Genomic DNA, 144179 nt, shown 5'->3' with positions numbered 1-144179 from the left:
CTATGTTTATTTTTGTCTGCAGGAGTGAGGGGACCCCAACCAAAAACCTCATGGCTGCTGTACTCCCAAGCATCTCATCTGCCACTCCATGACATTATGGAAAATATACATGGAGGATCCAAGGGAGAGATACCTGACATACAGGGTTCAGAGCTTTTGGGGTCAGCTGGAATAATGGTGGCTATTAGAGATGGGGGTATTCATATACGAATACCCCCACACAGGTGGAGATAATGAGGGTCCAGCCCCATGATGCCGGATGGTCCACTCACAAATCCGCTGCTGCTCCATGATCCTGTCCTATCACTCTGGAGCTCACAATGGATTAGCCACTCCTGGCAGAAGGCAGCATGACAAGCCTTTCTACCGGGCCGATTGTGAGCTCCAGAGTGATAGGATGGGATTGTGGATCCCCATACTATCACTCTGTGGCAGCAGTGGATCAGTGAGTGGACCATCCGGCACTATGTGGCCAGACCCTTGTTATCTCCACCTGTATATGACTACCCCCATCTCTAGTGGCTATCCTTGGCCTGCAGGTGTGGGGGAAATCTCTACACTATGCCCTCACAACCCTAAGGGTTGCAAGCATTTGAATATGAGCTAAGTAAAATAGAAATGGTCTCACCAACCAATTGTGAAAGGTATTGTTATAACTCACAGAACTGTAAAAAAGTGAAAACTCCCGTAGATTCACTTTATTGATTTCCACATAAGTAGCTGTGCATGTGTATGTATTAAATCAAACTTTATTTCCCCCCTCCTACCAACTATGAGCTTCTACACTACCAAGAAAATTTCTGGGCTAAAGTAGCTATTAGAAAAACAAGAAAATTGCTGAGATTATAGGGCAGTCTGCAACTGGTATATGAGTCATGTGCGTGATTGGTGTGAAGTAGTGGTTAATAAAGAATCTCCTTTATATATATGGGAGAAATTGCATGCACACAAAAATGCACCCCAAAACTTTAAAGTTTGAGGTTACTAGGATAGAGTACGGATACCCAATGTGGTGCAGTGGATAGAGTAATGGACTAAGACTCAAGAAACCTGAGTTCACTTCATCAACTCTGCCATGGAAACTCACTAGAGGTGGATCTGTTAAAACCACTCTGAAAATAACTCACTTACTTTGACAGTCCTGTTAGGACTGTTGTAAGTTCTGACCTGACAGCAAAGAACAACAACCACAGGACACAGCACACCAGAGAAGGAAAGAGAAACATGTAGGAGGGGTAACCTGTGGATGTTGTTAGCCTGACACTCCCATTCTGTTACCCAGTCCTATTACCTAGTATTGCTAATGCTGAAAGTTGTGCTCCAACCACCTCTGGAGAAACACAAATGGCCCTTCCTTGATCTCATGTACAATTACAGTAACCATATCTCATGTCCATACACTACCCCTTTTTTATATGTCAATGTGGGGAGACTTTCCATCTCTAGACATTTTAGAGTAAAATTTTATTTATTTATTTATTTATTTATTTATTTATTTATTTGTTTGTTTGTTTGTTTGTTTGTTTGTTTGTTTGTTTGTTTGTTTGTTTGTTTGTTTGTTTGATTTATATCCCGCCCATCTGGTATATTTATTCTGTTTTATATATGTTTATGTTTATTATCTGTTGACTGTTAGCCGCCTAGAGTAGTCCTGAGTTGACTAGATAGGCGGGATATAAATAAATAAATAAATAAATAAATAAATAAATAAATAAATAAATAAATAAATAAATAAATAAATAAATAAATTCTACCACTCTAGGTGGCTTACAGAATATCAAAAACAATTTAAAAGAAAACAAACATAAAAACATTAGCATACAACAATAACAAATAGTGCAGGAATAAATCGATAATAAATAGCAAAGCAAAGAAATCAGTAGTTGACAGGAGGGAAGGCCTGGATGTACATCCATGTTTTCAGTTGGCATTTGAAAGTACCCAGCATTGGGGCCTCGCGAATCTCCGGAGGAAGGTTGTTCCAAAGGCGAGGAGCCACTGCCGAGAAGGTCCGGCTTCATGTCTTTTCCCTCTGGGCCTCCCTCGGCGTCAGGCTCCTCAGCCTCACCTCCTGACTCATGCGGGTGATCCGAGTAGATCTTGGTGGGAGCATGCGCTCCGCCAAATATCAAGGTCCTAAACCGTTTAGGGCCTTATAGGTAAGCATTAGAACTTTGAAGTCAATGTGGAAACGGATGGGCAGCCAGTGCAGTTTGGCCAGAAGAGGAGAAATATGTTGGTGTTTTCTCACTCCAGTAAGGAGTCTGGCCGCTGCATTTTGCACCACCTGAAGTTTCCGCATCAGCCTCAAAGGTAGCCCCACATAAATTCCACACGCCCTCAAATTTGTTCTGCTAAATTGGACTGATAAAGAGTTTATGCCCCCAAAACATCTGGAAGAGCAAAGGGTCCTGCTATATACGAAGATGTGAATACTGTCTCTGATCTGAACTGCACTGCTCTAATGCATTTGACTTGTACCCCAGCCAGCAGCAAGTCAGAGTACAGTATTTCCCACCTATAGGAGAGGCACACAGATAAGCTCTGTGTTGACACATATTGACTATTCAATGAACCATCACATCTGCTGCCCTGATATTTATAACCACCGTTGCCTTCTGAGAACATAGTTTGGCTGCATGGAAAGGATATCAAATAGATAACATTCACTACAACCCCCACCAAAAGAAAGGGGAAGAATGTCCACAGTCCTTCTTCCCAATGGCATCTCCAGAAATAATTTGGAGGGGGGCAAAATCTGTTAATAATACCTATGGACCATTGATTTGGTTGTTGTTTTAACCCCCTTTCTTTTGGTGGGGGTTGTAGTGAAAGACTGTTATCTATTTGATATCCTTTCCATGCATCCAGACTATGTTCTCAGAAGGCAAAGGTGGTTATGAATATCAGGGCAGCAGATGTGACTATGCTCTCAGAAACAAGCTTAATATCTGGGGAGGCAAGTGCCCTTGCAGCCCCTCCCCCAGAGATAGCAGAATTGAGCTCAGGTTATCAGCAGAGTCTTCACTGCAGTACTGCAGTTTAACCACTGTGCCACAAGATTCCTGTTTCCTGTAAGAAATCAGTGGAATCCATGTTAATATATAAGCTCTTGTTAAAATTCACATCCACTGGAATTGAATGAGAAGCTGGATCAAAACAGAAATGGGGAATGCATACATTTTATGAGCTTGTGATAATGATGATCTTGGAACTGCAGAGCTGAAAGGGACTTTACAGATGGTTGGGTCCAGTTCCTGACAGAGAGACACAGTGGGGGGTGGGGGTGGAAGTCCCAACTTCTGGCTCCTCAGCCAGATACCTAAACCACTGGGCTATCAAGCTTATGTGCACATATACATTTATTTGAAAATGTGTCTATTTCATAAATAACCTTTTGACCAGCTTATGTTTTTCTTCTCTTCAAATTATTTGCTTACTTTACTTTCATTTTGATTTTATTGTTTGCTATATGCTAAAATGAATTATACTATTCATTTTAAAAATGGCATTTCTTTCTACTCCTCAAAGATTCTGCTTCATCATTTTAACCCAGGAAGAGATCTAATCAATCATCTTGTCCTATTGTCTGAACTTAAGATAGGCTACTCTGTTTCCCAAGCATAATTGACAGATGCCCTGGTTTGTATCTTACCAGTAAACATAAAAACACAATAAAATCATATTTTGTTGCATATTAATATTTTCTTCCTGATCATTGTTCCATGTTAACTAATTCTTTTGCAAATCCAAGCATCCTTTCCTGTGAATTTGTGTGCTAATGAAATGTTAACATAAATGCTGTTTAAGCAAATATCAAGGTTTTTTTTTTAAATCTCTTTTTTTTTTCATTTTCACTAAATTTATGAGCACATATAGATTGCTAATATAAGACTAAATCCACTGGTAAAACTACTCCTTAAATATTTCACTTACCTTGAAAGTAGAGATGGGCACAAACTTGAAGACCGATGGTTTGTGATAGTTTGTGCTTCACTGCTAACCATAAACGTCAAGTTGGAGCTGGGTCTGCTGCCTTGTGCTTATGCACCTGCCTGTCCGCTGAGCAGTGGGCACATGCTCACAGACAGGAGGTCCAGCTTCCATGCAAGGAGCTGGGCCTGCTGCCTCTCAAGATGGTGGCACTGACAGCAGAGAAGGAGGTTTGAAGACAAGGTAGGGAGGTGATGGCTCAGGGAGAGGTGGAGGGGGGAGGTATTCATTTTGCCAAAGCTAAATGAACCACCAAGCAGAAAAAAAAGTTTGGTGCTTCGTTTTGTTTTGGCAAAATGGGTTGCATGAACCAAACCAAAAACTGCACCACATCCAGTCCAGTTCATGTTTTGTTTCTGGCTCATAGTTCAGTTCATGCTCATCTTTACTTGAAAGTCTTCTAACTGTAAGTCTGATTTTTCCACCACAGTACAAAATCTTGAATAGAATACATGTCTGCTTAAATGAAAACTTCACTAATGTTGATGGTAAGTGTCTGATTATGCGACTGTGGCTTGAACCACAGATTTTAATTTTTAAAATCATCAGCAGGACTCTCTAACCATCTTTGCACACCATCTTTTAATTTTGGTAGGAGATAGCACAACCAAAGAGTAAAGGAACACTAGCAATTTTTACAAGAGCCACAAAAGGTTCTACTGGCTTCTCCTCAGTTTGAACTATTGTGGTGGACGGCGGGAGTCAGTTCTATTTTTTAAATAAGGATTGAAAGTGTATGGCCCTCAGACTTCCAGAAAAAAAATATGAAAGCTCAGTGGGTGGTTTCCACTAAAAGCACAACATCCAGAACAGGCAAAGTTAATACGTCTTCGCTGTGAATCATCTTCTCTGCGTGTTACCAACAGCTCCTTATCTAGTGGAGCAGACATTTTTTTCCCCTCCACATCCTTATGTCCATATGACACATAAAAGGAATGACTTGACTGCTCACATCCTTCAAACTGCAGTGAACCATAGGCAAAGAATAGCTACGACTATTCAAAAGATTTTCCAAGCTGAAAATACTCCGAAGTGCCCCCCCTATTCTGGGGGTCCCCTGCGACTGTGCAGCTTGCCCAGGGCCACACAGGCTGGCTCTACATGGAGGCAGCACAATAGGGAATCACGTTCCCATTGAGCTATCCAGCCAACCAAATGCTAAGCTGTATTGATGTATATAGCCCCCCCCCCATCCACCAACTCTTTGCCTGAAAAGAGTTCCTTCCCAATCCATATCTGGGTCTATGGTATTTCTTTTTTCCTATGAAGACCTTATTCCTACAAAAGGCAAATGCAAATATCAATGGCCATAGAATGAATATGACAGTCAAGACAGAAGAGCACCAGTGCAAGTCTGTAGAGCTGATTACTCCTATTTTATTTTTATTTTAATTTTTTTCCAGCCACTTGGAGCATATTTAGCCTTCAAAGACAGTCACTGGAAAGAGAATGGGTGACTCCCTCCAGGACAATGGAGGGAGTCACCTTTACATCCTTGTTCAAAGGGCAATGCATGGAATCTGAGCTTCTCTTCTTTCCATCCTTTCTCTTTTTCTCTGGATTTGAGACAACCGGAGCTGCAGCCACAAGACTCTGATTATTTAAACCATTATTTTGCAACACATGAAGCCTGGAAGGTTCATTTCTGTCATGACTTACCTGGCAGATTCTTCCTCAGAAGAGGACATTTATTTATTAAATTAAACATGCCTCAGCTGGAAGGTTCTGGGGGCGAGCAGGAGGTCCCAGTTGACAATCCCAATCCAGAAACAGCCAAGAAAGAGGCTGGTCTGCCAGGAGAGGACACATTCTTTTCAGACAGAGATGACATCTCAGAGGAAGAACCTGCACCTCCCCACCCCACCCCACCCCAAAAAAAGTTGGTGGATCAAAGCCCCGCTAAGGTGAAGTCAATAATTGTATCATATTTCCATTGTCATGTGTAGTTCATTAATGGCACCTGGTAAAAGAGAGTCATCCATAGAAATAGAACCCAGTACTTTGTTGACCTTGCTATGTTGCTCCCAGTTTTCTTTGTTTACTTAGTTGATATACTACCAATCAGTCTCATCGTCTGCTTCTTGAGTATGCTTCCTGTGTTGTTGACCAGTAAATCCTTAATTTATGGACAGACCCTGACTAACATCCTGATAATTTTTCTACTTGCTCCTTGGACTTTGGTTACTGGTTCCCTGGTGTTCCAGGGCAATGTCCCTTAGGCATTCTCCTTTGCACCTTAACTGAGATTTCCTCGATACAGGGATTAAATCCTGGTTCAAAGGAGCTTGTTGCATAAGATCAGTAGAGTTTTTAAGGTGAAGAGCATATTCTGCTTCTTCTAATGTGTGTGTTATGTGAGGTCAAGGTGGAATTGGCTTACAGTGACCCTAACTGGGCTATCAAGGTAAGTGAAATGTTCATGGAGTGGTTTTACCTGTTTCACCCTACCATTGAGTTTCTATGATGGAAAAGCAATCTGAACCCAGGTCTTTTGAGTCTTCGTCTGTTACTCTATCCACCGCACAACAATAGATAATCTCATCTTTCTTAGTTTTTCTGTTTTTTTCTCTCTACCCACTTCCAATCTTTATGCATAAATTCTGTATTTACCCTGGTTGTCCTCTGCATTATTAGTATCTCTGGGATCTTTGCTGTGCCTGTGAAATTTCAAGAAATTAACAAATACTCTAGATTCAGATATACATTTGTCTGAAGAGAATGTACATTCCTATTAACCTGTATCTTGTTTATTTAGATATTTAATATCCTATTTTCCTGAAACATCAGGGACTGACACAGTGATAAAAATGAGGTAGAACTGAACCAAGTTATGTAACTCAAGGATTTCCTTGAATGTCTTTGAGTTTTGCAGTCCTCTTGATTGTTGAATTAGCAGCCACTCTTCAGGTAATTTTCTACAACATTCCCACTCTTTACATAATATAGATTAGTTTCAAACCACAAACACTTGAGAAATTTTGGATTTCAACCTCCAGAATTCTTGGCTGTGCTTGTAGTTGAAGTTCAAAAGATCTAGATGACCAAAGGTTTTAAAAAAACAATGCTCTGGATTATATAGATGGATCTATCCAGAGATCCATCTGATATTTGGTTACTTCCTTTTAATACTCACACAATTATTATTTCCCCACAAACAGCAACAAAAATAGTTGGACCAAAGAGTGTTGACTCAAAAAACCTCAGTTCACCCTGATAGTTGAAAACATAAATCTCACACTTCCACAAGAGCCTGCATCCAAACTGTGTAGTTTTGATCCCTCAAATAATAGTGAACAATCAGACAGACATGAAACAATTGTTCTATTAAGAAGGGTTATTGACTGTACTAATTAGCCAAGCTCTTCCTGGGCACATCATTACTGAAATATTGAAGCAGTTACAGCAAAAATCAAGATGCATAAACAGTGAAACCACAGATATAATTTTTAAATCTCAGACTGGTCAATAGAATGGTGAAAGAAAAGTCTAATTAATCACTAACCTTAAGGTCAAATCAACCCTGCCAATCTGTTGTCCTTTGGAATTCAGATTATTTGAAAAGCATCTCTCTCTCTCTCTCTCTCTCTCTCTCTCTCTCTCACGCTTGATGACAATTTAGTTTCCTTGCCTCAAAGGACTGGAATGTTTGCCTCCATATCTACAGAGATGGAGAACAGATGAGGCAGTCAAGATAAAGATAAGGTCAAGGAGCACATAGATTCCCTATGTGCCATCTCTTTTGAACACATTCACTATGTCAACATGCATGAAATGCCAGAGATTACTCAAAATGATTTAAAATATTATCCTATTTAGAATCACATTCCAACAGAGCTGAATGTGAGGCAAGATTTGTCTTAGCCAGCCCTAGAACTTGTAAAATGGTGCCTACATGTTCCCAGACAACCCAACTTCTGGGAGAAATTAACAGCTGGATGTACTTTTCCCTTGAGAGGCTGATTGTTTTGTCCATGATTTATAGATTAAAAATTCTAAAAACAGGGCAGTGGATGGAGGGAAGCTTGGCACCAGCAAGTCTCAGTCAGAAGATGAAAGTAATACTGTAACTGAATCAGGAAGCCCAAATCTGAAAGAGAATGACAACTCAAGCACGTATACAAAAGGCCAAGCTCTTTTGGAAACCCAAATCACAAGAGTTCCTTAAAAGTTTCAGATCAAGCAAATAAATTACCCTATCCCCATAACTGGCAGCTATTTCACATTGTGGCAGGTTGAATGGAGGATACTAAATTGCTGTTCACTTTGCTTTCTTTTTCAGTCGGTGGCTGTGCACTGGATTATTTTTATTTCCTTTATTGTACGCAGCTGCAGATCTCCTTTTTCATTACACTTGATTACATCCAATTGATTGAGTGCCTATGTGTGTGAATGTGCCATAGATCTCTTAAGTCCCTCATGTACTGTTTGGGTGAGAGAGGTCATAGGTCATCTGCTGTCTCTCCCCACTTCATTTTGTACTCTCTTTTTTTGGTCTGATGTTGGTTTTTACGTCTGCTGCACTTCATCTTTTTCTTTTTGTTGTCGTTGTGTATGCCTGTGTTGTAGACAGGGTGAGTGCTAATGTGTCATTTTCTGTCTCATTGGGATTTGCTCCAGGTGACTAGAGAAATAAAATGAAGTTAAATTATAGACAGACAAGCAACATCTTCTTTCCCCCTCTGTACCAACTGTGGGCTTCTTTCTCCTGTGGTCTGGGACATGTTAAGATAGGAACTGGGTGAGTAGTAAACTGTACAACTTCCAAAGGAGAGATCAAAGAAACTGGTGGGAACTTTGCCTGTACCTTGGAGGTGGAGCAGTAGTTGATGGCACTTAGTTTCACTCCTCATCTCAGGCCAGAGCCCTTTATTTTATCCCATTTTAATGTATTTTCCCCTTTTATTTGAATCACACACACACACACACACTTCAAATATTTGGACAGGTACAAATCAACTTAAAGCAAATTAACTGTAATTTGTAAGACAAGTTATTCAGAACAAATTGAAGATGGTGTTTGCACACCCTTAGTGTCTGCACTGTATAGCTAACATTGGATGGACTCCAGAATTTATTTCCAGGCCCTAGACCTTCCTCTACTACCTTGGTCACATGTTAGCAGTTTTTCTCCTGCAGTTGTAGTTATACGGGAGAAAAGAATGCGAGTATGTAATATTGCTTTCATTCACCTCTTAGGGAGCTGTCTCACATCTAAGCATATTTTTTCCCTACAAGATGTTCCTCAAATTCCAGCATCTCACACACTACGAAATCAAGCATGGCATTCATTAAACTACTTCACAAATTCCTAGACTAATTTATGTTTCAGGAACATGTTGGATAATTGAAGGAGACAGCACTAATTAACAGAGAAAAAGTGCAGAAAAAAGGCCTGTAAGGAATATGTATGCTGAAAATGTATAAATCTACTTCTGTTACATGGTAGGGGGAAAGTGCATAGCATTTCTTCCCCTCTCTCATAAATTTACAATCCAGGATCATCCAATGAAGTGAAGTGGTGGGAGGTTGAGAACACATAAAAGGAAGTACTTATATACCATTGGCACATGGCAATGCTAACGTAAACTGCTCTGTCTAAATTGAGTCATAGTGATTACAAAATCTGGAATATACAAAGAACTTCAAATAATAATTTAATAGGTTGTTGTGATATATTCGCGAAGGCTGTTGTGAGTTTTCTGGGCTGTTTAGCTGTTCTGACTCCTGTCCTCTGAAGATGCCAGCCACAGAGACTGGCGAAACGTTAGGAAGAAAAACCTTAAGAACATGGCCAAACAGCCTGGAAAACCCACAATAACCATCGGATCCTGGCCGTGGAAGCCTTCAAAAATAATTTAATATTCTGTCTTATTTCACAGCTAGTAACCATGATTTTAAAGTTGTTGTTTTTTTAAGGGGAAACTATGGTTCTGTATAGACTTCATGATACTAAAACCCAATGTCATCCAACTAACCTAAATAATAAAACAAAAAGAATTCACACAATGCATGGCTAAATGATGACATCTGTGACTGTGGAATGTGATAATAACCACCGATCTGGACAGTTTAATGGGTACTCTAGAACTGTATGGATGATAAGGCTATCAGTGGCTACCAACCATGATGGCTCCATCTAAGCAAACCCAAAGATGCCATGATTAACATAATTTTCCATTTGGAATAAGAATAATTTTTAAGAGTTGTTGTTGCCAAATGTATAACATTTCAGAGAACACTGTGTCTGAAAGGAAGAAAACAAAGAAAGACTTCCTGTCCAGATGTACTCGAAAGGACTGTACTCCACTCACAGTATAGGACCAAATTGATGTTAGCCACCCTCCGCACCATTTGTATGTTATTCTCATTTCACTCCTACCCTTCATCTGTCTTCCTTATCTTAGCATAATTTTACTGTGTATTTTTAAACACAGAATTAATAAGCATTATTTCATCTGCACATTCATCCCACACCACACACACAGAAAAGCACATAGATTTTATCAAGATGTGTGCCTAATTGGTATACATGTATAATGAAGTACATAGAGAAGCTGCACCTTGGGATAAAATTCACTTGAGATTCCCAGTTTCAATTTACAAAACAAGCAAATTCTGCAGTATATGGCTGTATTTCTTCATTTTAGCCTGAAACCATGTGTACCTTTAAGCATGGTGGAGATGAGGGCACACATGTAAGTCTTGTGCTCACCTCTCCCACCCATAAATCAGTTAGCCTTCATGCATTCTGCTTTATTAGGCCTCTAAATCACTTGAGTGCTGAAAAAAACATTCAGGTGAATGAAATGCTTACTTTGAACACACAGAGATCTAGTGGGGGCGGGAGATTGAAGGCAGGCCTTTTTTACATCTCTGCATCTCCACCCTACTTTGCCTGTATCCACTTTCAGAATATAATGTCTGAATAAGGTTTTAATTAACATGGCATTAGAAACAGAACTTCTGTAGACAGTTTATTCTCATGCAAGTTTTTCTCATCACACATTTGTCAAGTTAGCCTCCTTTTGTTTTGTAATTGCTTATTGGGAGATAATGTGGGTTTGTTTCCTAGTCTGATTTCTCAGGTATAGAACTCTGAAAGATTTGTCTGCCTGGAGAGGTAACACTGTGAAAGGGTTATCAGCCTTAATATGCAACCTGCTTCTTTTTAGAACTGTGTGTTTCTTGGAAAACCATTCAGGTAGTCTTGAAGGCAATTTCTAAGCAGACATGAGTGAATAATACAATAAAAATAGAGGGTTTCGCTTCTTCTCAAAGAACAAAAGGAAATTATTTTTGGAGGCAAATTAATAGAAGGGGAATTGATCTTAGTTTAGTGACATTCTTTTGTGATATGGAGGTGGCTGAGGGTTCAATCCCTGACATCTCTGGTGAAAAGAATAAAGTAGCAGGAACGGTGATGGGGAAAGTACCTATGAGATATAGCCTCCATTTGTCAGATAAGAATTCCCCACTTGGTATGCATTCTTAGAGTTATAGTCCAACCAGTTAATTTTGCCAAGCTCTTCAGTCTAGAAATTGGAAAAATCAATTTTTTGTCATTCCGGAGAGGAATTATTGCTGGGAACGCTGGCTGATATTTGGACTCAAACTACCTTTCTTGTGATCAGCACTGCCTTGCAAGTCACTGCAAAGTCAATGTTTTAGCAGAATATGGACAGTCAAACCTGATCTTTGAAGTTCAAACCTCCAATTCTGCCATGGTCTGATTATGGGCATGTTCTGTTCTCTTCATTAAACCAAGCACTTTGCATCTAGCGTGGCTCAGTCAAAAGCATCTAAGATGTTTACAAGAAAAATATGAAGGCAAGAGCTATTGATTGTCCCCATCAAGGTGCCCACTTCAACGTCTGATGAACAGAGCCGTATCGGCTCACCCAGCCTGGATGCTGAGATTTTTTCTGAAATTATGGTAGGTGATGGATTTTTATTATAAGAAATGTTACAATCCATTTGCTATACTGATGGAACATATTCTATGTTGAAAGAATGAATTGTGTCTAAATGTTAGCTCTCATCAACAACAAAATGTTTAACAACAACAACATAAGCTCCAACTTTAGTTTGACTTTGTTTTCACAGGTTCTTTTCCAGTCTTATACACTATCAAATTGTAGGCTAGATACAGAGATTGGAGAAATCACTTTGAAAGTAAAAAACTCCTCAAATGCCCCAGCCATGAAGGTGTTTTGAGAACCATAGTCTAAAATGATACTTTTTCCATCCTTTGCACAAAAATGTTTGATATGCATTGAGAACAGAATAATGAAGTCCTAAATCCAGTGTACCATGACAACACGAAAGACCTTTCCTAGTGCAGTTCCAGTTTTTCAGTTAAGCAAGCAGCAGCAAATGCATGCAGTAGCAGACCACATTATGGTAATGAAGGACAGTCTGCACCTGCTCTTTGTACAATCATCATTTCCCTCCCCTGCCCTGCCTTGTAAGAGAAAAAGAGCAGTTTGGGTGTACAACTGGATCTGGTGCTCACCATGGAGACCCAGGTGTTATCAGTGGTCCATTCCGCATATTTCCACCTTTGGCAGATTGCCCAGCTGCGTCTCTATCTTGATGTGGGGCACTCACCACTTTGGTCCATGCGCTTGTAGACTCAAGATTAGACTACTGTAATGTGCTCTACGTGGGGCTGCCTTTGAGGCTGACACAGAAACTTCAGATGGTGCAGAATGCAGCGGCCAGACTTCTTACTGGGGTGAAAAGGTACCACCATATTTTCCCCACTCTGGCCGTCTTGCATTGGCTGCCCATTTGGTTCCGTATTGATTTCAAAGTTCTTATGATTACATATAAAGCCCTAAATGGTTTAGGACCTCAATATCTGGCAGAGCGCCTTCTCCCACCCAGTTCTGCCAGAGTCACTCGTTCTAGCCAGGCTGGGTGTCTGAGGGGCCTAACACCGAGGGAGGTCCAGAAGGAAAGAACAAGGAACCGGGGCTTCTCAGCAGTGGCCCCTCGCCTTTGGAACAACTTGCCAGTGGAGATCCACCTGGCTCCCTCTCTGGGTGTTGTCAGGAACAAACTTAAAACCTGACTATTTGGGCAGGCTTTCCCTCCTGCCGTATCTTAATTTCTTCTACTTTTGCCATCTTGGATTTATAATATGTGCTTATTGGTTTAATTGTTTTTAAATTTGTAAACCACCCAGAAGAGACCTTTGGTCTAGATGGGTGGGATAGAAATCTAATACATAAATAAATAAATTTCACTGCATATTTGTGTGTCTCTTTGTGACAGTGTATGTTCATAAGTTAGGAAGAAAAATAAATCATTTTAAAATCTAGCATGACATAACAACAAAGTGTAACAAGTTAGGTAGTTATCTCTGAGTGGCTACCCTTGAGTCTACTAATGATTGCACTAATTTTGGGGGTAGCCATTCTGCAAGGAAAAATCATCATGCGGTATCTAGGTTTCTGCCAATGCTACAGTACAGGGACTAAATAAGTAGTGTAACTGAATACTGGATGGCTATGTACTTTATTCCCAACTGTGATAATTTCAGCAAACAAACAAGGGTAAAGGACAAGCATCATGGCAACAAAGGGGGCTGTGTTTTTCAGTTTCCTAATTATGTTTCCTGCAGTAAATGGCTAAGGAGTCTGGCTTCTCTTGGATTACAACTGGCAGCTGCAAGGTGTAAGGTTTTATAGTTTACTGTTTGGGGATATGGCAGTAATCTCTTTGTTCTCCTTTAATCTTTGTTATTTGAGAAAGAAAATCCCTGCAGCTCTTGTAGAGGGTAAGGCAGATAGGAATGTCTGTGTACTTATATCTCTTATTTAAAAAGTGTAGTGGAAAAAAATGAGTGAGCATGGGAAATTTGGCATGAAGAACTGATGCAACGTTTTCATTAACCCCTGCCTTTAGTAAATATAATGAATCATGGCCATGTGTTGGACTAGGTTGAGTTTGTAACAGCAACTGGAACAAGTGCCAGCTGTGGAGTTCCATGCTCCCCCCCATCCAAGCAGCAAAAAAAATCCAGTGTACTCTTTGAAAAATCATATTTGAGACCTATTGTGCCTTTGTAAAAAAATGTTTATTTGCAAATATGGTGGCTGAGAAAATATTATTCTGGTACAGAAGAAAACTCCCAGAGGAGGAGAGGAGATTCACAGCTTCATCACCCCAACCCTCAAAATCCCTGAATTAGTTCTCACTGAAGATTTTTTAGGGGTAAACTACATACAGTGGAACCTCTAATTACGAACTTAATCCGTCCTAGAAGATGTTCTTAAGTTGAAACGTTCGTAAGTTGAAGCAAAATTTCCCATAAGAATGCACTGAAAACCAATTAATCAGCTCTGGCTGTTTTTGGTTCTTATGTAGAGGCACCGCTCTTACGTTGAAGCATTAGTTCCCATAGAACTAATGCAAAGCCAGTTAATCTGTCCTCTACCACTAGGGGGAGATTTTTTTCTTTTAACCTAAGATGACTTAGGGAGGGAGGGAGGGAGGGAACATCTTTTAAACAGAAACCTTTTTTTTTGGTTCGTACGTTGGAGCTCCATTCGCAAGTAGAAGCAAAATGTTGCAGACGGAGCTGTTTGTAAGTTGAAATGTTCATAGGTAGGGATGTTCATAAGTAGAGGTTCCACTGTACTGTGTTAAATATGTAACATGCAGCAAATTCCCCCGTACCTTTATTTACAAGTCAGCATGTAATTGTCCAACCTGAATTCAGACCAGCATATGTAGATTATCTTCAATGGATTTATGGCTCTCTCTCTCTCTCTCTCTCTCTCTCTCTCTTTCTCTCTCTGAATTCAGACCAGCATATGTAGATTATCTTCAGTGGATTTCTCTCTCTCTCTGTGTGTGTGTGTTTGTGTGTGTGTGGTCCACATATGTATTACTCGTGCAAGTGAATATAAAAATGGTACATTCAACTGCATACTACATACTTAATGCAGCATGTGCTTTAGTGCTCAAAATCTTCACCAGTCCCATTCTAATAGTTCCTTCTGAAGTCCTTTTCTCACATGTACTCTGCCAGGATAGGCAAAACTAGTTTTCAATTCTCTTCCAACATTCCACTTTGCATTAGAAAAAGAACACAGAAAAAGACAAAGCCTAGGAAGAGCAGACAATACAACAGCATGGTTTATAATCCACATGCTTTGCAAAGATGGCTTAGAAAAAGTGGGTGAGAGCAGGGACAAGCCTGTGGAAATGGGCCTCGTACATCATCCTAAAGGCATTTGGGCCACCATGGCCTGTCTGTGCATATATGGATATATAAAACATGTGTGTGGGATTGTGAAATTATTATTAAGGTAGAATTGTGCAATAAACTTTAAATCCCACATTTCCAATAAATGTAATAAACACAAATTCCATGACATTGGAAACATGATGTTTAGGGTGGTTGGAGGCTTTCAAGAAAAAGGGTAATGAAAACTGAGTCAAAAAAGGAAAACGTTCCTGTCTCACTTCCAAAACTGTCTTTGGGCGATGCTTTGATGGATCCTTTGAATGCAACAATACTAGAATGTTAGTCACATTCTAGGTACAAGACTTTTTCAGTAATAGCTTGGCTGCCGTGGGGAGGTGAATGGGGTTTGCCTGTCATAACCTGCACCACAGGCAATTTCTTGGAGTCTGACGAGATGAGGAAGGGCCAATCAAATCACGAGGTCTAGCAGGAAAACACATGGAAGGACTAGGTCAAAACAAAGACAGCAAACAGTGGTTTGATTAAAGCCTGTCCACCAAAAGGACCCCTGAGCAGAGTTCACCAGAGACTTCAGCTCCTGAAGTTAAAGTCCAGAGTCTCAGTGCCAGTTAATTAGAGGCAAATGGTGATGGCAATATGTGCTGTAAAGCCATAGTGGGCTTCTGTCCACTGGTACTCCTGAACTTCCAGCTGTTTCCCCTGATTCAAAGGACAGATCATTGTCCTGGGTTTACTAAATTAGTCCAGTGTATCAGGATGTGGAAGACATGACCCCCTCACAGATGTTCAAGTAAGAGTCAACTGTCAATTCCACCGGCTTTTGAAGGCATTTTGTTCTTTGCCTCAGGCAGCAAAATATCTCGGGCAAGTTCTGCGGAGGGCCCTGAAGAATAAACAAATTCCTTACTGCTGTCACCAAAGGAGGTCTATTGTTTAAAGGAACTGGATTACACCACCTTTCCTTTGTGATATCTCTGCTTTTATTAAAAGTAATATTGTAGTCAAGACCAGATGATAATTTTGGTAGAAAGGAAATGTGTTAAGAACATGGAGGATCTCCAGAGCTGATAACTGAGCTGCTATCATTATTTAAATATTTTCATGAAACACTGGAAAACAATAATTATAACTACAGAAAACGCTGAAGTTCAAGGGTTTGAAGTTGCTAACTGGTGGGGATGGTTCGGAGTAGTAACAGTCAATAACATTGTGATGTGGTTCATATATAATTCAGAACTATGGGATTGGATTGGAACATCCATCGTGTAAGTCCATTGAGACCAATGGGGCTAAATTACTCATGATTTCAATTTAAATTATTCATGCTCTCTTTCTTATTCTTTCCCCTTATTCTTGATTCCTTCCCTCTTCTTCTGGTTTGAGGCAAACCACCACTTTATGCAAACGATCATGCACTAGTCTACACTTGCATAAAACCATACTTCAGCATGATGTCTGGACATCTTTTCAGGCACTCCCTGCAAATGCAAATAAAATATACATAGGGAGATCTCCAGCACTCAAGAAGTGACCCAACTTGAGTAACGTCCATTTCCTGCAAAAAAAGCCCAATGGGCATATATCTAGAAATGGAAGTTGCCCCCATGAAGCGATGAATAATGAAGTTATTTGTCAATTTGTGTGTGGTGATTATTAAAAAAAAACGCCCCTGCTCCCCCCACTGCTCCCCGCTCCCTGCTGCCAATGGCAACCCCACGCTGCCACCTCCCCATCGCTGTGCCACCTTCCTTAAGGCAGACTAAGGGAATCCAGGCAGCCAATCTTCCCTATGAAGCTGCAGCCGCCATATTTGCAAAAGGCAGCTAGTCTCCCTGTTTACACGCCATGGCTGCAGAGGCCAGATGGAGACCTTGGCGGTGGTGACTAAGGTAAGGGAGTGTTGGGGGTTGCTAAGGTGGGAAGAGGAAGGGGGTGGGGTTAGGCTGTGGGGTGGGTAGCTGTGGGGGTGGGTGGCTGCCTATCAGCCACTGATCAGTTGATCAGTGGCTGGTAGTCAGAATGCTGTTTTTTGTTTTGTTTTTTATACAAAGGGGTAAATAAAATGGGGAAATATTCATCCCTTCATCTCTGGAACCCACAAAGATGAAGGAATGAATATTTAATGAATTGGCTATTTTCGTCTCTAGTGCAAACCTATGCAGACTTATTTGGGAGTCAGCTTCATTGTACTTAGTGGGGCAGTTAATTTTTTGGACTGTGACTTCCAGAACTGCACAGCAAACATATGCCATTTGGGACGTTTTTGGGCTCCACATTAGAAATGGGCATGAATTTAAAAAATGAATTGCAAAATTTGTCAAAAATTGCAAATTCATCAATTTGTATTCATCAGAAGCAGCACCCGTGACAAATTCGAATCAATGAATTTTTAATGATTTTCAATTTGTTGATTTGTTGGGCTACAAAACAGCCCTTCAGACACCTAGAGAAACAAAAACTGCAGAGAGGCTTCTCCTGACTCTCCTCTATAAACCTTGCAAGATTGGTGACGTTTGGATTTTGGACATCTGAGTTATGCACCCACAAATTGGGTCTTCCCAGGAAAGTGCCCTTTAGCAGCAAACTTTGCTGCAAGCCGGTGGCTAAAGGGCACTTTCCTGCAGGGACCTACTCTGTGAGTGTATAACTTGGATATGAAAAATCCAATCTTCCCAAACTTGGAGGAATTGTAGTGGAGAGTTGGAAGAAGCCTTTCTGTGATTTTTGTGTCTCTGGGTGTCTGAGAGGATTTTTCCTGTGGGGCTTCTTTGTGGCTCTGTAACTCAGACATCCAAAACCCAAACTTCACTAAACTTGCAGAGTTTGCTGAAGAGAGTCAGGGGAAGCTTCTCTATAATTTTGGTGTTTCTAGGTGCCTGTTGGTGCATTTTATAAGGCATTAAAGGCAAAAATGAATTGACTAATCAATTTGTCAGGAAAACATCATAAATTCGTGATTCGTCGACCTTGATGAATTATGAATCACAAAGAATTGCCTTTTTTCCCCCAGTTTCTGTCCATCTCTGTTCCAGATCCCACTTCCTGGGAGTTTCATCTGCCAGGCCCACACCCTAAATTATGCTCACATGGAAAAAGTCTGGGCTGGAAGGCTTCATGAGCTAAGATAGGTTGAGCTCCCACTTAGCTGTCTGTTAGAAAAGGAAGTTGCCCTGGAGGTATATAAGAGCGAGCTAGTGCTGAGAGAATTAGATAGGAAGACAAGATAGAAATATGAGAAGTGTGACAAGAGTGAGACGGGTAGAGTGATAGATAAGAATCAGGATTTGACAGGTGTGCATTCAAATAGAGAAATCAGGATTAGAATTGGATTAGATAAGGCAGTGTAAAATTTGTTCTGTTTTCATTATTTGTCACATGAGTATTTTATTATTTTGTAAAAATAAAAACATTTATACAAGTCAGACATTTATTTATTTTCTAGTGGCAGACATCACATGAACACACACATTGATGACTCGGTCACAGTTCTAATGAAAGGGAAAGGAAGAGAAGAAAATTATATATGCATAGCACTGAAAAGTGACAAAAGGCTTTGAAGTGTCATACTTGTCATTACAAGGATCGTTTAATAAAAGTATCATTAAAAGGCAATCACGTTTCCCAGCCATCATGATAAAAGGGTGATTACTGCTTATTGCTCAGTCTGTTATAGTATCTGACCAAAGTTGTCATCTCCAAACAACTTTGATATTATTTAATGTCGTTGTGGCTGTCATTAGCATTGCCATTATGGTTAAATTGCCCTAAGAACTTGCTATGTTTTGTGAGAAGGAGAAAATTCAAAAATTCATCTTCACCGAAAATGAGAAGAAAACCTTCATCCCATTTATTTAGTGTTAAATGTAATGTAACAGTTTATAGTTGAAAAATTATACAGCTTTTGAGAGCTAACAGGAGTTTTGTACAAATGAACCATGTGTATCTCTAAAAACTACAATAATTCCATGATATCCTAATTGTTTGGGATATGGCAAAGATTCCCCACAGGCTTGTGATCATCATAAGACTGGGTAAGTAGCAGTATAACCACTGTTGGCTGGTGTAGTTCGCTGTCTGATCAACAATGTTCAGCCATATGCCAACTAGAATAATTGCAGATGATAATTGTGCATGGCTTCTCTCCATCACTAACAGCAGCCACAGAAAACTGCAGTTCTTATTTGGGAGATGAAGTAGGATTTGTGCCTCAATTATGCCAGGCAAAAATGTGTGCAGTTCATGATTGCACCATAAATATAGAATGTATTCTTGGTGACAAAGTCTGACATCTCAGTTCTTTCCCTTTCTATTTAAAAAGGGCACATTTCTACAAGACGAGCATTAAGATGCATGACGGAATCTCAGAAGCACTAAGGGACTGGAGGGAGAGGCAAGGCCAGATTAGCAGGGGTAACGTGCAGAAATATTTGAGGCACTGGGCTGAAGGGGTTGCTCTCGCTGGCTAGATAGTCAAGTGTCTACCACCTGAAATAAAATGCTCAAACCTTGAAGACTTTGAAGACTTATGATCTGATCAGGGTTGGTAGGTCACAACAATTCTACTCTTTCATTTTCTTAATAGTTGCTGGACAAAATCCTGTTTAGTATCATAAACAAAGTTATGTTTTGGACCATTCCTGGCAGGTAAATAGAGAGCACCTGCAGCAATTTCCAGGGGCATATACATAATCACTAAGCCAGTGTGTGCATGCACCCCCAAGAATCACAGTGGGTTTCTTTATTACTACTGAGGAACAACCCCAAATGTATGACTTAGCTTGCATTATACAACAGGATTTTGGCCACTGTTGCCATTTCATCAGCTGATGGCGAACTTTCTAGTGATGAGTGTTTCTATACAAGGGGGTGGGTTGGCCTGGAATGCATTTTTAAGATTTACCAGCATCCTGAGGGCTGCACTTCCTAGAAGACATGGCCAAAATGAGTCAAGTGTAGTCTAATTGGCTAATTCATTTAAAGGACTTCTTAAAAATAGCTGAAGAGGAATTTTCATAGGTTATATTGATCAATTTAGTGCAAATTACTTTTCAGATTGTTATACAATTTATACATTTTACTTTAAGGTTGTTTGTTAGGGATTGTTTAGGCATAAGAGAACCACAGAGCTGTAATCCTCTAATTTATTAATAGTCCCTAACCAGTGAGAATACAGTTTGATTGACATGAAATGCAGAAATTGCATCTTAGGATGTATATACGGCAATCAAAGGCTACTTGTTCAATTAAAATTAACGGCCAATTTTTTTGGGGGGGGCTATCTTTTCTAACCAAATGCGTTAAACCAACACTACCTCCTAAACACCAAAAGGTGCAAAAATGTCTGCGAAACTCCCACATAGATGTATGAACAGCAGAGAATGACAGGTTACTCACCTGTAATTGTAGTTCTTCAAGTGGACCTCTGTGATTCAAACCCTGGGTAACCTGTGCCTGTGCAGAGCTTCGTTGGAAGTTTTTAGAGCTTCTGCTCTACATTAGTGTAGACCCCTCCCCCTCCGTATATGCAACTTGGCGCCGGGACTCTCCCTTCAGTTGTGTCAACTGCCGCATATTAGAACTGCATGGCGCGACAGTGGGGAGGTTGGGTCAGGATGTGTGAATCACAGATATCCACTCAAATAACTACAATTACAGGGGAGTAACCTGTTGTTGTTCTTGGTGGCCTCTGTGAATCATACCCTGGGTGACTAACAAGCTGTCTTAACCGGAGGAGGGTGTCACGCCAAGGTTGAGGCTAACACAGCATGTCCAAAGGCCACATCAGATTTTTGCTGAACATCCAGTCTATAGTGCTTGATGAACGTGGACGGCTGTGACCAGGTGGCAGAGTTGCAGACGTCCTGAAGAGGAATGTCACAAAGGAACGCCATGGAGGTTGCCACTGCCCTAGTTGACTGGGTGAATCACTGGAGGGGTTGGCTTTCGAGCAAGCTGGTATGTCACGTGAACTGTAGAAAGAACCTATTTGGATATTCTTTGTGATGTCACCTGTAGACCCTTTGAAGGGAGCTGGTAGCTGATGAAAAGTCTAGCTGAGTGTTGGAAAGGTTGTGTGCAGGCTAAATAGAATGCTAACACCCGTCTAACATCCAGGGTAAGTAGAATTTTTTCTTGAGTAATCATCGTCGTTTAGTCATTTAGTCGTGTCCGACTCTTCGTGACCCTATGGACCAGAGCACGCCAGGCCGTCCTGTCTTCCACTGCATCCTGGAGTTGTGTCAAATTCATGTTGATTGCTTCTATGACACTGCCCAACCATCTCATCCTCTGTCGTCCCCTTCTCCTCTTGCCTTCACACTTTCCCAACATCAAGGTCTTTTCCAAAGAGTCTTCTTTTCTCGTGAGTAATAGATAGAGTCAAAAAGAAAGATGGAAGAACCAATGGTTGGGACATATCAAACTGGGAAACAAACTTGGGGAGAAAGGAGATATCTACAAACAAGTTGACCTTATCAGGAAAAAACTGCAGATAAGGATAGTCATGGTATAAGGCTGCAATTTCACTGGCACGACAAGCGGATGTGATAGCAACAAGGAACACATTCTATCATATTTTAATTCCCTCTCTTTTCCTTTATCTCCCTCTCCAACCTTCTTCCCTCCTGTCACTGGCACTCTGAACTCCCTCCTCCTTTCTTCTTCCCATTTCCTCCTCCCAGACGGGCAGGACTAACTCATCCCCTCTTTCTCCTTCTCTTTCTCCTACCCAGACAAATCTCAAACTTTTCCTTCTTTCCTTTTGATTCCCTCTCCTTCTCCTCTCTTTAACTATTCACTTTCCAGTATCCCTACTGTGGCGGAAGGCCCATGTCTCACCTGTCCATCATGTGGAGCTCTAGAGCTGGAGCCTATGAGAGGACAGGAGGGTGGAATCAAGGAGACAGAGAGACAGCTGGAGACTGAGAGAGAAGGAGAGAGGAGATTTTGCAGGTTTATGTGAGAGATTGGAAAGTTGGTGTAGTTGGTTGATGTGTTAAAGAATAGTTAAAGGATAGAAGTATAATAAAATAGATAGACAGTCATCACATCTTATTCCAGTGATACAAAGTAATACAAATAGTAGAAGTAATACAAATAAAGAAATGTGTTTAATATCCAAGTTTAATGAGTAATAATAATAATAATAATAATAATAATAATAATAATAATAATAATAATAATAATAATAATAATAATAATAATAATAATTTATTATTAAATAATAAAACATAGTAAAACATCTATGAACCTACTTGTGTGATTCAACAACCAAATAATAATCAGTTATATTTGACAACATGTGTCTATGCAACATTATTGGTAAAGTGTACATAAAGAGCCACTGGAGGCAGTTGGTGAAAGGAGAAACAAGCAAGTCGTGTCCAAAGGTGGACCTAGCTTTGAGGGAAACAAACTAGGGACACTGGGTGTGTGTGGCACCTACTGACTTCGTTTCTGTTTTCATCTCAGTCATCTTGGTTTGAGGGGATGGCTCACTCTGTTCTTTCTCCTTTTCCTCTACAACTCCTTCACAGTAAATAATCTGAGATCAATGAAAGCTAATGGTTCAAACAGGGCTTTAGTGAGTTGTTGGTGGCTTTTTGGCTTTCCAGCCTTTCAGCTGCACCCACACACACACACCAATTTTCCTTACTTTTTTCCATGGCCCCTTTGGGTCCATTTAAACACTGTGTGGTCTGTGACAATAAGATACCATTTTCTGACAGCCTTGTTAAATGTTTGTTTTGCCTCCTTGTGTCCTCACTGTAAGAACTTCAATGTAATAATAATAGAACTAAGGGAAAAAATGAAAGGAATTGAGATTAAAGTCTTTCGCTTTCAAACTCACAGAAGCAAGAAGTATGAGACTCTCAACGTGGTGGTTGAAAGAAACTGAAGGGAGAGTCCTGGCACCAAGGTACATATACGGAGGGGGAGGGGTCTACACCAATGTGTGTTTTTTTGGCTACCGCAGAAGCTCTAGAAAGTTCTGATGAGGCTCTGCGCAGGTGCGGATTATCCAAGATGTGATTCAGAGAGGCCACGAAGAAGAACTGCAGTTTGCAGCAGTGATTCTTTGCCGCCATTTTTTAAGGGCCTGCCTTGACAGGCTGCCAAAAAGTGTTCAGGGTCTGCTCAAGGCCCTCAGGCTGCGTGTTGCCAACCAAGCTCTGTACTCAGCCAGACAGGTCCTTCCAACAGAAGCCACATATTTTCCTGCCAGATCATGCATTTCACTTGCCTAGAGACATCTCTGTACCATAAAGAGATGACAGAAGACACGTTTGGGGAGGAATTGTGCAAATGGAATCATATTTACAGATTCTAGTCTGCAGGTTATGATTCTATATGATGGAGATAAACAATGCATCATAAAATGATTTGTAAATGCAGTAAATAAAGTATTCAGAAATTTAAAAAATGGAGGAGTGTGCCAAAGATGCTCCTTACTTATAGTTCCATTTGGCTTAGCACTGAATATGGAGAGAGACGTATAGCTTCAAGTGATATAAAAATAAATTCTCTCTCTTGTACATAGTACTTCATCAGTTTTCTTCATGAGCAGCCAAAACAGGGTTTATCAAAATTGTTTTTATGTTCTAATGGAAGCCACCCAAAAAGGCATACAGATGTTACAAGCAAATGATCAAATGCACAAATCAATGACAATATGCAAAATTTGCAAAGAATTTAAATTGTATTTACAATGCCTGTGGCAGTGTAGTCTTCTTATGCCATGTTGTATGACATCTAATTCCAGGAAAGTGGAGGTTAGGAGTACCCTAAAAAGGATACTGTATGTGACTTGTCAATGCACTCCTGTCACCCTACAAGCCAATTGTGTTCTCCCAAGAGGGCAGACAAAGTAGTGAATTAGGATGAGGAAGATGACCTTGTTGTTTTGTTGTTTAGTCATTTAGTCGTGTCCGACTCTTCATGACCCCATGGAGCAGAGCACGCCAGGAAGATGACCTATGATGGGTCAAATCTTCAGTCCATCTAGGCTAGTATTCACTGCTCTGACAATCTGTGAGGTCTCACGCTGAAGTGTTGTCAGTATCCTGATCACTTGAAAATGAGAGAAACTGATGTCCTCTTTGCCCTAGTGTATCAAGCCTCTGTGTTTGCTAGGAATTGAACCTAGGATCATTTGTATGCAAACTTGTGCTCTACCTCTCAGTTATAGCTTATTCGCAGCCAAGGTTTGAATCCCCACTTAGCCTTTAAGATGACATGGTGACTGAAGACTACTGTACCCCATTCTTGAGCTTAATGGTGAGCCAATATGATGCCATGGTACTTAGGCCTACACCTGAGAGGCAGAGATTCCAGTTCCTGCTCAGCCAAGAAGCTCAGTGAATGATCTTCAGTCTGTCTTTCTCTGTCAGCCTCACCTAATGTGACACAGTTATTGAGAGGATAATGAGGTACAGAGCTGGGGATTGTATATTCTCCTGAGGGCTGATTGGGGAGGAATATATGGTAAAAAGAGAGCTATAGATTTTTGTTCTTAAAAAGCAAATACCTTGACACATAGAAAGGATAACTTTGACTTGAGACATGCTCAACTATTAGCATGTGATATGACATGGTGAGGAAGGGAGGATTACTAAGCAGAATCACTGAACACAGATACGGAGCATGTCACTATTTCCTGGTATAAAACAAGTTGGGATTTCCTTTTAAAAACATCTGCCCAACGATAAGAAAGAAAGAAAGAAAGAAAGAAAGAAAGAAAGAAAGAAAGAAAGAAAGCTTTCCTTTTCTTCTTGTGAACTGTTTGGGGTATCAAGACTGAGTAGACTTGGGTCTAAATGGGCGGGGTATAAATTTAATAAATAATAAACAATAATCGTGTATTATGAAAAAATGTGAGATAAAGTTAAATTTACTAGAACCACAACTTTCAGGGTCCATACTGCAGCATGCAGATGCATGAGTAAAATCCAACATATCATTCTATCAGAATGGAGATAGGATAGATGGTTCCTTCTTTCCCCAACAGACTCTCCACACCAGCCCAAATCTGCTCCAAAATGTTAGAGTACTTGCTTTAGAGTAGAAGTATTTGCACCAGAACAGAACCTCCCCAGAGCAGATTTGTTGAGGGGTGAGGTTCTGCAAAGGCTGGTTGGATAGCTCAGTGTGAATAGACTTTCCCCACTGTGAATCATGGAAGAAGAATTGCACAGCCCAAGAGTGCACGGCAATGGCAAACTATTTCTGAGTACTGTACTCTCTCTCCCCAGAAAACTCTCAAAAGGGTGAACTCGACTTGAAAGCACATAAGTATTGTTATGGTCTGCAAGGGCTGGAGAGGAAGGGAATGTTTTGCTACATGAGCAGAAGTCTACTTGTGTATAGTTGGTGTTACTCTTCAGCTCTGGGGGGATAGGGAGACTTGGAAAAGAAAGAAAGAAGGAATTCTTCAGGAATGAAAACTGATGCAAATAAGTTGCCTTGTTTAAAAAAAGTTCTTTTCAGATTAAATGCTTCCTTTATATCTCCTCCCTTCCCAGGTATTGGCTCCAACTTCATTGAACATGGTAAATTGTGACCTCTGCTGGTAGTCTTTCTGCAGTAACCAGTGTTAAAATTTTGGCATTTTATGCATTAAATCATAACTATACGTCCCCAAAAAGTGACTTATTTAAAAATAAGTGTCAACTAATATTAGTGAGGAACAGCTGGAGTTAAGTTGCATGTTACAACAATAACCATGATTTTTTAAAAATCAAAACATTAAAACATTGTCAGTGTGATAGTAATAATATGACAATAAGTTATATTGTGCAGATTTGTCTTTTTGGACTGTGACCCTCAGAATGCCTTAGGCAGGATGGCCATTGTTGTGGCTTAAAAACCCAAATTTGCCCATTTCTAGTGGTAACATCAAGAGTTCTATCAATATACAGTAAGATGGGAGTATCATTAACAGTACACAGTTAGCAGTAACAAATTCTACACAGGGAGCTACAGATCTATTGCATCAGAGTGAGAAGGCTTCTGCAAATTCTACGCTTCAAATACATTCCTGTTGTCTAACACATCATGCATATGAGGGGGAAGTTCTCTGAACAAATGTACCCACCACACCCAAACATTTGATTTTTGCTTTAAAAAACCAAGAATATCTGTGTGCATTAAAATAATAAATTAGGATTTAAAAGGGAAAGTGTCCTCTTGCATTCTCTCTACCCCGATAGCCATTCTCCTAAACCTTGCTGAACCCTGATGTAAATATTAAAAATGTACCAAGTTATTAATTTGGATTATTGAGTTAGTGTATGAGAGGTTCTATAAACATAGTGCTAGAGAATTATGATGTGTATTATCGTTTAAATAAGTGAGGAAATGGTGGAGAATGGGAAGGAGACCCATTGAAAGGCTGTCATTTCCAAGACTCTGCCTCCAGCCGCCACATCCACCACTCATTAACTTCCACTATGAATCTAACAATATGAGCTGAATATGGAAAAATGTAATATTCTGGTTTTATGGGTTTTATTTTTACTTTTATCTCATTACATTATTTTCCCATGAAAGGAAATGGGTGGGGGAATGATTCATTACTGAGAGAAAGACTGCCTTCTAAACACAAATTTAATCCTGCTTTATTTGGGTCGGATAGGATAATTTTCCACATCATGATTTTTTTATATGTCAGAATAATATATATTGCAAATGAGTGCTAAAGTTCAAATGCAATAAGAATAACTGAAAGGGAGATTTGTTTCACCTGGATAAAACATTCTGAAAACTCCCTAACAAAAAAAAGGCCATATATTCTGTGCTTTAAAGGAAATGTAAGTATTTTAACAGATACATCATGTATCAATATATAATTCAGAAACTGAAAGAATTAAATTTTGTTGAATATGTGGAAACTGGAACAAATTATGGCTTGGCATAGTACAGGAATTCTACATGGGATTTTACATGGAAAAAATAACCCTGAATTTTATCTCAAAAAGTTGCCCTTCAGAAGTAGGTTGCTTGCATTTCCATTTTCTCACTGTTTTGCTCTTCAAGAAAAGCACAAAACCTTACAAAGAAATGCAAAAGAAGCAGCTTGCAAGGGCTGGAATAATTTCATCAGGCTGTAATTCATGGCCAAAAATCTTTTTTGGAAAGGATAGTTTATGAATTTTACAATGTACATAATTTTACAATGTGAATGTCGGTGTGGTATAGTGGTATAAATGTGGGACAAGGACCAGGAAGGCCGAGAGTCAATGATCCATCCAGCTATTAAGCTCATATGATCTTTGCCAGTCAGTATCTATTGCTCAACCTAACATATCTCACAGCACTGTTGTGAACATAAAATGGGGCAGCTGGAGGCAGGGAGAATCACAAAGACTGTTTTGAGCTTTCAGGGAGAGGAAACTAGGGTATAAGTGTGTGTGTGGGGAACCTTACAGTTGTTGCAAGACTAGAGTAATCATCCCTGAACAAGCTGACTAGAGTTGATGGAAGTTGTAGTCCAATAACATAGATAAGTGATGGTGAACCTATGGCACACATACTACAGCTGGCACATTGAGCCCTTTCTGCCGGCATGCGAACCATACGTTGCCGAATCACTACTCCCTCCCCCCCAATCGCAGCCAAACCTGAGCAGGTGGCTGCAACCGCAGTGCTGGTGCCCAGACAGGCAGCGGGTCAGGATCCGGAGCAGCTGGTGCTGGCGGCAGATCCGGAGTGGTGTCTCGAGGCACCTCCATGCCTGGGATTCCTCCTTCCGCCACCACTTCCAGTTCTGTTGCCACTGCGGCACACCGTCCTTTTTGTTTGTTTGTTTTGTTTTCCAGTTTGGGCATGCAAGCCCACAAAGGTTCGCCATCACGGACATAGACCCTATTTGTATGTAACACTAAACCATAATATATTCTCTGTGGAATTTACAGTGTAGTTTGTCGACGTTTCCTGTAGTTAAATTACAAATGGCAGATACTAGCTGAAGAAAAGATGTACATGTTCCCATGCCACAGGCACACATGGGTATGAAATACTTAATAGTACTGCATGTCGAAGTATTAGCCAAAGTTACCTGGTCACACAGATCACTTCAACCTGCTCAATGCATCCTAGAGATGAGGTAGTTCTGATACTCGGATTGGCTTCTGTTCTCCCCTTTCAAGTCTCTGGAGCAGAATAATTTTTCCCTTTTGTCTGTGTTTTCCCTCCCCGACATCCACGGCGTTCCCCCTCGTGCCCCTTACTTAACCATCAAGACTCAGAGCACATGAAGGCAAACAATCCCCTCTTTACACTGCTGCCACCAGGTGATTACTAAATCACCATTACTTCAGGAAGATGAAGATTCAGGTCCACACTTCAAGGTCTTTTAAATAGAATTGTTGTTTATTGATTACAGAAATTGAAATTGATTCATGAATATCTTCTTTAGGTAAATTTATTATTAACCACCTCCTTCTATTTGATAATACACTCCTAAGTTTAATCACACCTCAAAATTCCCCAAACTCCACACTCTAACTACTTCTCTCTCACACACACTCCACTCCAACTCTCTGACTGACCCTCCTGACTCTCAGGCTCCACCTCTTAAAAGATCTCTCTTGGCTCCGCCTCTCAGCAACATGAATATGCATGAAGAATTAACATACTAAAACATGGACCATTGACAAAATAAAGGGGAACACTAGACCATCTGCTTGAATGGTTAGAAAATATAAAATCAAAAGATGTGCAGCTGTTTCCTCACTTTCTCCTCAGGACTGAGAGTGTGCCGGTAACCTTTCTGTTACTCTTGCTTTAGGTTGCTAACTTTATCAATTTTATTTTTGCATTACATGTTTATTTTTGTTATGATTTCATCACATATTTTGTTTAACTCTCTTTAACATTTTTATGCATTCCACAAAATGTGAACATGATAAACAAGAAGCAAAGGAAGTTATGAAATAACAGGCATGTCGAAGACTCAGATTCATGCACACTCCTCTTTTCTCCATATCTACTGTATCACTGAAACAGAGAAAATATGATGAGTTTAAACCACAGTTTGATCCTGCTCTTTCCCTCAACAAACTATAGTTTAACCACTGTTAAAATTAAAAAAAGGAGGTGGGTGCCTGTAATTTTTGCCTTGTATCTGTACAGGAAGACACAAGCCTGCTCCATCAGTCCTAAATTACAGTTTACAATTATGTTTGAAACAATAATTGTGTGCTTAGGTTTTATTGCTCCTGATAAAGATTGTCTCTTAAGAGGTTATGGCCATGGCAGTGAGGACATTGTCCACTGTTCTAGCCACAAAATGTAGTGGAGAATAAGGTCTCAAACTTCCTCTGGCCTAATTTCTGTTTCCCCTTTTTTATGGTAACTTTTCTGCTTATTTGAAAATGTCTCACCATCTCCTGAGAGCTACGTAGGCCAGGGCTTTAACCAGGAAAAACTTGTCCATTGCAAATGCTAACTGGTTTAATTAACTACAAGTCACAGCTCTGACAAAGCACTCCTTACCTCATCAGCTTGACCATTAAAAAGTGATTTGCATTTGGAGTAGCAGGTACTTACTTAGCAGGTGAAAAGGACTAATGAGCCAGAGGTTTGTGCTCACAAATTAGGTACTGATGTGTACAGAGTCAACAAAGAACTCCTCAGGCGGGATGAGGGGGATCTTTTGTTTCCAAGGGGAGCTTTTATTAGTCACTAACTTCTTACTAAATCTAGACTAATTGCTGACAACAATGCAATAACTGTGAAATATGCAAGGATTTATCTAGGTGTTCTACACTGCAGTCTTCACAAAAGAGCTACTACCTTTTGCTAACATACTAACAACATTCCAAGACAATTTTGAGAACCATCAATATTTTATCTCTTAACCTCTTTTCTTCCATTCCTTATAAATTTTCTTACTGTGGTCAACATCCTGTTTGATTTACCAGCATTTAACTTGGAAATGTGAAACAGCTGAAGCAATGCAGAGGGCTCTGAATGCATGGCTGCTCTCTAATAGTACAGTACAGTATGGATTAAAATGCCAGTATAAACATCACATCATGGCTAGTGGTCAATGACTATGAGAGCTGTAGCCTCAGGTGATATGACAGGCATCAGGTGGCTTATTTCTGCTACATACTAACTACTAGGGTATGTATGTATGTTTGTATGTACTGCCCCATTACTGCCAGCACTACTCTAGGTGGTTTACAGATTGAATTTAAAACCCCATATAACATATCCATACTTATCCTCCAAGTATAAAGTGTTACGGAAACCCCAAGGTTTGCAATATACCAGAGAGAAAGAAAAGCAGAAATTCTAGGAACGAAATCCCAACAGGAGGGAGGGAAGCCCAAACAGCCCAATGAGAACAAAATGCTGACTGACTCTTGCAAGAGTAGAGTGTAATGAAGCATCACACTGCCCTTGCAAGTACTTCACTTTATCAACATGAACATGTAAGCCATTTGACTTCACTGGAAATTCCCATTGTTAGAGAAGACGAAAACTTGTGAAATAATTTGTCTGCTTCCCCCCCCATACATAGTTGTTTGTTTCTCCACTCAATGCAGTTGTACACCCCTTTGTAATGTATTTCCTTACTCATTTTTTTCTTTAATTTAAAAACCACCCAAATGTTATTAACTCTCCTCACAACTTTGGCCAGCTAGCTTTTAATTCATCCATCTACTGTAATGGATATATTTTACGAGTTGCAAGCATCTCTAAGTTGCTCCTTTGCTGGCTCAACAGAAGTCATCTGCAAAATTTCATGAGTTGTGCTGATGCTTTCACTTAGCTTTAAATTATGTTACTTTCCATTGGGGACTGAGAGTCCCTTTTAAATAGCTGCTGTCTTCTAAGCCAGTTGGTAAATGTTTCTTCCCACTAGAAGGGGTAGTAGCTTTCATTATATTCACCACACTAAGGAACACAACTGTACTGGTTTTTAACTTAGTCCAGAATACAGCCATTGGCCCCCTGTTGTGCGATAATGGAACATCTTCACTTGTAAGAAATGTAAAAGTAACCCAAAGGAGTAGCAAGATAGCAACTTCTCCAAAGGGCATCTTCAACTGACTTTATTTCTACAAGATAATCACAACTGACAAAACAACTCTTTCGGTGATGCTTATTGCCATCAATGATAGAGTCCTCTACATCTATGACTGTGCACAGAACGGTGGAGGCTTTCTGGGCTGTAGTCATGGTGGCAATCATTTTAAGTAGCTTCTGTTGTGACCAAGCTCAACATGATGTGATAGAATTCGGATTTTGTGAACCAGTCTCAAGAATTCTGTGAACCAATCAACTGCACTGGTAAGGGTGAAGCTTTAGGGAACTTGTTTAAAGTGGAAGAAAGTTGAAGGGATGCGACTTGGCATTACAGAACATGTAAAAAAACCCCAGATGCAAATGTTTGTAATTCACAGAACCCCTGTCTTTCCAACAAGACTTTTGAATTTGAATTTAAGAATCCACATGGAGCTAAAGCTTGTTGGAAATGTGATGAAGAAATTGGCACGTATTATCATATGTGGTGGGAGTGTAAATGGATTCAGAAATTTTGAAAACTGATTTTTAAGAAATATGTGATATATTTGGAAAAGATATTCAATTCAATTCAAAAATTGCTTTGTTGTCAATTTTTGATAAGATAGAACTTGATTACTGTTTGAAGGAATTGATTTCCAATTTTATGACAAGTACTAGAATATTAATAGCTAGATTTTGGAAAGATAAAAATGATATTTAATTAGAAGATTGGTATAATGAAGTATGGGACATTGTACTGAATGATAAATTGACTACTGAACTGAAGATGAAAAGAGGGGAAATAAGTTCAAATATTTTTAATGCTATTTGGGTAGATTTGTTGAATTTGTATTAGTGAAAGGAAAGGGGAAAGCCTCTAAACAACAATCAATACAATTTTGGAAAGGAAGTTCGTATTAAAAGTTATTGCTCCAGGGGGGCCTGTGGGTATGGGGTGCATGGTAGTTTAGATTGTATAGTATTTTGTATTTTTGTACCTGTTTTTGTTCTGAAAAAAAAAACTAATAAAAATAATCAACAGGGAGTAAACTATTTTTCTCTTTACCAGGGTAGTCTCAAACCCCAACACACTGAAATAATTGAAATGGCACCAGGAATCTTCATTTGCAACAAAGAATGGTGCGAGGTGACATCTATATAAGAGCATTTGTTTGTCAGCAGGTTAATTAGTTAAGGCTACCTAAAAAGATAAATATGATTAATTTTACTCCACTGTATGAAGCCAGGTAATGTTAGAGAGATTATATTGGAATTGCTTTGTTTACCTTGTCAGTGCAGCTGATGGATTGTTTTTAGTAGCCTCCAGGGCAGTGTTTGCTCCTCCTGCCCAGTTGTGTGTGTTTGTGTGTGTTAAATGTATTTGCATCCACTCCTGCTATGGTTTGCCAGTTCCTTCAGTGCCAATTATACAACCTCAGAGGGGCAACCTCACACATTTTTATGACTGTATAAAACAGTGTGTCATACTCTACTTCTGTAAAAACATTCCTACACATAAAAGAACTAGATCTAATTTCTGTTACTAAATGTATGCAGCTATTAAAGGTAGAGTACATAAACTAGCTGAGAAAATTCTACACCAGGCGAGGTTGTAGCCCACAAATAATTCAAAATCTTAATACCTACAGAGAGGGCATGAGGTTGTTTTTACCCTGCTAGCAGCATACAACACACACTGTCTTGACGTTTCTAGCACACAAAACCATTAACTGGTATTGATTAACATCCTTATGCTCCTATCCCATAATAACCATTTGGTGTGGTCAATTCAGGCATTCTCCCGTCAGAGGTCATCTGGTTTCCATTAACTAGTTATATTGGCTTTGATATTGTTTTCTGCTTTTGTTCCAAAACATGCTTAAGCACATAAACTCCCTGCGGGTTTACCTACTTTTTTCTCTATGCGGAAATTTATTTTGACAACTGTTTTTCACATTTATGTCATATTCTCTTTTAAGTGTATGAAACTGGCTGTAACGATATGAGCACCAGTATACCAGTATGTATTGTCTTCACCTCAGGTGTACCCTGGCAACCTCTCTGTATGCTTTGCAAAATATTATTCATGTTTGTACCTGTGATGTTCGCCCCTCGTTGCCCCACTGCTTGACTCTCCAAACACAGAGCACACCAAGGCAAACTAATACTCCTTTTCACCCGCTGCTACCAGTTGATGACTAAATCAACATTAATTATGGAAGGATGAAGATGAAGTTCCAAACTTCACTATCTTTTAAATAAAACTTGTTTATTGATTACAGATGTTTGATTATTAATCATAGGTAACTTCTACAGGTTTATTTATCATCAATCTCAACTTTCTATTTGCTATAGCAGCTCTAATTCACTCTTTACTCTAATCACACCTCAGATCTCACAAATACCACACTCTATCTCTTCACTCTCTCTGACTCCACCTCTTTATTACATATCTTTTGGCTCCACCTCTTAGCAACATTAGCCTGCAACATGAATATGCATGACTATTTAACATAATAATGGTGAACGCTACAGTACTTTTCTTCCCATGAACTCAATATCGTGTCCACTGTTGTATTCCTGACCATTTTACCCCTACAAGAATTTAGAGAAGCAGGCCAGGCTGAGAGCAAGTGACTGGTCCAAGTGCAGCTAGTAGATTCCATGGCCCAGTCCCTAGCACAGATTCAGGAACTCCGCTTGTGCTAGTAGAGAAATCCACAGAAAGGACTAACCTACCTAGTGATTTCTAGTGGACAGTGTTATTATTTACGTTCTCTTAAATTGGAACCAACTGATAGTGACCCTGACAGGGTTTTCAAGGTAAGTGAGAGATATAAGTAGTGGTTTTACCAGCAAGTTTCCATGGCTGAGTGGGGATTCAAACCCTGCTCTCCAGAGTCCTAGCCCATTACTGTATCCACTACACCACACAGATTCATATGTGCAGCTTCCTCTAACAAACAGCAACTCATTCATTAAAAATATGCATCAAGTATGCCTCTAGATACATTACTCCAAAATAATTTTTAAAACTTTAATTTTAAATATATCTGCCCTGTGGATGCTTATATGGTTCTTGATTTTTTTTCCCCCTCGCTATTCATACTAAAGAGACAATTGACGTGAATCAAATATGGTTAGGGATAGAGAGGCACAAACAGGCTGAACAAATGGAAAAGTTTGATCTGGGGGGAGGAAGGTCATACAAAATGTATGCAAAACAAGCCGGCAGTGTCAGGGACACATAAAGATGGAGAAGTAAGTTCTGAAGTACAGTAGATCCTTTTAAGCAACAGTAATCACTTTTGTAGTTTTGTTTTAACAGACAGTAGGAATCATTTATTTTCAGCTGTAAAACTCTTTATTTTAAACTCTGGGATTTTGGGACTAACCATTGAAGCTCCCAGTAAAACATGATCTTGAATTTATTACAGACCATGTAAAACAGAAATGATACAACATGTACATGACTACGTCACTCATATTTTCCCTCTTTAATTAATAATACTTGAGAATCCTTTGTAGTGAAACAGATTCTTATGAAAAAAAATACTAGCTTCATAAACATGACAAGACTTTCTGTGAGATTTGTTAAAGCCAACATGGGACATTGTTTACTAAAGTTAGGGAATTATATATAAAGATTAAAAACCTACAGTTTAAAGCTAGTACAGGAGCTGTTATAAGGAGATAATTGTGATTTATAGCCTATAATTTATTTTAAAGAATATTTAAGTAATGAAATGCCACACCAGAGAATACCAATATAGCAATGATTTGTACAGTTGCATTACTGTAAGATACGAGTATTACAGAGATGCCTTAAGACTAGAAGAGTTAAGATGTCTATAGAAAGCTGAGTAAAATGTTACATGGGCAACCATATCTCTGCCCACCACTCTATGATAACTTTCTTATGTTTGTAAAACAGATGATAGCAGAAGACCTGTGCATTAATTTATCCTTGCATTTGCTTCCCTTATATACAATAAAGGACTGTAACTTAGTGGGAAAGCATATGCTCCTCATGAAAAAATCTTCCAAGTTTAATCGCTAGCATCTCCAGATAGGACAAGGAAAAGAATCCTGTCTGAAACCAAAGAGAGCTGCTGGCAGTCACTGTTGACTATACTGACCTATAGTTTTTTACTCAGGATAAGGAAGATTCTGAAATTCCCAATCATCACTGCTCATGTGCAATCATTAACATGTTGAAAGCAATCTGAACAAGATTAAAAAAACTATGTGTCAGAATAATTACAAAACCCACCTCCAACCTTTTAAATGTAACCTGCTTGGTTTGCCTAAATGGCACTGTGAAATTATTCTACCATTATCTCTTTCTCTTTCATATGCACCCCTCTCAACGGTCTAACAGAGGATAGTACATTGTAAAGATATTTCAGCCATACTGAAGAGAAAATATATTTGGTTTGCTCATATTCCAGGCTAGAGTCCACCAAATGATACTTAAAAAGGATTAGCATTTTGAAATTATAAGCATACTGAATGATGTTTACTTACTTATTTCAGTTTGATATACTTCACCCGTAAGCACTGCAATGCTACTAATTTATTATTTAAAACTAAAACGCATCAGTATAATGAACATCCTTTGAGAGATTTCTCCAAAATGTGCTTCTAGTTCATTATACTTTGGTCCCATTAGCAACAATTTTAATGAAAACTACCTCCCAGAAATGTTTTCCATCACAATCTCTTCTGAGTAATAACAACTAAAATGGAATTTTAAAACCAATCAAAATGTATGGCTCATATTCTAGTTATGAATTCCGGACTAAATTTCTGAAGTATGCTTCTAAAGTATGCTTAATTTAATCTTTTTTTAAAAATTATTCTAACAGCGATGTAACAGAAATAAAGTACAAGATTATATTCTGTTTTGGCTGCTGACGGAGACAGTTACTATTGGTAGACAGCATAGCATTGATATAAATTGGAGAAAAAGCTGTTTTATTATCTTTGACAATACAGTATTTCTGTTGTATGCAGTATAAACAGTATCAAAAGGAGCCTGACAAAAGAAAAAAACTATAGTTTTAAATTAAAAGGCAATCATTGTGCATTTTTGTTGCAACCCGCAAGTGCAATAAGTATTTTACCAAGCTCCCTAGTTTAGTAGTTAATCTTGCTTTTAACTTTCTGCAGCTCCACTGAAATGAGGACCAACACCAGTAAGGCACTTTATTTATGCATTTCATATTTCTTTTTGTGTTAGGACTGTTATCTATCTAGAATCCAGTTATACAAGGACAACCTCAGCCCTGTGTGTAAAGCATTTTCAGCATCGATGCACTCTCCTAATGACTTCAGTCTATCAAGACAACAGAATTCATGATGCACGATTGAGAAAGACCCTGGCGACTTGAGAGTTTATCCATTAATCCAGAGGAGAAAGAGAAATTCCTGGACAATGTAGGCTTACCTTTTGCATTTAGATTAGTGCTCCACAAAATTTCAAGAACTAGAAGCCATCAGCACTGCTCCTGCTAATTTGAAATTTCCTTTCAAAGCATCAGCCAATTAAGTTGTTCTCTGAGATAACTTTCCTCATTTCATCTCAGGCCTCTGAAGCCTCTGGCAGCTTGTGAATTAAGGCAATTTGAGAATCAGACTAACCATCAGGGTTGTAACCAACTAGATTTATTGTGTCTTAGTTTTCTTGATAAATCTCATACAGAGCTCAAAAGCAGCTGCTTCGAACAACACTTTAATCAACATGATGCAAGCTGTCAGTGGTTCAGATTCCAATAGACCCTTTTAAGGAATGGATTAGTTCTCTCCCTGTTCACTGTTGTATACCTGGGAAACTGGAGACATTCCTGAGACCTTCAAATTGTATTGTGTTGCATTAATTTATTGCCCCACTGTGTCTTCCTTCTCTGCTCAGGAAACATTCTGGTTCCTGCAAACAGCCAAGGTGTTGGTAACACTATATTCAGACTGCACCACTTCAGAAAACATGAGAGCTGGCATGACTGGATAAACTTTCTATACTAGGAGTATAAAAAAACATCAGAGTACATGTGGCCTTCCAAATGTTGCTGGATTGCAACTGCCATCTTCTTTCAACTATCACTAGGCTGGCTAGGATTAATCAATTTGAGCTGCAATCCAAGAACAGCTGGAGAAGTGGATGTTCCCTATATTTGTGCTACAAAAACACAGTTGCCTAGACACTTAAAAAAAAAGTTCAGGAGAAGCAGAGTCTTCTCTATGATATGTTAGATTTTGTATTATGTGCAGGGATTTAATTTTTATGGAAAAATGTTCAATCATGTTGGCTCCCATCTGAGTCTGACATGGTATAGCCCACAGTGACCAGTTTACATGCTGATTCTGTTCTTATTTCCAATTCCCAAGATTCCCCAGGCAGAATTCAGGGAGTTCCAGCCCTTAGTGTCATACCTACAGACACCAATACTGTATTTCACTCACCTAGACCAGAGCTCAGCTCCAAGGCTGCTTTGCCTAGCTCCCATCAAAAGGTAAAACACTGCTTTCTGTCATATTTCTTCAGGAGATGCCCTCTATAGAGCCTAAAAGGCAGCAAGATTACAACACCCAAGAAGCACCACGGCAACTTTTTTTGTACATTTACAACAGGAAACAAGATGAAGGGAGATCCTAGTCCAGGTGGGGAAAAAATGTAGTTGTGGCTCTGTGTTTTGGAACTCCAAGAATTCTGCCTGGAAAATTCTTAGAGAATTCTGAGAATGGGGTCCAAAACAAACTGAATGGCACATCCCTGATGCTGATTAAGAATAAAACCTTAAATATGATTCTCATATGCATAAACATCATCTCTACACATTTTCAATTTTTGTTTACTGATTGGTATCTAGCAGTAAGAATGTTTTCTGATCTATTTACATGTGCAAATTATTACATGTGGCCACTACATCATTTGTAACTCATGCTTAGAATCTATCTTTCCCACTCTTAGTGTAAGGGTGTGAGTGGCCAGAAAAAAGTTTGGCACTTCAGGCCCGATTACTGGCTATGGCTGCTGCTACCCTGATACTCTTTTTATCATTTAAAGAAAGAGAGACAAAGCTGAAGAAAGAAACGGATAACCTTTAGCTCTCAGTACTATGGGGACTTTGCTTACTTAGGTTTTATTTATGGACAATTAATTCCTTAAAAAAAAGCACCAAGGCTTCATTAAGTTTTCAATCCTCTGGAAACTAGTTTTTCAAAAAACACAACTCTATAGTTTTCCAACAACACACACATGCCATTAAATGTTGAAGTATGTATATTAGGATTATTACAATTTAATATGTATTATGCAGGAATTTTCAGCAGGAATGAATTGTAGAATGGAACACAAATGCTCTTGATTCCTAACAAATGTTCATTTATATTATTGTGTAAACTTTCAAAATAGTCCTCCTTCATATACTTCCCACCGACAGGAGATCTGCAGGGTTAATAAGGCTACTCATAAAAATTAATATGTCAACACATCAGTTCTCATCATTGTGGCTAACAGCAACAGTAATCCTGCAGAAGATCAGGATGCGTCTATATGCATACATGGAAACAAATATACAGTACATCTCTCCCTCATGATAGCACTACCACAGCAAAATTGTTTTCTTTTGTTCTTGTTCTTGTCTTTTATTCATTCTATAGCACTAAATAAGTCAAAAGTGCTTCCTTCTAATATATTTATTATGAATACTGCAAAGATCATTCAAACTTGCCAATTTCAGAACATTATTATGCTGAACAGCTGTATAGCTTGGGAAAAGCTAGTTAATGTTATACTATCATTGAGGGGCATGATAGAACAGGCAAGGTCTAGTAATAATTATGAATTATGCTGAAATTAAGCAGAGAAGTTATTAGAATCAATATGGTAATTTAGTATCTTTAGAATGTTTCAACATTTTCTTTGATTGGTAAACTGTAAGTTCGTATCTTACAAATACTTTGTATAAAATGTCAAATAAACACAATGGGAAGCACTTTTCATGTGATGTTAGTCCCTAATTCTCAAGAGTTCATACATTTTACATACTTGAATAATTTTTAAATAAAAATGCATAATCATTTCTTAAACCCTGACATGGAACAACTTCCTTTAAAACACAGCTCAACTCTGCAATGAGGAAAAAAAAACTTAGGAGACTTTAGGAGTCTTTCAAGGATTTTGTTGTATTATAAGAAGTACAGGTTGCAGAAGACTGCATGTGGTCACAGTCTCCTGTGGTATAAAATACTTCAGTTAACATGCTTATTGTTGTCATGGAAGTGTAAACTGAAACTTCCTGGTCACTGTTCTATCACACTTGTCAGTAGCTCACAGATGGGTATACCATTCTGTTCAAACATATGAGGTAGTTTAGGAAAGAATCAAAAGGTAATACAGTACCTATTACTATGTAAGGGACCCAAGATAGCATTAAGCAGCAGATTAGTATGTATGATGAGAATCCAGAAATTATATGGCCAAAAGCATATCCAACAACTAATTTTTTTTTTTAAAATAGCTAATGCATGAGCTATTTAAGACATTCATGTGTTCTTCTGATATCCAGTGTCTATTGCTGGGTTTGTTATCCCTTAAGATCCAATTCTTAAATGTCCTAAATAAAATGTCCTTTAAAAATAATCAAAATTGCACTCTGACGTTGAAAACTCTTTGAAAGGGGAAGGAATTGATCAGAAAATGTGATGGCAGAAGTTAAGCCTTCAGATACACATAACCGCTTTCACATTTTTAATTGGGCGACTGATCATGGCTATTTTGTATTACATTCCTTTACCTCCTTTTCACAAAGTAATGATACAATCTTATCACACCATTTACAGAGCTAAAATTTCATGTTTCCTATTTCTCTTATTAATAACTTCAAATGCCTTGGCATATAAAGGATAGATGAAATTTTATTTTTTTCTGATTCATTTGTCATGATCTATAAACATATCAAAACTTTTAAAAAGAAATTAACCGTCAATGGAATGTTTAATATTTCAGAACTGTAAAAAATAAGCTGAGTATAAAACACAATAGCAGCACCAGCAGTCCCTAGCATTAGTTCACTCTAGTTATTTGCTTGCAGGTCGAGAACCTGTTTCTTCAGAGCCACAACTGCATAGCATCGAGGAGATTTTATCGGATCAAATAACTTCACCAGTCCAGACCAGGCAATGTTGTCCTGTAAAAGGTTGATCAGAATACACCAGAAAGCCATTTGTGTTGAAAGTTAAGTTGCAGAAATACATTCATTTTAAAAAACATACTAAACAAATGTAACTTGTGAAAAATAGGAGCACTTTATATAATGGCTGAAATCCTGTCACTTAACATATGAAAATTTGTAACTTTAAATCTTTTCTTAACTGGCAAATAAAAAACCCTTGATGCAATTCCTGAGGATGTACGTTCACACACCAACCCAGCATGTATGCATACCCCTGAGAATCATGGCAATGACTCTTTATCCGCTGGTTAGGAATTATATCAAACAACAGGATTTTTCACTGGCAGCTTCAGCATTTACACCTAGATTTCTGACATGACAGTCTGTGATCAACACAGCACTCTATCACCACAATGCATATAAAATCAACACATAGCTTTTTTGTCTCAAAACACTTTGCACTGTCACTAATAAAAGGATAGGAGATACAGGCAGATATGCTAAGAGTTGTGGGGGTGAATTAAACAGTGAATTTAAGCAAAAGCAGTTCAGTTAAGTTTAGCAGCGCTGATCTCTCTTTCTTCTTGCATATCCCAAATACCAGTGTGCAAATCACCAGAAGCAGTCAGTTACCTCTTGCTGGACTTCTGACTTCTACCCCACTTTGTGCTGTCTTTTGATATTCTGCTTTTGGGATTTGGGGGAGAAGAATCAGAGATAGGGGCCTATGAATATGAAACTCATAATTTTGAAAAATTGAAAATATTGGTTTCCAAAATCTTTGTAGTTTTTCACATTCCCACCACATATGAAAGTATGTACCAATTTCCTTCTCACATTTCCAGAAGACATTTAGATAACTAGCGTTAATTTTATTCAATTTTGACAGTATCAAATACCATCTTGAGCCCAATTTGAAAAAAAAAAACTTCAGTTATAGTCTAGAACAGCATATGCTGACATGTCTGTATAGCAAAATAAAATCTCTGACCGATACAGCACTGGCATTGAATCTACTATTCATTACTTGTACAAGTTTCAGAACACTACATGTTAATCAATACAATACTTATTTACATGTTTGCAGTTTGCCTGGCTGGGAGGATGGAAAATTCTACTAGTGACTGAAATATCAGTAAGCTAAAGTCTAACCACTGGCTATATTTACATAATCAGTATTTCACAGTAAAAAGCAAAAATAAAGATCAGTGTGTGGGTTTACAGTTCTTTTTTCTTCCCTTTGATTGAGCTAGAAACAAACCAGGATATTTTTAATTAAGCACTATTTACTGTTTCATTGGAAATGGGAAAAATATGACTGTCAGCTTCAGAATAAGCCAGAATAGTAAAACTATGGTCTGAAATTAGCCTAATATCCCACCTTGCTTCAAAATTAGTCACCACTGTTTCTCAGTTTAGACAAAATGGGAAAATGTGGTTATTGAAAAATGTCCTGGTTGCATTTAGCTTAAGGACAGTGTGAAAAATGTGCTGTCACATCCAAAGGCTTATCAAACAAGCAGCCATCAACTGTCTGGACTAAGCAGCCAGAAATTACTTCTATCAACCATCAAATATACAGCATGAAAGCTTCTGAACACACACATACACAGAGCCCTTCCCTTCACACTTAAGACTGGAACCTTGTCCCACTGAGATTTAAAGAGTACCCTGTTTCCCCGAAAATAAGCCCTAACCTGAAAATAAACCCTAGTATGATTTTTCAGGATGCTCATTATATAAACCCTACCCCAAAATAAGCCCCAGTTAAGTGAAACCCTGCCCTCCATCACTGTGCAGCACTGTGCAGCAACCAGAAGATGACATGACTGTATTTGAATAAATGTAGATTGTTGTACATGAAAATAAAATAAAACATCCCCTGAAAATAAGCCCTAATGCATTTTTGAAGCAAAAATTAATATAAGACCGTGCCTTATTTTCAGGGAAACACAGTAGGTTAAGGGCACAGATGTCAAGGTTCTCCATAGGCTCAGGTTTCTCACCCGCAACCTATGGAAAACAATGCTGTTCAAACTTTCTTGGCAAGCCCCAGCACAACACAGCAACTGTTTGCTTTCAAAACTGGCCCTAAAAAGACTAGAACACACAATCGTTCTTTCTCTCCCAAAGAAAAGCATTCCAGACTGTTCTTCCTTTCCAGGAGAAGTCCCTTTCTGTAATCCAGTCCTTTTGTTTGCTTGTTTCTTATATTAATTGGTCTCAAGAGGACAAAAAAAGTGTGTGAAAGAAGCCATGTGTAAATAGGGCAGCCAGATACTGTAAAGGAGAAATGCTGCAAATATACACAGGAGGAAACTTGCAAGGCAAAGGGAGCTTTGAAACCACCTTCTCTCATCTTGTCAATCAAAAAAGAAAGTGAAACTTCTCATTGTTTTTAAATTTTAAAAAAATCTACTGGCAACTCAAATAAAGCATAAGTTTATTAACTGCAGAGAATTTGGAAGGGATATATTCCCAGGATACGGCATGGAAGCTAGGCCTCCAAAGATTTATTACCACTGATGGTGCATTTCAGGAGAGCAGGTATGACAGAGGGAAGCAAAGGAAACTGCAAGGGAAGGAGGATTAGCAACAAAGAGAGGGAAAGATACCATACTTAAGTTCTGATCAGCACCAAAAAAGAAAGAATAGAAATAGTGCAACAGTTGCTTCTAGCCACTATCATATATTTCAGATTCATGGGTGTTCCCCAAAATAGAAAAAAACATCACAGATGTCACTAAAAATCACAGAATCATTGCCAAATCCATGAATATTCTTACTTGCCTATATCAAAAACTTTTCTGCCACTGACCTTTTGGTAAGTGGCTTTGTTAAAGCATGTTAAAAAGCTGAAGTCCTGTGGTTGTAGTGCCTGCATTAATCTGAACCTCCCTGCAATGCCTACTAGCAGCTTTGCTTGCTTCTGCAAAGAGACACATGGGAACTTCCAAACATATGCAATGGTCCTGTGAGAACCCATGTCTAGCACAGCTGTTAGCCATTTGCCCAGACAGCAGAATACTAAAGTACCTTTTTGTTCAAGTACCGTCTTCTGTCTTCCTTGGGTAATGCATATGTATACTACGAGAAGGACGCAAAATCCAAAGAAACAAAATGAAACAAAACAAAAAGAAAAAAGTAGCTGGCCATGGATATGGGTGGCAACATTCTCATTAATGATGGAACACAATTTTCTCTTTAATGCCTTCAGTGATGGATCTCCATTATCTCCAGTGATAGAGTGCTCACCACCTTCCAAAATAATTGATTCCACTGTCATATTGTTCGAAAAGTTAGGCAGGTTTTTTATATTTAACTGAAATATGAGTTCTTGTAACTTGAGCCTTTTATCATAGAATGATCAACAACAAGTCTTGCCTATTCTCTGTATGAAAACCTTTGAAGTATTTGAAGAGTGCTATTGTGCCTCACCATCTTATCTATCTCCTGAGAAACCTATATGTGGGACAGGAAGCAACAATTAGAACTGGATATGGAACAAATGATTGGTTCAAAATTGGGAAAGGAGTAAGACAAGGCTGTAAATTGTCTCCCTGCTTATTTAACTTATATGCAGAATACATCATGCGAAAGGCTTGACTGGAGGAATCCCAAACCGGAATTAAGACTGCTGGAAGAAATATCAACAACCTCCGATATGCAGATGATACCACTCTGGTGGCAGAAAGTGAGGGAGAATTAAGGAACCTTGTAATGAGAGTGAAAGAGGAGAGTGCAAAAAACGGTCTGAAGCTCAACATCAAAAAAACTAAGATCATGGCCACTGGTCCCATCACCTCCTGGGAAATAGAAGGGGAAGATATGGAGGAAGTGACAGATTTTATTTTCCTGGGCTCCATGATCACTGCAGATGGAGACAGCAGCCCTGAAATTAAAAGACGCCTGCTTCTTGGGAGGAAAGCGATGACAAACTCTGACAGCATCTTAAAAAGCAGAGATATCACCTTGCCAACAAAAGTCCGCATAGTCAAAGCTATGGTTTTTCCTGTAGTGACGTATGGAAGTAAGAGCTGGACCATAAAGAAGGCTGACCGCTGAAGAATTGGTGCTTTTGAACTGTGGTGCTGGAGGAGGATCTTGAGAGACCCCTGGACTGCAAGGAGAACAAACTTATCCATTTTGAAGGAAATCAACCCTGAGTGCTCAATGGAAGGACAGATCCTGAACCTGAGGCTCCAGTACTTTGGCCATCTCGTGAGAAGAGAAGAATCCTTGGAAAAGACCTTGATGTTAGGAAAGTGTGAAGGCAAGAGGAAAAGGGGACGACAGAGGATGAGATGGTTGGACAGTGTCATCGAAGAAACCAATATGAATTTGACCCAACTCCAGGAGGCAGTGGAAGATAGGAGGGCCTGGTGTGCTCTGGTCCATGGGGTCACAAAGAGTCGGACACGACTGCACGACTAAACGAATGATTGTATCTCCATTAGTCTTTTTTTCTTCAAAGCTAAAGATACTCAGTTCCTTCAGTCTTTACTCATAGGGCTTGATTTCTAATCCCTTAATCATCCTTGTTGCCCTCCTCTGAACCTTTCCCAATTTGTCTGCATCCTTCTTAAAGTGTGGTGTCTAGAACTGGACATAGTACTGAAGATGAGGCCTAACCAGGGCAAAATACAGGTAACTAGTACTTCAATAAATAATGTGACTTTATGCATCCTGTAATAGCATTTGCCCTTTTTTGCAGCCACATCACACAACTGGTTCATATATTAGACCTGTGATCTGTAACAATTCCAAGATCCTTCTCACTGGTAGTATTGTTGAGCCCAGTATTTCCCATCCTGCAACACTATATATAGAACTTGAATGGTATATACAATGTTAAAAAGTCAAAACTCAGCACTTCAGTTTTTAACAATTAAAATATCTGTTCAGGCAATGCTGCTTCTTTATTTCGAGTAATCTACCATGGAATTAAGAGAAAATAAAAATGTAACAAGCTGATTTCTTCAAACTAAAAGCAGCGGCTAGGCAATGCTGAAAATCACAGACTGAACACTTTGAGGTTTGGCAAATATGAGGAAACCATTTATTTTGTGTGTGTAATATGAAAGATACTTACTCCATTGTTGTCTGTATAATTAAAAGACTCTCTATATGGTTTGATACCCATTGGTATCACATACTCAAGAATTACCTGCTCTTGGAGGTAGCAAAGCCGATCTAGAAGGATCAATGTCTCTATGCAAGGTCCCAGAACAACTTTCAGCTGAAAAATATAAATAACATAATAGCCGTATAAAGAAACAAACTTCACTACAGCAAAGCAAACCAATAGCAAACCTCCCTTTTCTGGGCAAGGTGTTGGAACGTGTGGTGGCTGAGCAGCTCCAGACTGTCCTGGATGAAACGGATTATCTAGATCCATTTCAATCGGGTTTCAGGCCGGGTTATGGGACGGAAACTGTCTTGGTCGCCCTGTTTGACGACCTTTGCCGGGAGAGAGACGGGGGGGGATGCATCCCTGTTGATTCTTCTGGACCTCTCACCGGCTTTCGACACCATCGACCATGATGTCCTTCTGGACAGACTGGCTGGGATGGGAAGTGGAGGCACTGTTTTACACTGTTCCGCTCCTACCTGGCTGATCGAGTCCAGAAGGTGGTGCTGGGGGACAGTAGCTCTGATCCATGGTGGTTGCGTCATGGGGTTCCTCAGGGCTCTATACTGCCCCCCATGCTGTTCAATATCCACATGAAACCGCTGGGGGAGGTCGTTAGGAGGTTTGGGCTGAGGAGTCAGCAATATGCTGATGATACCCAGCTCTACCTCTCATTCTCTACCAATCCGGGTGTGGCACTCGATAATGGTCTGGGTGAAGGCCAATAAACTGAGGCTCAATCCAGACAAGTCTGAAGTGCTGCTGGTACGTGCCCCACTTAATAGGTTAAAGGGCCATTTCCCTGCCTTAGACAGGATTACACTCCCCCTAAAGGACAGGGTCCGCAGCTTGGGGGTGCTCCTTGACCCCAGTCTGACCTTGGAAGCCCAGGTGGACTTGGTGTCCAGGGGTGCCTTCTTACAGCTGCGGAGAATATATCAACTTTGCCCTTACCTGGATGAGCGGAGCCTGGCAGCAGTCACTCATGCACTGGTAACAACCAGACTGGACTACTGCAATGCACTATACGTGGGGCAGCCTTTGAAGACGGTCCAACAACTGCAACTGGCACAGAATCAGGCTGCACGGCTGGTAAGTGGTGCCACCGCACGGACTCATATCACGCCGGTTCTGAAAAATTTGCACTGGCTGCCGGTTGCTGCTCGGGCCCAGTTCAAAGTGCTTACTTTGACATATAAAGCCCTAAATGGCTTAGGACCTGGTTACCTAAAGGACCGCCTTCTTCCATATGAGCCTGCCCATCCTCTAAGATCAGGCCAGGAGGCCCTTCTGAAGGTGCCATCCCTGAAAGAGGTGAGGGGGATGGCATGTCGAAATAGGGCCTTCTCGGCTGTTGCCCCCCAACTTTGGAATGCCCTCCCTATAGAGATCCGCCTGGCTCCAACACTCTTGGCTTTTCGGTGCCAGGCAAAGACCTTTCTGTTTAGCCAGAATTTTAATTAAACAGTATTCCCTAGCTGGCCACATGAGCAGCAGGACTTATTAATTTTAATGTTTTAAGAATTACTTTAATATATGGTATTTTATATTGTCTTTTAAAATGTTTTTAAGTTTTAATGTTGTACGCCGCCCAGAAGCCACTGGTAATGGTGCGGCTAAAAAATATTGTAAATAAATAAATAAAATACAGAAAATATTGTTCCCATTATTTGTTATAAATTTGTATTTATATCCCACCTTTCCTCCAAAAAGCTTAAATGAAGCCCATACTTCTCCTTTTCCCACAATAACCCTGTGGAGTAGGTCAGGCTGAGAGGTTATGTCTGGCCCAAGTTCACCAACTAAGATTCATGACAGCATGACAATCTGAAACCCAGTGTAGCTGCCACACTACCCTAACCATTATACCCCAAATTAGCTTAGTTTTTATAAACGAACCCTCTTATTTCACAGAGAGGGGTGTTCTGTTATGGTGAGTTACGTCTGGTAGCTTTTTACTCCAATCAGCAAGAAGCAAAATCTAATAAGACAGGATTTGTCCATCATCAATTACTATCCATCCACTATGTTCATAAAAATGTAAATTATGTTACTAATAAACATCTCATTAGCTACAATCCTTTGTCTCATGAGAATATTCCAAAATGGCTCTCAACACTGCTTCTCTGCTAACAGAAAATCTTTAACTCTTCTCCAAAAAATTATTAGGAAATAAGATAATTTTCTCTCAACAAAATCCATTTTAACTACTGTTACTCTACTTCTGCTGGACTTCTTCAGAGTATCAGTGCAATAAACATCAAAGTCTGTTGAATGCATTAGGCATGGCGTCGACTGACTTTGTAGTTCTGAGGTATAACTCAGCACACTAAACACACTGCAAGTGGCAGGAATCTTGTTAAAAGGAGAACCAACAATGAAATATATTAAAAAGAATGCAGAGACTGATGTGGGTTCAAAAAGAGACCGACTTTTAAAAAATGTTTACTGTACTTAAAAAAGAATCACCATATGTTATCGTTATTATTCTACCAACACCTAATATAATTTTGGAAAAGAACATGCTCCCTGTTATGGACTGTTGTTTTCCCCCCCCCCTTTCTACGGAGAGCATATCATAACATAAACTGATCCACCCCATCATAAAAGTTTAACACAAGCCAACTGTGGCCTAGCATAAACACATAAAACAACTTCTGCAATACTGTGATTTTTACCATATTAAAAGCTTCCAGCTCATTCATTCTATGCTTGTATTTTTCAAAGTATTCCATTATGAGGCTGTCTGAAACCTGCAACAGCAAGAAAATTGATGATGGCAATTAAAACCTACCTGAGGCAGATGCTAAAATTGTTTTTTCTAATTAAATATACTTCAAAACCAACTAAAAATTTAATTTAACAATCAATATTTTTCTAAATTACTATAATAGCTTTCCACTAGTTATTTTTCACTTCCAAAATTGTTTATGCTTCGCTTGCAACTTTACTACACAAGACCTCACCAGAAGAAAATCTGATTCTATATCTAGAAGGAGCATACCCTTAAGTAGTGCACCAAAAGACTGTTTATTCTAACATGAGCTTGCTTCAATTTGCACTTGGCAAATTTGCTTGCTTTTGCTTTGTAACTGGTCAACTGGGAAAAAACATTTAGTTTGCATGTCTGATGTCTCAGGGAAGTAGCACTGAAAGATCTACATCACCTGAAGGGATGCTGTAAAGAGGAAGAAACAAGATTTTGCCTTAACATGGGATTTGTCCAATGTAGGCTCTACTTAAAATATAAATTGTTATAAGGCTGCCACCCTGAGAAATTACCAATGAATTCAGTAGAGCACAATTCACAATTTGCAATGGCTGTAAGGCTACTATAAGAATATTCTCTTGCGCTAAATTTTAAATGAGTTTTAAAATTCAGAGCGTTTAAGTATTTGGATGTCTTTTTTCATTTATAGGCACATTTCGTCAAATCACCGGCAGAGAGCAATTAAGTTAGCAAAGCTTTCAGCATAGGCTATCTTATGCTTCCATCGTACTTGGGGCCACTCGTACATCCCTGCTGCGCTGCAGATTTTTAATGCCAAATCTGCAGCACAGCTTCTTTATGGTGTCCCCATCTGGATATCTGCATTTCACAGTTCCGTGGAAAAGGTTCAATCAATGTTCCTGTAAAAAATCTTTGGCCTGTCCCACTGTGTCTCCTATGCAACCCTATGGTTTGAAGGCGGCCAACACAGGATTGAGGCCCTGGTTTGCCCTACATTCTTTAAATACTGGGTCAGAACATGTTTCTTCTGAGCCCAGGATATCCTATTCCAAGCGCTGCTTTCTGACAATGTATTTCCAAAAGATTTGGCCCTATTTATCAAGAAAATCAAGACCCTGGGGTTGTCACCAGATCTGCTGGGTTCAATACTCCTATCTCAAGTATTCCATACAATCAAAAATAGAATTCTGGATATTAAGGGGGGAGGCGGGGCCTGAGGAGACTTTTATATCCCTAAATTGAAACATCTTTCAAATACAAACAAAAGCTTTATACTATAGACCAAGGGTCCCCAACCCTTGGCCGGACCGCGGACACAGATCTTCTGCATGTGCAAGCGCCCCCAGCCCTTCGCGCGAGTGTGCACACACGCTGCACAAGCAGCCCCCCCCCTTCGTGCATTCCTCATTGTCAATGTTAAAGTTGTTTAGGTTTTTTGTAGTCATGATTTTGGTTTTTTTAATGATCAGCTACACTCTTGCTTTGGCATTTTCTTCTTCCATTTTCACCAAAAGGTATTTCAAGTCATTGCTACTTTCTGCCAGTAAGATGGTGTCATTTGCATATCTTAAATTACTGATATTTCTTCCATCAATTTTCACTCCTCCTTCATCTGAATCTAGTCCAACTTTCCATATATGTTCTATGCACAGATTTAACAGATAAGGAGATAAAATGCACCCTCGTCTATGGACTACCTCCATCAAACTCCTGTCACACTAATGCTCAAATAAAACAGCCATCTCTGAAAGTAATAAAATGCCTCTAATGAAATCCTACACATATTTGATTCTGAACCCTTATCTGCTACAGACTTGTTCCATTTCTTCCAACACCTTGTTGATGCTGGAGGATTTTCTGTTTGTTTATATTAAAGTGAAGTCTGTGGTGTGTTAGATGATTCATGTAGATATTACAGCTGTTAAAACTTGTTAGATTAAACTGGAATTTGGCACTGGCATCATGCTAACTGCATGTTCACTTACATTTAATGTATAGTTATTCTTGAAACGCTGCATAAGTTTCATGTTTTATACAACCAATCCATCAGCTATCCATAATCTTGTTTTGATGGCTGAACTTTATCTGCCTTTCCATTATTAGCTGTTGAATGTTCCTTGGTAAATTGTAAAAATGTTCCTTACAATTCACAATTCAGATGACCTACTTACACTTTATCTCAGTGAACTTGGTGAGACATATTTCTGAATACATATGTGGAAGACTGTTGTTCATACTAGGACGTTTTATCAACACAAACAAAAACTTTCAAGCCTGCAAATCTATATCTCATTCACTGATTCTGCAAATGTGCACAAAGAACTGTTGTCTCTGAAATATACAAAGCAACCTATGCTTGCACAGAACAAATACATCAAAGTAACTGCATATGCTGGTCTATATTTACTGGTGTATTTTCTTAATTCTATTCCTATGCACACGGTATTTTACAAAGAACAGATATAACAGCTCCCTGTAACATGGGCTTCCACATTACAATCTAAAACGGATGCAGGAAAACAACAGAAACAGAGTGGGATGGAGATACTTGGAAATATTGTGTTAAGCTTTTTACTTTTAATTTAATGATCTTTATACTCATTTGTTTCCTGGCATAACAAATGACCAACTGTTTTTAACTCTTATACCCTTATCATTCATCACTGAGTCAGTACAGTACAGGAGACAGCTATGTGAAGCCTAGAGAGGTTATGGAATTAAATGAGCTCTCTATGGAACCAGATCAAATCTCTGTACTATTGCCTGAAATTTACATGAGGGATAACACTGAAAGAGCGTGCAGGAGTCTACAATACTCCAGAACACCATTAGCAGCTTTTGCTAGCCAAATGCTGTTTACCACAGGAACTTGGTCATCCCCTCACTTGCTACTTGAGGTATCATAAAAGAAGCAGGATGGTCTGGTCTCACTGCAGTTCTATGTAATGTGACTCTTTTCTGTCGAGAAGGGAGGCACATTTGTACATGCACATGACTGGGAGGGTATAAAGGACCAAGAAAGTAGAAATCAGCAGCCCCCCTCAAATACTTCAGCCTTGCCATCACTGACCTTTTTACTTTCACTAATTACAGTAAATTAATATACTGTGAAAGTGGAAGAATATCTCCCAGCTACATATGCAATGTGCAACAATTTGACTCTAATAATCCTATACATTTAGAAGACCTACAGTAGGTCTAAATTTAAGCATCTTTAAGGTACCATCAAGTGGCTGGATAGCTCCGTGAGTTACCCATGGCTGCAAATGGAGAGTTCAACTCCCCATTGTGTCTTCAGAAAAAGAGCCAGCCTTTGTAGCCTAAGACAAGTTGCACAGCCCCAGGGTGCTCCCAGAAGAAAGGAATAGCAAACTACTTCTGAAAACTGTATACCTAAAAAATCTTGGACAGGATCACTGGAAGTCAGAATTGAAAGTTGTTTATCATTATCACCATCACCATCACCATCACCATCACCATCACCATTATTATTATTATTATTATTATTATTATTATTATTATTATTATCATTATCATTATCATTATCATTATTATTATTATTATTATTATTATTATTACAATATCAACTTCCTGATTTCACTATCACTGGCAAAACATTCAAAGCAATAACCAGTATATGATTATGAATTGCATAGTGAGTATTAAATTACTTACCTTTGTTTCATCAAGATCAAGCTTTTTTAAAGATTTTCTAACATAATCCAAGAAGGAAGATGTTTTAGAATATACTTTCCCAATATTATGATCACTGAAATGTAAAATGATATTTATGTTTTGTTCTTGATGTACTGATAGCTTATATACTGTCACTCCACAAATAACTTTATTGTATATATTACCATATTTGCCGGCGTACAAGATGACTTTTTGGTCCTGAAAAACATGCCTCCAAGTGGGGGGGGTCGTCTTGTACGCAGGGTGCATGTCCAGCAAACCCTCCTTGTCTCCCAGCGAAGTCACTTACCTGGTAGTAAGACCGAGGAGAGCAGCTCCTAGCCTGGGAACAGCCTTACTCTAGCGCTGAACAGCTGACTGTGGGGAACAGCAGAGAGGTGGCAGCCATTTTGAGATGCGACCACATGGCTGCTGCCTCTCAAAATGGCTGCCGCCTCTCCAAAATGGTTGCCGCCTCTCTGCTGTTCCTTATTCCAGCAAACCCTGGATCTCTCTGAAAAGGAACCAAAAGGGGCAAAAGGAACTCTCCCTATGATGCAGCCAAAGCAGAATCACGCAGGTGGAAGAGGGGGTAGTCTTATACAGCAAGTATATAACAAACTCTACATTCTGAGTGGGAATGTTGGGGGGTGGTCTTACACACCCTGTCACCTTATACACCGGCAAATACGGTAATCATGCACATTAATTTCAAGGCAAAATCATAAATTAATGTTTTATATTATCTCAAGATTCTAATTAATTACAACCAAAGGGGGAAATGCTAGATGCTCTACTCAAATATTGCGATAATTGCTATACCAATACCTGTTTTGAGTATATAAGTATTGCACTCAAGTATTCTTTTCCTCCACTTTATTTTAGCTATGGCAACATTTTCTTTCATTTTATCTCACAAGCCTGTGGCCCTGTTAGCAAGGAGTTCAGCACTGCTGCTTTTAAAATCAAAAGGAGAGCATGTTGCCTCTAAATTCCATTTGTTGGGGAAAACTGGAAAAGCAGAGATTTAAGATCCCCTAACCTAAGGGAAGTCATCATTTCTAGTTTCTTACTCCTGATTCAATTAATAAGCAGACAGGATTCCTACAGGCCTCTAGAATGTGCAGATGCCTCCTTGTTCATCTACTAACTAACATGACACAGCTGCTCATCATACCTCCTGAACCGATCCATCTTAAGTCTGGATAAGAGAAAACACCATGCCTACAGTGCAGTCATTACTGAATAGAAATTTCCACTGTGAAACTCTCAAGGAGGAACTTACATTGTGTCCAACGTACAGGAGCTCAGCCTAGATAATCTACTCATACACCAACGCAGAAGAACGTATACATTCTTTTCAATTTTGCACACAGAGATACAACACTTGCACTCCTTTTCAATCCCTCCTCTGCAGCCACTACCTTGGGTACTTTAGGAAAAATTATCCATCAGATAGCTAAACGTATAAAAAATACCCCAGTATGTATCCTTTGACTCATATCTCGGTTTGCGTCTACCCTCTTCTTTGTATAAAACACACCATAATGCACTATATCTAATCCTTAAAAACAATGCTGGTCAAATACATCCATAGATGCTCATGTTCCTGCACCTGCATGACAACTCAGTGTTATTCTGTACAACCAGTACTACAAGTGCTCCCTTCAAAAAACTAGTAGAGATGGTGCAAGAGGACATATTTTCTCCACAAGCGACACACATACCACCAATGGGCCACAGGGCTGACACCAGTATTACTGAAATTTTATCTACTAATATGGTATTATTTGTATTTGTTTTGCATTTTAAGTCACAGTAACAAAATGTAGCATAAATACTACTACTGCAATATTTTATTTATTGCCTTTTGTTTTATAGTTACAGTTGTAGTAAGATTTATACTTCAAAAGCATTACTTCAATCGTCAATTGCTAATGGAATGTATTTTTGTTTACTCCAACTCTATTATTGCAATTTTCTATGTCCATAAAAGTCACCATAAATGGTAACTATAGTAACCAATGTACAATGGTGCCTCACTTTACGATTGCCCCGTTTAACGACGAAACCGCATTACGATGAACTTTTTGAGATCGCTTTCGCGATCGCAAAATGATGTTTCCTATGGGGGAATTTCGCTTTGCGATGATCGGTTCCCTGCTTCGGGAACCGATTCTTTGCAAAATAACGATTTTCCAACAGCTGATCGCTGGTTTCAAAATGGCCGTCGGGTAAACAAAATGACCCCCCGCTGTTTTCTGGGATGGATTCCTCGCTCCACAGGCAGCGAAAATGGCCACCCTATCTTCATAGGATCTTTGCTGGACTGTGAATTTTTAGCCCATTGGAACACACTGAACGGTTTTCAATGCGTTTCAATGGGCTTTTTAATTTCGCTTTATGATGTTTTTGCTTAACAGCGATTTTCCTGGAATAGATTATTGTCGTTAAGTGAGGCACCACTGCATTCTATAACCCTGTGGATGTCTTATATTACTTTGGGAGATACAAAACCCAGATAAAATTCACTATTTAAGAGGGTTTTAATGCATTTCAGTGGGTTTTTTCTTTTCGCATTACGTTTTCGTTCTACAGCGATTTCGCTAGAACGAATTGTCGTAATGCGAGGCACCACTGTAACTATAATAGTGAAATTACATTAAAATATACACATTTCTTGAAAAATTAAGTCTTTTTGTTTTATTTATTTATTTATTTGAAACAGATTTAGGGGAAAATAATGACCTCTCACACAATCAAGAAGAGAACATTAAGTACTAAGTATTTAATACAGTTTAAGTGCTTTATTTAAATTATCAGCAATGGCTCACAGTAGCCACCATTATTCAATCTTTTGTTAACTTTACCTGCTTTCCAAGCATGTTGTTTTCAGAAAGAATGTCTGACTTCGGCAAGCTTTGTACAGACAGGACATTGTAATTCACTAGCTCCTTTTCACCAATTAATTTAATTAAAAGATAATTTAAGGGGTAAATTGCTTGCTACAGAGTTTGCAGAGACAAAATAAGATTTACAGAGCTATAGTCAAAGAGATATGATTACTGCTTAGGATGCTGAAGGACTGTGGCTCTTTCAATACATGCCTTCCCTCCACAACATGAATTAAAAAGAGGCAAAGGCCTCTTTAATGATATTCAAAATTAGAGCATGCTACCTTCTTTGGACTCCATAAAATTCTTCTACAATAACTTGTAGGACAGCTCGATAAAACAGCGATTCTGTAGGCAACTGCAAGAAATCAAACAACAGTAAGTTAAGCTGGAACCTTAAACTTTCATTGAACCAATGAAAAGAATCGGCTGTCTTCAATGATTTACTGTTTTTTGTTCATTCCACCTTAAAGTGTTGCTGCTTAAAAACATAATAATGTAACCATAATTTCTGGAAAAAAATTAAACACAGGAGACAGTAAACATTAAGTTTAACAGTGCAGAAGGCTAAAGGAAAGGAAAGGGCCCATAGGCCAAATTCTGTTTTTCTTATATTAGTTTACTGCAGCAATTCATCCACTGAAGTACAATCTATTTTTCTATAGTCAGAGGAAAAAAGATTTAAGTATTAAATGTGTTCCCTTCCCCAGCAACTTCATTTTCCTTTCCCTGATGTATACAGAAATCACTATGCTTCTAAAAACAGTGCGATGTGTTGAAGGACTTCACATCTTTAAGAATGAACAATGTGTTTATATAAGAAAAGGTAATTCTTGTGCCTCTTTAAAATGCAGGGCCAAATTCATCTCCTGTGTATATTCCAGTGAATAAACTCCACTGAGGTCAGTGGGTTTGCAGAAGGGACACTGTAAATCTGATGTGCTGAACAGTCATTCATATGCCACATATGGTTGTGCACATATACCAAAAAGAATGATAAATGGTACAGCAATTATTTAAAACATTCACAAAAAGTATTCAGCTGGGGATTTTAAAACAAAGAATATTGAGAGCCCTGCCAAAACCTAACATTTGCAATAAATCAAAGCAAATCCCTCCAATATTTTCCCAGTTTTATACATTCAGCAGAATAAGATTAATACTAAGGAGGAAAGTCACTGATTGTTCATTGGCCCAAGTCAGAAAGACATCTGAATCTGACCACTGTGTGTCTGGTTAAATGTCAGAAAACTAATTTATGATGTACAATCTGGTTTTAAGTTATTCCAGTGTTAGGCTATACACCAAGAAACAACATTTCAATAAATCTTACGGAAAGATCTAACTTATTGCAATAAATTATGAAAAAATACAGACAGCTCCTCAGCTATAAAAACTGAAAGGAGAAGGGTGTGTTAGTCTTTAGAATAGCTATATTAATTCAAACTATGATGCTGGGTGGATTGTAGGTTATGAAACAACAACAACAACATACAACTTTGGCAGATATTCAGCTAAAGCTTGCCTACAGCATCAGGTCTTTATTGACCTGGGAACACAAAGGGTCAATTTAAACTGGTAAAAAACCCGCTCCCCAATTTTACATATACCTGCAAAGAGATATGGAGAAAGACCCCACAGGTGGGGATATGGAATTTTATGATGTAACTGCCAATGGGTAGATACCTGTTAATTACTAAAGGAAGTAATATGCTTACTTTATCTGCATGACAGCATGCAGAAAAGTTGAAGAACCCAGGAGTGTAAGAGAGCTTGCACTAACCCTTAAACCAGTGGTTCTCAATCTTAGGTAACCCAGGGGTTCTTGGACTACAACTCCCGGAAGCCTTCACCGCCAACTGTGTTGGCCAGCATTACTGGGAGTTGCAGGCCATGAGAACCACTGCCTTAAACAATATCCATTTACACTTCAGTAACAAAATGTGAACCACTACATTTATTCCATTTAGATATGAATGGTTACATTCCTAATGTTCAGGATTCTGTGATCACAAAAGTATTTTCTGTATGTTTTGCCCAATAGCGCTATGGGGCGGTATATAAGTCCAATAAATAAATAAATAAATAAATAAATAAATAAATAAATAAATAAATAAATAAATAAATAAATAAATAAATAAATAAATAAATAAATAAATAAATAAATAAATAAATAAATAAATAAATAAATAAATAAATGTTCTTTAGAAAGATATGCAGCTTATTTTAATGTACGTGAAGTGGAAATTATTTATCTACATAAGGTAAGGGTATTTGGAAACTAAATTTCCATAGATCGCAACAAAGTAGGTTCAAAACTGCCATTTAAGTGGGTTCTTCAAACAGGGTTTTACTGTATTCAAGTCCTAGAAAAACAAACACTTGGAAAGATAAATGAATAGGCTGCAATCATGTCAAATGCTTATTTTAGATAATTAAAAAAATTGTTAACAGAACAATTTAATATTTTCATTGATGCAACTTGAGCTGTCAGGAAAGGAAGTTCTTTCATAAATTTGCATGAGGCAGCATAACAAACCCACTTTATAATAATGTTGTAAATCCATTTATTTAGTAATCTTACAAAATTCTTTGACATCAAATGAGACTACTGTAATGAAATTGCGAAAGGACGGAACTGCAAAACATTTCAAGCACTTTCAATATATGTTCTTTCAATTTCAGCCACTTTTAATTAACTGTAGAAATCAGTCTACGAATGCCAGGAAATAAAAGTGCAATTTCACGGTATGAACACAGAATATCAATCTGCCTCTGATACAAGCTTTAGTATTTGCTAACTCTCAATTCTGGCAAACTAGAGGTTCAGTACAAGGTCATGTATTCAAAGTATTCAAAGAGAGAAAATATCTTTGCCATTAGAAGGGTTAAATACACAACATTACTCACCACTTGGCCAACTGCAACTCGCTCCAAAGCCTTTAAAGAGAAAAGGAAATCTTGCGTTAATGTTCTTATCTAAACATTTTATAAGCAGACTTAATTTGGGAAAAATTACTTATTAACAGATTATGTGATAAAAATAAGACTGTTGCCTGAAAACTGTTGGCATTGCCACATTCTATTTATATATGTCATCTGGAATTTAAAATTATAAACTTCTGCTTCTGCAAACAGCTAAGATGATTCTAGGCTATGAATTCTGAACTATGTGTTTTTGAGTTTAATGTGCAGTTCATGCAAGTCTCCAGTGAGTATTCTAGTCCATATTTAATAAAGGGCATAACACCAGTAATGTATATTATTAAAATAATAGTCTATAAGTGGATACAAATTTGCTTTTATGGAACAGAATCTACGCTGATTTCTCCTTGCTAACATGACCTCAACAGAATAATTAACAAACTATTAGCACGAACAGCAACTTTTTACTAAAGAATCCCAGCTACCCTCTTTATTCTACATTCTCCAAATCCTAAATTCAGACCTTCAGATTTTCAATCTACACTGTCATACTGTGTTTTCCTTTCAGTTATGCTCAAAACAAATGAGTTCCAATCCCTTCACCTTCCATTTACTTATTATGAGTCCTTTCTCCTGTGAAATGAAAATTCACAGTTTATATACTTCTCACCCCCCCATTCTACTTTTTATATGCTTCACTCTTATGACATATAACATTTTACTAGCAAATGTTGGAAAGGGATCTCCATTTGAACCTGGGTAGGATTGTAATCCTTTATATCTTGTTTTGTCCCAGTGTGGATTAGGTCTTTGTGCCTGCTATTTGCATCGGAAATAAAACTTTCAACGGTATGAATGAAAGCTTTTGTTCCAATACAAAGAACAAGAGGAGGGGACTTGACCTGGACAGTGAGGTGGGTGTTAATATGCTCCTGTCCATCCCCCATCTCCTGATCTTGATTGGAAAACCTGCACCTAATGATTTGTTCAAAATAAATATTCACACAAATATTAAATGCCTGAATTGTATGTATCACATTTCCTCTGGCCCTAACTTGTATGTTTCTGGGCAGTGACATGGTTTGGAGTTTTGTCAGGGTTTTAAATGCAATACTTAATATCAATGTACAATATGAATAGTAAATGCTGCTAAATATCAGTGCCCCTGAAACGTTAAGCTCAAATGTATTTTCTTATATCACTGATCTTATATGCAGTGTCAAAACAGCCACACAAAAAGAAACAGGGCACCATCCATATGAACACTGCCACATTGTGATAATAGGTTCCCCTTGACATTTTTAGTCCAGTCGTGTCCGACTCTAGGGGGCGGTGCTCATCCCATTTTCAAGCCGCAGAGCCAGCTTTTGTCCAAAAACAGTTTCTGTTGTCATGTGGCCAGCGTGACTAGGGAACGCCGTTTTACCTTCCCACCGAAGTGGTACGTAATTATCTACTCGCATTTGCATGCTTTCAAACTGCTAGGTTGGCGAGGAGCTGGGACAAAGCGACAGGAGCTCACTCTGTCACATGGATTCGATCTTACTTGGTCTTCTGACCCTGCAGCTTCTGCAGTTTAGCCCGCAGCGCCACCACATCCCTGTGATAATACATGCATACTGTCTACATTTTTGCATTGTGCACAGGAAAAAACATGCAACATGGCTTTCCTGAATAAATAATAAAATGTGATAAATAACAAGAGCATCAGAAAGAACAATGTGGAGCTACATAAAAGAGAGAAAGGGATATAATATTCCCATTGTCCTGCTGAAAAATGGAGTACCAAGATGTGGAGAAAGCAATATCTGACACCTGTACATAAGAAAATTATGCAAGCCGAGACAGAAGATGAGCAAGTCAAAGGGGCAAAGACTGAGGTATATAAAAGGATTAGAGAAGGATTAAATAGGCATTTGATTGAAAGGAAAGATGTGGATTACAAGATTGTGATAGCACTGCAACCAGTGCAACCGGAGCAGCACAGCATCTCTAACACTCTGATCTACTTAATTCTTTGCAAATACTGACAGTACATTTTGATTGTGAGAAAATATAACAAAGTACATACATTTGAATCTAATTTGGGAGGGGAGTAAAACATCAACATAAGAGAAAAGTTCTTCAACATCTGAATGAATATCAGGGTTTTTCCATGTCAAAATAAAGTGTTAACAATGATTTAAAGATACTTTATTTAAAAGAGACTATAATCTGATGGGTCATCTGATTTACTCTGCAAGCTTATGAGGTCAATAGCACTGGGCTGCCACAAACTTTCCTTTCTTCAGAAAATTGCTAGGGCTTGTCACATCTGAGTACAATCCAACCAGCTTTTGGTTAACTTTACTTGTGCCAAATACTGTGATGCATGGGTCCCCCAATCCAATCTGGAGGTCCATTCAGAGCTTTAAAATGTATCCTGATTCAGTCCAGATGATATGTAACTCACCAGATTTGATTTATGCCCAGGATCCAGATCAATCCTCGAACAAATTTTCATTGCAAAACTGTGTTATATCTTTATTGTTTTTGCATCAATGTATATGAAAGATAGAAATATGACAACCCTGCCAAATTTCAGGGAGGGTTCCTGACTTCAGAAGGGTTCCAAACTTCAGAAGTTTGTATATTAAGTATATAGGTATGCTTAACATTTGCTTTTTTCAAAATAAGGGGGAAAAAAACACTGAAGCAATTTGTGCTTCATTTGACTATGATCTGTACTCCAGATACAAACAAGTTTGGAAATTTGCTTCATTCCACCCCAGAAACAAATCTGGCTATTCTATTTCAATGTGGACCTTCTACGAAAATCAGGATGCATCAGTTCTTTTTTTTCTTTCTGGATCCAGTATATTTCATTAGTTAAAACAATGACTTAAATTGTTATAATTAATCTTGCATGCACTACAATATGGAAGGGAGAAGGAAACTGTACCAGGCAGGCAGTCATTCTGGCATTACGACCACAGAACCAGCCTTCTTCTTTTAAGTACCGGCACATGGGAAAGCCCCATGTTCCCTGAGCATCACCTGCAGGGAAAAGAGAAACAATGCATCACTTTAAAAAAAATCTAGATTGGCTATTAAGCATACATTAATGTGTGAAGGCAAGAGGAGAAGGGGACGACAGAGGACAAGATGGATGGACAGTGTCATCGAAGCCACCAACATGAATTTGACCCAACTCCGGGAGGCAGTGGAAGACAGGAGGGCCTGGCATGCTCTGGTCCATGGGGCCACGAAGAGTCAGACACGACTTTAATGACTAAACAACGCTATTCAGTTTAATTTAGTTGCTTATTTTTAAATGGATTGTTATACCTTACCATTTTTTAGCACAGTATTTATTTGATTCATTTGTATTTGCATACTCACCGTTGAACTGACTCCTGTCCTCTGAAAATGCCGGCCACAGTGACTGGCAAAACGTTAGAAAGAAAAACCTTAAGAACACAGCCAAACAGCCTGGAAAACCCACACAAGCCTACTATAAGGCCCAACTGTGGAAGATCCAGTTTAGAGATTAATACTTACTTCACTTGAGGAGTATCATTGTCAGTCATTTAGCATAATTGCTTTTCTGTATTTTTGCCCAGAATGGCAACCTACTGGTAAATGATTAAAATAAATGGAACGAGAAGCCTGCAGGTTCTAGGCTCTTCTTGTTTTTGTTACCAACTATGCCAATTCGGACAAATTTCAGTGTGCAGCTAAAAATAATGCCTTGATTATCTACAGTACCTAGTAAATCAAAGCAATAATTTTAGTTTCACCCTGTGAACCCACAGAATGAGATGTCCTTTAGGAAGATGAGCAAAGCTGAGTAAAAGAGGGTTCGTGCCAAATTGATGGAAGAGAGTAATAGAGAAATAATTATGAAAAGGTAATGTTTCAGTATGAGGCAAAAAAAAATCAGCTTCTAAAAGCAACCTATGTCCTTTTAAAATGATTTAAAGTTGAAATTGTTTTCAAAGAGGAAAAAAAGATCCTTTACTACAAGTTAATTACAATGAAAATCAATAGGCTGCCCACAAAGGAAGCAGTGTAGCAAGCTTCAAATGTTCGGTTCAATATCTATTGATGTTTATGTAATCACCATTCACAAAACCTTCCAAAAATAGATTTTTTATCGAATAAAGGAAAACTACAAAACTTGCTCTATCATAGTTCATGAAAACTCATGGTATAACAAATTTGTTAGTTTTCAAGGTGCCACAGGATTAGTCCAGGGGTTCCCAAACTTTTCCAGCTTGCAGCTCCCTTGAGCAGCCGCAGCAGTGGTGGAGCAGGAGGAATGGCAAGGGATACAAGGCAGAGCAGGAAGTAAAGGAACATGAAGGAGCTGGAACTAGAGGAGGAAGACCACCACCAGCAGGGCTGGTTCAGTAAAGAAACAGAGAAAATTCCACCATACTGCTAGTTGGGTTTTGTTGTGCCCTGAACTGCTATTGGGCACCACAGAGGCCACAGTGCAGACTTTGGGAACCTCTGGGCTAGTCTGTTACTCCAGCCTATTGAAGGAAGATTATCAAGACACACACTAATTAATTAAGCATAATCCAAAGTTTTCACAATGCATGTTTGCCTAAAGCAATCTGTACAGATTGAAAATATATGTTTTCTTATTTTGTTGCAGTATTAAGGAGGAAAAACCGAAAAGGGCTGTACAACTTGACCAGTTATTCAGGAATGTAATCCACACATGCAGCAAAATCACAATGAATCAAACAGCATGAAAAGAACAACCACTTATTTGTACTGTTAACCACAATACAACACAGCAGTAAATAATATTGTTACCTACAATACTGCTGAGCAATAAGCCCCTATACTTCTATAAATAAATAACAAAGAATATTGATTAGTAGCATCTCAAAGCTCTGCAAAACGTCAACATTAATCACCTTAAATGTGTAAGTTCAAATAAAAGGGGAAAGGATCATTAGTGTAACTAATATTATACTATTTAACAAAAATCACAGGATTTGTGATTAGAAAAAAGACATACACAGAACAAGCAAGCAATATTTTGTACTCTTCAAAAACTCTTTAACCTTTAGACACACTTTCAAGCACTGGAAGCGTCTGTGATTAAAGGATTAGTGAAGATGGGAGCCAATCAGGGCAGGGAAACTATGAAAAGCATATATAGTAAAAATACATTAAGCTTACAACAAACAAGAGTGCACTTTATGTGTATGGGAATCATATGATAAAATCAAGCTTTTCTAAGTAGTGATTTCAACTGTAATTTGATTGGAAAAGAATTTGCAACCAAAACCACTCCCCCTTTCATTTTGTTAGAAAGACTTCCTGTATACTGTCTGTATAGAACTATCCTCCCACAAAAATAAAATAAAATAAAATGGATGCATGAGTGTCAATAGTCTTGAAGAAAAAAAATGTTCCTTCATTTCATTTTCAACACTAGCCAAACTTTAACTTTAATTTATGTCCTCGTTTTTTCTTTATTTTAAAGTTCCATTGTGGCATAAGGGTGTGCAATTTTTATTCACACACAAAACATGAAAATTGGAAAGAAAAGAAGCAATCAAAAGTATACCCAGGATTCATTTTTAACCTCTTCTGGGAAGCAATGCCGCAAGGAAAAATATAAAATTTGTGCCAAATCTGTCAAAAATACATAACTGGCTGAGGATCTGATACAGCTGTCAGTGTAAATTACTCGGGGTCTGCCAAACACATCAAAAAGCTCTGCATTAATCATACATTTATTAGTTGGAGTTGCTTATGGCTGCAGACCAAAGATAAATAGTCAAGCATGACTTGATACAGATCCTATATCTCATAAGCAGCTAAATTCACAAACCACCAACAGCTTATCAGCTATTTAATTATAAGGATTACTATCCGGGAGGTAGCAGCCAAAAACTGTGTCCAAGCTAGACTTGCTGATAGCACTTTAGTGACTAAGCTAAGCTAAGCTTTAAAAAGTAAGGCCTCAATGGATGGAACCGAAGTAATCACCCTTTCTCTTTTTTGGCTATTTTTTACAGATAAACTCTATGTTAGTTTTTAAGTTGACAACAAAGAGTTTCATTGTTGAGTTTACAAGTGCTGATTATCATTAGCACAACAAAAATATTAACCAGCAAATGTTTAAAAGCAAGACACAACTTTTTGTGACAAATGTGTGAATCTAAAACAGAACTAGGCATACTTAAGTGCAATTAAATCTTTTAATTTAAGCATTAGCTGGATCTAAATTACAGCCACAGCATAACATCTTAGCTACTTCTTATTACGCAGAACTGGGCCAATGCAGAAAAACAAATATTGCAGACCATCATATAAAATACAACAAAAGCCTTAACCTGAAAGCCAAATATTTGATTTACTTTTTTTTTAAATGCGAAGAATAAATTATTTTAGAAGTAAACAATTTTTTTTAATGAAAACAGATTCCGAAAGTTCACCTAGAATACAAAATATTTTAGGTGAAAAAGACAAATTAAATGGCTAGTGTCCTGCTGGGCTCCTGCTATCACAGGATTATACCATTTATGCAAGTACTGCCATCGCACAAGCAGATTTTCTTCATGGACATCACCACATGCACAAAGACAACAGTTACACAAAAAGCAGAATTCTGTATTACAATACCAGCAGGGAATTTTGCTCAGAGGACATTCAACAGAATCGTGCTTCTTGTGTAAGTGGCCAGTACGTCATATATCAAGCCTAAATATCTTGGTGCTGTTCAGAAATACTGTTGAATTCTTTTTCTCAGAGTCGTAGATCACTGCCCAGAGAAGGCTTTTCTGTTCTTATGCTGGAACTCAGTCACATCTGGTATATGATACTCCTCACCTCTGACAAAAGTGATATCTTCAGAGACAAAGCAGAGCAACATGAATAGCAAACCGTGCTCTGTGAACTTTCCCCATATGGTCCAGTCTCCTAAACACACCCTTATCCTCTTTGCTGACCACTAGGCTATGGCATTATCATTAAACAGAGAAGAAATATTATGGTATAAGGAGGGAAGGGTAAATTGTCATATAGTATTACTTCTTTACTTTACTTTCATTGCTTCTTTCTTTCAAAAAGGGATCCAAAGTGACTTAAAAGTAACAAAAAACTCAAATCACAATAAATTATAACATTAAAATACCATTATTTGCAGCATTAAAATGCACACTAATAGTAAAGGCCAGTCATTAAAAACCACTGAAAAACTAGCTAAAAACACAACAAACCCACTAAAGTACAGTGGTGCCTCGCTTTACGAGCGCTCCGTTTGATGAAGAAATCACATTACGTTGAAGATTTTGCAATCACAAAAGCGATCGCAAAATGATGTTCCCTATGGGGGAATTTCGCTTTGCGATGATCGGTTCCATTTCGGTAACCGATCATCGCAATACGACAATTTTCAGCCAGCTGATCGGCGGTTTCAAAATGGCCACCGAGTGAAAAACATGGCCACCCCGTTTTCTGGCACAGATTCCTCGCTGCACGGGCAGAGAAAATGGCCGCGCTATGGAGAATCTTCGCTGGACGGTGAGTTTTAAGCCCATAGGAACGCATTAATTGGGTTTTAATGCATTTCTATGGGCTTTTTAAAATCGCATGACGTTTTCGTTCGACAGCAATTTTTGCGGAACGAATTAACGTCGTCATGCGAGGCACCACTGTATACCACAGCCTTTCTGTTCAAACTCATTTCTCAGATGGACATTCCATTTCAAAAGGCCTGCTTAAAAAGAAATATCTTTGCCTGCAAGAGGGACAACAAAGAGGGGACCAATCTAGTGTCTGTCTCAGAGCAGCCAGTTAAAGTGTCTATTACTTTAGTTGTGAAGCACATGATTAGCAATATCATATATGAAATGTTTAAGAATTCCCATCTGGAGCCAATGATTTGTTTATTTTTAATATTTTAATAAGATCTAGGATTTTATGACCATGGAGTAAATGAGAGAGCATACAAGCAAAATATAGTTCCACCTGACCACCAAAGCATACAGAAGAATCTGGATTTGCCTCTGTACCCTTTTAAGGCAAATTCTGGCTTTCATTTACAGTATTTATGAAAGAACATTTGCTTTGCTCTGCACTTCAAAAAAGAAAAAGAGACTTAGATTAAACCCAGCATTTCTTTATACTGTTTCTTCAACAAAAATGTTCTATATTTTGAACTGGACACTTAGTAGGAGAGACTGTCAGAGAACCACAAGCCTGTCAGTGAAATTCAATAAGATAATGGTTTTTAAATGTTTCAACATTCATGTTGGTTAGAAACATCTGTTACGTCCTTTACAGCCATGTGTCAGAGATCTCACAAATTGAGTCAAACACTGCAAACATGTTCCCCTCCCCTGCTAATACAGCAATATTTTGAGATGGTATGGAAATGAAATCAAATGCTTTGATCTTTAGCTTGGAGTATTTCATAAGCTACCATGGTATCAAAGGCATTTGTTTTTACCCTGTTTCCCCGAAAATAAGACCTAACCTGAAAATAAGCCCTAGTATGATTTTTCAGGATGCTCATAATATAAGCCCTACCCCAAAAATAAGCCCTAGTTAAGTGAAACCCCACCCTGCACCATTGTGCAACAACCAGAAGAAGATGAAATGACTGCATTTAAATAAATGTAGATTGTTGTACATAAAAAAATAAAACATCCCCTGAAAATAAGCCTTAATGTGTTTTTTGAAGCAAAAGTTAATATAAAACCCTGTCTTATTTTCGGGGAAACATGGTATATGGATACTACAGGAGACAGAAAAAGATTCTTTCATCACTCTAAGTCAGGCATTCAAAACTCAACTTCCCAATTGTGCAAATTACTAAAGGAATGTGTTGTCCCTTGACGTGCCTGCAGAACTGAGCAGGTCATTTCCAAAGAAGCAACACAACTTTACTAAGTTCAGTCTGCTTCGATCAACAGAAATCAGAATTGTAGCCAAGCAGTCTTTCAAAATTCAATGCCCATGCTTTTAGAACCTATTTCTGGGGTCTTTCATCTGTTTTTACTACAAAATATTAACTCAAGTACCACTCCAAAATTTACACTTCTCATTCTTTATGTTTCAAAGCAAAGTAACAAAAGTTAAAAGAGGAAGTCTTTTCCAACTGTAAGAAAATTAATTAAAATTTAAATTAAAAATAATTTTAAAAATTAATATAAGACCCTGTCTTATTTTCAGGGAAACACAGTAACAATCTAAACACATGTTGACTCAGGTAGAATAAAAACACATATATTAAAAAAATTCAGTATTAGTAAGCTTATGGTTAGTACAAATGTTGATAAGGGTAGCAAAAATGGAAACACTACTGGACATTCAGAAGCGAGTCTTTTATGAAACATAATTAAAATGAAGAAAGAGTGAAATAAAAGAGAGCTATTAAAGATTTTTTTAAAAAAACAATCAAAAGAACATTCAACTCAGAATACTATTGCAATACCTTTCTGAGTTTCTTGCTCCTCTGATAGCAGATGATAGCAGCACCCTACGCTACACACAGCTTTGATTTCAGGTTTAGCGTTAAAAAGTCGCAACGTGCTTGGAGCAAGATCACCGCAGGTATGTAGACCCACCAGTACACAGTCCTTAAAAAAGAGAGAGAGACAGAGAGAGAGAGAGTTATCTGAGTGGGGTAGGGTAGGATTTAAAGGGAACATGTGAAATAAATTTCTGCAGTATCAGGAGCCTGACAGTAAACAAGGTTGAGTTAATTCTACCCCATAAGAATGGTAACCTTGCATTGTTCTTTACTTCTACCCTCTTCAGAAAGAACGGACAAATGGAGAATTAGGAGTTTACTTCAGGAGAAGGAAGAGAACAGGTACATGAAGTATCACAGTGGTGATGAAGAAGTTTATAAACAATCCAGAGTGTATAAACAATCCAAATCGTGATCCATTTTCCTGTGCAATCGCACCCTCAGTCTCTAGCAAAATAAGAGGGCAACTACAGAGACTTTTAACCCACTGTCTGGTCTGTTGTGGGCATGGGCTGTTTTACTCCTAAAGCTGGCAATCAGACAACATATTTTCTGAAGCAAACAAGAGCATCTCTACTTGCATTTTTCTGGCCAGTCAGGGGCTTCTACTGTTTTGCATTTTGGTTCATTTCCAGCAGGTGTGATAGCTGGAAATGAACCAAAGCAAACCTTCCTTTTTTGAACTGGCCATATCCTGAATTTGCCAATAGTGTCAAGTTGCTTAAGAGAGCAATTTTACGGTATCTGCAAATTAAACGGCTCCTTGGAGGGGCAGAGGAACTCAGAAAAAAAAAACCTTTCATAAGTGTATTAAATGTCTGTAAAAAGATACGAGACAAATGGAAAACATCTTGGGAATGGGAAGAGACAGGAGAGGTAAATGAGAGGGATTTTTGTTTGCTTTTCTCATAAAGGTCTGCTTGTGAATCTGCCCAAGGCCAAATTTAGTTTTCCATTTGTCTTTTACTTTTTTAAAGTGGTGCAGTGTATCTGCACTCCACTAACACACTTAAAACTTTTTTTTTCACTATCTCAGCCTTCTTAAGTCACTTCACAATCCTGGCAAATTGTGGACCATATAGGATTGCTTGATGTCCATATACTATTTGGATGTGAGGGTTGCACAAAATGGCAGACAGAATCAATCAAACTGAACAGCAAGTATTTAACCAGTAAATAATACACTCTTTATACAATGCAAAAAACAGTCTTGTACTTCTGTTACTCAAACCAAAGAAAAGTAAATTTCATACCTTTTATACTTGTCCTTTCACATCTGAATTTTGACTACAATATATGAAACCTGTCCTGAATGCCCTGCATACTGAAGTTGTGATAATTATTAATGTTAAATTCTTGAAACCCTAAAAGATCTGCACAATTTTTTTTGAAAAATAGATCTCATGAAAATGTGAAAGCAACAGTGAACTAAATTTTTAGTTAAAATATGTTTCCGAGATTCATAGAGTATTATTTCATATGTTTTTATCTAGGGAATGGTGCAGCAAGGGAAATGGATGGCAAACAATTCATGAATCCAATTCTACTACACCTCTACTTATGAAAGGCAAAACAGAGTCCACATTGTAAATTTCCTTTATGCTGTGACCCTACACCCCACCCCTGCTATGGAGTCTTTGTTAAAATGTCTTGAGCTCAATCAACCACCCAGTCAACTAGTCTGTAATGATAATAACCTCCAGATCAGCAACAAGATCACGTAGCTCTGTTTCAGCTGTGATGTACGATGTTAATGGACAATATATGTTGACATCTTTTGACCTGCTTGCTTTGGCTTTAAGAGAAACCATCTTCCTTCGTTCTTTCTCCTCATCACAGAGCTCCTTGCAATTACTTCTTGGTGAACAGTCAGTTTCCACAGCATCAGCAGGCAGAATATTTAGAAATACATTTTCTGGAATGTTGTTCTCAGCACTCTGCAGCTGAGCCACACAGTGAAGTTCATATTGTTTGTTAGTAATACATATATCAGAGTCTGTGAAAACATCAGCTGTTCGAAAAAGAAAGGAATCTTGAGCTGCCACCTGGGCCTGACTTTGAAGACTGTTATTGGTACTTAAGAGCTTTTCACTGGCATTTGCTTTATATTTCTCTTTATCTTGTTCTGGTCCTTGCTTTGCCTCTTCCAACAATTGGCCTCTGACATTTGCTCTTGCCCGTCTTTGATAGGCTTTCCAGTGTTTCTTCAATTTCCTATTCCTTTCATTAGCTCCATGGGTGTTTATATTAGAGGAATCAATTCCATAAACCTTCAGATTATACTGTAACGATAGGAAGGAGCTCAAGTAGCCTTTTCCAGAACCCAGGTCAATAACCTGTAGATGACAAAAAATATTTTTAAAAGTGGTTGATATCCATATATTAACAACTAGAACCTGAAACCTATAGCAGACAAATATTTTTAAAGTAGTTCATGTCCATATATTAATAACAAAAACTAGAACCCCATCTTAAAACAAGTAGAGAAAATGTATTTGTTCTATATTTTTTTCCCTTCAGTTTTAAAAAAATTACCTACAGCACATAATGGTCACATTTGGATGACAAAATCTGGATATAATAAATTGAGATGTGGATAAGCCTTCTGCACTAATCCTTTTTGCTCCTTTATTTTTTAAAAAAACAGACAAAAAGCCCTGGAAGCCACAGTTGACCAAAACTTTAGGTTACATCTGAAGTAGGGTCAATGGCTTCCAAGCCAGAATATGAAGCTAGCTTTCAACGGGTGGAATAAAACTTTGCATACATATATGAAGCCAAGATTTGACTCTGCAAGAAGTCATAGTACAACATTTAGATGCACAAGACAGGAAACAAGTCTTTTAAAAGTAAAGTGAAGAGCAAATCGTGCTGCTTATATACCACCCCACAGCATTTAAAGCACTCACTGGGCAGTTTACAATTTAATTATGCAGGCTACACATTCCCCCCCCCCATGACCTGGGTACTCATTTTACCAACCTCAGAAGTATAGAATGCTAAGTCAACCTTGAGCCAGCTACCTGGGACTGAACCCCAGGTTGTGAGCACAGTTTTGGCCGCAGTACAGCAGTTTAACCACTGTGCCACGAGGCTCCTAGCCTTGTGGCTAGGAAAGTAATATTTGGTCTGTCATTCCCCTGCCGTCAAAGTGTGTGAGAGAGCAGATATTTGCCAACTTTAGTACACTGTAGATAGACTGTTCAGATGACATTTTACCCTCTGGATTCCGGGAAGAGATCATACATTCTGGATTCATTTTTTTTCAAACCTGTGTTGAAAGAAGTGTGAAAATCAAGTGGGTTGATCCTGTTTTCAAATTAGGGATGGAAAGAAAACTCACTCAGTTCCTTATTTGCATGTTGACATGACAAACTGCTGTAGTGAGAAATTATAGCCAGGGAAAGTCCTGCGAAAATGAGTGAAACAAAGTGTTGTTCCTTTCCCAAAACTTCTTACATTTTTGTAAAATGTATCTAGTATCCTTTTGCTGTGAGAAGCAAATCACACACAGACACATTCACAATCATCCATCACAGAAGGAAATGCTGATTGTTAAGAAAGATGCTAGGAACTCATCCGGTGCTTCAAATTCTTAAATAAAGCGGCAACCTTCTTGATTTTGTCTAGCTGTTAAATCCAAGTAATTGAAAAACATTTCAGAGAATACAAACAATTTTGTGCAAAACTTGCCATTTTTTGCATACAGCATTCTCACTACAATTAGATCTCTATTCAAAACACTTTAGAACTCCTTGCTCTCCCCGTCAATGAGCCGACACATGCCGTAATTTCTTATCCTTATCTGTAAGAATGAAACAAGTAGGGTATGGTTTATATCCCTAGTTCAAATTAACTCATGATAATAATTAACAATATTTCCAGCATTTATGCAGTAGGTTTCAGTAGGCCTAATGTATTACTCACATTGCCTCAGGCAGAATTAAAATCAAATAGGACAGTGCTTTAGATTGGGAGCTAAGGCAAACAGTAACTTAGGTAACCCTAAGAAGCTCATGGGCAAGGTAATACCTGAATGTGCCTTCTCATTTTCCTGCTTACATACTGTCATGAAGAGTCCCTATAATACCACCATCTCTCTAGTTTTGCCTTGTATATTCATCCACTTCTCCCAGGAGGATAAACAAAGAAAGCTTTCTTGGGTTCCATATTTTTCAGGAACCTTGTCCAGACAAATTTGTGTGCTTCTGGAAAGTGGATATCTCTACGAAGTTCATCTCTGCTCATAATCACAGTTGTTAGTGAGAAGTGACTATTAGCAACCTGTCCTCCTTACACACAGCTCTTTGTTACTGTAAGAAAGGATGACCAATTAAAGTGCACTTAAATCTTCTAAGTAGAACATTTTATCGGCTAATATTACCCATCACAAAATGCTTACATGTTTTGAACTGAGCTTAATCTACATAAAACTTAGGTGCAGGATTTGCCCTTTTTTTTCAAGGAAGCATTTTGGAATAAAAATTTAATCAAATACAACAAATAACCTGAATTTAGAAAACCTAAGAGAGAGCATGATTTTGCCTCAAATGCCTTTTAAAAGAGAGTATTGGCAGTTAATACTCCAAACTTACATAATTTAAATATTTCAAACTAGAAGAGAATATACAGAAGAAAAATAACTAATAATTCCATATAGGAAAAAGCCACTTTGCTTTTCTTGAATTTTCTAGCTAAAACAAAGGTTTGAGAAGATGGAATACGTATACCTTTACATTTAAACAATCCCCTCTTGACTATGTATAATCCATACCAAATGTCTCCATCTAGAACACAGACGAAACAAAATTATGATGCTGTGTCTCAAGAACTACCGTGAAGCAACTATATTATATATTAATTCAATGCATCGTACTTTTTTCACCTTCATTGTGGCTTCCAGCTGCCATTCACCACTCATGTGCAAGCAGCATGGTTCTATACAGCAAATGTTGTACTTTACTGACCTCTAGTGCCTGTCAACTTGCCAGCAATGTCTTGGGAAGCCAATTATACTGACTTTCTAAACAATTTAAAAACATACTCACCCACACGATCACATTTAATTAATATTTGTGTTCCCTTTGAAAGGTGCAATGAAAGTTAAGTTCAGCACGGTGAAATGAAAGGCACTCAAAAAAAGCTAATCCCTGTTGAAATAGTACTGATTAAACTTTGCCATGCAATGCAAATGTAAACTATTAAAATGAAAGCTCCAAGACATAATGAAAACTTTATGGATAAAGTAATAAATCCATATATAGTTCTTGTAAGCAACAAGGCAAAAACTTCAATGTAACAAAGCAAAACACTTTTTAGCAAGTAAGCTTCAGTTCAAAAAAGAGCTTTATTTTTACAGTTCAATTGATATTAGACTGACCTTTTACAATAGAATTACAGAGGGCCTGAAGCCTGACCCTATTTGGTAATCCCAGCTCAATCAAAGGGATCTACATATACATGAACATACAATTCAACAATTGGCTCAATCGGTTTACACTAGTTTGGGACTAGCAACTGGATTTCGGCCTATGTTTTTATTTATTTACTTATTCAAAACTGACTGAGTATAGTTCAGTGAGTTGGAGCACCCACCTGAAGATCCAGGAGTTGGGAGTTCAAATGCAAACTGTGCCTCCTGGGAGAGGGAGCAGCTAAAATAACCAAGAAGCATGTGTTGCTCATGAGGTTACCTGATTTGACTATGTGGCCTTGGGCAAGCTACATAGTCCTACAATGCCAACCAAAGGAGGAACTGCTAAGCCACTTCCAAACACATTATTTCGCTGTGGGCTAAACCGCAGAAGCCTGTGCTGCAGGGTCAGAAGATCCGGCAGTCGTAAGATCGAATCCATGCAACGGAATGAGCACCCATCACTTGTCCCAGCTCCCGCCAACCTAGCGGTTCGAAAGCATGCAAATGCAAGTAGATAAATAGGGACCACCTCGGTGGGAAGGTAAACAGCGTTCCGTGTCTAAATCACACTGGCCATGTGACCACGGAAGATTGTCTTCGGACAAACGCTGGCTCTATGGCTTGAAGAGCGGGATGAGCGCCGCCCCCTACAGTCGGACACGACTGGACAAAAAATTGTCAAGGGGAATCTTTACCTTTACCTAATGGGGGGGGGGTTGTCATCATATATCTGAATTAACTTCATCACACATAATAATTATCATCTTTATTGGTCTTCAACACTACTATAAAAAATTTTGTTTTATGTTGTTATCTTATTACTTTTCTCTAGGAAGCTGGGCTGAGGCTGAAGGCCAGGTATGTTTGCATGGACATTTTGCTGCGTAGGTTTTTTTCTGGGCTTTCTTTTGGTCCCCCACCGCATGGCCTGGGTGTGGGGTCTAGGGGGTGGGCTTTATGCTTTCAATGAGCATGTCCCAGGACCGCGCGCATAGTGGCACACGAAATTCTCAAATTCTCTGATTCTATCTCTGGCCCTAATATGGTAAATAGGAAAGCCAATTAGATTTGCATACACCTGGGAGGCAGGAAAGTTTTAACGGTCGGATCATACTTCTGCACTATTAAAGAGCAGGCCGGGTAGGTGGGGCTCATCAGCCATGGAAGGTAGCCAATCTCGGAGAAGGAAAACTCTGATTTCAAACCTCCACTACCTTGTGGCTATATCCACTCATGGAAAAGGCTTCAGGAGTTAACCTAGAGGCAAAATCCGGGGCTGGACTCCCGAAGGCAGTTAGTGTCATTCTGCCAACTCCTGTGACGTTCCTGGAACCAATTGTATTGGCTCTTCCTTTTCCACTGGACCATTTCGGCAACATGGAGAGGGGGAATCTGCTGCTTGGGTAACAGCCTATCCTCCATATTACTTTACCCAGGCTTCATGCTCTGGAGAGGACACTCAATTCAGAGCATGTTACCATAGTCTCTCGAGACTGAAGGATGGCTATGATATCAACTTGTTGCAAAAAATCCCTTATAATCAAAAAGATAAACATCATTGTAGTAATTAGAAAACAAACAAATGCACATACACCCTGCATATGTGTAACATGCAAGAAGGAAAATGCAATGGAACAGGCAGTTTGTCTAGTATCTCCTTTTCTGCTTCTGTGGAACTTGGTCCTTTCTGTCACACTGATCTTGCAGCTTGGATGGCCAAACATGAGCTGGCATCAGGGCAAGCCAGCTGGTACAGATGAGAGGAAACTCTTCCTCTTTCTGGTCTTCTCCCAAATATTTAACAGACGTTGGATCTGGCGGAGCTCAGTGCCTTTCTCTCTCTTTTGTCTGCAGCTGGTCATTCTGTTTCTATTGATTGTCTTCAATCGTGTGTAGGCATCATTTGGTCTCGAGATATTATGGTAACGTGCTCTGAATAGAGGACTTGGAACAGCATCTGTTGTGGCTAAGAAAGCCAATTTGAGAGTGACAATCCCTTCCACACTGAATACAAATAAAATCTATCCCTGTCCAGCTCCCTGATTTTGCTAGTTTTGAGACTGCCTTTTTGCCACGGCCTGCTGGACAAGTATCTCTTCAAATTGGGAGAGGCCATACTGCATTGCTTGCCTCCAGGCTGAATGCTCAGATGTCAAGGTTTCCCATCTGTTGAGGTCCATTCCTAAGGCCTTCAGATCCCGCTTGCAGATATCCTTGTATCACAGCTGTGGTCTTCCTCTGGGATGCTTTCCCTGCACTAATTCTCCATACAGGAGATATTATGGAATCTGATTGTTAGCTATTCTCACGACATGCCCAAGCCAATGTAGATGTCGCTGTTTCAGTAATGTATACATGCTAAAAATTCCAGCTTGTTCTACGACTACTCTATTTGGAACTTTGTCCTGCCAGGTGATACCAAAAATGTGTCGGAGACAACACATATGGAACATATTCAACTTCCTCTCCTGCCATGCACAAAGGGTCTAGGATTCACTGCAGTACAGGAGTGTACTCAGAACACTTTTCTTCAATCACCAACTGGCAATCTGGGGGTGGCCTTTTCACCTCTCCTGTAGAGAACAGTTGTGCAATGACCTTTCCTTCTTATTTCCTATCATGTACAGCATATCACAACTGGTTACTGTTGAGCACTGCTTCCAACTGCTTTGCACCTGCGTTACTGGACAATGACCATTACATGCCTCTTAAGGAAACTCTGGTCTAATTCATCTGACATCTAGATACACTTTATACCTCTGATGTGAGATGCAGGAGGGTGTACATTGTTTCTGTCATCTGACTCCCTTAACCATCCATTCCCCCATAAATGTACCAATATTGTGGACCAGATAAGCCATACATGGTCTCTCTAGCTTATGGCAGTTGGTAGAGATACTTTTATTCTGCTAGACTTTTCAAGTATCTGCCAATTTCTACAGACATTTTCCCTAATGTAGTCTCCACTTTTGCTCTATTTTAGTGTATTCCTAATATATTTTATGATGTAATTTTAAATAATGTAATCCATTCTGCTTTAGACACAGGGATTTAGAAGGGTGTAACATAATTTTTTATATAGTTTCACCCCAGCAGATGAAACTTGGCTCTTCTGATCACATACAAAATATAAACCTCCTTAGTTCTCTGCCATTTCCTACTGCTACTATTATGACTCCAGAAGCCAACAGTGACACAAAGACTAAGGAATCAGGAATGCTGATGGAAGAGGCTGAGAACTAGCTCATCATGGTAGAACTAAAAATCGCTGGACCAAAGTGCCTGACACGTCTAATCCTATGACTTCCAATCCTGACACTTTCATGCCTGGATGAAAAAATTCCAAGTCCAAGATATCCAAGACACTAAGCCTAACACTTTTGAGCCACATACCACTGAACATGGATCAAAGACACCCACCCAATTCTAGGGGTCTTATGCTTCATGGAATCGCTGTGCAATGCAGTCAGCATGCCTGAAATGTAGAGACGCAATGGAATATTAGGCTCAAGGATCTTTTAAGGATTTGCATTACTAAGCAAGTCTAAAAAGTTAGTCTCAGGGATTTAAAATAAAAGGAGGGGGCCTCAGTTCAAGAGTTTTAACTGTTAAGCTCCTTGGCTCTGTCCAAGGTCCTGAAAGATCTATTGCTGAACATGGCATTCAGCCCTTAATGAAAAGCTCCTTGTTCTTTGTCTGCCTTCTTCATCTTCTATGGCTCTTTGTTACCATTTCAGGGAAACCAAACACATAAAAACCACAGGAAATAAAGTTATGGCCTGTTCAAAATGTTGTGAGTGTATTTGTCCTTCTTTCATTTTCACCATCACCACCAACCACTTGTTGGTATAAACACTGGGACTCCAATCTTTTGCTTGAACTTCTAGTTTAGGAGCAACATCATACTTTGTTTTTGCTAATTCATATTTCTCTATTTTATATAATAAAAATTTGGGTCTAAAAACAAACACAACTCTCAATGCATGTTACAAACAGGAGAGTCATAGTAAATGCAAAGTAATGCTATAGAGCATAGAAGATATATGCATGATTTTCTCTCTGTATTTGACCATCATTGAAAAAGTACATACCTATTCTTTCAACAAGTTGCATAATTTCACATAATCTTTTATTCATAGCAGAGACAGAATGTTAACCTACACTTCCCAGACAGGTACCTAGTTTTTGAAACAGTGTAGATTAAATTATTTTCTGTTAATATTTCAGGTTAGAGTAACAGAAAAAATATTTTGTGTTAATATTAATAAATAGTCAAAAGGAAACAATTTGTTGAGGTAAGAAATCCGACTCTTAAACCAACTTCAAGTTATGTTACTGAAGCCTTTTTTACCTGTTGTCATGCTTGATAAATGTTCCTTACAGTGCCAGAGGCACTTCAACTCTATACAACAGCAGCTATGGCATGCCAACAGAGAATAGGATCGCATTCACGTTTTGCTTGTGGCTTTTTCATTGGAAATTGACTGGCTACTCTGTGAATTTATTGTCTCACACCAACAAAGTACTTACAGTTCTGTGATTACATCTATTCTGTTCCTATTAAGTTGTGTATCAAGAGACAGAGAAAATAGGGGATTGTGGTTTTGATTGCCCCTTTGAAACACAGATTTGTTAGCTTGTGACTGGGATGAACAGGTCAGGAGAGGGGATGGGGGAGAGAAAATGTCAATTAATTGTTTTTTTCACCACGAGATAAGAATCTCCAAAGCCACTCATGCCCTAACACAGAGCTAATTAACAAAGAATGGTTTCAGCTGAAGAAAATGGAAGGGAGAAAAGTTACTATGGAGAAATTACTATCGTTTTCGAGAAGGTCTGGTATGATTTGATGCCTGATTGGAACACTACCTCAAAGAATTTAGAAAGGGAATGATGGATATGATGGATATAAGAGTGAGAAGGAATTTGTTTGGTTTAGTCTAGTATCTTGAGACTGCTATGCTCCTCTGTAGCTTTGCTGCCTGACTTGCATTTTGTGTATGGTCTGGAACCATCCTGATATTCTGTTGATGTGTATTACCTTCTTCTTGTTTAGTTCTTCTTGTTTAGTCATTAAGTCGTGTCCGACTCTTCGTGACCCCATGGACCAGAGCACGACAGGCCCTCCTGTCTTCCAGTGCCTCCCAGAGACGGTCAAATTCATGTTGGTAGCTTCAGTGACACTGTCCAAACCATGTCGTCCTCTGTCATCCCCTTCTCCTCTTCCCCTCACACTTTCCCAACACCAGGGTCTTGAAGCCTCAGCTTCAGGATCTGTCCTTCCAGTGAGCATTCAGGGTTGATTTCCTTTAAAATGGATAGGTATGTTCTCTTTGCAGTCCAGGGGACTCTCAAGAATCTCCTCCAGCGCCCTAAACGGCTTGGGCCCTGGATACCTGAAGGACCGCCTCCTTCCATATGAACCTACCCGGCAGTTAAGATCTAGCCAGGGGGCCCTTTTGAAAGAGCCATCCCTTAAGGAGATAAGAGGGAGGGCTTGTAGAGAAAGGGCCTTTTCGGCAGCTGCCCCCAGACTATGGAATGCCCTCCCGACTGAGATTCGTCTGGCGCCAACGCTGATGACATTTCGGCGCCAGGTCAAAACCTTCCTGTTCCAAATGGCTTTTAACTGAAATAACATCAAATGTGGGTCTGATGGCAATTTTTAGAATATATATTTTAATTGCATTTTAATTATTTTGCCCTTTTATTTTGCCTTTTTATTGTATTTTAAATGCTGTAAGCCGCCCAGACACCTTCGGGTAGTGTGGGCGGCATATAAGTTAAATAAATAAATAAATAAATAAATAAATAAATAAATAAATAAATAAATAAATAAATAAATAAATAAATAAATAAATAAATAAATAAATAAATAAATAAATAAATAAATAAATAAATAAATAAATTCAAAACCACCAATTCTTCGGCAGTCTGCCTTCTTTATGGTCCAGCTCTCACTTCCATACATTGCTACTGGAAAAACCATAGCTTTGAATATGTGGACCTTTGTCGGCAAGGTGATGTCTGTTTTTTAAAAATGCTGTCTAGGTTTGTCATTGCTTTCTGCCCAAGAAGCAGGCATCTTTTAATTTAGTGGCTGCTGTCGCCATCTGCAGTAATCAGGGAGCCCAAGAAAGTAAAATCTGTCACTGCCTCCATATCTTCCCCTTCTATTTGCTAGGAGGTAATGGAATCAGTGGCCATGATATTAGCTCTTTTGATGTTGAGCTTCAGACCATTTTTCCCGCTCTCCTCTTTCACCCTCCTTATGAGGCTCTTTAATTCCTCCTCACTTTCTGCCATTAGAGTGGTATTATCTGCGTATCTGAGGTTGTTGATATTTCTTCCAGCAATATTAATACCGGCTTGGGATTCATCCAGTCTGCCTTTCGCATGATGCATTCTGCACAGAAGTTAAATAAACAGGGAGACAATATACAGCCTTGTCGTACTCCTTTCCTAATTTTGAACCAATCAGTTGTTGCATATCCAGTTATGTTGCTTCCTGTCCCACATACAGATTTCTCAAGAGATAGATAAGGTGGTCAGGCACTCCCATTTCTTTAAGGATTTGCCATAATTTGCTGTGGTCCACTCAGTCAAAGGCTTTTGCGTAGCGAATGAAGCAGAAGTAGACATTTTTCTGGAACTCTCTGGCTTTCCTCATAATCCAGCACATGTTAGCAATTTGGTCTCTAGTTCCTCTGCCCTTTCGAAATCCAGCTTGTACTTCTGGCAGTGCTGTCCACATACTGCTAAAGCCTACCTTGTAGGATTTTGAGCATAACCTTACTAGCGTGTGAAATGTGCAATTGTACAGTAGTTGGAGCATTCTTTGGCACTACACTTATTTGGGATCGGGATGTAGACTGATCTTTTCCAGTCCTCTGGCCACTGGTATGTTTTTCAAACTTCCTGGCACCTTGTAGCACCTTAACAGTGTTATTTTTTAAGATTTTAAATAGTTTGACTAGAATGCCATCACCTCCACTGGCTTTGCTGTTAGCCATGCTTTCTAAGGCCCACTTGACTTCACTCTCCAAAATGTCTGGCTCAAGGTCAGCAACCACATTATCTGGGTTGTTCGGGACATCCAGATCTTTCTGGTATAATTCCTCTGTGTATTCTTGCCACCTCTTCTTGGCATCTTCTGTTTCTGTGAGGTCCCTACCATTTCTGTCCTTTATCATGTCCATCTTTGCACAAAAGGTTCTTTTCATATCTTGTATTACCTTGAACAGATCTCTGGTTTTTCCCTTTCTATTGTTTTCCTCTATTTCTTTGCACTGTTCATTTAAGAAGTCCCTTTTGTCTCTCCTTGCTATTCTTTGAAAGTCTGCATTCAATTTTCTGTAACTTTCCTTATCTCCCTTGCATTTTGTTTTCCTTCTCTTCTCTGCTATTTGTAAGGCCTCATTGGACAACCACTTTGCTTTCTTGCATTTCCTTTTCTTTGGAATGGTTTTTGTTGCTGTCTCCTGTACAATGTTACGAGCCACAGTTCTTCAGGCACTCTGTCCACCAAGTCTAGTTCCTTAAATGTGTTCTTCACTTCCACTGTGTATTCATAAGGGGTTTGGTTTAGATTTTTTATATATATTTAATTTATATCCCGCCTATCTAGTCGCGGTGGACTACTCTAGGCGGCCTGACTAGCCCAGTGGTTTTTCCTACTTTCTTCAGCTTAAGCTTAAGTTTCGCTAAAAGAAGGTGATGATCAGAGCCACAATCAGCTCCAGGTCTTGTTTTTGCTGACTGTACAGAGCTTCTCCATCTTTGGCTACAGAGAATATAATCAATCTGATTTTGGTATTGCCCATCTGGAGATGTCCATGTGTAGAGTCACCTCTTGTGTTGTTGGCAAAGAGTGTTTGTGATGACCAAGCTTATTCTCTTGACAAAACTCTATTAGCCTTTGCCCTGCTTTGTTTTGAACTCCAAGGCCAAACTTACCTGTTGTTCCTTTTATCTGGACTCCCTACTTTAGCATTCCAATCCCCTATAATGAGAAGAACATCTTTCTTTGGTGTCAGTTCTAGACGGTGTTGTAAGTCTTCACAGAATTGGTCAATTTCAGCCTCTCCAGCATTGGTGGTTGGTGCCTAAACTTGGATTACTGTGATGCTGAAAGGTCTGCCTTGGATTCGTATTGAAATCATTCTATCATTTTTGACATTATATTCCAGTACAGCTTTTCCCACTTTTTTGTTGACTATGAGGGCTATTACATTTCTTCTTCGGGATTCGTGCCCGCAATAGTAAAGGTTACAATCGTCTGAATTGAATTAGTCCATTCCCATCCATTTTAGTTCATTGACACAAAAGTTTTTGTGACTTTTGAAATTGTTTGAAAAACTGCCTTTTTGTCTTTTTCTTGCAACAACTTTAATAAGACATAAAGTTTTAGAACAGCTTCGTTCTTTTGAGAACAGAGGGTTTTTGGTATTAAAGAAAGGCCTTGCCTCAATCACCTACTGAGTATCTTTATATTTTCTGGATATTCTGGTATCCCGATCTTGCAGGGTTGGCATGCAAGCAAAGTGCCTCACTCCCTGTGCACAGGGGTGGGAGGGACTTCATTTGAAACAGGAAGGAAATAAACTGGCTGCTGTCAGCCCACGCTCAACCCCAATGGAGCTCTGGGGAAATGCGTGGGTGCATAGCTTAGAGGAAAGCTTGCATGCAAGTGAGAACCACTTAATCTTGTGGATTTTGGTTAATCCCTGGAACACTGAGCAGTCAGAGTGACTCAAGATGTTGGAAGGGGTACAGGCAAGAAGCTTTCTCCCTATCATTAGCACATACTCATACCATGAAAGTGTGGCTTAACAGTTCGTGTGGATCGCTCTGACCTGACCATATTCTTGACACTGTGAAGTAACAGTCAATCTGAGTCCTACCCAGCTGCTCTTTATGCTTAAAAAGTGAGAAAAAAAAATAAAAGGATGGCTGAACTACATCACAGGCCCTTTCCCCAACACCACATGTGGTACTGGCCAAAAGCCACAGATGACAACATGAAGAAAGCCAGCCTTCCTCTGAATATATCCAATATACGGCAAGTTATTAGAGAACTGATTATTATTAAAAACAACACACACACAATTACTTTATGCTACTGCTTAAACTTTTAAATGATAGCGTTCAAAATCACTATTCTGAAACACTAGCTGGTTTTGTTATATCACATAACTATACAACATAATTAACCACCACAAGAGCACATCTTCTACAGCTATATTCGCAAAGGCTTTCACGGCCGGGATCTAATGGTTGTTGTGGGTTTTTCGGGCTCTTTGGCCGTGTTCTGAAGGTTGTTCTTCCTGACGTTTCGCCAGTCTCTGTGGCCGGCATCCTCTGCCGGCCAAAGAGCCTGAAAAACCCACAACAACCATCTTCTACAGCTCTTTCTACATAGTAAGTATAAAGGTCAAGTTAAGGACAGTTTCTGCTTTTGGCAGAACATGTATATGTCTGCATACCATGTGTTGTTTTTCATAACTACAATCTTTTATTTGGCACACTTTATGAGAAGGGTTAAAAAAACTAATATGAAAAAGATTTCCTAAAAATCCCCAACCTTGGGCCTCCAGATATTCTTGGACTACAACTCCCAGAAGCCTTCACCACCACCTCTGCTGGCCAGGATTTCTGGGGGTTGAAGTCCAAGAACATCTGGAGGCCCAGGGTTGGGGACCACTGCTCTAGGAGATCACTTCCAGTGTAAGCAGAAGTCTCTTTTCAAAAGTTATGGATCTATAGCTTTGAATAAAGAATAGAAAAAAACTGAATGGTGGACTTAGAAAGTTCCTATTTAATGGTTTACATTTTGTATTAAGAGATATGCTGCAGAAACAGCTACAGTCAGTAGCACACAATTCCATGTACACTTTAAAATGAGTAAACTTAATTACCCGTATTTTTCGCTCCATAAGACGCACCTCTCCATAAGACGCACCAAATTTTTAGGAGAAGAAAACAGGAAAAAATAATCTGTTTTATTCGCTCCATAAGACGCACAGACTTTCCACACACACCCTGTTTTGTGGGAAAAAAAGTGTGTCTTATAGTGCGAAAAATATGCTAAATTTAAGGCAGTTTAAAGCAGATAAGTAAGGGATTACAAGGTAAAGCAGAAACTTGGTTTATCATTGTAACATCTTACTGGTTCTAGGCAGCAGGCACTGAAATTCAAGAGATGGCCTTTACAGAACCATCAGAATTTCTTTTATTTCTTCTATCAGAGTTCTCCAAGGTGTTCAAGTTCTCAAATTACAAACATTTATAATTATACCAAACAATCATTATTTCCTTTGGGCCATTTATCAGGGATGCCCCAGAATATACTTCATCAGATTCTTCCAACAAAAAGGAAGAGGAATCTTGTACATAGTGATACCAGTTTATTCTTCAGTGATCTTGTCTCTCCTTCAGTACTGTCAGATCCCAATAGTTCATCTCATAGACCCACAAGGCACACCTGATTTCCTAATATTTCTATCATGCCATATCTAGAGCTACAGAGAACTCAACCTAGGTCAACAAGTCAGCCCACCCTTTGCAATTGGTAGCTGCTCCTACTACGAACTTAGACATTAAGTGTGGTTTGAAAAAAAGCCAGTCTGGCAAGGTGGGCAAATGCATCTAATATTAAACAGTAAGAGTTCTTACCTGGTTTAAACCACAATATTTGGTAATGCCATCAACTAATTCTGACATCAACTGCACTTCATGAGACTTCTTATTATTCATGAAGTCATCTGTTTTGATCTCTACACCTGATAAAAAAATGGGGAAAATGATTTCTTTACTGCTAGCACCTGCTGCAGAATAGTCCTTCTATTGGGTTCTGCTACATAGCCAGTTGGAGCTGTCTTCCTCACCTTGGATTTCTTTGAAGCTTTTTGACATTTCCCAAGCTGAAAGCCCAAACATGTAATTGTGAAGATATATATGTAGAATGGATCAATATACAAAAGAACAAATAGTGGAATAACATATAATATTAACAAAGGGATAAACGTGCTATGTCATTTTGTGCACTGCAAATGCATCATTAATTTCTTTATCTGAATACTGATAAATTTACTTACTAAAATCTGTCACTTAGGATCCAGTGTTTTGGGAAGGAAGATTTTTTATCAGATGTTACAGAATTAGTTACTGCAAACCTTGATGATTTCACATTAAAGTCTTGGCCTGAATTGTGCCTATAGTACTACAGCCATATCGTATCGTGTTTTCCCGAAAATAAGACAGGGTCTTATATTAATTTTTGCTCAAAAAAAAACCCTTTAGGGCTTATTTTCAGGGGATTTTTTTTCATGTACAACAATCTACATTTATTCATGTCATCTTCCGGTTGCTGCACAATGGTGGAGGGTGGGGTTTCACTTAACTGGAGCTTATTTTTGGGGTAGGGCTTATATTATGAGCATCCTGAAAAATCATGCTAGGGCTTATTTTCAGGTTAAGTCTTATTTTAGGGGAAACAGGGTACTAGTGAACTAATAATATCAAATATCACGCCCAGATATGTATTCCTCTGTATAGAAAAATCTTGGGTTGGGTATGAAGTATGTTAACTCTATATACTTCCTATTCAAATAAAATTCTATATAAGAAATAGAATTTGAAAGAAATCTGAAAGAAATCTGCAGATACAAATAACTGATACTTTAAATCAATTTCAAAGATGCTATGTTGCAGAGCCTGCAGTTCAGTATTCTATAACCCTGTAGATGTTTTATATCACTTTGGGAGCTACAAAACCCAGATAAAATTCACTACTTAAGAGGGGGGAAAGTATTTTTCTGTAAAAAATAACATTAGCACTGAATAACACACTTCCCACAAATTCTATCTTATTTTTTCTAAAACAAGCAGTATAGATCTTCAAAGCAATCACCAAGCACATTTGTTTGATAAAATAATGAAATACACATGAAAGAGATGTTTCAGGAAAAAATAGTTTGAATATAGTAACATTCCTCTCTGTCTTAAAAAAAAAAACACATCCAATTTGTTCCATTATATTTTTCAATAGTTAAGAAACACGCCTCTTTTTTGGGATAGAGAATTTAATCTAGAAATGTCTGGAAAACATTAATTTTAAAGGCCCCAGAGACCATATGAAAATACTCATATTACAATCCCAAAGTTACTGAAATTTGATGTTTGGCTTCTCCAGTGACTGCCAAATAAATCAAGTCTAGCTAATGAAGTTTCTTTTAGTAATAAATATAAGAAATATTTGTTATGATATACTTTGGTTCTATTTGCATAATTTCAGATTACAAAATGTCTTATTTGCATCAGCTATCAGATGCACCTTAAAGACTAACTGCTATATTTTAACGTGACTTTTCATGTATCAAGTTCACTTCCTCAGACATAAAAGTATCTCTCTTAGCAGATAGTCTTTAAGGTGCCACAATGTTTTTGCCTCCTTTTTATTATTACTGTATTATTATTATTGCTTTTGTTTTGTTTTCAGTCTGATATGCTTGCAAATATGCCCACATTGTCTATCATACAAGTTTTTAAAAAGAGAGAGTCGTCAGCTATACAAAAGTAAGAATGTTTCAATTACTATGCTACAATCCAGAACCACACGTACAGCTCTGCTGTCTCACTGTGGCTTGGTATCATTTTACTTTAAACAGAGAGCCAGTAAAAGTATGAAAAAGATAAAATCAGTGGTAAAGAGATCACTTTGGGTGTTTTAAAAAGATATTCCAAAGTTGTAACTTACCAGAACTTGGCTGAAGTTTCCCGTTCAGTGCTTCAAGCATCTGATCTAATGGAGTACACACCCCAAGGTTGGGCATAGAGTAGTACTTAGCGGCTAGAGCAAAAGCCTGAACATTGATCAGCCTCTGAGACATCTCACAGAAAATGTTATAGAATTCACAGGTTTCTGTAAAGAAGAAAAGGGAACTGGATTATTGTAATGGTTGAGTGAATAATATTAAGCAAGAGTGATACTTGAATTTTCTCTATGTAGCAGCTGTGAAGAGCACTGCTCCACCTTTTTAAATACTGTAAGAACTCAACACTTTAGTAGAACCAAGATTAACTATTTTAGAGATAATCAAGGAGAACAACATGGAAAGAGTGGGCCCAAGTCACAGGAGTGTTGCTGCCTGTGTTGTTCCAAAGGAACGGGAGTGCATTTTGCTACTTGGAAATTTTGTAGACTTTCAATACAAATAAAATCAAAGAGAAATTACTACTGACTAACATAACTAACTGACTGTTCATGTACAATTTTATATTGTTTCTGTATTGTTGGATATTTGAAGCAGAGAATGCACAAAAAGACAGAAAAAAGGTGTCATTCTAGGGTTGTTATTTATTTAAAAAAAACTTATTGTCAAATGGCAATTTGGCTTTTGAAATCGATTGGCAACACAACATTCAAATCTAAAACCATTTTTTAAAAAAAATTATCTGAATTTCAACTGTAGTTGGATTCAACTGAAAATACCCTTGTGCACCAGATACAAGGCAGTTTTTTGACTAAAAAAAATCCATGCCTCTTAGACCTCTGGGAGTTTCCCACCTGATAGAAAGTTACCTAGTTGATGTTTACTGGAATGACTCATCCATGCAAATTTGTTCACAGCTATTCTCATTCTCTCAACCATCCAGTCCAGAATCAGCATCAGATATGGGAGGTGGCATATGGGTCTAGCACCTATGGACTGCTCCACAAATTCTTCCAGGGAAAAAAGATGGCACTTGTCTTCTCCAAGAGTACCGGTTACTCCAGTTATTTATTTATTTATTTATTTGATTTATACCCCGCCTATCTGAACCAATGGACCACTCTAGGCTGCTATCCATCCTGTTTTGCTGTAGCCCACAAATTCCATAAATCCCATGTGTAATGGATACAACTGAATCTTAAATTCTTGTCCCTCAGAAAGTGGGAATACAGAACAATAATGTTTCTCATGCTGGAGGTAATACAGCCATCAAAGCTACTTTTGTGCCTCTGAGAGCATTATTCTCTTATACGTACACGCAGAGCATCTCCCTATTTCACAACCAAATCAAACAATTAAAATCATGTTTCAGTCTCCATATTTCATTTTTGAAGAATATACAATACTCACTTCTTTTCTTCTACACAGTTTTTAAATTATTTTGATTTTAGCAACTTAGGATGTGATAACATTGTAAACCAATGCAATCATTTGTATTAAAATATTGTAATTTGTCATGTTTTTGACTACAGCTGTTTTGTTTTGTGTCTTCAAGCTGGAACCAACTTATATGGGGTTTTCATGGCGAGGTATTTAAGGAATTGTATTCTCGAAGGCTTTCACGGCCAGGATCTGATGGTTGTTGTAGGATTTTTGGCCAAACAGCCCGGAAAACCTACAACAACTATTTATGGAATTGTTTTAGCAGTTCCACACACACAATATGGTTCCATAGCTGATCAGGGACTCCTGAGTCCTAGTTCATTTTCTATCAACTACATCACTCTGGATTTCCTGGGCTGTTTTCAGTTCATGTGAAATACCTCATGTCCTGCACTGGGATAAATGGGGGGAAACAGTGCTGGAGGAGAGCTTTACATACTATCACAAAGAGAAAGAAGTGGGTTCTGGATCAAATCAAGCCTGAATTGTCACTAGGACTCAACTGAGGTTCCTGAATTTTGGCATATTATGAGAAGGCAAGACTCACTGAGAAATGACAATAATGCTTGGAAAAACTGAATGTCAAGGGGGAAAAGAGGAAAACCATTCAATAATTGAGATTGACAGTCACAGCCTTTAGTTTGCAAGGTAGGAGTAGGGTTGCTAGTGACATGACTTTTTAGAGATTATTATTTATTTCGTTGATTTATTTAGTTGATTTTTATACCAACAGTCTGACCAATGATCACTTTGGGCTATTCACAGACAATAACTAGGATTGCTCTGAACAGGAGGAGAGGGCCACAGCAATATCATGTTTCCCCAAAATATGACAGGGACTTATATTTATTATTTTTGCTCCAAAAATACATTAGGGCTTATTTTAAGGGGATTTTTTTTTCATGTACAACAATCTATATGTATTGAAATACAGTCATGTCATCTTCTTCTGGTTGCTGTACAATTGTGGAGGGCGGCCTTTCACTTAACTAGGGCTTATTTTTGGAGTAGGGCTCTTATATTAGGGGCATCCTGAAAAAAAATCATACTAGGGCTTATTTTCAGGTTAGGTCTTATTTTGGGGGAAACAGGATAACAGTGATCCTTCAACCTGCATTTTTTTTTCCACGTCCCCAACTTAGTATAGTACTCTGCAACACAACAACAGCTCTGTTTCTCTCCCAGATAAGCTAACTCTCTGGCCAAGAAGAACGTCAGTGGATATCTGGGAGTCTTCGCTGTCCCAGCAGCTGAGGTAAGTGCGTCTTCTCTTTCCCCCAAGTGTGCTCCGACCCAGCACGGAATACAAAGGGAAAAGCGACGAGAGGCGCCAAACACGAAAACTCTTGAGCTGAAACCCGTGGCGTCAGAAACAAGGCGCGCCAGGGAACGAGTTATACTCCTCCCGGCCTGGGGTCGGGCAGGCTCTTACCGGCGCCGGCGGCTGCCTCCTCGAAAGGGCGCGGCGGCGCCGGCGGCGGCTCCTCCAGCAGCTGCCTCAGCCTCTCCCCGCTCAGGGCTTCCAGCACCGCCTCCGGGGGAAGCGCCACCATCTTCTCCCACAGGCCCCGCGTGTAGAAGTCCACGGTGTGGGCCCGGCAAAGCGGCAAGACCCGCCGCAGGAACTGCGCCACCGCCCGCACTCGCACCGCCACCGCCGCGGGAGACGGCTCCGGAGGCAAGGGATGGGCCTCACCCGCAGCCCTCCTCCACATCGCGGGTCGCGCAAGAGGGAAGGGAGAGCCGGCGGAGGGTCGGGGGACGATGGCTCGGCGATCGATGGAGAGCACCTGTTCGTCCCGTCAATGGATGCCGCCGTCTGTCTGACTCTCGCTCTGCCCAGGCAAAGGGAATCGAGCACCGAGATCAAACCGTATCTATGCGGCGCGCGTGTGATGACGACAACTGTGCGGGACGAAGTCGGAAGAGTGGTATCGTGATGGCGCCTGTGGCGGGGAGAACGGAGTCTCCGGGTTTAAAGAGCAATGAGCCAAGAGACAAAGCGAAGGCACATCCGAGTCGCAAAAAGCCGTGGAGACGGGACCCGCGGCTTCTGAGGGGGAGCATCCGGGAAGGTAAGAACAGCAGCGACGGTCCCAGTTCCCAAATGTCTTTGTGGTTTCTTTGTTCTCCCTTTAACCGCGTTTTCGTGAAATCATCAGAACTTAGTTTAAGTGGCTGATGTTTTTTTGTGAGCTTCAGAGCGTTTTCCCGGACCAAAGAAATTGCTAGAAACTGTATGGTTCCGTAAGCGTGTCGTCCCAACATTATGTCTTTTTTTGTCCCAATATTCCTAAAATTCAAACTCGTGTACAATGAAAGAACAGCATCGGTAGATTTTTAGCCAGGTTGATCTAATTTTTTTATAAGAACCCCAGAATACCGTACGGATGTTTTGTGGAAAAGGCATATTTTTACAATTAAAATACAAGGGACTAGTGAACACGCTCGGATCGTAGCGATTTGTTTCACAATCGCAAGTGAACTTTTTTTCCACAGACGTTCGCAGTGTTTAGCTTTCAATGGTTGTTATTCTATTGTTATTAAAAAAACGAAGAGCTTGAAATCCTTGCTTATTTCCTGGTAATCATGTGACATTAGATTTTTATTTTCTTTCTCTGTATGTGCCATCAGATCAGAACCGACATATAGCGATCTTAATAGGGTTTTCAAGGTAAGTAGTAAGATGTTTAAGAAGTGTATTTACCAGTTCCACACAATCCCCCAGTGAGTTTCTGCAGCTAAGTAGAGATTCAAACCCTGGTCTCCAGAGTCCTAGTTTATCACTGTATCCACTACAGCACACCACACAACACTGCACACTTAGGACAACCTAATTTAAAGTAGACTGAATCCAGATACGTCCCATTGGAGGAGCCCCTGCATATTACCCTAAGTTTGTGCTGTCACAATGGCTACTCTCTAGGTTAGAAGAGGTTTGGATCTAACACAGTGCAGCTCTTCCATTTTGTGCCTCTTCTTCAGCTTTTCAGCCAGATAAGTTATACTGGAGCAAGAAGTTTCTGTCCATTCCAGATCCACTATAACAAGCCCATTTTCAGTTAGGATTGCATTGTGAATCGGCTTTATCTTCTTATCGTCTGTTTTAAAACTGTGGTGCAGATGTTATGGCTTTAATACCAAACTGGTATGTTCGCTCCTGTTTCCTCCTATACTGCTTTGCTTGATGTGCAACCTAATGACATCTTCCGCAGAATATAAACATTTGGCAACTGCTTTGTGATAGTTTTATGAAGCTCTTAATGGTATTGCCTCGCTGAAGGTTTTAGAGTTTCCCTTAATAGCCAAAATGTTTGTCTTTGCTTTTGTATTCAAATAAATCTTATGAGGTAGATTATCATTCATTTGCAGAGAATCATGACCGTACGTGAGTAGCTTCCAAAAAGACTTTGTTATAATTAGGTTATGATTTGATAAGCATTTGCTTGTGACTGAAATAAGTTTAACTGAAAGCAGTGGCATTTGCTTGTTCATGAATATATATTGGGTTGCACTATACACTCATCTCCCTTAAATCTCAATTTCTAACCCTGGAAGGGCTTAACTCTCTCATTTTCTAAATCAGTTCAGCATTTCCTATTACAGCTACTTGCTATTGCAAAAAGTGCACCCAGCCTAAACTCGTGCTTGAAAATGTTTCCAGGAAAGCTTGTTTTGGTGCCAGTGATTTATAGTGCATTGGGCCTAACATGAACTGCCATGTATCAGTTGTCAATACCACAATGGGCATACATCCCCAGAGATGTCTTGTAGCTCTTAGTAATTCTGTTTGCCTCCCCTCTCAAGCCAATCTTCTCTAGGTTTGCACTGATGATAGGAATAATAAGTACTAACTGCTTCTTATAGAACTTTTGTCAAGGAAGGTAAAGTTATTCCCCTTTAGACTAAGTGGGATTTGGAAAGCCACTTTTATAGAATAGTCTAACATTAACCCATTATAGCCCAGGATATTGATGTAACAACATCATTACAATTTGAAGAAGTAGTAACAGAGTAACATGATAAATTACCTTCCAAACAATGTTGGTATGTCTTTAGTTAGTGCTAAGCATGTTTTCCCAAGAGGGGATGGTAAAATAGCTGCAGATAATGTCTGAATCTCAGCAGTACAATGCAACTAGAGTAAGCTCACTGTATCATTTGAAGTTAAGATGTGTTGACTCTCCAAATTACCACTGTAGTTGTGAGATTTTGGATTTTGGTCAATATTTGCTGTTGAGGTTTATAAAACATCTAGCATGCTGCAGAATATTTGGTTCCATTATGATCTTTGCAAACAACTTTGTCAGATATAACTGTCTAAGACTGATGGTAGAATTTCTGAATAATACTGAATTTGCCTACTGCTCCCTTATCACAAAAACATATTGAGGAATTGTCAGAAGGTTCGTTGGAGGTTTTGGATGGTCCCAAATTTGACGCAGAAACAGACACAGTTGAATTATTCAAACTATAATTGTTTTTATTTAATGGTAACAGCGGTGTATCAATGACAACTTCTGTGAGTATGAATGAGTCCCAATCCTTCAACTGTCCCTCAAAGAGTCCATCATGATTATAAGAACTAGAGTCTCCTTTCAAAACTGGGGTGCCGGACCAAAACGCTCTTTGTCGCTGGGCTTCCTCAAAGGTGCGCTCCTTACTGCGCATATAGTACTGCAGCACGGATGGCGGGCCCAATCCCCCTCTGGGGTGGCTTGTTAAAGGTGGGGGCCAGCCATACCACCTTCTTCCAGGGACCGCGTCCCCTCAGGAACACCACCACGACCCATCCTGAGGTTTCCCTTATTGTCACTCCTTCTCCCTCCAGTGCAGGATTAGGCGGCAGACCTCCAACTTTCAAGTTGGGGAAGTCCTTTAGCAAGTTACTCACATTCTCCTTCTCCTCCTCCTCCTCTCTCTTGCTTGTCTCAATCCAAAAATCCCATGCTCCTGTCCCCACTTTTATGTCTTTCTCCCACATGCCTATCAATTGCTCTTCCTCCTTCCCTTTCCCTTCCTCCAAGAGACAAACTTCTATTTTAACCCTTTCATCTCTCACTCCCTTTATGTCCTTGTTTTCCGGAGGAGATGGCGCACTCCTATCCTCTATCCTTCACAGGAATACTGCTGTAAAATGTTGACATATAATATAAAGGATGTAACTGTCTGTGAGTAAGGCCGATTGAATTCATTGGGATTTACTTTGGAATAGACATGCATAGAATCACAGAATCACAGAGTTGGAAGAGACCACAGGGGCCATCGAGTCCAACCCCCTGCCATGCAGGAACTCCATCAAAGCACTCCCTATAGATGGCCATCCAGCCTCTGCTTAAAAACCTCCAAAGAAGGAGACTCCAACACACTCTGAGGCAGCATATCCCACTGCAGACCAGCTCTGACTGTCAGGAAGTTCTTCCTGAGATTCAGGAGGAATCTGTTTTCCTGTAGTTTGAAACCATTGCTCCTTGTCTTAGTGTCTGGAGCTTTGGAAAACAAATCTGTCCCTTCCTCGACATGACATCCCTTGAGATATTTGAACATGGCTATCATGTCCCCTCTTAACCTTCTTTTTGTAAGACTAAACATTCCCAGCTCCCTAATCCGCTCCTCATAGGACATGGCTTCCGGACCTCTGACCATTTTGGTCGCCCTCCTCTGGACATTTTCCAGGTTGCTAAAAAAATTATAGAACGATAAGAAATGAGAACTCTTATTTAATTTAGTCATTAATTGCCACTATACCATATACAGTTGTCTGCTGTAAAATTCAAACTAGAGTGTTGCAAGGAAGATAATAGCATTATTTCAACAGAGAGAAAAAATCTGCAAAAAGTAATATTGGATTTAAAAATAACTAATATGATTTTAATCAGATGTGTTTTTTTCTGATACCTTCAGGTCAAGGTTTTGCGTTTTGGAGAAAACAAAAGATCCAACGTGATTATAAAAAGTTACTGAAAAAGGAGGGCAATGCTAATTCCAGAAAGAACATTGGGTACACAGACGATTACCCAGATCACTTGAAACATCTTTATCTAGCTGAAGAAGAAATGCTTAAGAAACAAAGCCGTGTTTCAAGATCAAGAAATAAAAGTTCAGCTCCACAAGAAGAACAGGACACAGAAGCATTAAAGTAAGTCATTTTCTGAAAGTTGCTATTTCACAATAACTTCCTCTCATATGTGAGCATAGTTTCTTTTTCTGGTTTGTAGTTTCTCAATACTTTTTCTATTTGTATTTTTCTACCAGCCAAGTGGAATCTTTAGTTTTCCAAGTTCTACCAGAAGGATAAAGCACCAAACAGCAGTATGAGCAAATTGAGTAGAGTATCTCCCATGCCAGGATCCCTTTCAGACCTTGTACTTGTATAACACTGGTTATGGTGGAGGCTGGGTTGGCCTACATGGAATTTGCTCAGAAAGACAACCCATATGTCCTTGTTTGAGCCATTCCCAGATCTGGCACTGCAGCTCCACTTCCTCCATGTGCCAAGATGACATTGAAGGCACCAGAGGTTACTAGCTGGCTTTTCATTTGTTGAAATATCCCACCACCATTCTAGCAGCTATTGGAGCCTCCGGGAGCCTTCACAGCATGAAAGTATGAGATGGAGTTTTCTCTGTTTTGCCACATTCAACACAGCATTGACCTAAATCATTCTATTACAAAAGTTGTTATATTTCTAAACCAAATAAGTGCAGTCTAATTTTTTTAAAGATTGTAATTTATCAGTGTATTTGTTTAATGATTACAGCCCTGTTATGCTTCATGTTTTACCTTACACTTCTGTCTGCATACCTATTGGACATGTTAGCATATCACAATGAACCATGTTTTGTGGCTTTAGCTAAAACCACAGATAGCAGAGCAGGTGACAAAACCAAAGAAATGAAAAGAAAACAACCATGTGGTTTATCTTTCCCCTTTTCTGACTTGTTTATGTCATGACCATTCTGCTACCTAGAGAAGCAAGCCAGTTGAAGTGGCAAATAACAAGCCATGGTTTCAACAAACCTGTGTTTGTAGGCCAACAATAGATTGTCTTTGTAGCTTCTAAGCAAAGCATGGGTTTTCAGCAGAGGCAGATTTTCATATTACAGTAGAGCATCTTTCATGAAACTACACTATAGTGTCTAATTATGGGCATATATAGGTAAATGTAAAGGTTCCCCTTGACATTTAGTCCAGTCGTGTCTGACTCTAGGGCGGGGTGCTCATCCCCATTTCCAAGCCATGGAGCCAGCATTTGTCTGAAGACAGTTTCCATGGTCATGTGGCCAGCATGACTAGACACAGAACACCGTTACTTTCCCACCGAGGTGGTACCTGTTTATCTACTTGCATTTTTACATCCTTTCAAACTGCTAGGTTGGCAGGAGCTGGGACAAGCGATGGGAGTTCACTCCGTCGCATGGATTCGATCTTACGACTGCTGGTCTTCTGACCTTGCAGCACAGAGACTTCTGCAGTTTAACCCACAGCACCACCACATCCCATATGGGCATATATAACCTCTGGTTTATTGTGGGTGATGTATTCCAAATGCAAGTGTATTTTGAAATGCATATACTGTCTCAAGAATGGACAATTTTGCTGGACCCAGAGGTCAATTTAAAAAAGTTTAAACAGATAAAGAATGGCTTTTATGGTTAATGGTCTGAGCCTAACTGTGTTTGTTCAGAACCACAAAACCAAATTACTTTGACTTTAATTGAACTTGCAAGTAAGTGTGTTTAGATTATGGCTTCTGTCTGGTCCAGATAAGTGAACAGCTGTTGTTTAGTTTGCAGGTTGAGCAAGTGCTATTTTTTAAAAAAATTCAGTGCTAGACAGAACATACTTTCTGAATTCAATTTTCAATTAGAGTATTTTTTAAAAGATTATCAGTTATATATGGTTTGAAATAGAAAGATTCATGAAGCTATTGATATTGGTAAAATTATATTCACGTGCAGGCGGCATTGCCTTTGCACGAAGAGATCCAGAATGCCAGGTTGTATCAGTTGAATCATGTTGTTCCTGGCTTAGTTCTCCTGAAAGACAGTAGTGGCAAAGGAAGGTACTTGGTGACAAGTCGTTCATAGCCAGTTGTCTTGTTACACATTTCAGCTGCCACTACCGTTTCCTGGACGGTAACAAGAGAGCTATCTCCTAAATAATTTCATCAGGGCTGTCAAATTCTCTCTCACACGCAGTATAATTTGAAATTCATGGAAAAAGTCCTGTCCTGAAGGTGTATTTTAATCACTGGTGTGTTTGTGTAACCTAGATACAATAGTATTCAGCAAAAGCCTAAAGCAAAGAGCTCAAACCAGAAAGCAAAAGAAGATTATGAGAGAATAAAAGCTGAGAGAGAAAAGAAAAAAGAGGTATGCAAGCATTTTTTTTGGATTTTTTTTTGTTTTTGTTTTTTTGTTAAGGGGTGTTTCTTGATGCACTCATGGGTTCACACAGAGAAGTAATGTATCAAAGCGTGGAAATAAAATCTGTTTGTACCAGAGTTTTTGATGCCTGTGAATCTCATTCACGAACACTTTAATGTAGAGATGGAGAATGGAAGTTGCTACTGATTTTAGGCGATTTTGTCGTTCTAACATAGGGCCTGAGAATGGCATTGTATATAAGCATACTTCTCAAAACCTCATACTAATGTTTATATAACTCCATCCATACTCAATTGGAAAGGAACAAAACTTTCAACAGTGTGATGCTTTCACAAATACTGGGACTGAACACCCAGGTATGGAAGAGCAGGACAAAAATGAAGGTGCATGTGCTTTATTTTTCTGAGTGAGAAGGCCAATCGAATGTGGACTTTGTTGCGCAAGAAAATGCAATTCTGTTGTCAACGGTCAGAATCCTATTACCGTATGTATCCCAGCACAAGTCAGGCAGTGCAAATTGTTGATGGTTGAGAAGTTGAGGCTTATATTCTTGCCCTAGGTAAGAAGTCACAGCTTACATTATTTGTCATATGTACAAAAAAAGAAATACAAGTATCATCTTCTTAACTCATGGCAATTTGATGCATTGATTTACACCATTTGACTTATGCTTCTGCAGGAGCCTCATGGTGCAGTAGTTAAACTGTTGTACTGCAGCCAAAACTGTTCACAACTTAGGGTTCAATCCCAAATGGCCAGTTCAAGGTTGACTCAGCCTTCCATCCATCTGAGGTTGGTAAAATGAGTACCCAGATCACTGGGGGGAGGGGGGCAATGTGTAGCCTGCATAATTAACTTGTAAACTGCCCAGATAGTGCTTTAAGCACTATGGGGCAGTATATGAGCAGAACACTTTTTAAAATTTTCTTTTTGTTGGAACTTTTGCTAGTCAGTTACTGGTAGTCTGACTTGTTATATAATGCCTTCTTTTAGTATGAGTCATTGTCTTATATCACATCAGCAAAGTAAAAATAAAACATTGCACAACTGATAATTCAAGAGTCAGTGCAAGCATTCAATCTGTGTGGTGCAGCCACTTTCACAATAGAAATGACATTTGATACTGTCCTTGCGCAAACTCTATTAATACATATCTGATAATATGGTGGGCCTTGTACTAGTGCAGAAATGCTGTTGGATATGGAACAGACCCCGAATAACAAATGGGCTGTGTTTAAGGAATTCTGGCACTCAGCGATAAAAATATTCTAATTTAAATGAGTAAAGTTAATTAATACATTTTAAAGATGAATGACCTTCATGGTCATGCCCTCAAGATCCCATTCATATGCATACTTATCAACTTCCAGATGCTTAACTGTAGTGGTATTCAAGCTATGGTAGAGACAGAACACACCCTTGATTGTTGCTAGAGCTGTCTGTTGTGTCCTTTGGACTACATCTTCCAGCACCGTTACAGTTCTAGTCCAAAAACACAAATCTGTACAGATGTATTTGTTGCGTCATGCTTAGAAAAAAATAATTTCTGAGAAGTGGGAAATGTTGTACCACTATTATTTACACTGAATTTTCATTTCAGGCAGCCAGACAAAGGAGAGAAGAAAGAGAAAAAGCACAGAAGCTCTACAAACAGAAGAAAATGGAAATGTATAAAATGTTAAGTAAAAGAACTAGAAAAGGACAGCCAAATCTAAATGTACAAATGGAGTACCTCCTCCAGAAAATACAACAGACTCCATGAATATTTATTATCTTTACTACAGATTCAAACAAAGATGTTTTGTAATATGGATTTCTTTTTAATAAAAGCTTTCAGTTTTGGATATTACCGTCTATAAGTTATAATGAGAGTTTGTTAAGGGTGTTTGTTGTTGTGTACTGTCAAGCAAGAGCTGACTTAACAGCCACCTTAACAGAGCTTTCAATGTAAGTGAAAATTTTAAGTAGTAGTTTTGCCAGTTCCACATCCCAGCAATTTTCCATAGCTGAGTTGGGATTTGAACTCAGGTCTATTGAATCCTAGTCCATCACTCTTTCCACTACACCACACTGGGTATCCATGTTAAGAATACCAGAGAGTAAAATCAGATTGCAGATCCTCATTTTCTAATTGAATTTGCACAAGTGGGTCCTATAACCTTTGTTCCTGCTAAAATATCCGAGTTCTTCTCTTTTAGACTGCAGTCCTATTCGCACTTATAAAAGTAGGAGTTCCTGTTGTATTTACATCAGAAAGTATTTACATCAGAATTTACTGTTTTCTTCAGCCAGCTGTTTATTTGTCTACCAACAACTTTTCCTGTAGTTATGATTACTGTTTGCACCTGTTTCAGTGCCAAATTTTATTCTTCCCTTTTTATTTACATTTGAAAATCAACTAGAGTGATGGGCACAGTGTTCTCAGCATAACTTGATGCATTGCAGAAATATATCACTGCACTGAAAACGGCTTTTGAATGTTATCAGTTGCAATAGGGTTCAGACTATGAAAGCTTATGCTGAATAAAACCTATTAGTCTTAAGGTACCACAAGATCATTTTACTGTTTTTGCTGCAAAAGCCTTGAATATATATTGTGTACTACTCTGCTATAAATTCATGTTGTCATGAAAAAGCTGAGTTTGGAAGCAAAACTATATTGGTTTTAAAAGGATGACTAATATATCAATAGAAAAATGACAGCAGTTAAGTTTACAAGTGACTTGTGGTTTGATTTGAGAAGCTTGTATCCATCCCTAAGGCCAAAATGAATGCATCTGAGAGGTTGAAAAACAGGGAAATATTTGAAATTTTCATTTACTTCACCGTTTCAGAATCGCATTTCATTTTGTGAGACAATGCTTAACACTTTGATGCTGTGTGTCTTAAGACGTTTCACTCAAACCCTTAGCAGCTGCCACTGCTTCCTTCCTCAAGCTTTTCCTCTACTGATCTTTTTTCCCAAGGCATTTCTGCCTTCCAGTCTTCTCTTCATGCTCATTGCCTAGCACAGTCTTCTTATCAAAGTCCATTTTCCTTTCAATTTCCACCATTAGTGACTTGAGGTTGTTAGATACTCTGGCAGTGAGTTCACATGAATGCCTATTGCATGCTCTGTGAATTTTTCTGATGGCTTCATGGCTGGAAATAATTTATGCTTCTGCATTAATATGCCTTTCAGCATTTTTCTCGTACTTTGGTTCAGTTTACAGTATATAAAGTTTATGCTTGCACAGTACACTCTAATGTGTATCTCAAAACCAACTGAGTTTCAATACATCCTCCTAGATATGTGTGTTTGGGACTGCAGCCTCAGTAGCTTAAGTTAGAATATAAACTAAGTTCTGCATTTCTCATGGAATTCACTGATAATTTTGTTTCTGTTCATCTATGACCTTTGGTTAGTGTCTTTCTGGAGATGGCTCAGCACAGATGGGAAAAGTGACATTTGTGGACTGTGACTCCCCAAATCCTCTAGATGGCGCAGCCACTGGCTGTACTGCCTGATCAACCTGCAAGATGTAATCCAAGACAAGTTCTGCCTCCTAGCAGGGTTATGAAGAATATAAATCAGCAGCCTGTCCAGATGTTATACTTGTCATGACAATCAAAACCCCATGACATGTGTTCTGATACCAAGGTGTGTCAATAATAGAATGTATATGAGGACTGCTCACTATGTTATGAACACATTTAAGAGTTATAATACAGTATGTAAAATAATATGACTGAAGAAATGGAAAATGTATTTGAGCCAATTACTATAAGCAAGTGTGTATCTGAATAAGCTCAGATTTTAGTGTATATCTGATTGCAGTCTAGCTATATATTTAAACAGCTGGGTTTCAGAAAACCTTGGTGATCCTCCAGTAGATTCATGGTATGAATGTGAATGCCAGAATCCTGCCTACAGAGCTAATTGCCAGAGGGGGCTATTGTTTTTAATCAACTTGCTGTCATCCCTTCTGGTGGACAAAAGCTGCTGCTAATTCACCTGCATATTATAACCACGTGGAGTCATACCCTGTGAACATGGTTCAAACATTGATGTTTATATTACATTTATGAATTAATGAAGGAGGACAATGTGTGTAGAATTTTTGTTGCAACAGATTTTTGCAGAAACCTTTTGGCTGTATGATCTTTATGTACTGATTACAGAAATTTAAATAGTGAGAGAGTTAAAAAGTCTGTTCAATTTGTTTTGATAGTGTATTCCTGCTGATTATATTGATATACTTGTGTGCAACCATTAACTAATTATCTGAAATACAGTATTGCAGTGGTGCCCCGCTTAACGATTACCTCATTAAACGACGAATCCGCTTGATGAGGTTTTTGCGATTGCAAAATGATGTTTTAATGGGAAAAAATCGCTTAAGTATTGGTTCCCTGCTTCGGCAACCAATTTTTTTCTTAATGATGGTTTTAAAACAGCTGATCGGTGGCTCTCAAAATGGTCGCCCGCTGTGCAAAATGGCCCCCTGCTATTTTTAGGGTGGATTTTTCGCTGTACAGGCACCGGAAAATGGCCACCCTATGGAGGATCTTCACTGGACGATTAGGTATTTAGCCCATTGGAACGCATTGAACAGTTTTCAATGTGTTTCAATGGGGTTTTTTCCCCCGCTTGACGACGATTTCGCTCTACAGCGATTTCGCTGGAACGGATTAACATCAAGTGAGGCATCACTGTATTTACATTTGCAGCAGTTCTTCAAAAATGTGTGCCTTTGATAAAACTCCAAAATGTAAGTGTTTTGCTGCAAAGGGAGAAAAGGGAGGGACACAACTTCAACTTACTGTTCCTGCTTTTAGTGTGGTTGAACAGTTGTTTGGAGGCTTCTGATTTTTATGAAGAAAACTCCACTGGGTGGAGGCATGGAGCCGAATTTCACTAGCAAAAATAATATGTGTCTGATAGTTGAATAGTAAACAGCAGTTTTAAAAAATCCAGGGCTATAATACATCATTCCGAGGTTTTAAGAGCTTACCATTTAACAAAAATAAGTATGCTTGTTAAAGCATTAACTGGGACCAAATCCTAAGTTTTCCGTTTTGCTCTCGCACTGCAATCACATACACCCGACAAGGGATTGTGCAGCCCTTGCGTGATGCATCTTTGCCATATAAGACACTTCTGACAGCGGTCTCCCACACCCAAGAACTGCAGCAAGGGACTTATAGGATCTCTGGAAGGATTTAGTGACAAATTGGACACCAAAGATTCTTGCAGCATTGTCACTAATGCAGTAGCTTCAATCAAACAGAGCTTTGAACACAGAGATTCATTTTATTTACAGCAGTAGTTTGAAAGGATCATCTCTTGTAGTGTCCCTCACAGCAAAACAACTGTTTCCAGATTGTTCATTACAATGAGCACTTCTAACGGAGAATTCAGAAAGGCTGGATAAAATGTTCCATTTCACAATGACCTTGATAATATGGAGGACTGAATCGTGTAATCCAATTTCAGTTATCTTCAGTCTGTACATTGAGAAATTACAATACTGTAGTATTTTCTGCTATCTATCCCAAGCAAAAAGATTGCACTGCTCATCACCAAATTTACTTGTGAACAATTTGTCCTAAACATACTCTGTCCTTGTTCATTTTAGATTGTTTTCTATGATGTTTTATTTCTGCATCCAAATACTTCCACTTGTGCCTCTGCATTTACACTTTATCTTGGCAATAAAGATATAGCCTTTTTCAGACAGGTTGCATATATCTGTAGAGCATCAGAGAGCTAGAAGTGCTGCTATGCTGAGGAGAACCCATATTCAGTCCAGTTGTATGTGCTACAATCTAGGTCGGATCTGTTGTCTTCAAGAAGAGAGTGCCATCATCCACCCTTGAGTAAATATTCAAAAATATTATTTTTAATATGCTAGAAGCAAAAATCATCTATAGTTTACAGGACTAGAATGATACATTACCCAGAGCTTTGACAGTTACTTTTTAAAGTTGTTTACTGTTATACATGCATTTTAAAATGAACTTTCTCATTTCTCCAGAATAACTAAAATAGCTTCTTCTAGTTACTTTTTAAAAATAACTGAGCCTTACAGGCCAGTGATCTGAGGTACAAAGCACATTTTCCTCCCATCCACCTTGTTGCTTCAAAACCTACAACAGTGGCAGCACCTCTAGCCAAAGGATTTGAGCCCTGTGATGTTCCTTCTCCACCATTTTAGTAAGTTGACATGTCTAGAGAAACAAGGTGTGATAGTTATATTGTAAAAGGAATCTTATTCCTTGCTTTTTACAGAAATTCAATTAAACGTAATTTAACTGTGCCTTAGTTATTACAAAAATGAATTAATTACCAATAACTTTTTGACAGTTACCGATAATTAGTTGGACAAAGGTGCCTTGTTTTTCCCTATCCTGTTTCTCCGAAAATAAGACCTAACCTAAAAAAAGCCCCAGTCTGATTTTTCAGGATTCTCATAATATAAGCCCTACCCCCAAAATAAGCCCCAGTTAAGTGAAACCTCGTTCTCCACAATTGTGCAGCAACCAGAAGAAAGTGCCATGACTGTATTTGAATAAATGTAGGTTGTTGTACATTTAAAAAAGCTGAAAATAAGCCCTAATGTGTTTTTCGGAGCAAAAATTAACATAAGACCCTGTCTTATTTTCGGGGAAACACGGTATTGCACTTTCCAAACTTTGGCATTGTCCAGCAAAATAATTGTGGCCAGGATTCAAAAATACACTGCTGGAGTTTACCACTTCAGTACAGGGATTGCCTGTTTCTGTGCTTTGGCCCTCATACTCAAGTTTGGAGACTTGTTCTGAAGCTATGAGGCATAAATCAAGAAAATGGGATGCTTCCAACATGGCAGCCCTGAAGTTTGAGATTCATTCTCAGGGTTTCAGAATGTGGAAGTCAGACATACTGACTTTTTGACATTTTGTCTTTTTCATTATCGTGCCTGCTCTAGAGCTGCTATGACTAGTATTCCCCAGTGGCCTTTAAATTTATCCTAGAGTCTCCACCTTGTCACAGACACACAATGTTGCCATTGTTTCTGAAGATCTTGGGCTTCAGCCCTGAAATATCAAGGAGTGTGATGCTGCTGACCCAGAAATCCTATCCATCAGTGGAATTAGAACTTCCCTCCTTGTACGCGCTATTTGTGCATAAAACCTGCTCTGGGGGGTTCCTCTGCTCAGGAACAGGTTTTTAATACATATAAATAGGTACAGAGGAAAGGGGATCTTTTCCCCTTTGTACTTCCAGGAGCAGTAAAACCCAGTGAAAATACACCATTCTATCCCAGTCTACATTTCTCTACTGATTTTACTTAATATCTGGTCATTTGGGATGTTAAGATATTCTCTAGATGAGTGATTCCCAACCTTGGGTCCCCAGATGTTCCTGGACTACAACTCCTAGAAATCATGGCCAGCACAACTAGTGGTGAAGGCTTCTGGGAGTTGTAGGCCAAGAACATATGGAGATCCAAAGTTGAGAACCCCTACCCTAAATGATGATCTTTGAGTCATGGGAACTATCTGCACAGTCAAAAAGTCTATAGTAAAAGGAAAATATAATTGATGACTTCTGTGAGACATCAAAGGCTACATTCTTAGAAGGATGAAAATGAAGGTGTCTTGGGCTTCTGTCTAGCAGAACAGAACAGAACTTCAGCTAATTCATTTTACAGCTGGGCTTTGCTATCTTTAATTGATAATCAGACCCAATACTCTTCTACTGAGAATGTCATTGTGACGTTCACCCTTATTATGTTGAATAGGTAATGCATTATTCATATTCTGTGCTAATATGGTTGAGAGGTGGGGCCACCAGAGATGTTAAAAAGGCGGAGCCTGAGAGGAGAGGGGGAGAGGAGAGTTCAGTCAGAGAGAGAGAGAGAGAGAGTTGGGAGATCTGAGGTGTGATTAGTCTGAGGAGTGAATAGTAACTTGTGAGATTTAAATAGAAGATTGATGCTTGATGAACGTGAAGCAAATACTTATAAATTATTAAAGAAATATCTGTAATTAATAGACCTCTTTTAAAGTGAAAACTGAATGGACCTTCATCTTTCCTAAGTAAGGTACGTTGATTTAGTGATCAAATGGTGGCAGCGTGTGAAAAGGTGTTTGGTTTGCCTTCGTGTGCTCTGTGTTTGGAAGACAAACAGGGGCCCCGAGGGGCAAACGTCACAGTCATGAATTACTAAATAGACAAAAAACATCGGAATGGTCAGCAGTCACCTTCCCTTTGGTTCTGGAGAGGAGTATGTGGTACATTAGCTTTGCGACCAAGAATTGTTTCTGAATGAAGCATGATGTCAGTGAAGTTAGAGGTCATGATGATCCATTCTACCTCTCTGGGTCTTACGACTGCCCTAATTGTTATCAGATATAAGCTATGGTGATGGGTGTCCTCCTCTATTAAGTACAGCAGGGCTGAGACCATGAGCAGCAGCAGGTTGTTGCTAATTAAACGGTTCCTGCTTTAATTTTTGGTTGCATGCAGCTCTTCTTTGACAAAAGTAGAGGAAAGAAAACTTTAGATCCACTGTTTTAAAGAAGAAAATTATGAAAATAAGTACTGGTGAAATGCTGGGAAATCACAATAAAATGGATAGAAATGTGATTAGAAACACTGGTGCAGCTATGGTCCAAGACATACATATAATAAATGGAACAAACAATACAAACTAAACCTCTTTAAAAATCAGCCAGTCTCCTATGAAGCATATTGCTCCCACTGAGACTTGATGGGTGGAGTTGTAATTTAATAATTTGTGCCTCAAACTGTCTAGAGTATAAGAATTTCCTCCAAGAGAAATTAGGAGGGGAAAAACAGTCTAATCAAGGAAAAATGACAGATGAACTGAAATAATGAGCAGTTGCAGTTCTACTATTATATGCTCTGTTGCTAAGGAGAAAGATAATTTGAGCACTTCCCAGAAACTTTGGTTGGTTGCAGTGTTCTTGAATAAAAGATTTTTTTTTTGTCTAAGAAGAATTATTGAGAGCACGTCAGAAGAAACATAATGACCGTGATTCACCTGATGGGATTCATGCAGGGCTTCCCTATTGTTGTATGTAGAGAGAGAACTCCATCCCCACGCAGTACTCACAATTGCACAGCGTTTCCTGCAAACAAGCCCAATAAAATCAAAGGCCACTTTGAGTTACACTCAGTGTAATGTGGTTTCAGTTACCCGCTAAGGTATCTGAAAGAGTTCTCCTGTCCCTGGTGTTTTTCACTTCAGAAGAATCTTTAGCTTATCTTCTAGGGCTTTGGCTGTACTGTATAGGATTTCCTACATTTAACCATATTTTGCAAGCCACTCTCTGTATAGGTCTCTGTGTCTGTGTCTGTATCTGTATCTGACCGGATAGCTCTCAGTGATTTCGGCATCTGGCTGCAGAACCAGAAGTTGAGAGTTCAGTTCCCCACTGTGCCACCTTCAAGGGCTGGACTTGATGATCCATAGGGTCCCTTTCAGTTCTGCAGTTCTAAGATGATGGTGGTGGTGGTGGTGGTGGTGATGATGATGATGATGATGATGATGATGATGATGATGATGATGATGATTACACTCAAGAAGAAGAAACAGATGTTTGGACAATTAAGATCTTATATTCAAGGATTAATTAAAAAGTGACTAATGCCCAGCCATATATCACAGTTTTGAATTTTGTCAGATCCAGGTCTTAGTCCATTAGAAGGCTACTGTTGTAGTTCTCCTTGTCCTGATACTGTTGTCCCTTTGCTTGTTCTCTCTTTCTGGGCCCAGTCCAGTATTACTCAAAGTGTGTAAGAGAGAGAGAGAGAGAGAGAGAGAGAGAGAGAGAGAGAGAGAGAGAGAGATTGGACAAGACAAAAGCATATTGCTAAATGTTGCCCTTTCTCCACTCTTTCTCTGCTTGGATGATCTAAGGCAGTCGGCCCCAACCTTGGGTCCCCACATGTTCCTGGACTAAAACTCCAAGAAGCCTTCATCACTAGTTCTGATGCTCAGTATTTCTGGGACTGGTAGTCCAAGAACCTCTGGGAACCCAAGTTTGAGAACCTCTGATCTAAGCAAACAGACTGCAGCAGTGAGCATGAGCAACAATCAGAAAATCAAGTACCTGCCAGGGCAGCCCCTCCTGAGTTTTTGGTGCCTGGTAATGCTGACACTTGTTCCTTGCCTTGCAAAAGTTTATTATACCTGCAATGTACTGGACTGGTTTTAGATGTAACATAAGGGTGATGATTGACTTTCTTTTCTGCTGGCTTTGTAGCATGGTAGGTAATACCTACATGTCTATTGAATGCCAAGTTGTGGCTAGAAAGAAACATAACAAAGCTCACAGCCCTGGAAGGCTTTAGATGGTTGGAGACTATTTAAAGATCTCTGAGGGGAAACCTGGATTACAAACATGGAATGTACAGGGTGTGTCTGAATTTCCACAATTCAGTAGCAGAAATGAAATAGGAAAGCTGTGTAGCCCTTTAATACACATAGATCAAGAAGGAGCCAAGCATAGTTAAAAAGTGCAACGCTGTCTACTGTGAGGGATTCTAATAATTCTGATACATCATGTCAAAGGTATAATCATAGAATTGTGGTGTGATCCTGTCACTTATCTCTGAAGGCTGTTCACAGAATCCAGGCTGCTGGGGGAAAAAATAGCATCTAAAATGCTGGAGGATCCTTCATGGACTGAAGAGACTCTAACTGGTTTTTGGTTTAATTTCCCCCCCCCCCAAGCAAAGGAGAGAAAAAAGGGGGGGAGGAGGGATATACACAAGGCAGTAAGTAGCAAGCTAGGCATAGACATTTTTATAAGCTGATTATATGTCCCAAAAAGATTTTGTTTACAGATTTTCATCAACAAAACAGCTGTTCATGTATAGGTACAGTAGTTAGATCTTCTGATAGTTGGATGATGGATGGTTTATGTTTATCTTCCCACCATGGGATATAAGTCTTTTTGGCAATGGTGGGAGCTCATAAAATCCAAACACAATGAATACCAATCAAGTTCCTAGCTTCAGATACATTGTTTAAATGCCTACAAACATGTGACTAAAATTATATGTAAAAACGTTTGTAATGCAAAATTAATTCACTGCAAGGTATGAAACCATTGAACATGCATGCAACCCCAATGCTTTGGAGAAACACTGTATAAATGGCAACACCCACATTTAAGCCGGAGTGGCCAGTTTCCTTCCAAGTTAACAAAATGGTGCCCAGTATGTCTGAAAAAAGGTGTAGCTTTAAGTCTGAGGAAGTATCGGATATTGAACTTAGGGCAGGTTTGCATTGATTTGGACAGTCCAGTTTTTGTTCTCTTTCATTCTCATTTCATTAAGATTAAATTCAGTGTTTTCCAATATACTTTTATAAATTATGGTTGCTGGTTTCAGTTTCTTTGAAGATGCAATTATCTTCTAATGAGTACACTTTTTCCTCATGGGAGAAGTCCCATACTTTTCAGATCAAGATTGCCCCACAGAGAGAATTTAGCATGTGCATATGGGTCAGTTGTGATTGATGAGAAATAATATTTCAGGCCAGCCTGGCTGCTAAAATTGTAGAAGGGGGAATGTCTTTATTGCTAGATGGACAGAACAGAGCACTCCAGGCAAAATGTAATATCTAATAGGCTGATTTCGTAATTGCCTATAGTTAGTTGAATCAGTATGTGTGTGCTCCATTTATTTGTGCGTGCTTATAATACAGAGTGAAAAACTGGAAAACTGTACAGTATCCACTTTCTGAAAATAGCAAACGCATATCCTTGATTGGAAAATGAGGAAACAATTCTCACTGTAAGAATTTCCTAAACACAGCATTAATTGTGTGAAATAAATTTTGAGAAATATACAATGGGGTGACACGAAGAACACACAATATCTGTGGTATAGCATGTTCACATGGCCACAGATATCTAAATAACCCATCTGTCCAAACTCAGAAATATACAATCTGCAATCCAGAGACATTCATTTCAATAACTTCAGCAGTATCCTCAGGAAGAAATATGCCTAAATGTCTGAAAGCCTGCAGAAACCAACAAAATTGCCAGTTGACAAACAATCTAAATGAACCACAACAGGCCCATGACCTCAGGCTTATACCAGTTTTAGCTGTATAGCTAGAGGGAGACCCCAGACTGTTACTTTTCAACCTTTTGGCTATGAGCTCTGTTCTTTAGAAAGTTGCCTCCACATGTGGAGGCTGAAAGAACCAGCTGTAGAGGGAAGGTGGAGTCAGCATGCTCTTCCTCCTATGTTTAGTATATTTGGATTTAGGAGGTCTGAAGAGGGCTGCTCAGAGAAAAAGCATTGGATTTTGTCATTGTTCTGATACATTCTGTTGAAGACCTTTAAATCCCCCCCAAAAGTTTTAGTGTGGAAGTCCACCCAACCGGCTAAGTTCATGGAAGAATTTGTTTGTGAAGATGGCTCCAGGCAACTGATTCTACATTGCTCAAGTTAGTACCACATCTCAAACTGGCTCTTAATTAACTACAGATCCAATGGCTGGAATTGTTCTGCTTTCTCCCATTGCCATGTTCAGTAATGTTGGAGTATGCAGATCAATTGTTTCCCAGTATGCAGTGGGTGATTCTGCCAATCACTCAGTTCTACCCTGCTATTGGGGCATTATTATGCATTTGTCACTTCCTGTGCCTCCTCTCTCTTATGTGCCTTCTTCCTTGAAGGAAGGGCCTTTTCCCAAGGTGGTGATTGCCTGAGTACATGCTATCTGATGGATCTCTCTCTCCATCCACACTTCCATCCACGCCATCCAGCTTTAGGGAGTGATTTACCCAGTTTAGAAACATTCTTCAAAGCTAAAGAAACTTACTTGGAATATGTAAAATAAATGACTTCATTGTTTTTCACTCAAAAGCTATATTTTGACCTTTGCTACTGAAATACTAAAGTCTGTAGTTAATAAACCTTTTCTAAAGTTATTACAAGTTAACTCCATGTTATTGACTCTGTACTTAATTTAGCTTATTGAAGATAATTGGCCAGAACACATGATGATCTCTAACAAGTAACACTCGGATGACTAAAAGCACTTGAAAGCTTGTTTTTGAAATAATCCTTTGGCTGTCCATTAAAAGTATTGCCTGACTCCGCCTTTTTATTTTTCCCCTCTTTTAAAGATTCCGTTCTGCTTTTCTGATACCATTGCCATTGCCATGTCCATTTAGTATGAATGATCATCAGGCAGGAGCAGAGATGTGTGGCTGATGCCATTTTTTATAAAATATTATTGTGTCTGGTGATTACTGTTTGGATTTAGCTATTGTGAGAACAATTGAGTTTGAAGGCCAAATTGTCCTTGGGCAAATCAAATTGTAGTTTGGCAAATAGGTTCACTAATGAAATTAAAACCCAGAGTGACCTCTAGGCAGGAGTGAGTTCTGTATATGTTGTGCCGTGCATAATATTATGACATTCCTTCTTCTTTATTCATTGCCTATATTCCTATTTCATCTTTCATGACAATAAGTTCAAGACAGCACAGATGGGTCTTCTCTTTCCTATTTTACCTTTATGACACTAAAAACATGCATTTGGTAATTATTTTATTTACAATTTTAATATAATATTTGTTTAATTCTTTTTAAATATTTGTATACGTACTGCTTAGCTTGTAAATATTGTATTTTAATGATGGAAGTTCCCTTGCATTCTTTTAAGGAGAAAGGCATGATAAAAATATTTTAAATAAGTAAATAATAAATAAAACTGTCAGGTAGATTTAGTTCAGAGAGAGAGAATGACTGATCCAAGGGCTGTCCTTGAGCTTTGTAACTAAGTGGGTACTCAACTTGGATTTCCAAGCAACGTAAACACTACACCATACTACTTTTTGAACTGTTAGCTCCTCTCTCTCTCTCTCTCTCTCTCTCTCTCTCTCTCTCTCTGTGTGTGTGTGTGTGTGTGTGTGTGTGTGTGTGTGTGTGTGTGTGTGTGTGTGTGTGTGTGTGTGTGTGTGTAGGTAAAGGTAAAGGTAAAGGTTCCCCTTGACAATTTTTGTCCAGTCGTGTTCGACTCTAGGGGGCGGTGCTCATCCCCGTTTCCAAGCCATAAAGCCAGCGTTTTGTCCGAAGACAATCTTCCGTGGTCACACATGGCCAGTGCGACTTAGACACGGAATGCTGTTACCTTCCCACCGAGGTGGTCCCTATTTGTCTACTTGCATTTGCATGCTTTCGAACCGCTAGGTTGGTGGGAGCTGGGACGAGCGACGGGCGCTCACTCCGTAGCGTGGATTCGATCTTACGACTGCATGGTCTTCTGACCCTGCAGCACAGGCTTCTGTGGTTTAGCCCACAGCGCCACCACGTCCCTTTGTGTGTGTGTGTAGGGGGACATATTCTTTCCATTTCTACATCTCCCTGTTTGCAGAATCCAAATAACCGAATCATTTACCTAACTACTGTATGCATCTGATGGACTTGAAATGTGGCTCATGAAGTCTTCTATCACAACGTGCCTGGTTCTTCATATGCCCCTACACACTTCGTTATTTTTCATAAACACATAAAAACATCAGAGTTCACTTGTGATAGATTATTCAAGAATGCTCTGTTTTCTGTGGGCTTCGAATATACACCTTGAATCCTGACTGTGATTGGGCAAGAAGTATGATGAACTGAGCATTGCCTTTAAATCAACTGCTATTGACAGCTGAGCTGCAGAACGCCATTGTCACTTGGAGCTGTTTCTGAGTTCTTGCCAGCACTTTGTTGCTGAGCAACAGCATTTGTCCCCTCCAGTTAAGCATTTGTAGCATGTATGTATTGGATTAAAAATAACAATGACGTGGAATGAAAACCACTCTGCTCATTGTTTTTAACTATTTCCAACCCAGCCAAACTGACTTATGTAATGATATGGGCATGTTTTAAGAGTGACAAAGAACAAACTATGAAGGCAAGTCAGGAGATTCTGGCCCACGTAAACTGCATGGATTTGGGAGCCAAGGAACTTAGAATTCACAAGTAAAGCCAGCTAAACTGTGATTATCTGCCTCTTGCAAGCTTTTTCAGTGTTACTGGAGTGAAAGTACTATACGTATAGGGGTGAGCAGGCTGTAGGTGCTGGTGTGGCTGGGAATCAGTTTTATTATTTATTGATTTAAAATGTTTTTACTCCACCTTTCCCCTTGAAAAGGAGCCAAGGCAGCTTATAACAATGAAAGATAATATTTAAAGTTGAAAAAAATGAATATATAATGGTGGCTAACATCATTAAATGGTGATATTTAAAAATTATGAACAGTGAATAACATCAGTTAACAGGCAATATTAGGGCAAAGATCAATAGTATACAAAATTTGAAAAATGTCACTTGGAGAGGAAAACACAAGTAGTACTAACAATCCAGTCAGAGCATTAATGCATACCAATCTCTCTAAAAATCACACACAAGTAGCTGGTTATTGAGGGAAGGCTTGCCTGAAGAGAAAGGTCTTTGCCTGCTTGCAGAAGTATAGCGAAGATGGGGCCAGTCTGGCCTCCTGTGGGAGGGAGTTCCAAAGTCTGAAAGTAGCAACAGAGCAACATTTTTTTACTCCCATCTTCTGGTTCAGAGAAATGTGTTTTCAGAATCATTGATTCTCTCTTTTGGCATGGAGGTTTGGTTTTTTTTCCCCCAACTTGGGGCTTGGTATCAGGAAAAATAGCCTTTGGAAGGCCACATAAGGCCCACAGGTAATAGGTTACTAGGATATAAAAGAACAGTTTTGTACTCATAAAAATTTCATGGTAGATTTAGAATCTTGATGCTTCAGGGTTCCCATTTATGCAGAAAGTCTATATAAACAGAAAAGTCTCCTGAATAGGAGCCATGATAAGCTGCTCATGGCACTTCAGGAGCCATGATAAGCTGCTCAAGTCTCAGGGGTGGGCCCAAGCATACAACACTGTGGTACCTTGGACAGCTCATGACACCACAATCTCTATGGGTCACTACTGCTCCACTGTATGTGTGTGTGTGTGTGTGTGTGTGTGTGTGTGTGTGTGTGTGTGTGTGTGTGTGTGTGTGTGTGTGTGTGTGTGTGTATTCATTCATTCATAATACAATTTTAACTCACCTTTCTTCTTAAAAAGAACCCAATGTGGCTTACAACAATTAAAAGACTGTATTTAAGCTAATAACAGTGAATATACAATACTAAAAGAATCAATGAATACAATTTACAATTAATTCAGTGCAATGAAAGTGCTGGATATTGATATATGTATAAAGATCCATATTTTCCTGAGCTGACTTGAAATAAATTGTGCAGTACATAATCTGGGGTACAATTGCATGCATGGTCCAGCTATTCAAAGTGGAGTATATACTATTTGTATGGTGAGTAATTTCCCTCCTAACTTGTAGTTTTCTAATTGAAATAAACGTTTCATGATATATGTGGTGTTAATGTTTTCCCACCCATTCATCTTTAACCTGGCATGTCAACTCCAATGTAATTTCCTTATATTTCAGTTGAAGTATTAGCCATAGCTCAGTGGTAAAGCACATGCTTATGATATACAGTAGACTCTCCTTCGATCCCCATTTCAAAAAGGGGATCCTGGACCAGACGGTTCCAGTTTTTCCAGAGAGAAAAACTGGCTGGCCGCCGCCACCAGGGCTGTTGACACGATCGCATCCAAACACCCTCTCTGGCCCAGAGATCGCCCTTCGCCCTGGTTTAATCCAGAGCTGCGATCAATGAAGCAAAATAGAAGAAGGCTAGAGGACATATGGAGTCAGAACCCGACGGAAAATAATCAAATAGCTGTCAGGATCACAACTAACCTTTACCAATCTAAGGTGAAGGCTGCTAGTCGATCTTACTTCACTGTCCAGACAAGCGAAGCCTCCAACCAGCAGGCGGAACTCTTCCGTATAGTCTGCGATCTGTCCGGAGTTGGTCATAGTGACTGGCCTCCCACTAACATCTCACCTCACCAATTTGCAGTCTTTTAAAAATCAAAAGTGGAGGCCAACAGCCCTATTTAAAAACAGTGGATCAAGCAGAGACATCCAGCACTCTGTCTTGCCTGATGAAACTTAACCACTTTCAGCCTGTGATGACAGACATGGTGGACAGCGTGCTTGACCGCTGTGGTGCCATCACCTCCTCCCTTGACCCTTGCCCGGCCTGGCTAATCAAAGCAGCCAGGCCTATAACATCTGAATGGGCTACAGCAATAATTAATGGGTCTCTCCAGGAGGGAGACACTCATTCGGCTCATTAGGAAGAAATCAAGCTTGGTGATGGACGATATTAGTAATTATAGGCCCATCGCCAATGTTTCTTTCCTTAGCAAGGTAGTTGAGAGGGTAGTGGCTCATCAGCTACAGGCTCTTCTGGATGAAACCAATGCCCTGGATCCATTCCAGTCAGGCTTCAGGCCGCACCACAGCATGGAAACGGCATTGGTCACCCTGTTTGATGACCTACTGAGGGAGGCCGACAGGGGCAAAATGTCTCTGCTGGTCCTCCTCGATATCTCAGCCGTCTTTGAGACCGTCGACCATGGTGTTCTGCTGGGGAGGCTCTCTGAATTGGGAATTGGTGGCCTAGCTCTTGCCTGGCTCCATTCCTTCTTGGAGTACCATCCCCAGAGAGTGCAGATTGGAGAGAGTTTCTTGGCCCTGTGGAGCCTCAATTGTGGGGTTCCGAAGGGCTCGATTATCTCTCCAATGCTATTTAACATCTATATGAGGCTTCTGGGAGGGGTCATCAGGGGATGTGGGGCTTGGTGTGATCAGTATGCTGATGATCCTCAGTTCTACATCTCCTTTTTTCCAACAACAGTGGATGCTGTTTCATCCCTTGAGTGCTGCCTGGGGGCTGTTCAGCAATGGATACAGGTGAATGGACTGAGGCTGAATCCGAGCAAGATGGAGGTCCTTCGATTGGGTGTCCCAGACATCAGTGGTCTGGGAAACTCCCTCTCCTTTCGGGAGATGACTCTTACCACCAAGAGTGAGGTTCGCTGTTTGGGTGTACATCTAGACCTGGTGCTCACCATGGAGATCCAGATGTTGTCAGTGGTCTGTTCCACACATTTCCACCTTCGGCGGATTCCCCAGTTGCACCCTATCTTGATGTGGGGGTGCTCACCATGGTCCATGCACTCGTAGTCTCAAGATGAGACTACTGTAATGCGCTCCACATGGGGCTGCCTTTGAGACTGATGTGGAAACTTCAGATGGTACAAAATGTGGCAGCCAGACTTCTTACTGGGATAAAAAGGTACCAACATATTTCCCCAATACTGGCCACCTTGCATTGGCTGCCTATTCGTTTCCACGTTGATTTCAAAGTTCTTACGATTACATATAAAGCCCTAAATGGTTTAGGACTTCAATATCTGGCAGAGTACCTTCTCCCACCCAGTTCTGCCAGAGTTACTCGTTCCAGCTAGGCCGAGTGGCTGAGGGGCCTAATGCCAAGGGAGGTCTGGAAAGAAAGAATGAGGAACCAGGCCTTCTTGGTAGTGGCCCCTTGCCTTTGGAACAACTTGCCAGTGGAGATCTGCCTGGCTACCTCTCTGGGTGTTTTCAGGAACAAGCTTAAAACCTGGCTATTTGGGCAGGTTTTCCCTCCTGCTGTATCTTAATTTCTTATACTTTCACCACCTTGGATTTATAATATATGCTTATTGGTTTTATTATTTTTAAATTTGTAAACTGCCCAGAGTAGACCTTTGCTCTAGATGGATGGGACAGAAAAGAAAGAAAGGACGGACGGACGGACGGACGGACGGACGGACGGACGAACGGACGAACGAACGAACAAACAAACAAACAAACAAACAAACAAACAAACAAACAAACAAACAAACTGAAGAGCTGGACTGGAAACTTCCACCTCTGCATGCACGTTGAAATTTTCTGAGATTCCAACAATGCTGCAGAGACGAAGTCTGCCAGCCTTGGTAAGGAAATGACTGGGTTGCGGAAAGCGGGGTAACCGGTCAAGATCCCAATACCATCCCTGGCCCCAATCAACACGTGGAAGGCCTCAAGACCTGATGTCACCACCATGGAGTGCCTAACATCCTCTAGAGTGTTTATATAAAAATGGCTACTCCTCCTGCCCTCCAGTCTACCCTGGTGTTGCACTGAATAACCTGGAGGGCAGGCAACGATCAAGGGAACACCCCCTTCCCTACCCATCCAAATCACAGGATAAGGTCTTGGATAACCTGGGATTTGTTGGATACAGACGTGGTGTTCAGCAACACCAGTTTTAGAGTGGAGGGACAGCTGGTCCAATGGCTGGTCACAGTGCTAGAACAGTGAACAGCCTTCAAACATCTGTTCACCATTTTTCTGCAATGAGTAAGAACTCTGCCAATGCCATATCTCCCTCTACCCGTAATCCCTCTGATGTTCAGAGGACCCCTGCTGGGGGGCAGTCCCTCCACTCCACATCAACCAAAAAGAAGGGAGAAAAGGAAAAGACCAGAAAGATTACAAATGAATAAAACAAAAATACAACAATAATCAAATCAACAAAATTAATTAGACCATAACATAAAAATAGACATGTAATTTTAAATTAAGCAATAACCAATTTAAACAATTAAATTAAATATAGAAGAAAAAATAGAATAAAAGACATTCCACAACCAGACTACCCCCCCCCTCCGGTCATACCCAGTAACAGGTCTCAGTCCTCCCAACAGGCTTGCTGCCAAAGATGATTCAGTCACCGTTAAGCAACAGGGTTGGTAATATGGCCAGCCCTTTCTAGGGCTTGGCCATCACCACCAACGCCCCAGCAGTTTACAAGGCAGCAAGCCTGGTCCAGCCAGGGAAGGTGATGAAGTCACAAAGGCATCCAGAGACAAAAGGCACCAGGCACCAAAAGTCTGAACCTCCAAACAAAAGGGAGGCAAGTGGGGGGGGGCATATTGGCAGATTTAATGCATCAAACAAAGTGCCAAACCTCAGCCATCTGGACACCAACCGACCAGCCATGTTTCTCAGGGGTCAGCACAACACTGATCACCTCACGAGGCCAAGCTGAGGATCCTCACTGAAGCTACCCTGCCAGTTGACAAAGCAGTGTCCCCACAGTGGAAGGCTTCCCACTGCAGAAGGTGCCCATTTTCAGCTCCCCCGAGCACAGGAATGCTGGTCTGGTAGAGTCCTGAAAGCAACTCCAGCTTATAAGCCTCTTCTCCCCCTGAGCCACGTGGCTGATGTTGGGGAGGGGGTGGGGCAGCCAGGAGTGGCAAGGCCCAGTTGTGCAGGCAGAGGGAGATTGAGCCAGGCTCCCTTGGAAGACCTGGCAGCCAGCAGCAGCCCAGCCACAGTCCCACTGTCTCTCACATAGTGCCTGTGGATGGCAAATGTTATTCGGCTCCCCTGAGTGCAGGAATGCTGGTCTGGTCATACATAATAAAGTATGTATGTACATACGTTCAGCTTCTCACACATCTAGTTAAAAGGTTCAGGTGGCAGATGATGTGGAAGATCTCTGGCTGAGACCGAGAGACTACTGACACTACCAGTCATAATCATTGGAGGTGTACTAGACACATAATCTGATGTGATATATGGCCATTTCCAGTCATCCTATCTTCAAGCAGGTCATCTTTACCAAGAAAAACTCTTTCAGCCAGAAGACCAAACTGAATTCCGAGGCAGTTGGAATCTGCACCCCAATGGTTGGCAGGGCCAAAAGCAAAAATGGCTACATATTTTACCCTAAACATTTCATTGTTAATAGCTAAGATTTAGGATAGTAGTGGCAGCTCTTTAGAATGGGAAAAAGATGTGCAAAAGCAGGTATGCCACCTAATGATGGTGTCATGGAGAAGGGGCAGTAGTCGTCTGGGGAAATCCAGGAAGGTCATTTTCCCCTACAACCTGTGGATGGCCATAATCAGTCCCCAAATCTATAAGTTTGGTTCTATGCATTAGAAGCATTTTGCTATCATACAAAAATGGAAATGTCTGGGGGCAGGGGCCCCGCGGGGTAAAACTCCATGTCGAGAAGAGTTCAGTCACAACTCTTTATACAATAACACAAAGAGTAAAATCTTGTTATAAGCCTCTTCTCCCCTTGAACCACGTGGTTGATGTTGGGGAGGGGGTGGGGCAGCCAGGAGTTGGAGGAGGCTCTTGAGAGTCCCCTGGACTGCAAGGAGAACTAACCTATCAATTCTAAAGGAAATCAACCCTGAGTGCTCACTGGAAGGACAGATCCTGAAGCTGAGGCTCCAATACTTTGGCCATCTCATGACAAGAGAAGACTCCTTGGAAAAGACCTTGATGCTAGGAAAGTGTAAAGGCAAGAGGAGAAGGGGACGACCGAGGATGAGATGGTTGGACAGTGTCATTGAAGCGACCAACATGAATTTGACCCAACTCCGGGAGGCAGTGGAAGACAGAAGGGCCTGGCTTGCTCTGGTCCATGGAGTCACGAAGAGTCGGACACAACTAAATGACTAAACAACAACAACAACAAATATTTTATATTATTATATATGTTGGAAGCCACCCAGAGTAGTCAATTGACTAGATGGGTGGGGTATAAATTTAATTTAATTTAATTTAATTTAATTTAAAGTAAATAAATAAATAAATAAATAAATAAATAAATAAATAAATAAATAAATAAATAAATAAATAAATAAATAAATTTTAAAAACCAAATTTACTAAATACACCTGGACTGTGCTTCCTATTTACCACTAGGGAAGCTATCATCACAATCAGCAATATATTTCATGAAAAGCCCCATGTTTTTCAAACTGGATTTCGCAAACCAGCCAATGCTACAATATCAGTAGGCGTTTGGCAATAAAAATACTGTAAGTGGCTTTTTTGTGTGTGGAGAAGGCAGCTCACAACCCCCTGATTTCAACCCTATGTCTTTTTGCCAAAGCAAACTCTTCGTAATGAGGCCCAAGAGAATGCATGAATATATACATAATGAGAAACATATCAAAAGGAGCAATTAGCTAGCATTTTTCCTTTATTTGTTACTCTTATTGCAGAATTGGCTTGTGTATGATTATGTTTGTAGGCATGCACCTCAGCCTCGTTTTATTGATGAAACAGTGTTTTAAAAACTCTCACTGTATGGTGCATTTTTTAGAATCTCTGTGGAAATTTTAAATGGCTAGTCATAATAACAATGGAATTGGCTCTTCTAAAGTGTTGGACCAATAAAACAATTATTCTCATTAAAAATAAAAGCGAGAGATCCAAGAATGGTCCTGGTACATGAACCCTGAAAGTATCAGGGATAAAACAAAGAAGGAATTAATACGAGCATGTTGCATGCTGACATCATCTAGGGATATGATTTATTCATTCATTCATTCGGCAAACCTTCAGGAATGCTGGTTGCCCTGTTTAAACAATAAATAGATTAAACATGAGAAGCACAGGAGGAAATTTTTTTAAAAAAATATTGGTAAATTGTTCTATAGGATAAAGAGATGAAAACCATGCAAACATGTATCTCAAGGTCACAGCTAAAATCATTTCACCCTCTTCAGTGGAAGCAGCAGCAGCAGTTGGTTTCCACTGCACGGAGAACGAGGCTGGCAAAGCAAAAACACCAACACATTAGTCAACCTTGGACTTTGAGATGAATTTTAATTGAACAGGGAAAAATAAACACATATCCTCTGCAAAGAGAACAACATTCCCTTTAATTCAGACTGCGTTTTAGAATAACAACACTTGCTGGTAGGGGTGTGCAAAAGTTCCCTTATTCATCTGGAGATCTAATTTGGAGATTTAGACACAAGCCTGACTCAGTTCAGACTAATTTTGACCTAATATAATTTGAATCCAAATCCAATTAGAAACTGGGAAATCCAGATCATCATGGAGTTTGATTCCACATTGTGCCTTCTTGACAGGGGTTGGACTCAACGATCCATAGGGTCCGCTCTGTACTTCTGAGATGATGATGATGATTAAAAAACACCAGGCACAGTCAATCAAAATTATAAAAACATTGGTGTTATATAACAAATACAAGCTTTAACCAAAAACCTAAGTATCTGTTAAATATCATTACAGTATATATGCTATCCCCAATATTATCAGTTTTTGTAGCTCTGATGGTGTTATTTCTGAGATCTGCAACTGCTTATAATACTGTGTGAAATTTCTTAATATTGTTCCTAAAGGCCCAATGACTACAGGGACCACTGACTGTAAAAGCATGTCTCAGTGGTTTAGGTATCTGGTTGCGGATCCAGAAGTTGGGAGTTTGATTCCCCACTGTGCCTTCTTGACAGGGCTGGAGTTGATGATCCATCAGGTCCCTTCCAGCTCTTCAGTTCTAAGATCTAAAAGTAGAAGCATGGTTGGTCTTTGTAATGTAATGCTGTCTTCTTTCCAGGCTTGATCTGAAGATGTACAAAGCTGTTGTTCTATCCTGTCTACTTCATGGAGTGGAGACTTGGACAATCTATCAATGCTATGCAAAAAAGCTCAGTTATTTTCCTGTTAGAAGTTTTCAGAGAATTCTCAGCAGGATAAAGTCCCTGATTAAACATACCCCAGGGAATTGGGAACAAGTGATACTGTGAGACAGGAGATTTTACCCCAACCTTATTTATTATTTTATTTTGTTTTGTTTTTTAAACATTTCTCCTTGAAAAGGACCCAAAGTGGCCGTACATCATTAAAATGTAAAATGTCCCATCACCAATGGGTAAACCAGTGGTAGCTGGACATTTGCACACATTCTTGAATGACACTAATAGTCTTGATACATTTCAGTTGGGTTTTAGGCCACACCATGGGACTGAAACAGCTCTGGTCATGCTGCTTGAAGATCCTCTCCAGGAGGCCAACAGCAGGAGTGTGGCCCTGCTGGTCCTCCTGGATCTCTCAGTGGCCTTTGATACAGTTGACCACAATATCCTCCTGGACTGGCTTTGGGGTTAGGGATTGAGTTTCCACAAGGGGGTTCATCTGGGAAGGCTGTTTTGTCCCCTTGGATACTGCAATGTGGTGTGCCACAGGGGTCAATCATCTCCCCTATGCTGTTCAACATCTCTGTGAGATCACTGGGAGGGATCATCCAGAGTTTTGGGTATAGCTGTTATCAGTATGTTGATGACATTCAATTCTATCTAGCTTTGGATACTGCAGCTATCAGTATATTGATGACTCTATCTCTCCTTTTCCTCCTCAGCAGTGGAAGCTGTATGGACCCTGGAGTCTGGCTGTGGGTATGGACTGAACAAGGGCTAACAGTTTGAAACTGAATCCAGATAAGTCAGACATCCTGTTGTTATGAGGGACCCCTGATCAACTCAGTGATAGTCTGCCTGGTCTTGATGGGGTTACGCTCCCCCTGAAGGATCAGGTACGTAACCTCAGTGTGCTGCTGGACCTGGCTCTTTCAATAAAAAATTAGATCTCAGCTGTGCCAAGTCTGTCTTTTACCAGCTGAGGAGGATCAACAACTTTCTCCTATCTTGACAGGAAGTACCTTACAGTACTGGTCTATGAGACTGTAATCTTAAAAACAGACTATTGCAACATTCTCTACTTGGAGCTTACCTTGAAGGTGATTCAGAAGTTGCAGCAGATGCAGAACACTGCTAACAAGGTTGGTATCTGGAACATCTCTTTAGGAACATATAACTCCTATCATGGCCGATTTGCACTGGCCGCCTGTTTGCTTCTGGGCCTAGTTCAAGGTGCTTATGTTAACTTTTAAAGCCCTTAATGGTTTAAGACCTTGTTACCTGGCTGAGGGCCTCTCCCTCAAAACAGCCACCTATCCCGCCTACAATTCTCATATTGGGAGGCTCCAGGTGGCCACCCCGAGGGAGGCCCAGAAACTGGTCACTCAAAACAAGGCCCTATGGTTGCCATTTCACTTCAGAACTTCCTCCACCAGAGGTGTGATTGGTTCTATCCCTCCTGAGCTTTAGAAGGCAACTGAAGAATTGGTTGTTTTCTAAGCCTTTCAATAGTTTGCCCTAATCATGTAGCTTTATGTATCTCTCCTTCCGGCAGCCTGGCATTCATTTTCCTTTATTCTTTTATGGTTCCTGTATGGTTCCTTTTAGGGTTCCCCATTTTTCACTGCTGTTTATGTGTCCTTCTGTTAGCTGCCCAGAGTAGTAGCCTAGCTACTAGTTGGGTGGGAAAGAAATATAAATAAATAAATAAAAATTTAAAAAGTATTTAAAACTAACAATTGTGAGTATACAAATAGAAAAATGACACGACTAAACGACTGAACAAACAAAAGGTCTTTTCCTGCTTGCAGAAGGTCAGCAAAGATGGATCCAGCCTAGTCTCCTGTGGGAGGGAGTTCCAGAGTTTGGGAGCAGCCACAGAGAAGGCCCTCTCCCATGGCATACTAATATTAATTATGCAAATACACTTTTTGGCATTGCTGAAACCTGGGCGTCCAGGCTCAGAAATGAATCCAGGAGAACCTCCCAGCTACATATCTGTGTTTTCAGAGGGAGTGCAACTTAATCCAGCAAAGGATGTATCCCTGTTTCTTGATCTGCTGACCAGGAGCACCTCTTGTCTGGATTAAGTTTCAGCTTTTTCACCCTCATCCAGTCCATTACTGGCATAAGACACTGATCTAGAGTTGAAACAGCTTCCTCAGATTTACTATATACTTACTATTTACACAATAATTGTAATTGTCATTGAAGGTTCTGCCCTCTATGACATGACAAAGGCACAGGTCTAGATCTCAATCATGGATCTGAGCCCTCGGGGATAGAGATCCCTGCTGCTGACCCTGATGTTCTTTATCTTGGGTTTTCTATATTCCATACTTGGGGAGTTCCATAACATGAGCCATCAGAGTCACTGTTGTGAAGGTCTTAACACTATGAACCAGGATTTGGAAGACCTAGATAAGGCTCTGTCAGCCATGAAAATCTGTGGGTGGGCTGATCACTCTCTCTCTCAGGCTAGTCTACATGACAGCATTCTTGCAGAGGTAGACTGGTGAGAAAAAGGGTCAGACATATCACTGTGCAGTCATTTGAGAAAACGTGGGGTGGAAACATAAAATGAAAATAAGTAGCAATAGTACAGTGGTGCCTCGCTTTACGATTGCCCCGCATTACGATGAATCTGCTTTACGACAATCTTTTTGCGATTGCAATTGCGATCGCAAAACGATGATCTAAATGGGGGAATTTCACTTTGCGATGATCAGTTCCCTGCTTCGGGAACCGATTCTTCGCATAACAATTTTTAAACAGCTGATCGGTGGTTTCAAAATGGCCACCGGGTAAATAAAATGGCTCCCTGCTGTGTTTAGGGATGGATTTCTCGCTATACAGGCAGCAAAAATGGCTGCGCTACGGAGGATCTTCACTGGATGGTGAGTTTTAAGCCCACTGGAACGCATTGAAAGGTTTTCAATGCATTTCAATGGGCTTTTTTGTGGGGTTCAGGCAATGAGCAGGCTGATGGGCTTTGTGGGGATCACCAGATAATGGATAATAGGACAGCAACGAGTCTCTTAGCAATAGATTAAAGAAGTCAGCCACACACAGAGATGGATGTCTGCCAGCAGTACTCCTGGTGGGCGACTCAGCAAGGAAGCAGAATGAGAAGTTGTCTCCATCTCTCTCTCTCCTCTCGGTCTGCCCTGCCACCAGGAGACTGTCCTTTTATTAACATTACAAGGTCACAGGTAGTGACAGCATTACAGATAGTAGAAAGAGTTCAGATAGGACAATGGTTACATCATGTTATTAGGGTTGGTCTAGGGAAAGGCAATTAATCAAGCCCTCTGATTGGCCTAAGGAAAGGTATCTATGGCAAGCTCTCTATGATAATGAGAAAGCTGGTGGCAGCTCCTCCCCTCAGAAGCAGCCATAGGATGCTAGGAGAGTTTTCCCTCCCTAGATCACCCATGCAGCTTAGCAACCTTGGGAATGGCACCCCCACACTTTTTATTTTTGCTTTACGATGTTATTGCTTAACGGTGATTTTCCTGGAACGGATTATCGCCATTAAGCGAGGCACCACTCTATCAGTATTTTCCCACAAGCATTCCTTCTACATTACACCAGCAGTCCTCATAACAAACTTGTAAGATGGCTCAGCATTGTTATGCTAATATCATGCAGGTTGGGAGAATACTGCAAGACAGGGAGGCAGTGACGTTCATTGAGATAGCTGGCAGGATAGCTCAGTGATTTGGAATACATAACTCAGAGCCAGAGTTCAATTGCCCAACATGCTTCCTGAGATAACTGTGAAGCCTTGAACAAGTTGCACAGACCTTGACAGTCACCAGAAGAAGGGACTGGCAACCTACTTCTTTATACCTTTATAACTTTATACCTAAGACACCCTTGCTGTAATTCAGAACCAATTGGATGGTATCAGCATCTCTACAGTAGTGCTTGCTTGCATGCATAAATAATATATCCTTTCAGTATCTTAATGGAAGCACTGAAATCTAAATTCATGACTCACCACATGCTTAGATAGCAATTTGATACCCACTGGCATTGTGCCTCTTTGAAATCAGTAGGATTTCCTCCTGAATAAACATATATGATCCTTGCCTGTGCCTTTGACTGTTATACTATCGACTCTGTGGTAGAGCACTGATAATTTTTCCTGAGAATTTTTCAAATGTAGTCATATCCCAAGTTGGGTTTCCTCTACAGCAGGGATCTCAAACATGCGGCCCGGGGGCCATTTGCAGCCCGCCGGATGATAGTTTGCAGCCCCTGCTTTGTTTGCCCCCCTCAAAGCACCCACACGTCCTCTGCTGTCAAGAGCCAAAAAAAGCCTGGTTGGCAGGCTGCAGTTCTGGATGGAAGGTGCAAGAGGCGCTGTCTTGGGAGAGAGCCGGCGAATGAGGCGTGCTGCCAGCCCTTTTCCCCAACACCTGAGCCGCCGCCGAGCTCCCAGCCTGTCCTCAAAGAGCGCTGCCAACAGCACCACCAACAGCCGCCACCACCACCACCTCTTCCAGGGAAGCGGCTCTCTGGCTCTCTTGGCACCCCCAGCACCAGCTCGGCCAGCAGCCGTCTCAGCACCCAGCGGTGCTTCCTCCTCCTCCTCCTCGGAGCCCCAGCTGGGCTAAGGAAACTCCTGGGCAGCTTCCTCGGGCTCTTGCTCCACTTGGCAGAAAATCTGATGCAGCCCAGCCTCACCCAGACTCTGCCTCCAGTGACCCCCAGGTAAATTGAGTTTGAGACCCCTGCTCTACAGAGTTGTTTTCTTCGTGCAATGCAATAATTGCTCTCTGTTGGATAGTGTCAGTGTGATTTGTCTTTAAAAAAAGAATGCCATTATTCTGCATTTAGTAGACATGTTTTGACCAGGCATGTTCATAAGGAATGAAGGCTTAAGGGCAAACAGCTTGAGAATAAATACAGACAAGACAGAGACCAGTTGTCTAGAGAGGGAGTGGGAAAATACTATCAGCAATGGTGAGAGCTGAGGGGAGCTGCAGCCCCACAACAGCTTGAGGGCTATATGTTCCCAAACTCTGGTACACAAGATAGATAGCGCCATGCTTTACAACAACGACTCCTAACCTTGGATTATCCAGATGTTCTTGTACTACAGCTGCCAGAAATCCCAGACAGTAGAGCTGTTGGTGAAGATTTCTGGGAACTGCAGTCCAAGAACACCTGGATTGTCCATGGTTGGGAACCAGTGCTTTAGAAAACTTGTGACTGTGCTTCATAACATTTATAGGATAATAGTGAGTTGCCTTATACTGAGACAGTTGGTACATATACTGTAGCTCAGAACTGCCTGCATTGACTGACAGTGTCACTTTCTAAGGTGGGCAGTGACTCTCCAGATGTTACTGAATTGCAGCTTCCACCAACCCCACCCTAATCTATGTGAGCATTGGCTTGTAGGAATTGCAATCCAAAATAGGAGCTTTTTCCAACCCTACATGGCGATGATGAAGGTAAAATCTGGGACCTTTTGCATGCAAAATATCCTTTACCACTATTTATTGTATGCTAGTGACTTCTGAATAATTCTGATAAACTGAATCAGACCCTTCTTTAAGATGGTGCCCTTTCCTTGCTGGTTTGTGGAACCAAAGCAAGCATACCTGCAACATAATGGAGGGACCTATCTACACCTTATGTTTTCGAGTGAGTTCTGCTGAATGATGCAAAGGGAGAACCTATATGAGAAGCCAATTCCCATGATGAGGTAGCACCTTGTCCAAAGAGGGGGGAAATTACTTTTTCAGGTGGCATCTCCAAGAATTCACAACTTCTGCACAATTTACTTAACATTAGTTCTAACGCTGCACACTAGCATTCTTGTCACTTGTTGTTTTCCATTATCCCACTAGTTCTTGGTATTGAATTTCCTGCTCTTTTTAATGGTTAAAAAGAATATCTGTTTGGAAGGCTAATTTAGCAAATGATAACTTGAAATGGAATTCAGCCTCAGAAATAATAGTGTCCTTAATTTTAGCCGAGCCATTTTGGTTTTATTACGTAAATATATAACATAAAAAAAATAACTGTTTCAATACTGTTTACACTTAATATTGTTGCTATGTAGTACGGGAAACTGGTTCTGTTTAACCTAGAGATTTAAAACCTGAAATTTCCCTTCCAATAAGAAACGCTCTTCCAAAACCTCAGTAAACATGGATGGCAGCTGCAAATGGAAATTTCTAGGGCAATGCTTCCCAACCGTGGGTCCCCAGATGTTATCAGACTACAATTCCCAGAAATCCTGGCCAACACAGCTAGTGATGAAGGCTTCTGGAAGTATTAGTCCAAGAACAACTGGGGACCCAAGGTTGGGATCCTTACCTGATGTAATACTCTCCTGACTGGACATTTCCATTTTTCGTACCCAGAGAACAAGACAAACAGTTAACCCAGATGTGTACTACTACCAAAGGATTGCTTTCCTCTTGCATATGTAATTTCTACTCAATATTTTTTGTGGATCTACCACTGCATCTGTTATCCACTGCTGTTATATTTATTGTATTATTTAGCACTATCTTTTAAAATCTTAATTTTTTTTTGGTCTTCGCAACACCATGTAGGCTGAAATCCTATCTATACTTAACTGGGAGGCTATCTTTTGGAGCACATAGGACTCTGATCCAGCCAAGTATATTTGAGAAAGGAGATCATTGTATATAATTTCCTTTTCTGCATCAAATGAAAACGTCAGACCTCCCACAGGAACAAGTGACAACTTTAATGGTTTTTTTGGATCTCAGTCATTATTTTTAATTACTCTACCACAGCCCTATCAAGGAAAACTGAACACGTGTGTATTTTGTATTCAGTGTGATAAAAGCACAACTGGGAAATGCAGTTTTATTACATATAACAGCTGTTTTAGCACTCTCTAGCTTCTTGCACTCTGATTCTTTTCTGTATAGAAAGGAAGATACATTAATAATTTATTGGTGAGCCATAAGATATCATAAAAGACAGACATCCCTCATCAAGGTGGCAACAGTGATTCCTAGTCTCTAGTGTGAAAGGTAGTTGCAAGCAACAGGCTTAATGGAATTTTGGGGGAGAATCAAGGCAATGGCAGGGATTTCCATTTGTAACTTTAAAGCACATCAATACAGTAACTCACAATCTCAGCATTACAGAGCTAAAGTACTAATCAAGTACTAAATATTTTTAAAAGTTCTAGCAACAGCTTCACTGATTCATGTGTGTACTGATGTCAGAAGAGGAAAATTCACATTTACCATCCCGAACACCACATCTTACAATGAGATTCAGGACCAAATTAAATCAATACAAAACAATAATTACTGATGGCCACAGTTTGAGAACGGTTTGATTCCCAGTGTGGTGTAGTCAATAGAGTGACAGACCAGGACTCTGGAGAACAGGGTTTGAATCCCCACTTAGCTATAGAAACACACTGTGGGAGTGGAAATGGTGAAACCACTCATTAAATATCTCACATACCGTAAAAGCCCTATTAGAGTTGCTATAAGTCAATTCTGACTAAATGGTACAGAATGCTCAGAAAGAGAGAGAGAGATTGAAAAAGTTACTGTTTTTGTAATATAGTTCCAATAACTATAATATAATTCCTCAGTCACCACAGCCTTTGACTATGCTGCTGGAAAGATACAGTAGACTATGCTGCTGGGAGCTGAAATCCAATGAAGTAACTTCTCTGATCTGTAAAAGTTACTATAAATTCAGCAGATGACCAGAGAGGGAGAAGTTTTTTACTCCTTTCTTTGCCATGAATTTTGTGCACGCAAAATCACCTTCACCATTTTCCCCTACTAAGAAGAGAAAAGATATCTTTCCCACCTGAGAAAGAAAAGTAGGTGGAAGGCATTTTTGAGCAAACACAAATAATGGGCAAAGGACTATAAACCAGTCCTCTCATTTATGTAAAGCCACTTGTACTTACTTAGTATCAGACTTGTGTCGAATTAAATACATATAACATTACAGTCTTGTATGCCAACACTTGTTTAGTAGAACTGTGCAAATGCCATGCTTGAAGCACAGTTCTGAAGTAAATGAGAAAGAAGAGAGAATCCAGAGGTATGGCTGCCATAGACAATCCTTGCATTCATTCAGGGAACAATTTGGTCAAAGTTCTTCATTTAGTATTGAGCGACACAAACCAGAATCTTGTTATAGACCAAGACCAGTCTAGGTGTACTGACAATAATAATGGCTGTGGATTGCTGTTAATTAATAAGTTACCACTCACAGTCTAACACATTCCAGTAACATGATTTGGAATGTGAGTGCAAACTCATCGGTTAATAGAATTTGCTACCATGATTCACATCCTCATAGTAGCATAAATCCACATTACAAGGCCAAAATCTGGCTGCCTTTATCCTCTAAGAAAAGGACACTATATCAGCAAATTTTGTCTAGTTCTACCACAAACCAAGAAAAAATTATCAGCCACTTTCTTTAAAAAACAAAACAGAGTTTCAGGGTAGATTTCACAAGAGGCAGCAATGCTTGCTGAGTTCATCTGATGTTAAGAAAAGCAAAAAAACAAAAAAAAACATAGCCATTTCCCCAATGTTAGTCAGTGGAGGTATAAAGATTTAGTTTTCTGAACTATGATTTGGATTCAGACCTAGGTTGAGCCAGGTAGCCTCAGGTGCAACAAAACAAGACGGCTGATTTTCAGTTCAGAAAACTGGAACTGAAACAAAAACCTAGGTCCAACCCTAACTATTGTGGTTCAGTACATTTCCAATGAGAATATGTTCTAAATTGCAATTTGGTGCCAGCTAGGTAACCAGCTAACATTTTCCTCACTTATTTTTGGCACTGTTCTTAAGCCTTGTGTGTAAACCTAGCAATGACAGAATGCAACTGGCTACATTTCCCACAACTGAATGATGTCATTCCAAGCAGGAGGATGGGGGAACCGAAGCCACCTTTGCAACTGGCTCCTTAGCAAACGTTGCTAAGTGATAGACTCGATCCCACTGAGTGAACCACAGAAAATTGCAAGTGTATTTAGTTGGTGCTTTACAAAATACCAAGGAATCACCCAGAGAGGCAGAGATCTAATTCATGCTGTGTTCTCAGTGAGAAAATTACGGCTTTACAATAAATCCACAACTGCCACAAAATGCAGGCTAGCAGGCCTGGCTTAATCTGAATGACACGCTCTATGTTTTCTTTTCTTTTTCCCCTGTTGGCATTCAAAACTGTGATTGCATTAGTTCTTCATGTTCATTTCTGCCACAGTGCACTTTGTGCTATGGCTTTTAAAGCATGTAGGCCCAGACTCTTATTAAGGTGCCTGCATTTTCAAAAAGTATGGCTATATAACGTTTATTTTGTTTGTCCTCAATCAGACCCACTGGCTAAACGATGTTAACCTTCATTTAGACATGTTGAACAGCAAGAAGAGAAGAAACATTACACTGCATTCTTTTGCAAACATAGCATCAAGGGGATACACACCTGATGTTAAAGTTGCTAGAAAAAACCTCGGGGGTAACACCAAACCTTGACAAAGGAAGAGCAAGTTTGGCATAGCAGAAAATAGACTGGAAGGAACAATGAGATTGTGGTGATAATGAACATGTTTGGAGTAATTTAGTTTGTGTTACCAGGTCAAAATATTTTGCTGCCTAAGGCAATAACAAGATCCCCACAGTCACAGGAGAGGGGGCAGATTCAAAAGAGGACAGGGTTCCCGTACATTGGATAGTTTTGTGAAAATAAAATTTCAGCAAATGTACCTTTCATGACAAACTTCCCCTGCTGAAAATTATTCTCTCTTATTTTCCCCCCTTTTTGTACACAACTATTGAAAGTGCATGAGCCCTGCTGCTTTTCCAACTGACCGTATTTTCTCCCCATACCCAATGCCCTCCAATGGGGAGGGGCATTGAGAGGTATTTAGAATTTTTGCCAAGGAGTTCTAGTGCATCCCCTTTATCTACAATACTGGAGACTTTTGACATTTCAGTGTCTTCACCAAGCTATACATCCCATTACTCCAAAAGTGGTGTAGTTGAGGGGGGGAGAAAGAGAGACAATGTGGAGAGGGAGGAAAGAATGAGGAAATTTCTGAAACAGCACATCAGGGTGGAACTGGAAAGTTTGTATTCATTGCGTCAGGTCAAACAGGGGTGTTTTTAAAGATAAAACATTTCCTGTATAGTGTAAGAGAGAAGCTGTCTGTAAGTTACATTTGATTATTGTTTTTATATTTAAGCATCCCTGCACATGCTCAGCTGTTACTTTCCACATGGAACTATAAAAGAGTAATCCATTTTATTATTCAGGGAGATTCACCATACAAATATACTGTGTTTATGTGTGAGTGATTATCTTGCTTTTGAAAGCAAAAAAGTTCATTTTTATATTATTAAGATTCATTCTCTGTTCTGTTTGTAACCCCCAGCCAGCAAAACTGAATGGACTTAGCCATGGTACTTACAAGCCTATCATACTGCTATATCTGTGTAGTGGATATGTGAGTGATCTCACAGCCTCTCACTCTTACAAAGAGAGTCTTGATTTCATAGGAAGCTAGAAAACCTTGCTGACATGGGTGACATGGTGAAATTTAGAGAAATCACAAAGAATAGGAAATGTTGCAAGTATTGGTCATATATCTATTGTGTAAAGTAGATGCACTCTCTGCCTGTAGGACTGTTCCGGTTAAATACCTTATCAGGTTTCCCCCCCAAAAAAACTCATAGTAGCTACAATAGGACAGAATAGATTTTACCAGCAAAATTACATTGTTGTGAACTACCCCTGTGACCATGCAAAGTACTGGAGAGGATAACATGATTTTGAATTACAATAAATTAGTTTTATGAAAGATGTAGAAAAGACATCTATAATTCACATGTACACCTGCAGATCTTTAACACAGGTTCTTATCAAAAATCGATCTAATCTAGAACTGTTTTCCCCCCACAGTATTTTTTCTAGGAGATCTATACCCCTTGTGGGCATAAGTATACAGACAGTGATAATAAAGGCAAATTTTGATACTATATCCCTGTCCTGTATTGGACAGAGAAAGTGGAAAAAGTGCCAGACACAGTATGAGAGAAGATTAAGAGTGAGAAAAGTGACAAATAGATGCACAGACAGGATGTCAGTGCTCTAACACTGGAGTCATTCAAGAGAATGTTAGAGAGCCATTTGTCAGATATACTTTGACTTGAGTTCCTAGATTGAGCAAGGGGTTAGACTCGATGGCCTTATAGGACCTTTCTCAATCCATTATTCTATGATTGCAGTTTAGCATAGGTAAGAAATTAAATTAGACAAATTCATGGTCATTGAGGCATACTGGAGATTCCATGTTCTTTGGCAATAGCATCAAATATCTCTTGCTGGGGAGAAACAGCAAAAGAGGGTCATTGCCTTCTATTGCTTCTTTGGAATCTCCTACAAGAATCCTGTGGGCCATGGGGGAAGGCAAGGTACTAGACTAGACTGATTTTTTTATCTAAGGACCAGTGCCACAGATCAGCAAAACTAGGCGCAGAGCTTTACCAGAATACTGTGTAGTTCAAAAAGTAATATTTCCAAGCTCAGGTGAGGTTCCAATAGAAGGGTCTACGGAGTTGCTTTTATGGTGAACAAGTATAACATGATTCTGAAGCCACTGGCAATTGAGCAAAGGTGTGCCAGAGCATCATCCGACCACTGCTGAGTTAGGGATGGCTTCAACCTGTCACTAAGATTTGTCTTAAAAGCTAGCTTCCCCAGCTTTGTCCAGGAGGGTGCCTAAACAGCTTTTTCCTACTGCCTTTTGCTTTCACCAATTTTTAACATGTGTACATTACTGAAACAGTGATGTCTGCGTTGGCTTGGGCATGTCGTGATAATGGCTGACGGTCAGATTCCAAAAGATCTCCTGTATGGAGAATTAGTTCAGGGAAATCACCCCAGAGGGAGACCACAGCTGCGATACAAGGATATCTGCAAGCGGGATCTGAAGGCCTTAGGAATGGACCTCAGCAGATGGGAAACCTTGACATCTGAGCATTCATCCTGGAGGCAGGCGGTGCAGCATAGCCTCTCCCAATTGGAAGAGACACTTGTTCAGCAGGCAGAGACAAAGAGGCAGTCCCGCAAGCAGCAAAATCAAGAAGCTGGACAAGGGACAGATTGTATTTGTCTTCAGTGTGGAAGGGATTGTCACTCTCGAATTGGCCTTCTCAGCCAAACTAGATGTTGTTCCAAGACCTCTATTCAGAGCATATTACCATAGTCTCTCAAGACTAAAGGATGCCTACAAAGGAAAGATGGGTTCAAATACTTTTTTTTCTTGAACTAAGAAGGAGCCAGAGCTATTGCACAATGATCTTTTGAGGTAGTACATGTTGGGCCTAGGGAGAAAGAAGGAAGCAAATGGACAGCGCCAAGAGTGGTGAGGAGGTCACAGGTAGAGATGGGGGAGGGGAAGTGGTTCCATTGAAAATACTGTATCTGTAGCGCCCTCCATTCACAGAATCAGCTGTCTTTAATCTGCTTATCAAGGTTCTTCGTATAGTCCTGAAGAATTTTTAAAAAGAATTTTAAGAAGGAAAGACAGGCTTTGGTTTAGTTTAGTCCTGAGGATAAGATCTTACACGTTTTAAAAGAAACAAAAATATACGTTTATTATATCACATGTATGCTCAGTGGGGCTGAACGCTCTTGTATTCGTTTTTAAAAAACATATATTAAAAGATCAAATTGCCTATCTGATCTAGGTTGAAATAGATGTTCACAAACCATCCTCCGAAATCATCCTTAATAAGTGAAGTCAGGTTTAATGGACTAATGTTTGTAAGAGTTTCTTCGCTTGTTTCACTTTATGAGAGCAATAAAATGCTCATATCTTTGCATCTGTTACCATCTAATGGGACAAACACCTGCTGTTTTCTAATTGATGAAGCTCAGCCTCTGCTAGTGTTCTGGGACTGAATGCCTGTATTAGTTGTGTGTAAAGTAGTTTGGTATAGAAACAAACTATTCAAGGTCTCCTTCTCATCTGGGGGCATTTCAGCCAGCTACAGTACAGTTGCGGAAACTAGCTTGTAGGCTTTATTGCCTGGAAGCAACGGAGTCCACCTTTGTCAGGCAAGATCACTATGGAGCGCTCTTTCATCTACAGTTCAGTAAATACAAATCTATTTCACGGATGACTTTTCTTCACAGCAGACCCTAAAACATCTCTCTTATTCTGCCTGAACATTTTTAGTTTCCTAATTTACAACACACTAAAAACCCTAGTTACTTTCTGCTGGGGAAAGAGTTTCATCTGCTCAGACACTTAACACTATTAATTAAGCAATAATGCATATACCCATGAACATTAAAGTCAGATAAACATTCCTCCCTTTTTAAATATCTGAAAAGACTGAAGAGTGTTTTGCAGCTAAAACATAAAACTACTTGTCAATTGGCCTCATTGTTGCTATTCCTAATTAGGCTTAGGGATAGCGTCGAATGCATAACATCAAAATCAAACACGACACCCTGTAGGCTGGGCTGTAGTCATAAGCATCTCCAGTGAAAATGAACCACACAGATTTTTTTTAAAAAAAAATCTATAATTCCAAGTTATTTGTCTTCCTCTATGCTAATAAAGGACTAATTTTCTAAGTGTTGATCCTTATACAGCATAAGAACACCATCCATGCATGAGAGACATCGTCAGGCTTAGAGAAGCCTGAAGGTTTCCAAATGTACCTCCTCAAAGGAAAAAAGCCAAGCATGACTGAACATACTCAGTAGTGATGGAGGGGGGAGGTGAGGAATAGAAAACAGATATAGAGAATGGAATGTAGAAGAAAGTGTCCACAGAGATGGCTTGTCTTGCTGGCTGGCTGTCCCTTAAATCAGGAATCCTGCAACATTTTGTTGCTGATGGTACTTCTTCTCTCTATTTTCAGTGTTTGGACTATTGGTTGCATAGCCACACATAAGAAGAAGGCTTCAGCAGGCTTGGAAAATATATGAAGAATGATTTAAGGGCAAGGAAACTCCCAGAGTAAATGAATAAAATGAACTTCAGTGGCCACATGTGGCTAATGAATCATTGAGAGGGTGAATAGAAAACAGGAGGGGGTGACATGAATGGAATGTTGAACAGCAGCACTCCGTATTGTCACATCTTGCTGAAGGGTTCATTTATTTGATACACATTCATTCCTTCCCTCCAAGAAGGCTCAGAAAGGCATTCCTCAACCACCACATGAGTAGATCTGAGGGAAAGACCGTGAGAGTATTTGGATAAGTAGCCAATGTACTTGTGCTCAGCTTTCTCCATTCTGCTCAAATTAATTCCCCAGACCAAACAAAGTTCCCACAATATCAACCCACTTTATTCTATTACAGTTCATTCTATTGCAGTATATTTATACACTATATATATGTTTGATATACATGCTCTCTTCAGTCTATCAGATTTGATTACATCTTGGGTCAGGGAAAGGGTTTCTGGGACAAACAGTGATATGCCTCAGAATTTTGGCTCACAGGGGCCACTTAATTTACTCCTACTGCTTTTCCACTCCATCTCCCCAAAAACCATCTCCTGACCTAGCATTTGCTATGAAGTAATGTGGTACATATGCAACGTAAATGACCATAGTTTATAAAGCGGCATGTCAGAATTTCTGCCTTCTTTTATCCCTCAAGTTCAGAATGTCTTCCCTACTACTGTATTTCCATATACATTTGCTCCTATATGTAGAACCTCTGGTTTTAGCTAGTCATGTGTCTACTACTGACACACCCACTGCTCAGCTGTAAGCAGCACTGTTGGCTATATCCAAAATAAAAGATATTTTCCCCAATGGTAGGGCCAGAGACATCCATCAGGATGGGCAAATTGTCCCTCAGGACATCACTGGCCCTAAGAAATCCTTCTTCAGACCTTCCATAGGGTGCTAGGATACAAAAGGAAGTCTGCTTTAGTTGTCTTTGGCAGCTGCAGATGTTAGACCTGTTCATGAAACCTGAGGTCTTAATCCCAGAAGTACATTCTCATGATTAATTTATTGTTCAGGGCTGTTTTTGGAATCCATTAAGAAAGATGGTTATGAAGCAGAAACCCAGAAAGCTTTTGAATGACCACATGGAATGCTATTCAGAGTCTCGCAGGAATTTGTGAGGGAGCAAGGTAAAGGAGGAAGACAAAACTTGACACGATTCCATTTGAACATGTTTTTATGAAATACTGTACAGTATATGTAAAAAAGGACATCCACTCTGTGTCTCTTTCCATCACTGCTGCCATGACATCATGTCAGTCAGAAGGCTTCATATTTATTGAGATTCACATATAAGTGCATCCATCTGCTGTTTCAACATTTAAACTTGAAAACATTTTTTTTTTGAATTTGAACCCAAATCCCTAAAGGGTATCTCTTCCAATTTCTTCAGAACACCATGGATGGGACTTCCTATAATTTCTGTGTCTCTGTGCCAACTTCAGTTCTGTTGATTTTGTACTATATTTGTACAGCAGAGAGCCTGTGAGAGGGAAAACATATGGCAAACCATTCATAGCGAGGAGGAATTAAAATTAGAGATTGGCACAAACCACACATTGGTGCTTCGGCTCAGTTCGGTGAATTGGGCCCACAGTGTTGCATGGGCACCCTGGACTGCTCACTCCACCTCCTATCATAGGTACTTGTTCAGAGGCAGAGCCCTGAACTTCCTTGCCCTGAATTTCCTTGAGTGGGTGCCCGCAGAAGGAGGCGGGCAGGAATCTGAGATACCCATAGACCTGACCTGTAGGCCTGATCAGTTGAACCGCACCATAATGCCAAAATATGGTTCAAGCCCATCTCTAATTAAAATGCATCTTTTAGTAGCTATTCTGTGGAAAAGGAAATATTTATGAATTATTTATCAATCAAACACAATTTAAACTAGCATGCCAGCTGTGCCTGTTTCTGGAGAGGCCTATCTACCCATGGTGACACATGCCTTTGTTACGTCCTGAGTAGATTATTGTAATGCACTATATTTGGGGCCACCTATGAAAAGAGTCAGGGAACTTCAGTGGGCCCAAAATGCAGCAGCCAAATTGCTGACGTGAGCTTGTTACAGAGGTCACATGACCCACCCACCCCCATTGCAGCGTCTTCCCTGGCTGCCAATCTGTTTCTGGGCACAATTCAAAGTGCTGGTTTTAACCTATAAAGCCTAAACAGTTTGGACTGAAGTTATCTCAAAGACTTTCTCTTCAGATAGGCTATCCCTGTGCCTTGTGCCAGGCTGCCTAAGTGGGGTTTTGAAATGGATTGTTGTACATTACTGATTTGAGTAAGTTTTTAGTATTGCTTTTGTTTAACATTTTGCAGAGTGGTATTTGTTCCTTTTTAATATTTATATACTTTTTTGCTTTTAGCTTTAAATATTGTTTATTAATGATGTAAACTACTGTCAGTCCTTTTTAAGGAGAAGGGCATGGTGAAATAAATAAATAAATAAACAATCATGCCACGGGTTGGTCTCTGTGTGCTTTTTTTGCGATACATCTTGAACAAATATTTGATCATTGTAAAATTCAACCTTTTAACCATTAGTGATGTCTAATGTTTTGGTTCTATAAAATATACTTTAAAGATTTATACTTGGAAATTGACTGACCCTTCAGATGTGTGCTGTTTTAAACATAAGCTGGTTCCAACTGCAATGGTAATAATACCTGTCGCATCCCCCTAGTGTCCCTTGTTTGTTCTCCCCAAACACAGGTCCACCCTCAGGATGCATTGCCTCATTTCACACTGCCACCAGTGGATCTAGTCCACAGTATACCAAATATATCTCAGACATGTGCTGCCAATATAACAGGTTTATTGATCTTTTAGTTGGTATGTAAATCACAGAGGTAAAGCACAGTTGTTGAGGATCATTCAATAAACTGGATTTGATTACATGTTTAATTGTATGTGTTTTTATTCACAGTAACCTTTTTAACAATATTCTTTAATCATCTATCTATTCCCTATTCCTTTTAACTCTTTCCTATTCTCTATGACACTCCAACTTTCCAATCTCTGTCTTAACTCTCTCAATTCAATGTCCTAACTCTCTCATTTCCATTCTCTCTCTCCTCTATGCCTCTCTGCCTCTCTCACTCTCTCACTGTCCCTCTAACTCCCCAACTGTCACTCTAACTCCACCCCTCCTGTCCTATCATAGGCTCCTGCTCCTGAGCTCCATATGATGGACAGGAGAGACATGGGCATTCCGCCACAATGCCCATTTAAAATGTTATTTTTCAGATTTTCAGGATGAATATTTCATTCCTCTATCCATCATAAACTTAAATTCATTGACTTTCCATTAGTTTGAATGGGCTATTGGTATTGTTTGTGAAAATTGTGTTAATTGAACAGTAAGCATTTTAGTGTGGTTATGCTCTAATTAGAGAGCTGGTTCTACTGTTAGGGAGAGTGAGGAGGATGCCTTGGGCAGCAAATACAAGGAGGAGAGATTTTGGAGAACAAAGCTCGGTGAATATGCGTCACGTGTCCTGCTCTCTGGCTCATAAATCTGGCCTCAGGTTCACTGAGAGATCATGGTCCAGTGTTCAAATAACATTCAGCTATCAGTATGGTTATTATCTACACATGGAAGTGAAGGTGCATTGTTTAATCTTCTTAAGCAATAAAATGTCTAGGGGCATCTCCACATAATAATACGTAATAGGGAAGCCTATTAGGGTCATCATAATTTAGAAGCAACATGATAGCACATAAAATAGCATATATAAACTACTCTTCGAGATTCATATATAAGTCTTTATTTGCTCATTTAAAAAAGTTGTTAAACTGCCTTTAAAAATATCCTTACTGTGTTTGAATGGTTATCTTGTATTGGCAAAATCCTGTTGCTTAAAGCCATACATTGTAAATCAATGCCGAATCAATGAGGGTTTGGTGAGTCTTCTCATCTCCAAGTTCCATTGATTCAATGGGCCTACTCCCATTGCAACTTAACATGCCAAGCAACAAGATTTCAGCCACTGTTTTATAATGTAACTATGTTATTTAATTGTACTTGTTTTTAAATTATACTGTATTTTGCCTCTATCCAATAAATAAATAATAATTAGTAATTAGTTCTCAATTTCCAAAAGGACAGAAGGTCACTACTTAATATAATGGTGTGGAAAAAAGGTGGAAGGATGGTGGAGGGCTACATGGTGCTTGCAGTAGAAAGGGGGAATTACTCACCTCCTGTTTCCATTTGATTTCATTGTCTAGCAGATATTTAGCACTGAATCCTGCCCATGGTCTTTAGAAAACTTTAACTGATGTGGGAAGCTGGTTTGTGAAGATATTAGATGAGTCAAATGTGTACTTTAATTTTGAAGTGGGTCAGAATTTTTAAACCACTGAATCCTGATAAGTCTCTTTTAGCAAGCTCATGGATCATTTCTGCTTCTTGGCCACAAGTCATGACTAAGTGGTTTCAGGAGATTGGTCTTACCGTTTTCAGATGAATTGCTGAACCTTGTATAATGAGAAAATAATTGATCTCTGCCTACCAAACTAGGGGTGGTGAGTGCTATAATTATATTTATCAACTCTGCTCTTAAATGCAGTGCAACCAATGGCAGAATCAATCATATAGATATTATCTCACAGCACCAGCAATTAAGCGATTAAGATTCTGCTATTTCTAACTGTTCAGCTTAAAAGAGGATTTGCTTTGTATAAAGTTACTCTACAGCAGTTTTTCACAAACTTGTCCATGTCATATTGAGCTTTTCTTATTTTTAAGAACCCCGCGTGTCTCCCACCGCTCCTTTACCATCACCCAACCCACTTTTAGCAAACATTGGCTTTGTAATTTAAAAGTAAAAATAAATACAAAAATAGTGGCTAAAATCCTGATGATGTAAGCGACACCTGTGGAAGGGCGATGATGTCATAGGCATGGAGTTTTTTTAACAAAATTTTTTTGACATTTTTTATTTTTTAGTTGTCCATTCTGGAAGTCCCACCTGACAAATTGATATTTACACACACCTGAATGTTGCTCACTTGGAGAAAATGCCTCCCTACACCCTATCGTCCTGGGCAGAAAGGAAGGAGCTCCACTGCTAGCTGGATTTTTTCCTCTGAACAGGACATTAGGGCAGAGCTAAGCATATGCTAGGAGCTTTGGCACACCCCACATAAAATTTCTTGTATTTCCTAATTTGTCTCATTTTGGATTGGGGTACCTATTGCGCCAAATGTTTTAGATTCTGCTTCTAGAGGGGGCCTGTCCAGAAACTGGTTCATTATGCTGAATACAGTCTATCAGCAATGCACTGGGATCTGCCAGAACTCGACCACGGCTTTGTCTTTACATTCCCACATAGGCACTGGCAGAAACTGTCTGTTTATAGATCATCTGTTGGGACCGTGTGCCATGTGCTGCTGGTATCAAGGGTGTCATGAAGCATACAGATCTGCTTTGCTTTCTAATTGTTCTATTAATCCAAGCTGGTGCTTTAAATTTGTGTTCCTTCCTCTGATCTGTATGCTGCAGTTTGTATTGTTTTGTGCTGTTTCTAAAAATGTGTGCTAATAAGCATTTTGCAATTTAATACCCAGTTTTTGCTGGTATTAATAGGTACAAGCAGATGATAAACTTTAGGGAGGAGCAAACATTTGTCTTACATTTTAATCAGTTCTCAAATTTAATAAGTGTAAATGAATTCTCTCTTGTTGTACCTTCTGCTGAATGCATGATTTCATCCAGTTTTCAAAATGTGTGTCTGTAACTGAGGACTTTTGGAAAAACAGAAGGATGGGGTATGTGTAAGCGATTAAGTAATTTGAAAGATAATAAATGGATATTTAGCCTGTTGTTGGTACAGCTAAATATCTACTTAAGCAGAAGTTGTTTTCATATGAATTAGTGAATAGGAATGTACTTAACAGTGAAAGATTTATTTTATGTATGGAGATGGGGGGGGGACCATGAAATCACCATGGGGTGAAGGAAATGGCTTCCGGGATCTTTCTCTCTTTTAACTTGGAAATCCATATCTTTTGAGTTTCAGCCTTAAATGGCATTGGTTTCAGGGAGGAGTTGTGTTCTTCACATTCCCAGGCTGGCAAGTGGTTTCCAGGATAGCTCTGCCTAGTTCCCATCAGTCAGATTGCTCAGTGAGTAAAGCACATACAATGTATCATACAGCTAAAAACATCAACCTTAACGGGGAAGGAAAAGAAAGAAAATTCCTACCCAGCTGGCAGGATTTCCAAGAACACAATATACTGCCAGCCATACTTCAACAATAACAGCAACAACAATAACAAAAGCCACAACAAATCATGAGAACAACCACATTTTGAAGAGGGAAGGCAGGCAAGCATGAAGCTGAGGAATGGAATGTGGGGAGGAAAAAATGTGATGCTTGCTGCTGGTATAGTGAAATCACCATACGAGCTGTGTGTATATTGTAGCATTATATTATTGGCGAGCACGCATTAAAAGGGGTCAAACCTAAACAATTAATGAGTGTTGTCAACACATTTGTTTAATACTGTAAATGCTTGCATTTATTGTCCTTTTATTCATTTTTGCAATTTTAGAAGAGCTTGGAAAATAACCTTTGACACGGGAGGTGTGTGGATGGAGAAGAGATATGGCATAGCAGGTGTAAATAGAGGCATGGGTAAGTAGAGGAAGGATGAATGCAAACACAGTGACATGTATTTTGGACCGAGTTTCTCTTGAGGTCGGTGGAAGCAGAATTAAGACCTGAAGTTATTCTCGGGTAGGTGGGCGAATATGATTTGAAAGAAGATTTAAAGTAGGCATATCCATTGTCTTTGGAGACATATGCAAAAATGAATCAAATTAGGAAAAGTCTTGTGATTCTGGGATAACTACAAGATGGGAGTCACATGGAGCCACTGTTCACCCCTGGGGCACAAGGGATGCTTGCATCTCATTCAGCATTTGAAAGATTAAAAAGATGATGATGATGATGATGATGATGATGATGATGATGATGATGACGACGACGACAACAACAACAACGACGACGACGATGATGATGATGATGATGATGATGATGGTGGTGGTGGTGGTGGTGGTGGTGGTGGTGGTAGTAGTAGTAGTAGTAGTAGTTGTCGTCATTGGCATGGATTCAGCTGGAGGCAATTTCTTGACTGTCACTTCAGACAAGGCAAAGAAATCTCTCTCTCTCTCTCTCTCTCAATCTCTCAATCTCTCTCTCTCATACTTGTTGCAGCACATCCCCAATGGTATACCAGAGTTTTAAAAAACTAATTTCCCTCTTCTTCCACTGAGGAGCAGAAGAAGTGTTCAGTTTGCCCATATCCCGATGTGTCTCATGTATTAAGACAATTCAAGATATTGGATATTCAGAATGGAAAGAGCCTTGACAGCCAGATTGCTTTTGGACCATATCCAGTTATCTCATGTGTATGTAGGAAATGGACCAAGCTAAAGTGCCCACACCAAAAAAGTAGAAACCCCTGGCAAGGTGTCAAAAAAGTATGAGAAGAGACACTCTGTGGATGCTTTGGTTAGCTCCAGCAATTACATTGTGTGATTGCTGGAAAAAAGAGCGAAGTGAACCAACCTGTCCTTGCAGCAGTCCAAACAGTTGGACAAATGCCCATCTGATCAGCCTTCTATAAATAGAAGTATATAAGCAAAAAATGCACCTCCTGGACTTGCAGATCTGGCATGGTAGAATAGGAAACTGCCTTATACTGGGTCAAACTTTTGGTTCATTTAGTCCTGTGTTGTCAATTCTGACTAGCAAACAATTTCCAGGGCTTCTTTCCTACTCCTGTCTGAAGATCTCTGATATTCCATGGTAGTGTTCCATCCCAGTATAATCTAACCACTAAACTGCTTAGTTTCCAAAACCAGAGAAGATTATGTGTCTTCAAAATGGTCGGGTATTATGCCAAACATACTTTGGGACTCTATCCCCATACCACTTACTGGAGAAATAGGGTAGTGCAATAGGGGCATGACATATTAATCAATGCAAATTTTATTTTTGTTCACTTTTAAGATATTTTTATTATTTATTTATTTATTTATTTATTGTATTTATACCCCGCCTATCTAGTCATTTCGACCACTCTAGGCGGCTTACAACATAAGAATAACAAGTTCTAAAAAAAATTTATAACAATTAATTAATTAAATGATTCTATAAGATGGGAAAAATAAAAATAAATCAAATAAAGAGAGAGAGAAAGGAAAGAGGACAGGAATTAACTGGAAGGGAAGGCCTGCCTATACATCCATGTTTTTAGTTGGTTCTTAAAAGTACCCAGCGAGGGTGCAGCACGAATCTCCGGAGGTAGGTTATTCCAGAGACGAGGAGCCACCGCCGAGAAAGCCCGGTTTCTAGTTCTTTCTTTCCGGGCCTCCCTCAGCGTCAGGCTCCTCAGCCTCACCCCCTGGCTCGTGCGGGTGACACGGGTAGATAGCATTCCCCACAGTTTTCTTCTTCTTGAAGTGCAGCCATCTGAGTCATTTTAGTTTTCCACGGAAAATACCATTTCCTGAAAATAGAAATAAGCATGGAGTATACTAGTTAGGATAGGGGGCAAGATTAAGGATTTGATACTATTTGCGTAAGAATGTATTTGTACCTTTGAGAATACAATGTATTTGTAGCATGACTCACCTTACAAATTAATTAAAACCTTCTGAAGAGGTTGTGTGTTTTTATTTTCCTGTGGTGTTAATCACTGCTGGATTTTCTGGGATTTTATAAGAAGATGTTGCCCAACATGCATGGATAGAACTAGATGACTGTAATTTAATGAATGTTAACAAAGCCAAAGGGACCTGTTCTGAAAGGTCATGAGAGGTTTTCTTGGCAGACAGAATGTCATGTTATTACTATAATCACTGTTGCCTCTTCAGAAGAAAAGATCTGTAAAGATCTATCCTTCACGTTCTCCTGGTAAGCGGCTAACAGAACAATATGATTGATTTTAATGTTTGAGTTGAGTGTATGTCTTTCTCTCTTTCCCCACCCACCCCTTTTTGTAGAATTTATCCAAGAATAACCAAGGACATTTCTATCACACTAACTTCCTCATATAAAATTTACACTCATGATTAATTCAAGCTTGGATAAAGCTCCTATATATCTGCCAGACCAGATTGCCGAAAGAGGTAATTGAAATAGGTGTTTTCTCTCCCCACGGTAAGGCCCATTGCCCTCACTTCCCAGTGGAACCAGTGGTGTTGGAATTTTCTGCCAAATATTCCATCAGTTCCAGGTTGCTGATAGGAGTACTGTTTATTGGGTCAGATGCTTTTAACAGCGGTTACCCATCACTGCCCTCCCACACCCCAGGGAGCAAGTTGTCTGCCCTAGTCCTCTAGATACAGACTGTACTGGCCTCAGTTTCCATCACTGAGGCCAGTGAAGTGCTTGTAATAAAAAAAAGTCCAGTCTGGGGCTGGGCTTGGCATCTTTCAATGAGGGCCAGTAGAGTTGGCTGGAAATCCTGATGGTCCTCCTGCTCTTTGGTGAGCCTCCTCCTCCTCTTGTGCTGGTGTTTGCACTACAAGTACCTTACTTAGTTTTGGTCTCCAGTGACACATCTTGTGCTGGCTTTTTCCCACAGCTATAAATACTATTCAACAAACACCAACAGAGCATGGACAGAGTTCCTATTCCAGTCCTCTGAAGATGCCGGCCACAGAGACTGGTGAAACGTCAGGAAGACCAACCTTCAGAACACGGCCAAAGAGCCCAAAAAACCCACAACAACCATTAGATCCGGCCGTGAAAGCCTTCGCAAATACAAAGTCAGTGACAGATAATAAAAGCTATTTTTCCAAGCACTGCTTGAACTTAACTATGTCTCTCCCTTTGGGGCCTTTATTCTGCTTCAGTTTCTTTACAGCATGGAGTCTTATAAAAACTGGATCAAGCAGAAACTTAAATTTTAAAGAATTCCTCATGAAAAACAGTATCCTATAACATAGTAGAGGTCTAAACAAAAGCAATGTGGTTTCATTATTTTTCTTAACTATGATATTGATGTTTTAAATGTTCTGTGGGAAACATGATCAAAGTAATCAGTAAGGGAGGTGAATATAGGATCACATCACACTTTCAGTTTAAACTTATGCCATACATGACTGCATCAATTTATATTTTTAGATTTTGAACTGTCCCAGAGACAAAGGAGGCAGCAAATGGCTACATGGAAAAGAATTGCTAACCTCCACCAAGGCCCTTCCATCCTTCTCATTTTTCACCTCATGTAAAACTGCACACTGTCAGAGCTTGGCTGACAAAAAGTCTTGTCAGGAGATAAGCTCATGGAGGTAAGTCACAGATGGATGGGACTTTTAGCTATTCCTGCCCATGTACCCTTCCCCACCTCATATAATTGAAATTTACACACATACAAACCAGCCCTTTCATGTTTAGGAAAGATCTGGTTTGTCTAAGGCACAGATACATTACATGCACTTTAAGCCAGACAAGAGGGATGTTCCACCAGGACCAGGAGAAGAGTGGCTGCAAAAATGTCCAAAATGGGGTGACATGCAGTCTGTGGGGCACACGTCCCTCTTCCCCAGAACAGAGTTTCAGGTCTGTGTGAATCAGAACATATATATTATCAAGCTCCTCTTTTCTGAAACACCTTGAATCCCCTGAAATAGCTGTGATTCATTGATGCAGATAGTTCTTCTGTCAATGTCAAGTGAAACTGTTCTATGCTGTCATCAAGTTCAGACTGGGTATTTTCTGATACAGGAGTGTTCAATTTGCCGTGAGTATAATATCTTCTAAAATGTAGAGAGAATCTGTTTCTGGCTTCCCTTTTCATATTTGGTTCCAACAAATCTGGACCGAGGCGCACTATTCCTTCCCCTGATGTTCATTTGGACCATGCTCTTTGGCAGTAGCAACAGTCAAAGGAAGTGTTTCTTATCTCATGTTGATACTTTGCTGTCCTGTTCTCCAAACAGGTGCACGCCTCCTTCTTTTTAAAATCCCTGACATGCCCTTTGAAGCATCATCTTTCTGCTACATTTATGGCTCCTTTATGAGAAGGCAGAGCATTTCCGCTTATGTTTTCAGTCTGAATAGAAGAGTGGGGATTTTGGATGGCAACAGAGCATTTTATTACCACTTTAACTGTTAGGTAGTTTCGTGTTTCTTTTCCTCTTTGGAAACATGCCACACAAACCAGCTGCACATTCATTTTGAGAACATAAACATAAGAATTGCCTTGTTGGATCAGAGCAAAAATACATCTAGTTCTGTTCTCTTTCTCTAGTAGTTGTGCCTCTGAGAATGCTCATAAAAGTTGCAAAAGAGATAAACAGGGAGAGAATGAGTTATTATTTCCTTTTTCCTGTCTCCAGAACTTAGAAATATTAGGGGTAGGTTTTGCCCAATCATGGACATCTCATTTTGAACAAAGCTTGGGAATACTGAATTTTTAGTTGTACCTGGTCCCAAGCATGACTAGATCCCAGAACAAACATGGTTATTTTTTAAGCCTTGATA

At 39.5% G+C, this 144179-nt stretch overlaps 2 protein-coding genes across 2 annotated transcripts; one reads left to right on the top strand and one right to left on the bottom strand.

The window, feature by feature from the left end:
- Positions 1-38351: 38351 nt before the first annotated feature.
- Positions 38352-88636, bottom strand: METTL25 (methyltransferase like 25). Its single transcript, XM_020777808.3, has 12 exons — positions 88246-88636; positions 85415-85579; positions 83332-83438; positions 68939-69577; positions 67203-67347; positions 60699-60793; positions 57743-57772; positions 55117-55190; positions 51939-52032; positions 48211-48285; positions 45569-45640; positions 38352-40416 (listed from the first exon to the last, which is right to left on the bottom strand). Exons 1-12 carry the CDS (start codon positions 88526-88528, stop codon positions 40303-40305), a joined length of 1893 nt encoding a protein of 630 aa, XP_020633467.3. The 5' UTR covers positions 88529-88636; the 3' UTR covers positions 38352-40302.
- Positions 88637-88677: 41 nt separating this feature from the next.
- CCDC59 (coiled-coil domain containing 59) lies at positions 88678-99406 on the top strand. Its single transcript, XM_078376974.1, has 4 exons — positions 88678-88888; positions 92718-92952; positions 95089-95188; positions 96804-99406. Exons 1-4 carry the CDS (start codon positions 88693-88695, stop codon positions 96963-96965), a joined length of 693 nt encoding a protein of 230 aa, XP_078233100.1. The 5' UTR covers positions 88678-88692; the 3' UTR covers positions 96966-99406.
- The last annotated feature ends 44773 nt before the right edge of the window (positions 99407-144179 follow it).

Source organism: Pogona vitticeps, chromosome 5 (assembly GCF_051106095.1).
Source record: "Pogona vitticeps strain Pit_001003342236 chromosome 5, PviZW2.1, whole genome shotgun sequence".
NCBI lineage: Eukaryota > Metazoa > Chordata > Lepidosauria > Squamata > Agamidae > Pogona > Pogona vitticeps.
Note: the sequence above shows the minus strand (reverse complement) of the source record. Positions and strands in the feature narration are given on the sequence as shown.

What these genes read in the sequence shown, in the direction of transcription:
- METTL25 (XM_020777808.3), bottom strand. Translation starts at nt 88,528, where the DNA reads ATGTGGAGGAGGGCTGCGGGTGAGGCCCATCCCTTGCCTCCGGAGCCG. An exon ending in AATATTGTGGTTTAAACCAG is followed by an intron (nt 69,578 to 83,331) that starts GTAAGAACTCTT and finishes TGTCATCTACAG; the next exon opens with GTTATTGACCTGGGTTCTGG. An exon ending in TTTGCTACCTCCAAGAGCAG is followed by an intron (nt 40,417 to 45,568) that starts GTAATTCTTGAG and finishes AACCTTTTACAG; the next exon opens with GACAACATTGCCTGGTCTGG.
- CCDC59 (XM_078376974.1), top strand. Translation starts at nt 88,693, where the DNA reads ATGCGGCGCGCGTGTGATGACGACAACTGTGCGGGACGAAGTCGGAAG. An exon ending in CAGGACACAGAAGCATTAAA is followed by an intron (nt 92,953 to 95,088) that starts GTAAGTCATTTT and finishes TGTGTAACCTAG; the next exon opens with ATACAATAGTATTCAGCAAA. An exon ending in AGAGAGAAAAGAAAAAAGAG is followed by an intron (nt 95,189 to 96,803) that starts GTATGCAAGCAT and finishes TTTTCATTTCAG; the next exon opens with GCAGCCAGACAAAGGAGAGA.